Below are 144,179 nucleotides of genomic sequence, written 5' to 3'. Positions count from 1 at the left end.
AAGTTGCATACAAAGGAAAAGACTTTCACTTCAATGGATTCCCCAGCGGAGTCGCCATTTTGTCAGGCGGAAAGAGTCAATAGTGCGGACACAACCAACCTCCCTAGGAGCCTAAGACTCTCTAGTGACAAACAAGACAAACAAGAGAAATCCTTCTCTAAACATGCATTTACTATATAAGAGATCAAGTGTTTAGATCCTACCTGTAGTCCAACGCTGTTGTAGCAGTCCAGCCTCGCTAATCCGGATGAGCTCCTCCTTCACTTCGAATCCTGCATTCACTAACAATCAAACAATTAAATAGCACTTGATAATCTCATAAAATAAAACATATTTAACACATAGACCAAGGAGTACATGAAATAACTCATAAATAACAAGTTATTGAGAAGAATGGACTCATTTGCATTAATAGGAAACAAAAGGAACAATTACAACCTGAGCGTTGGTGTTGTGCAAGTCCCTCCCAGGGTCCATCAAGAGTTCTCCTTTACTTTGACAAAGCTCACCCACTTCCAAATAGAACAAGCAAAGATGGTAATCTCTCCTCACAAGCTTCTAAATGGGAGTCCTAATTCCAGCAGCATCTACCCTTAGAAATGTTTAGCTTCCAACCTCTCCTCCTTCTGACCCAATGCCTGTATTTATAGTGCTCAAGAGGAAGTTAATCAGGTCCACCATCAATGGGATAATCCCCTCTTTGGATGGGATAGCTCCCTTATTGATGGGATAAGTTCCTTTTTGGTAGGGGTACATGAACCATCTGGAGGCGCTTCATACACATCAAACATACTTCTAGAAGCCTCTAGAAATGACCACAAGTAACTTTTTTGGAGTGAAACTTGCGCCTTTTGACCTTTACAGGGGTATGCACCTGCCCCTTTACATACAGAGCGTACAAGTACGCAGTTTTTGTGAGCATTAGGTGTGTATACGTAGGTAAGGCCGAGAGAATCTGCTTACCCAGAGATAAACACATTTACAAAGACTTTCTCTCTTTTTGGAGTTTTGACATGGAGAGAAGAGGCATAAGACTTGCCCAGGAGGATAACATGACTGTTGATAGAGCCATACTAACTGTAAATAGCCATGGTGACATTTTTTAGTGTAACATGTATAAATATGTATTGTAACATTGAAAGGAACATAATGAAAAATCAAGCTAGTAGTCCCGATTTCGGTATCCAGGGGAAAATCTCTGTGTATATGTGTTTTATGTGTTATGCTCTCGCATTGTTTATTTTTTGTGTTTTAGAATTCGTATGCAGGTAATTTCTGACGGGGTTAAAACCTACAACTGTAAAATTCCATTGTTGGAACTAGCAGATGGTCATGGTTGTATTGTATGATTGCAACTTACACTTATTAATATAACAGAGAAGCATGTTTCATTCATATGTCATATTGTATTTCAACTATCTTGTTTAGTCTAAATGATATATGTTTATGTTTGCTTACGCATGCATGTGTAGCTATTTTTTGTATATGTATGTATGAATGTTTCTGAAATGTGTTTTCGGTTTAACCATCACTTTGGATTGGTAGCTTACTTGCCTTCCATGTTGTGATGCATATTTGCTCATTTTTCCCTTCTTAACTTCATGCTTTCACAAGTTTCCAAGGGGCACACTCACCTCACCCTTCTTGTGTTAGAACCACTCATGCACCTTCCTTGACTTGCTGCATATCTCACACCCTTGCTACCAATAGGGACATTTTACTTACCTCTGTGTGAAACCGTGGTCATGGTGATACTGTATGACCCACTACTAAGACTCCTACACCAAACGGTCTAAGGTCTAGTTGGGACTTCTTACCAGGGAGATCCCCCGACATGTTGGCGGGTCCAGCACCATCAACACATACACAACTTCACTCTAAATCACATGAATTTTTGGGATCCCAATGCAATATTGGGGGAAACATAGTTGATGGCCTTAACATCTTGGATGACTCATGAGGAGGCAAGAGTTGATGAAGTGAAGAGAGTCATGGAAAAGGAGGAAATGAAACCATTATATATCAAGGTAGAGCTAGTGATCTAAATGGTTTTCATTAGTAATCATAGCATCATCTCCAATGATGTTTACTTAGAACCTAAATACATTTCCAACTAGGAACAAGCCATATTACATTTTGAATACACATTCAGGTTGTTGGGAATGGAAATCCTACAACCCTATTAGAGGAGATGGCATGTCTTACTCCAAAGCCTCCAGATCAGAGAATATTACTCTCCTAAATGGATAAGGAATAACTTGGAGAGGACAACCCTGTACAAGAGAATTATTTAAAGATTAAAAGTTAAGTGGATAGGACTCAATCTTATTCCACCTTTGTTGTTACGCCTACAGGAAGGAAGAGACGAAGAAGAAGAGTAGAAGGAGTGGGTAGAAATAGAAAAGAATGCAAGTTTCTATCCAAAAGAAGGAAAACCCTTTGAGGAACCCTGGGATGTTAGGGATGCCACTAGGACCATGAAATATATGCACTTATATGATTGAGTTTCTCAGAGGATGAGAAACAATTTCTGTAGGGGGGTGATGATGAGTCTCATAAATAGATACATTATAAGGGTCATGATTCCATCCTCCCACTTTAGAAATATCTCTTTCTCACATTATTTACAATATTTTTTTTTTATGCTTAATGAGAAGGGTAAAAGATGTGTGTTATGTCATGTGGCCTAATATGGTTTAATTACAGGAAATGGAGCATTTTTCAGATGATTTCCATGCAGGGGCTTGGAGTAGATAGCAAGGAGAGATTCTAGGGGGTTGTGGACCCCTTTAACTCCTACAATCAGCCCAAGATCAAAACACTCTCTCTCATAAGATCGAGGTGACCAGAAGCCAAGCAAGAGGAGGTCATTGGTAGCCAAGCAAGTGCAGTTAATGAGGAATAAGATCCACCATTCTCAAGTTGTGGGAGACAAATATTCCTATTTTCTAGGGAGATGCTAGTAGCTACCCTCTTGTATAAATAAACATGTAAAATAGCTCATTAGGATTCAAGTTTTGTTTTCAGCTAGGTAGCTATTGAGCTCAAGTACTTGGCACTGTTATTTTTTAATTTTATGTGATGTATTAGACATTGATGCAATGATAATGAGAAGGTTCTTATTGGTTCATCATTGAGTTAGTTCCAGGGATGAGGCTTTTGGGTTTGGGCCCAACTCGAGTTTCTTAGGTCCCTCTTGTGTATTTGTATCTCTTTTTAGTTCAAAGTGCTTATTAGTTTCTTGCATTTCATTAAAGAATAATCCATCAAAAATTTATGATTGCAACCTCTACCTCATATCTCTCGTGGGAGAATGAATAGAAGGATTTACAACCACAGTCCAAAAATATTATGTTTATGATTTCTTGGAAGAAGATTGATATTGGTTACCTTGTTTTCATGTGCTTGTTGTAGCTTAGGAGTTGATTTGTTGATTAGATCATAGTTTTGGCATAGATCATATAACATTTAAATTAAACTCATATTTTCCACTATTAGTTGTTTCATTTTGTCAATGATCAATGGGTATATGCATGTGATGATTGCTGAGTTGTTTGGATCTGCAGGGAAGGGAACCTTCACAACCTCCATCTTGGACTTCCTCACCTTCTCTTATGAATCCTAGATTCTCTCCTAAAAGTTATGTTCATGAGATCACTTTCCTAGACGACTGTGAGCATCTCTCCTAGTTAAAAGTAGACCTTTAAAAGGCTCTAAGCTTGGCTAGAGGTTGTTATAGTTTTGAGAAAGTAACATAAAAGAAAAAGAGAAAATTTTCTTTCATGCCTCATGAGAGTAGATATACTCAAGGAAAATTCTTACCAAACACACCCACACCCTCAAGCAGTCAACCTTCACTCTTCTTTAGTGACTGTCAGCTTCCCTCTCTAACTACATGGGAGTTAGAAGTCCCTGTAGGTGAGCAACCTAAAATATTTGAAGGACCTAGTGGGGTAAAATAATAACCCACTTCACCTACCCAACCTATGGTTGAAAACGGGAACAATGAGGTTTTCCCTATCAGAGAGACTAATGGAGAGGTTAGAATGAAGAATATAAGACATACCTCCCTTCCACACTTCCATGGCTTAACATCTAAGGATCCTAATACCTTCATGTTTTAATTTTATGTTTTCTATAGGACATATGACTATGCCTTTGATGACCAAAAGCTAAATTTGTTCTCCTGTACCCTTAAGGATGCAACCTTGTGTTGGTTTATGGGTCTGCCTGGGGTTAGCATCACTACTTGGCCTCAAATTTAACAAGCCTTTAATGAAAAGTAGAGGGACTAATATAGGTGAAAAATAGCTAAAGAATAAATATTTAGAATGACTCTTGGACTTGATGAATCCCTAGAAGACTATGAGGAGAGATTTCAACTCAGTTATACGAGGGTCAAATGCACCCTTGATCCTAATCCACTCAAACTAGTTCTTCCCTGAGGGATTGGGGAAGACATGTTGGAGGCCCTCAACATGTTTCTTGGGGGAGATATCTATCAATTATCCTATGATGAAATTAAAACTGTGTTCAAGAATCACTCTAGGGTTGCTAGAAAGAAGGGTAGGGCTAGTCAAGGCTTGGCCAATTCCTCTCCTTCTACAACATCCATCAAGAATGAGATTGGGAACATGTTGGAGCAATTTAAAAGTGAAATGTTGCATACCTTTACTTTGCAAATGGATAACATACATATCAAGAGGAAACAAGAGGAACAAGAGACATCCCTAGCCATTTTTTGCCCTAAATGCACTAGAAGGCACCCCAGAAATGAATGCCCATTAAATGTCATAGAGGTTTGCTCAGTCTGTGAGGAAAACCATGCCACAGATAAATTCCCTTCTTTTCCTGGGTTAAAAGTTGTATACCAAGGAGCAAAAGGTGGGGTTGAGTAGCTATGCTTTATAAATCAAAGGAGGCCTCAAGGACCTCGACCATACCAGCAGGGTGTGCAAGGTGTATTTTATTCTTATTACCATCCCAACCAAAATGCACCCTTTCCACCCTGGTACTCTTTCACTCATCCATGATGGTCCACACCTCCTTCTTGGCGTTATGCTCCTCAATATCCTCCTAAACTTGTCAATCAACCATTTTAGCCATATGCTCCCCAACCTCCTGAATGGAACAACCCATCACAAGGATGGATGTATCAACTTAGCCAACCTCCTGCTCTACTGCCTCCACTTCAACTTCAACCACAACTCACTCATCATTCTCCACCCAAGCAACCTCATATTCCTGATCAACCAAATACAAACCTAAAAAACATGTAAGCACAATAGGTCTATAGTGGAGAGTCATCTTACCCTACCTATACTGTGGAGATCCAAGAGATCAACCTTAGGTAAGGAAGAGTGCTTCTAGATAACCATCCACCATCACCACTCGAAGAAATTGAAGAGGAAAAGGAAGAGAGTACCCCTCAAGTAAATCCACCTCATTTTCCTGAGATATTGATCCACCCTAGCCAGCACATCCTAGAAGATATTGAACTCCGGGGAGAATTGAACAATTTGTGTGTTAAAATACCCCTTCTCTAGGATATTAAGGATGTTCCCATCTGTAATAAAATCATCAAGGAGAAATGTTTCAAACAGCCTGGGAGAAGAAAAATAGACACCCCCACCATCAATGTTATTGGTCAATTATCTGATTTGATGTTGGGGAGAGCGATTTGTCCAAAATATTTAGACCCTCCGAGTCTAGTAGTAGACATGCACATTGATGGCATGATTTTCCCTCATACTCTAATTGATCTTGGGGATTCCATCAACGTGATGACTAAAGACACCATGTTAAATATAAACCTCCAAAGATCATTGATGAAGACTACTACAGTGTTGCAACTTGTAGATACATCTACAGTAGCTCCCGAGGGAGTTGTTGAGGATGTCATGGTCTTCGTCAATTCTTGAGCGTATCTTACTGACTTCTTGGTTCTCCAGCCTAAAAACAAGTTCAATGGCTATCCTCTCATCTTAGGAAGGCCATGGTTATCCTTTGTTGATGCTTAAATTAGTTGGAGGGCTGGGAAAATGACCATCAAGAATGGACATTTGTCTAAACAATTGGTATTGTATCCTCCTACTCCATCATCCATTGAGCATGAATTAGCCTTGTGGCTAGAACATGAGGATGAAGATGAAGTGTATCATACAACATCCTACCCAATATATACCCTAGATGTTGTTATAGGAGGGGGGAACATGATGAAGATGACCTCATTGACCAAATCCTTCATAACCAATCCCCCAATACCATGCCTTTTGATGAGCTAGTGAAATAAACTGAGAGTAGTCTTGGACTAAATTATTCTTAGTTGACCCAAGTCCTACCAATGTCAAAGTTGTAGAACTTGGCCCATCTAGAACCTTGAATATTAACCCCTCTCTCAGCAAACCAGGAAGATAAATTGTTCAAGATGCTGAGAGAACACTTAGATGCCTTTGCTTGTAACTACAAATAAATGAAGGGGGTGCATCCCTCGGTTTGTACTCATCACATGTACATCAAGGAGGGATGAAAACCTATGCCCAAACCTCAGAGGAGAATGAACATTTCCCTTAAGGGCATAGTAAGGAAGAGTTAAAAAAGTTGTTGGATGTAGCGTTCATATACCCCATCTGAGATAGTGAGTGGGTTTCCCCTCTAGTCTTAGTCCCAAAGAAGAATGGGAAGTGCATGATCTGTGTGGATTATAAAGAACTGGACAAGGCCACAAAGAAATACCATTTACCTTTTCCTTTCATTGATCAAGTTTTATATGGTCTTACAGGGAAGAATTTATTCTCTTTCTTAGATGGATTCAGTGGCTACAATTAGATGGAGATCAACCTTGAGGACCAAGACAAGACTACACTGACATGTCCTTCAGGTACTTGGGCTTATAGGGTCCTACCATTCATTCTATGCAATGGCCCTACCACTTTTCAAAGTGTAGTTCTGACCACCTTTGTTGAGCTTGTCCATGACCCTCTGGAGATCTATATGGATGATTTCACTCCCTATGGGTGTGGCTTCCTAGAGGCTCTCTCTAATATGGGTAAAGTCCTAAGAAAGTGCATTGAAATGAACCTCTCACTAATTCCTGATAAATGTGAATTCTTAATGAGTACAAGGACTGTCCTTGGCCATTCAATATCTGAGGAAGGGATACAAGTGGACCCAAACAAGATTTCCATCATAAAAAGGGTTTGTACTCCTCAAAAGAAAAGGGATGTTAGGATTTTATTGGGCTTAGCTAGCTATTATAGGAGGTTTATCAAGGATTTCAGTAAAGTGGCTTCACCATTGTTTGGATTGTTGGCTAAGGACTCATAATTATGCTGGAGAAGTAGCTGCCAAGAGGCCCTTGAGATATTAAAAGAGAAATTGACCATTGCACCCATACTTAGGGGTCCCAATTGGGCTCTACCTTTCCATATCCATATTGATGCATCAGACAAAGATGTGGGGGTAGCCTTAGGGAAAATATATGAAAAGTCACCCTATGACATTCATTTCATTAGTAAAAATATGTCTAAGGCTGAATTGAACTACACTGTCACTAAAAAAGAGCTCTTAGATATTGTATACTCCTTAACAAATTTAGGCACTACATCATTGGATATCAAAATTTTATGCATATTGATCATGCAACTATTAAATATTTGATAAATAAGCCTGACGTGAATGCAAGAATCATTAGATGGTTGTTATTGTTACAACAATTTGATTTGACTATCATGGACAAGCCAAGAAAATAAAATGTAGTTGCATATTGTTTGTCTAGACTTACTTTGTCTACATGTGATGAAGGGATGGTCGATGATCAAATTCAATATGAGCACCTATTTTCTATCTCAATGATCTCTCCCTAGTTTTTTGACCTAGCGAACTACCTAGTTGCTCGGAGATTTCCTCCAAATCTGTCATCTAGGGAGAAGAGCATAATTGTAATGAAAATTTCCCCTTTCACTTGGATTGGGGGAAATCATTTCAATTTGGGACCAGATCAAATTTTAAGGAGATTTATCATGGAAGAGGAAGCCTTTGACAACCTCTCAGCCTTCCATGATGGGCCCTATGGGGGTCATTTTGCTGCTAACATAATAACTTTCAAAACTTTACAAGCTAGCTACTATTGGCCCACTCTCCATCAAGATGCAAGAAGGTATACCAACAGATGTGATCAGCGCTAGAGGATGGCGAAACCCACACCCAGGGATGAAATTAATCTACAACCTCAAGTGGCCTTAGATCCATTTGACAAGTGGGGCAGGGATTTCATTGTGCTAATTGATCCATCATCAGGGCAGAAAAAAGTGCATCATTATGTGTATTGGTTTCTTGAAAAAGTGCGATGAGATAAAGGTTGTCAAAGCAGCAAAAAAGGAGAAAGTGGTTGAGTTCCTAATGGAAAATATTTTCTACAAATTTTGGTACCCAAGGAAGATAGTCACTGATTAGGGGGCTCAATTCACATGACATTTGATTGAGAATATCCTAAGGTGACATCATATAAAACATAGAACATATACTTCCTCTCACCCTCAGTAAAATGGGAAACTAGAGGTTACAAATAGGGCATTGGAGAGCATCCTCACCAAGTTTTTGAGTAGCAGCAGGAGAGGTTGATCAGACAAATTAGTGGAGGCCACTAGGACCTATAACACCACTTGGAATAAAACTACTGGGTTCACTCCATATGATCTAATTTATGGGAAGAAATCTCTACTTTCTATTGAATTTGAGTATAATACTTTGAGTATAGAAGCTGAATTGGACTTGGATGTCACCAAAGCATAGCAAGAGAGGTTTCTCCAATTGAATGGCTTGGATGAGTTTATAATGAAGGCCCTCCTCCACACTGAAGTTATACAATTGTAAAGGAAGGTCTAGCATGATAAGCATATCAAAGAAAAGGTTTTTCAAGAAGGGGATTGGGAATTATTATATGATTCTAGGTTCAAATATTTTAAAGGAAAACTAATGAGAAGATGGTTAAGCCCATACCTGATAGAAAACTTTCATGACAATGGATCTCTTAAAATCAGGACCATGATAAGGAAGGGATCCCCTTGCTTTTCAATGGTTACAGGTTGAAGTTGTAGAAGAAACCTATATCTAAGACATAATTCATCAGTACAATCAACAGATAAGTCAATGTGATTGGGAGTGTCATATCTCCCAGTCCATAACACTCTTAGATATTTTTTTTGAAAATAAAGAAAAAAGGGAAAAAAAGGAGGAGAAAGGCCTAGATGAAAACCTCAATGAGGCATCTGAGGCCAACTCATGTGTTGAAAACCTCTCTGAGGCATCCCAGGAGAAAAAAATGAAAAGAAAAAGGATAATAAAGATCCCTAGGTAAAAAACTCTCTTGAGGAACCTAGGGAATGCCTACAGGTTGAAAACCTCCTCTGAGTAAGCTTATGCATCTAAAAAAAAAAAAAACTCAAGAAAAGGGTTTTTATGATGTCTACTGACCTTTTTGTCATTTTGCAGGATTATATACAATAGAAAATTCCATGGCTACAGGGCCAAACTTCTCAAGATTTATTTTATTATTCCATCCATAAACTTCCTTTCCATCATCTCTATCATGTAATCACCTCTCTCCACCATCCCATTAGCCAAAAATTCAAGTTTCACCCCCTCTCTAGACTGCTAAAGGAAGGACTTGTAATTGCTATAGGAAGATCTTGTAGTGCTACAGTAGGGCTCTAAAAATCTACAGGAGGGAGATCTCAGGACAAGGACTACCCAATAGGGACCCCATGACCTTGAAAATGATGAATAAGGTTCCCCCATCATGGTCCCTCATCCATCCTATTTAACAAAACTTCACTCACAATTCACTCACTATGTCTTACGCCTGTTAAAATTAAAAAAACACACAGAAGCCATTATCTTAATTTCTACAAGTCCACACTACTCCCTCATGATCCTAGCATTGTCCTCGAGACTTTTTACAAATTATCTCATCACCTCCGTGTATATTGAAGACCCGAGAGGAAAAGAAAAGGACTGTTACAGGAAGAAAACCTCCTCCTATAGCACCCTGTGCACACATCACATAAAGCACTAATCTTGGTTTTTTTTCTCATCGGTAGGGGGGTGATGGAGACTTATAAGACTTATGAGACCACTCTGAAGCAGTCATCTCACTCCTAGGAGGAATTTCCATGAACAACAATAGCTTGAACATCAGCAAGGTACTTGCACACACAACAAACACAACAGTCAAATATCATGAAGAGAAATGAATAAATACTCAAGAAATAAGCCAGCAATTCATCTCCCTTGATGCCAATGATATGGTCCAGCTTCAACATGTAAATCCCTACAATAGTTCGATCATGAGGTAAGCATGGGTATGGAAAACTCTTACCTCCTCCCTATGTGTGAATAATGAAAATGTGTAAATGTTGAGAGGGGATGTTTTAATAAGATGGAGGTGGTTGGTTAACCTGGAAACCCTCAACTAGTAAGCTAAAAGTGATGGTAAGAACTCATGCAATGTGGAGATGTCACATGAGACGATTTTGGATCACAAATAGTGGGTGGTGATTACGATAAAAGGAGAAATAATTACTCATAGTGGGGACAATGGTACAAAAGAGGAAACCCTGTGTGACTAGCAAGTCACCGCTGCGCTCCAAGCCAAAACCAAAAATGGCATATTGTTTACTTGGGCTCAGGTTATTTTGTATAATCTCTCATTTCAAAAACAATTAGGCAGAGGATAAGCTCGGGGTGCCATCAAGGAGTTTCAAACCCCGTTCTTCAATTGCTACAAGAAGGATCCATAGGCCAGCCTGCAACTGCTATAGGAGGGTTGAGAGACTGCTACAAGAAGGCTAATAAGGTGGAGGAAAGCCAAAAAAGTTTGAATTGATTTTTGAATTACCACCCTCATCCCAGACTACTTAAAAAAAAAGTAAGTGCCACAAAATATTTCATCCATCCAACATATTGCATGAAAATTTCACTTCAAATTATACAGGAAGTGGTAGTTTAATTGTGAAATTAAAAGGTCTTCTTGAGTAGTAGAGTAGTTGAAATGTAGGAAATTGTCACTAACAAGTAATTTTTAACTTACTATTTCCATTGAATTACACACTGAAGCTATAGAAGAATTAGCTATCCCCCACTTAATTAAAAAAATAGAGAAGAGATGGGGGGAGGATTTAACAAAAGGGAGCCCTTAGATACCAAGATAATCCACCTACACCCTCCTATGGTAGATATTTTTAGAAGATAGAAGTGGCTAGGATTCTTTGAGTTATTGAAAGGGTATGATGATGAGCTTGCCTTTGAATTTTCCATGGCTATGAATTCACAAACAAAGGACAGTTCCACCACTGTGGTGAGGGGGTTGCCTATCTCTCTCAACCCTGAAATAATTAGCAGAGTAACAACCCTACCTCTAGGAATCAAGTGGAGCAGAGAAGACAAAGCCACCATTGTCACTGCTAAAAATAATTTCTTCACTACTAATGAAAATCCTATCAAGGACAAGGATAGATTTAGGAGGGAAATCCTACCTTATTCTTGGGATGAGATGTCCTACCATATTCTAAAATACATATCTTGTAAGGGAAGAATGAGTGTGGTATATGATTACCACTTTAGATTACTTCATGAACTCAGGTTTTAAGAAAAAATTCATCTTTCTCAAAGACTTAGTGTACCATACTTCCTCCTATAGTTCGTCAGGGACATAAGTGAAAAATTGAGAGAGGGAAAACACCAACATTTAGTCCACCATGGCCTCATTAAACTAATAGTGGTGGATGCTTTGAACAATTTGAGAATCCCTGTCCTTTGGTCCACATTCATAGACATGGGTAGAGAAACCTTCATTGAGACACAGACCTTCACACTAGGTGAGAGCCCAGCCTCTAATGTTGGGGGAAGAGAGGGAAAAACGGAGGAAGAAGAAGAAGTGGCAAGGACAGAAGAGGAAGAAGCAGTAGGGTCAGAAAAAAAAGGAAAGAGAAACATAAGCAAAAAGGACATTAGAAGAGGCAAAGATGAAAACAGAGGAGGAAGAACAACCAGAGGTAGAGGTAGGAGGAGAACAAGATTAAAAATAATATGGGGAGAAACAGGAAAAATCAAGTCCTGATAAGACTAATAAGCCCATAGAAACATAGATACGCCCAAAACAAACAAGTTTGTCCCCAAGAACCACTGAAGAGGAGGTATCTGCAAATTTAGCTACCTTAAGAACCCCAATCAAACCTAAAAGGAAGAGACAAAGGAAATCCCCCCTATATTTTAAGACGAGGAAAAGCACCAGGATCGAACAAGGAAGGCTAAAAACTCCCACAAAGGTCTCATCACAATTGAGGAGTCACCAAGCAAGAAAGTGGAGGTAGGGTCAACTGTAGGAAAAATCAAAGAACTCACCTCTCCAAAACCCACAACAAATATTCCTATATCATATGTAAGGAGGCCCGCCACTAGATCAAACTCCTTCAAACAACTTGTTATGGCTAGAATCAACCTCCTAGAGACATCCCATGGGTTGAAAAGAGGACTAGTGCCTAGGAAATTCTAGATGAGTGCTTGTAGATTTGTAGGAGTTTTCACACACACTCAATATTCGAGTTTCATGAAAAAAAACATTGATTCAGAACCCTCCTCTAGAAGAGATATGTAACCATCAAATGAAAAATCAATTTGTGGAAACATTAACACAACTATATGGAAACCTTCATCAAATGGGTTTGCAACTTACTTAATCATTGTAGTATATGGAATAGAGGAATCAATTTTAGGAGGAAATTTAGTACACAGAGCTGTCTGTAAGAATCCTGTATAGTAAAAATCAAGATGAAGTGAAGAAAGCATATATTAAGAATGGAGTGCAAAGATACATAATATGCTCTTTAAGGATTTGATTTTCATGTCTATACAGGAATTATACATCAATATTTGACTTCAATGAAACTATACATTCATGAGAAAAACATCTAGCAATACTTACGATGAAATCTAAGAAAAAAATGAAACACATAGCCAAAACACATATTATAAACCCAGGTGAGACGAAATCACCAAAAGCTTGTATTAATTTTCAACAAAGCAATAATACATCCATAATGCACAAATATTCTCTATTGGAAAGAAAAAATATCACAAAGTTTTGAACCCTTTTAGAGTCTCTTCTCATAGTCTTTATAAGGCTCCAGGAGGAAAGCCCATTACAAAAATATTCCTTCTTGATTTGGTTTCATAGGAACATCATATAAAAATTAAGCGTGCCTCATAGCACAGTTGTCTATTACAGAAAGTGTAACGAATTGAGGAAATAACATAGTTACATGAAAGCGTTAGAGCCTAGATTGACCTTAGGCTGAAGGCAGGCAATCCTAGGATAACCACAAACCAAGCTTAACCTAGTAGCTATCCCTACTAGGTCAGGAGTGGGCTCTCTCCTTCAGGATCTCATTCAAGATGAATAGATCAGATATGGATTGTAGGCTAGGTATAGTGGCTCACAGGATTTTTGATTGAATTTGTTGGTGTTTGCTGGATTAGATGGAGCTTGGCAGTAGGGTCTGGGAAATTAGGTCAGAAATGCAGGGTGTTCTATGGGGCAAGGTAGGTATAGGCTTTAGCAATTGAAATTTAGTGAGGTGGGGTGTCTAATACCGGTGAGGAGATGAGGAGGGCATGTCACAATCATGGGTCCTTCTCAAATAGTAGAACACAGAATACTGAATGATTTCCCAAGGTAGAGCACTGCAAACAATGGATTCTACCTATCTATCTTGATATCATTCAATTATAATCAATGAAATAGATGATGACATTCATAACACATGTAAACAACTGATAAAAAAATAATAAAAAATGCAAAAGCACCATACCATAGGTATCCCATAAAAATAGTTCCAACTCCTATTAATTTCCTTGCCAAACTGCTTACAATGGTGTACAATCAAGCTCAGAGCATCCAAGTGAGTCCAACCCTTGCCAATGAAAAAGAAAATACATAATATAGACATAAAAACCACTCATCCTGACCTTCAAGGGTCGAATCCATGAGAAAATGGGTTGTTACAACCATTTCCAAACATGGATCAGGAATATAGACAGTCAAACTACTTGCTTCTATAAGCATGTAAACTGATTCGTTAGCCTCAAAACCACCTCTAACTAATGAATCTACCTTCAAAGAATATTTTACCATTACATTTACATGCAATGTCATCAATTACATCAGCGAAATCATCCATGAGGAGAGAAAAAGTGAATTTACAGTGAAAACAGGTGAAATTTGGATTTTTTGGGCAAATTGGTCAAAAGCGCAACGCCACTGGTCAAAAGCACAGCATCGCTTTCAAGTCACTTTTGGAGGCCTTCCCCTTAAGAAAATTGAGCCCAAGATAGGTAATTAGGAAGGTCTTCAAGTCTAGTTTCTAGAACGATTTGAATTTTTGAATTTGGAGGTCATTTGCCTCCTCAAAACTTGAATCTCCCAAGATTGCTTCTCTGTGTCCAAAATGAGGCAGAAAGGTCATTTTTTGGTAGTTTTTGGACCTTTTGGTGACCTAGATTTGCTCCAAAACTTCTGAAACTTTCCAGGGTGTATGTTCTCATCATGTTGAATCCAAAAATAAAAACTTTTTCTCCATATGATGCTCCAGGGAAAAGCGCAGCACCAGTGGCGCTACGCTTCTGGGCCCGTTTTCTGTGTTGAAATTTTCAAAACTTGAAAAATGCAAAAAAATCTCCAAAACTTGCAAAAATTTGGCATGGGACACCACCATCAGCTACTTTGATGGGCTAGTGAGGCTTCAACTAATATTTCCAACCTATTTTGCTCTTTCTTGCCCTCTAAGGCTCTCCTCAACTTAGCTTTTAGCTTCCTAATCCTCATATTGCAGATTTTGTTGCGGGTCATGTAATGGTAGGCCATGTGTTGGAGCATCTTCTTATCCCTATTGGCCTTCTCAATCATCCCTTCAAGATGTATGTTGACCCTCCCAAGCCATGCTTGCTTATCATTCTCAATCTCTTGCTCAGTAGGAGTCAACCTGACATGAGCCTCTTTGGCCATTTTGCCTCTTCATCTCCAGAATTTCAAGTTTCATGAGGACCTACTTATCATTCAACTGTTTGTTCTCCTACTCTAAATATGTGATGATATATCTACCCTTTGCTACAGTGTCCATCAACATTCAAATGTGTACATCCTTTTCCATCATAAGCATGTTTTGAGCTGTAGTGTCATCTTGGCTTTCTAAATCAATGATCTCTACTCCATGATGGGTATGGTGTTGTGGATTCCCTCTCTTGGTCATCATCCAAGTCATCCTCCAGTATCTTCTCCATGCCTTTGCTCTGATGCTCAACCTGTACCTATTTTGCTGATGAATAAGGCAAATCCCCTTCCACACCTTGTGGAGTAAACACCTACCTGGCAGCTGCAAACAATTTCCTTGACCCTCTCTGATATGTCAAGAACACCAGTATATCAACATTTTTTGTCTCTTTGTGTTCATCTCCTGTTTCCACATAAGTCGAAGGCCCAACTGTCTCTTCATCATAGTCAGAATCACTTCCTCTGTCCATTGAACTAACTATATAATTACACAAATGTTGACAATGTAGATGGGACAATGTAAATGGTGTGAAGGGTATGCCCTAGGGTTTATGAGTGAATGTATGTGATTAGGACATAAACTGTAAGGGTGAAAGGAGGGTTTATGGGACTGAAATATAAGTGATGAAAAGTAGGTGAGGATGGAGGAAATGATAAGTGAAAGGCTTGCGTTTTGAGGCTAAATAGTGAAATGGACAAAGAGATTAGGGTTTTAGTGAAATGAACAAAAAGATTAGAGTTTTAGTGAAATGAACAAAGAGATTAGGGTTTTATGGAGGAGGATTAGGGTTTAGCAATAAGAATGGAGGAGAGGTTCATAACATGAGATGTGCAATCTAGACACTGTATAGGAGGGAGTACTTACTAGCAAAACAAGAAATTGGAGGAAATTTGAGTGAAATTTTAAGTTTGGAGTGATTTTTGGCTTTGCTGGCCAAAGTGCAACACCAGTTGTTTTTTGCACTGGAAATTTTGCCTCAAAGCGCAGTGCCACCTTCTCAAAGTGCATCTACTATTTCAGGAAACTTTTGAAGGCCTTCCTAGTGTCCAAATTGGGCATGTGATAGCTCGTTGGAAAGATTGTCGAGTCTACTTTCCATAACATCTTGAATTTTTCAGTTTGGAGTTTATTTGTCGTATCAAAAGTCCAATCTCCCAAGACCGGTCAAAATGTGTAGAATGAGGTTGCCTAAATGCAGAGTGTTGTTGCAGTGAACTTTTGAAGGTCTTCATCAACTCCAAAATTACCTCATGATAGCTCATTGGAAAGAACTTTGTGTCTAATTATCATTTGACTCATCAAGTAAGTAATTTGGTCATTCCATCTAGGAGAAAAATTGATTTTACGAAGGTCACTCCAGAGGTGCATTAACCCTCCTGAGGCAAATGATGTTTTCGACATTTCTCCAAAACCATGAAACCTGTGTAAAAAGTAAAATATTTTTTTTTTCTTGGGTCAATTATGGACAAAAACCTCTCTCACTTTTGTCAAATTCATCTTTTCTTTCTTAGAAACACATTTTGAAGAAAAATTGTCCCTTATGTGTAGTGAATGGCTTGTTCCTTGGAATGAATTCTCGACAAATGATGGAGTCCTGATGTTTGATGATATGAAAAGGCCCATACCTTCTGATATCCCTTATGCCCCCTCTACTCAGATATATCTGCTCCCATAGCCAACCCTAGCTCAGTGGGAGAGGAATTTAGGGTTTTAGTGCTTGTTTCTCTTTTTCTTTTGCAGGTGAATTGGTGCTCATGATGACTTGATTTTTGCAATGGCAGGTGCTTGGCATCATCATCAGATGCTTAGGAGCAGCTGGGAACCAATATTACATATGAAAACATAAAATTACATCATTAATGGAGATAAAAACAACATACCCTGTTTTCACCTCAAAACAAGGTTTGAGGTGAGAACTACATTAGGCTTTCAAAATGATAAATTATGCCTTTGCTAATCATTATTGACCTTCTCATGTCCTTGTTGATCATTATTGGCATGTAATAACTAGATTTGACCATGGTGGGACCCTAAAACCTAATGGGACCAAACCCTATTAAGACCTAATGAAATGAATTGTAAAGGGAAAATGAGCCATGACTAAAATATATGAAAGAGGATCAGTGAGTATAGATCATGAGGGAAAAATTTGAAGTAAACCCTACCATCAGGGAATCCATGACCTAATGGAATGCAAACTCATTAGTATGGGACTCCTACTATGAAATGAAAAAGAGCAGATTCTGATCACTGGTGGCAGTGTGAAACACTGACACTAACATAAAGTAAAAGTAAAAGTGTCATGATTGACACAATCTACAATATCTTTAATGTTGTTGGGAAGGAGGTGGTGGCTGCATCGAGGGGTCGATGATCTGGATCATAGGTGTATCGATGAACTGTTGACACCTCTTCCACAGTAATGGATTTGAGAGAGGAGACTCAAAGAACAACTGATGTGAGATATTCATACTGGTGAGGCTTGAGTAGTCGAGCGTTGCCTTAAATAACATTTTTATCAGTCCAAGCAGCTAAAATTATTTCTTAAGATAATTGACCATTGTTCTCCCCTTTAGAGTGACACTCTTATCATGAGGGGAGTCTTCTCTACTTTTGGCCTTCACTAGTCCTTGTTTGTACTGATCCCATAGGCTTATGTTCATGGGTTTTTTGAGCCTTTGGGGTTTTGGAATACCTCAAGGCCATCATTTCTCAGTATTTTAGACTTTTACCCTATGGAAAACACAGATTACGGTTGAGCAGATTACCTGGTTGCCATAGAGGAGGATGAAAATGACACTGGGACGAGCTGACGGAGTGATAGACATGTGAAAACAATGTTCTGAGTAGGTCATAGGCGAGAGGAGCATCGGGAAAGAGTGAAGGAATTTTTAAATTTGAGAAGGAAAATCATTTTTATAGGAAATGGGGGCCAATGGTCGGGTGACAACATGATGATGTCATGGGGTCAGACACGTGCCATGATGAGATTTGACGATGGGGGGTGAGGTGACAGATAAGAGTGGGGGGGAGGATGGGGTTACCGTTACGAAATTTAGACTTTACCTTTTACTACGCAAGCGAATGAAACCCTACTAGCTAGTGTGGTCTTCACTTGATTCCGAAGGTTGAGCAGCAACAAGATAGGGATCTCTTTAGTACCCCAATATGAATCTCCACCATTGGATCAAAAGTTGACTATTCAACTCTGGAGGGGCAGAGAGATTTATTTTCTGTGTAGGCTTCTTGCCCAGACTGCTTCTAGAAAGAGGCAAGGTGGACATGGATAGTGATACACCCAAAAGTTGCACACTTTTTACTACTAAGTTTTCTCCAAGGTCCTAAGGTCTGATAGAGGCTTTATGCACCTATCATTTTCTACCATGCATCACAAGGGGAAAAAACAGAGAAGGATGAACTCTGGGTCCTTGATAGCTCGCCCCTTGCCTTCAATATGCAATCTATTTCCCTCTAATTTGATATTTAAGCTTCATCTTATGTTCTCCTTCCCAAGCATGAACCCTATTGCCTAACATTTGCAAAAATGGGGTCTCCAAGCATGAGTGTAAGGAGATCCAGAGTAGGTGACAACACAACCCAAGACACCAATAACCCTCCAACAAGAAGAAAAAGGGAAGATACAGGAGGGGTAGAGCATGCTATAGGAGGAACAAAGTATGTTGCATGGGGACAAAGGATGCTACAGGAGGGGTGGAATGTGTTGCTAAAGGGGCAAAATGTGACACAATAGCTACAGGAGGTATTAGCCTCCCAAAAACAAATTTAGAAGGACTTCCAAGAGCTCCACGAGCCTATTCCACAACCTAGTCTAAGATCCTATTACAAATTCATTGAAGGAAGGAGGATTGTTCCCCAAAAATTTACAGTTCCACTTTTCTATGAGCTAGAAACAGAAAGAGGAAGAACCCACAGGTGGATGAAAATTTCTAAGTCTAAGAAGGTAGAAGATGTGGGCCTAATGGAAGAAAAAGTCCTTGAAATGAGAAAATAATTAAGTGAGCTAAGAATAAGGGAGTCCACAATGAAGGAGCATCTACAGGCATAAAATATGTGGTTGAGAGAGAAGCTCCAGGAGAAAGAAACCAAACTTACCACCATGGAAAGCCTCTCCAAGGAGGCATTACAGTGAAGAAAACCATCCAAGTCTTATGCACTCTTTCTCAAAGAGCAATGGCTGAAATTCCATATCAAAACCTTAGCACAACAAGGATCTACCACCTTTTGGGATTACAAACAATTCATTTAATTTTGCAACCAAAATAGCATGGAGGAAAAATAAAAATTGGTTGAGTTTTACATACAAAAACTCACTCTGACTGACATGAATTTTTGGGATCCCAATGCAAGATTTGGGGACACACAGCTGATGGCCTTAGCATCCTAGATGACTCACGAGGAGGCAAGAGCTGAGGAAGTGAAGAGAGCCATGGCAAAGGAAGAAAATAAATGATTATATATCAGGGCAGTGCTAGTGAGCCCAATGGATGTCATTAACAAGCATAGCATCATCTCTAATGATGTTGACTTAGCACCTATATACCTTCCCAACTAGGGACAAGCCATCATACATTTTGAAGACACATTCAGGTTGTTGGGAATAGAAATCTTACAAGCCTACCAGAGGAGATGGCATGCCTTACCCCACAACTTCCAAATGAGAGAATATTGCTCTCCTAAAAGGCTAAGGAATTCCCTATAGAGGACACCCTTGTAAAAGAGGATCATGCAAAGGTTAAAAGTTAAGTGGATAGGACTCAAGCTTAGTCCACCCTTTTTGCTAGGCCTATAGGAAGGAAGAGATGAAGCAGAAGAGAAAAAGGAGTGGGCAGAAATAGAAAAGAATGCAAGTTCCTATCCACAAGAAGGTAAACCCTGCGATGTCAGGGAGGCCACCAGAGCCATGAAATAGATGCACATAGATGACTGAGTTGCTCAGAAGATGAGAAAAAAATTCAGTAGGGGGGTGATGATGAGGCTCATCAATAGGTACATTAAAAGTCTCATGATGCCATCCTTAAGCTTTAGAACTATCTCTTTCTCACATTTATTTATAATTTTTGTTATATTATGCTTACTGAGAAGGGTAAAATATGGTTCCTATGTCATGTGGCCTAATATGGTTTAATTGCAGGAATGGAGCATTTTTTAGATGATTTATATGCAGGGGCTTAGACTAGACACTGGGAAGAGATTCAAGGGAGTTGTCCACCTCTTTAACTCCTATAATCAAACCAATATCACAACACTCTCTCTCATCAACTCGAGGTAATTGGCAGTCAGGAAAGTGAAGTTAATGAGGAACAAGATACACCATTTTCAAGTTGTAGGAGACAAATATTCCTATTTACTAGGTAGCTTCTAGTATCTACCCTCTTGTCTAAATAAACATGTAAAATACCTCATTATGATTCAAGTTTTTTTTTTCATCTAGGTAGCTATTGAGCTCAAGTACCTTGAACTATTAATTTTTTACTTTTATGTGATGTCTTAGACATTGATGCAATGATAATGAGAAGTTGATTATTGGTTCATCATTGAGTTAGTTCCATAGGGCTGAGGATCTTGGGTTTGGGTCCAACCCGAGTGGCTTAGGCCCCTCTTGTGTATTTGTATCTATTTTTAGTTCAGAGTGTTAGCGCTTCAAATTTCACCTCAGGCTGAGAAAGGTAAACCTCAAGGCTACATCAAACCATTCAGCCTCGTAGCTAGCCCTACGGGGTAGGAGAAGGCTCTCTCCGGTCAATCTCGGTAGATCTTCAATGGGAGATGACCAATAAAGTAACACTGATATTAGGCTAGTAAACTAATCAAAAAGGTTGATTTGGGGTTTTATGGGTTTTTGGTGGCAAATTGAGGAATTGCAATTTTGGGTGCGGGGATTGGACACAGTTTCTGCAGGGGGTTCCTTGGGGCAAGGTAGGAAACAGTATTGATGCCTTAAAGTGAGATGGATGATCAGGAACGAAAGATGAGGAGCTAAAGAGAGCAAACAATGACTTTGAATTCCCTTTAGATAGTAGAAAACATTGAAATTAAACAAATTTAAAAGCAGAGCATGGCTAGCATGAATTCATACTTTAACACTTCATTTGTTTAATGTGCAGCAGTAAAGAAAGGAAATGAATCACATAACAAAGCTTACAAGAACATTGAGAAACACACCATCAACACATGAGTCCACAAGAATCCCAAAGATGACTGCAAAACCCTGGTCTTCCTTAGCCAAAAATTGCAAAGATACAGTGAAAATATACAATGATAGCTTCTCCCTCAAGAGTCCAACCTTCCAACCCCTGAAAATGATTAAGAAAATACATAATATAGGCAAGCCAACCTCTTCCCTTGCCTCCAGGGGTCGAGCTCATCCTTCTAGGAGCTGTTTCAACTAATTCTAAACTGAGCACTAAAATCTAGGCAGTCAAAACAACTTGCCTCTATAAGCTAGGAAACCAATCCATTCATTAAATATTTACCCTTGACATGAATGAATCTTCTAGAAGTGTTAAACAAGAGTAAAAGTCTCTTAGAGTTACAATAATTACATCAAAGATAATCATATTCAACCCCAAAAAGTCAAACCAAGTCAAACTGTGCTTTTCCGAGCTGTACAGTGAAATCTGGCAAAGTCTGCTCAACGGGTCGCGCACCCCTGCTCAACGGGTCGCGCACATTGGGAGCTCTGTTTGAGGCACTTTCAGGTGTCAGAATTGGGTGTAGGATAGCTCGTTGGAAAGGTCTGTGAGTATAATTTCCAACCCAACTAAAATGTTTCAATTTGGAGTTCATTTTCCCTGTCAAAAATCAATTCTCCCAAGACAGCTTTCTGCAGTTCAAAAAAGTGGCAGAAAGTCAATGTTTTCATGTATTTTGACCTTCTGGAGGCCCAAAACTCCATAAAAACTCAAGTCCATCCATAGGCATATGTAACTTTGCATAAAAAATCTAGAAATTATGAGTTTTTGCAAAAAGGAGCTGTCATGACAAAGGGTCTCACTGGGGGTGAGACCCGTTGAGGAGCCAAAACCTGTAAATTTCCAAAAATTGCCAAAATTACCCAAAATTTTCAAATTTTTTTGGGATTTGAGCTGTGGCTAGGCTATTGAGTGCCTTGATCTGTCAGTGAGGCCTCAGCCAAGATATGGAGGGGATCGGGCCTCTTTCTCCTTTTTTGTGCCTTGGCCAACTGCCTTGGATCTGTCGATTGTAATTTTGACATTTCGCTAAAACCATGACACCTGTGCAAAAAGGGAAGGAGGTTTTTCTTCTTTGACATGTTGTGGACAAAAACCTCTATCAGTTTTCCAAAATTCATCTTTTATTGCTCTGGAACATCATTTGAGTGCGACTTGTCCCGATGTGTGAAACAAGGAATTTTGTCGAAATGGACCGAAATGAAGCGGATAGGGGGCTTCTAAATTCTTGGGGAAATTTTTGGAAGTAGGGAGGGATGTTAGGAAGCAGGGGAAAGTGGAATCTCAGAGATTGAGTGAGGGGAAGGGGTCCAAAAGGGCAAAACACAGGCCAAACCTAGAAAATTGCCAAGTTGTAGCTAGAAACTAGGGTTTCTGCAAAAATGAGGAATTTGGCGGATCTAAGGGATGGGAAGTGTTTGATAAGGTACTTTAAGGATAGGGGAAGGTGTATGAATATCAGGAAACAAGTTTTGCCGATGATTTGACCATCCAAGAGAAATTGGCTTTCAAAACCCTAGGAGAGGGAAATGACCTTGCCAAGGCACAACTGAAGCATGAACAAGATGTAAAATGACTCATTAGACACTGACATGACAATGAAAACCCTATGAATGATGATAGACTCAGCTGAATGGTGACATGGACCAACATTTTGACAACTTTAGAAGGAGTTAAGGCAAACCCTACACCTAATGCCTAGTGACCAAATTTTGCTTGAAAACTCTTTGAAATGACAAAATTTGACTTGGAAACTTTGAGACCACTTTGTAAGAGCATATTTGATCACTGGAGGAAGGCTGGGAAGACTGACACTAACATTGGCTCCAATGGGGATGGTAGCTCCTTGAGGTGCCAAGAACCTTAGACATCTGGGAGAGCAGACCAGTGCTTGCAACCATTGGGCGATGGAGTCATTATTTACACCTTTGACACAAAACTTTGACACATTTATTGAATGAAAACTTGACTGAAAACTGACTGAAACTTAACTGAAGCTTGACTCAAACCGACTCGATGGCAAACTGAAATAACTTGAAAAAAATCACTCAATAGACCAAACACAAATGACTCATGAGTGACTTAACTAAAACAAGAGAAGGGCAGCAGTCCATCAAGATGTGAAATCATGATGACAACCATCGGTGTTTCTTACAAGACTATATACATCAAACTATATCAAAATGCCAATGCAACCAATCAAGCAGATGCCTTCTTGATTGATTCTCCTGATTAGATCTTTTGGTCAACAATACAAACCTATCACTGGGCATCCAAAAACATAGTTGACCATATTCTCCTTCATCACTGAATACTGCAATAAACACTATCACTGCTGGCTGCAACAAATCTGCCATTGGATCCTGGAAAACATGAAGACTTGACATTGCCACCTCCTGCTGAAAGAACAAGGTATCCTTTGCTTCAAATTCTGATATGCCTTCATCATGTGCTTCAGAAAGAGTATGTTCCTGGTCCTCAAAAAATTCTGAACAAGTAGATGAGCAGATCTCCTCTTGAAATAACATTTCAAAACATGAGACATATGAGGAAGAATCTGAAATGGAATCCTGAATGATCTGATCTTTTGTAGTTTGAATACATGGTAAGTCATCCTCATATGATATGATAGCCAGATTCTCATTACATTCATCAATCATAAGAGAAGAAACTTTAGATGGTCCTTGAAGCACAAGATGATCATTTATATCGTCTACCACAAATTCATGCTGAAAAACGTTTTTACTTGCTTGAGCAAAGATCTCACCTTGTTGTTCATGAGCTGACTGAATGACCTCCTCATGCAGGCTCTATTCTGATGGCATAAGGACATTTGGATCAAGAACTTTGTCTATGATCTCAACAACAAAACTCTCCTTTTCAGGATTCGGCACAAGGTATGCTTGGTTATCACAATCTAAATGTAGTTCTGAAGTAGCTGACTGGACATTATCACACTCTACAATCAGCACTGGACTTACTTGCATGCTGATGTCTTCTGTGGGCAGATCTGAAACAACATTTTCTCTTTCCTCATTTTCAGCCATATGGAAATCTTCAGCCAGCTGATCTTGACAAGTATCCTCTAAGATTTCTGTGTGCTGCTGAAACGGATTTTCATACAGAGCCTCCATGATCTCAACATCCATAAAATTATCATCTTCACAATATTTCTCAAGGCTTTCAATCAAACTATATGCATGCTGGCAACAGTCTTGAACTAAATTTAATGATGGATAAGAGTCCTTATATTGTTCAATGAACATAGCATGAAAATCCTTTAAACAGTAAATACAAGCAGGCGGCAAACTTTCATACCATGATTGGGCTTTACCTTCCAGAGTGGCCAAGAATATCTTCATCAAGCAATCTTCAGGAAAATCCACCTTCAACTTGCGAATATGCATGTGAAATCTAACTAGATGTAAAGCAACATCCTTCTTACCATCATCATTAAATGTAGGAAAATTCCTTGACCAATCTACCTTTGGAATTTTATTTGGAAAACCTCGAATGTGATCTCGGCTCAAGGGAGCATATCTTCTTGTTATTTGGTCCATCTTGAAAAGCTCAAAGCTACTGATCTCTCTGCAGTGAAGTCACCATGAAGCATTGATCTTTGGAGTTTTCAGTGAAGGAGTCGCCAGTGTGAATGATTTCAGCCTTTCAAGTGTCTGATTGTTGTTCACCATCAACCATCAGATCTGAACTTGATACATGTACTGGGGTAAAATGCAATCGAAGTGCTGTATTCACAAGCTCACGAAGATTGACTGAAGCAGCGTTTATCTACTAACGCTGATGTAAAACAAGAGCGTTTTCGAAGGCTACCTGGCATAACTTCAGGCTTCGTCTAAGACTTATGAAACAAACACATCAATCAACAAAGGATTAGTTGTTCTCCCCAGTATGGTCGCCAGTATGTTAGCGCTTGAAATTTCACCTCAGGCTGAGAAAGGTAAACCTCAAGGCTACATCAAACCATTCAGCCTCGTAGCTAGCCCTACGGGGCAGGAGAAGGCTCTCTCCGGTCAATCTCGGTAGATCTTCAATGGGAGATGACCAATAAAGTAACACTGATATTAGGCTAGTGTTAGCTACCTATACCAATAGGTTTCATATTTCATGATTGGCTATGAAAGGACCAAATATGCTCTGCTTTGATGACTCAAAGATCACATATTTCCAAGAAGAATCTGATCTGTGCTTATAGCTTGGTATGAACTTCAAATTTTGATGGATGATTCAACAGTTTAATCTGGATCATTCCATGGTTTAAATTTGCAGTTGTAGAATAGAGAAAGGAGTATGTCCAAATTGTTTAAACTTGGCAGACAAGTAGTTCAGGTAGAGAAGAAAAGGCTCCCAACAGCTTAATCTGGGACCTTGGAAGAGATAAGGGTAGAAGTAGATAGAAAAAACAAAGAAAAAGCCAATGAAAAGAAAAGGCAAGTAAGGGTCTGCAAGTCCAAGTGCACCCTCCAAGAAGAAATAAAAAATTCTAGGCAAATAGATGGGTAGGCAGTTGGAGTTGCAGAAAGGTCATTTCCTACAAGTTGTATGTGTGCTGACTTGGTTTACCAAAGCAAAGTCAATCAATTGACAAGGTGTTCATCTTCATCAAGTTGCAGCAGGGAGCATGACTAACCTCCCTCCTTCCCCCTTCCATTTCATTACTAACATCCCCTCATCAGCCGAGATTCATGGAAGAAGATCATGGTTTCATGGTGGTTCTTGTTTATTCAAAAGCCACATTTCTTGTGTAAAAATCTTTTTCATTTTGATCTACTCTTTAAACCAAGTGTTTTACAAACAAGCTCAGTGTTCTCCCTCTTCATTCCCCCCATCCATATTAACTCTAACTTTAGTATATAAATCCCTATATCACCTCTCCCCTACTAGTATTAACACCATGGTGTATAAATCCCAAAATTTGTATAAATATCCCTCCTTTTGGCATTTTAGCCAATAAGTTCTCTGTTAGGGATCAAATGGCATCTGGCCACTTAGATGAACCTACACCTCATTTCCCCCCCTTTGCCTCAAGTCATTCCACTCACTAAACCATTATTTGCCAAGAAAAACCCTATACAAGCCCCTTTTTTCCCATAACCCCTTTCAAATCTCAAAAAGACCCAAAAACCCACTTTTGACCGCTTAACCAAAGTTTGCGCATATATTTGATTTCTCAGAATATATTAAAAAAGCATTAAAAAATATGTATTTATTCCTCCGCCCGCGGCCTTATCCACCTATCACGTCATCGCCCCGACAGCCGTCCGATCTGATCTAGAGCATCCAACGGCTCTTATCACATTGGAGCGGCTCCGACGTCCGCCATTTACCCGCCGTATATACTGGTCACGTCACCCCCCGGATAGCCGTTGGATCGAGCCCTCCAGATCCGACGGTCAGCATTGATATCGGAGCGGGTCTCACGTCCGACAGATATCGTCCGATATCCGTAAAATGGTTACATCACTCCGCAGCCACGCGTCCTCGCCACAGCTCGTCGGAGGTACGTCTGACAGATTCCCCCCCGTACCATAAGCGGTGCGATATGAAACCGCTGGCTGTTTCCGGTTTCGGCTTTTCCGCCTATGCTACGTCACCTCCGCATCATCCCACGTCACTGCCACCGTGCCGTCACGTCAACCCTTGCGCCCGACCATCTGCCGACCTGGCATGCCACTTCACCACCCCCGTGGACCAAGCAGAGCCCGCCACCTCACCTATGACGTCAGCCGGCCCTGACCCCACCTATGACATCATGCTGACGTCAGCAGAAAAACGCGCCAAAAGTCCAAAAAACCAATTATATGGTAAAATTTCGCGTTTTTTCATACTTTTCGCTCATTTGCTATTATTTCCTCTGCATGCCATTTTACGTCCTGAACTGCGCCACCTGCGAGAATCGACCTGAAGGCCTCCAGAGCATCAATTCCACCCACAGTTACGACCTCTGTTCGCGGTTAGCCAGGTATTTCTCATAGTTCATCCTCCATATGCCTAAATTCACTGTAAAATTGCTCAGAACGCTTAAGGAACACTGAAACTCACCAGTTCACCGATAGTTTTCCTCTGCAACACTTCTAAGTTACAACAGCAACCTTGAAACCACCGGCTGAGCCTTCATTTCCTGAGTTTTGGTCAAAAACTGTAAACTGCTCGCGCAAACGTGAGATAGTTGGTCAAGCTATTTAAAACCTGCCATAGAAAACAGAGGGAGACCAGGCATTGGTCTTATTCAGAATTCGAGCAGTATTTCAATTGCTGCGTGTCCACTCCACTCTTTGTTCCTGATAAATTCACCTCCCTGAAAAAGAGGCATTCCTCTGAACTATCCTGCTCAATCAAAACTACTTGGCACTCAATTCAAAATCCTCTTGTGCAATGGAGACACCTGTAGTACTAAATGTTCAACCTCTAAATGCCCCTCAAAAGAACTTGAAATGGCAGACCTTGGCAGATATGGATTACCAAATTACAGAAGAAAAGCTTATGAGCAGCAAATTCCACATTCACCTGTTGAATGAGTTGAAAGCCAAGCATGAAAATGGGACAGATATATTGGGCTTATGGGACTCTTTCCTCCCTATTTTCAAGCTCCCTCAGGTCAACCAGTTCCCTGAACTAATCCACCTCTGTGCTGAACAATATGATGTCTCTCAGAGGGCTGTTGTTGATCCATCTGGTTCAGTACTTTTCTATGTTACCCCTCAAGCTATCAGAGACATGCTTTGCTTCAACCCTCAGAAGAAGTTGGTTCCTTTATCACTGGTAAACCTGATAAAACAATGGGATAAACTCACAGATGCTCAAATTATCAAATTCAATCAATTATACATTAAAACTAACATTGTGATGTACCCTCCAATTCTTCATGTATATCTGAATGAGCTGGGCAGAGACCTTGCAGATATGATTTCTCCCATCTTAGGATATAGTTCAATTGAGCATATTGATGCAACTGTGCTGGTAATGATGCTTATGTTTGCTCCTGGCAAGTCACCAATCTGCTATGACTATGCCACCTACATATCAGACAAGATTCATGAGCAATTGATGAATTTGAGGAGAGATAGGATGTTCAGATACACCTCCTACATTTACCATTTAATCCTGTACCATCAACATGAGAAATTTCATTTTTCAATCAAAAGAATGGATGCCCAAGGCAATCCTAGATCAGTGGTCTATTGGTCTTCTGTCTTCCACATTAGACCTAAGTCTCCATACACTTACTGTGAATTCATGGATCTGTTCATCCATCCAGCTATGGCAATGCTGATGAGCTCACCTCCTCCGAGACTCACTGATGACATGCAGAGAATTCTTCAGCTGTCCAAAGCTTACAGCATTGGGGATTGGTACTTCTACCAAAACCACACTGTCATCAGGATATATGGGTGTGATCTACCTCCTTTCAAACTACCTAAGTATGTGCCTATGAGGCTATTTGCCCTAGAGTACTTTAGGCAATTTGGCAGAGTGGATGTGCTTCACTTTTCAGGAAAAGGCAAAAAAGCACAGTTGAAGGTCAAAAGCCAACTTGGCCATTTCATCTATAACGAGAGGGAGCAAGGATGGAGGGAAGCAGAGAGAATGCTTGAGGCCCTTGGCCTGCAAACCGGTTTCCTATGGGTTCCCTATGACCCTAATCATTTCATATCTATGAGGAGGCTCAAATATAAGTTATCTGCCTATGATCACCATAATATCCCTCACATTGAAAAATATGCAAACCAAGACAAATGGAGGAGAGGTACCTTAGAAGAGCCCTTGTCACAAGAAGAGCTGAACAAGAGGGCACTAAGGAATCTAAAGAAGATGGCTGACCTTGAGCTTTGTTCACAGGTATTCACACTTCCAAGCACACAAACAGGAGCAGCTGAATCCTCCTCAACTGCCAAGTAGCAAACTACCAAGGCCACTGAGAATATATCCAGCAAAGGCAAAGAAAAGGAAATGGAGACAGAGCAACCACATCAAGAGAAGGAGCAGTCAACTCCAGTGACTCAAGAGCAGACAGATAAAGAAAGGAAGCAGCAGGCAGAGCAACAACAGCAACAAGATTTGTAGCAAGAAGAAGGGCAACATGACAGACAGCAGCCCTTACAGCAGGAGAGAGTAATTGATACTCCAACTTCCACTGAGCAACAGGCTCAGAACATAGTGCCTCCTAGGCCAGAAGTCACCATTGATGCCTCGGTCCTCCAAACTCCTCAAAAGGAGGACTTAAGCAGAAAAAGGGACAGAGAAACTCCCCTGACTTCATCTATCAACCAGGGAGAGAAAAGACAAAGATTGAATGATTTTTCAGAGGAGGACATAGCAATAAGACAAGCATTGGGCATGGGCCCACCCAGCAGAGAAGCTTCAGCAAGTTCCTTCCAGCAGGAACAGGACAGGGCTATGGGAGGGGAGGTCAGCTCCTCCAGCCAGCAAAAAGAAGGACAAGTAAGCATCAAACAACAATTTATAGACATCAAAAGGAGGAATGAGCCCATCAAAATACAGTTGTACAATCATCTGCTAAACATGGCTCCTACCAATCAGCAGAGACTTATGTCTACCTTTGATGTAGGTGAAGGCAAAATGATCATGAGTCATTTTATGCCCACAGCACTGCATCCCCAATCTGCCTCAAATTACCTCAGGACCAACCTGGAGGTCATGGCCAAAGACATACACCCAATGGACAAAATTGAACTGCATAAACAGACTGGTGAGATGGTGTATGCCTCCTTGGCAGATGAAACATTAGAAAATTACAAACTAAAGAGCAGCCTTAATGCCACAGCCTCTCAACTGGAATTGGAGAAGGCATCATCCCAGGCGAAGGATAACAGAATAAGGTCGCTGGAAGACATAATCATTGAAATTGGGCATGATCCCAAAGATATTTCAGGGATACAGGAAATCTTGAAGTTGAGGGATGCTGACATGGCTGCCATGAGAAAGAAAATCAAACTCCCAGCTACGATGCACCCTCAGACAGATGAGGTAGCCCAACAAAGGCAGGAGAAGGACACCACAGATTTGTTGATCTCCATTTACAAACAGCTTGTTCAAACACAAGAGAAATTAGGGGAATCAGAGGCTGCAAAGGCAGCATTGCAAGCAGCATTAAAACAAAGAGAAGAGGGTCAGACCTCTCAGCCTCCTCCTCAAATCATAAATCTTGAGGAAACTGCTCCTATCACTGCTCCTACTCCTCAACAGACTGAACAAACAGCAACATCTACTTCAGCAGCGCCAACAACTACAGAGCAGGCCCAAAGCCTGGATATGCAAAAGCTCAAGAATGAAATCCAAATCCTGGAAGCTCAAATGACAGAGTTAAATGAGACCAGGGAAAAGTTATCCAAAATCAATGATAGATATGATAAATCCAAACAAACTGTGGCAGAGAAGGACAGGGAGGTGAAAGCCCTCAAAAACAAAATAAAAGAGCTAGAGAATGAGCTCAAGTTAGATAAAGTGGTGGCTGAACTGAAAATAGTGTTGTGGGCAAACATTGGTCAATCTATCAATGAGCAATGGCCATATATTGAAACTATCCATGAGCAACTAGAGCTCATCCCAAAGGCACAGAGGGAGGTTCACAGATCAAGAGCTCAATTGAGCAATATGCCTGAAGTGGCCACCAGAATGATCAATGTACTTAACCATAGAACAAGTTCTCAGTTAGCTGCCATGGGAATTACAAACAGAACTGAGACTATCCAAATGGTCAAAAGGGTTCTCACACTGAGAAACTTAGTGCAGACATTGGAAAGAAGAACCCAGGATATGCAGACTGAGGTGAACAAGTTTCTGGAAAAATTTCAAGTGTTAGAAAGCAGAGGACTCCCTGGCTTACTGAACAGCGCAGGGAGATTATTCACACATGAGCAATATGCTAAAAGGGTCAATACATTTTCCACTAGCCAGATCAATGATAAGCCCAGCACCTCAGAGGAGACAGGGCCAGCCACAGGACAATCTCTCTACAACAGAGTCGAGAATCTATTTTTTATAATGAATGAGATCAATCACCTGTTCGGGGTGGCTCCCAATTTCTTCAAGTACACAGAGGCAGAGGAGACAATGGATGCTATTCTCAGGCATCAACTCCCTACGCAAGAATGGTGGACAAATGCAATACATAAGATTTTGTAAACAGGGAGCCATCATCAATTTTGTTTCTTAAGAAATATCAGTTGTCATGCAGAGCACAGTTCAACAAAATCAGCATGCATTATGGATTAAAGCTGAGCCAACTCAGCAGATGCATCGGCCAACAAAGCAGAAATAGAAAACTACAGGTGGCAGGGCCGAGAAAATACAGCGCAGCAAGAAATAAAGACGCATTATTTAGCGTTAAAGCAAAACGGCTCAACCGACTCAATGACCTCCAAAGGTCAAATTACCCTCTGACAGACATAAAGAGCATTTATGCTGCATTCAAAGTTGCAATAACTTCTTTTCTACTTTCTGTACGAATTTATGAAGATATTTTCTCTCTCAGATGACTCAATACCTGAGATATTTTGTACAAGCATTCCTATAAAGTCCCCTTCGCATGAGCTTGCAAGGGTTGTTGTTGATTTCTCCTGAAGAAATTCTTATGCTGTAATCCTTTCAGAAGTTTAATAAAGAAAGTGATGGAATTTCTCGGATTTCTGAAGTGTTAAATGCGTTCTGGTGTCTGTTGATAACTGCTGGATTCCTGTGTATTTCATCATACAATAAGTCTCTGTAACTCTCTCTGTTATTTGTTTGTTTTGTTAAAATCCATATATGTTATCTGGTTTTCAATACTAAGCAACAAGGAAAAAGAATAACTTTCAGGATTTATTCACTGAGTACCCTGAGTTCAATCTGTGTTGTTTATAAATGTTTTCTTCAGCTGTAATCTAGATAAGTGTAATTCTTAATTGCTGCACTTTCAGAATACACCTTTCACAGTGGCCTTTGTCACAGGAATTCAAGTTTTGCTCCTGTGCAGTGTGTTCACCTTCACCTCACCAACTTAATAGAAAATTCTTAATTGCTTTCTGTTGGTTGACATACATCACCATTTAAGCTAACTTTGTTTGTCTAAAATACACAATAGGCCCTGTAGTTTGAACACCACCAATCCTGCATATCAAATCATTTCACAACTCCAGACTCCATTGCCCAATGGTATTTCACTATCTAAACACTATATCATAAGACCTGAAAGAAATCCTTCAACCAAAACATAAACCAAAACCTGAGCATAATAGCTAGCCTAAAACACCATCATAACAGAGACAAATCATTAAGAGAGAGCCCTCTCTGATTACAGTTTGGCTAGAAACTGTGATCCAAAGATTGGTTAGTGGTTACCCCAGCCGTATTCCCTTGGGAGTCATAGGGAACAACTTGGGTGTTAACATAATTGGCGACTCCACCGGGGAATGCTTGAGATTTTTAAATTACTATATATCTTCCTTAAGCTACTATCAAGCCTGAAATAAGTCAAGAGGCCTTAATCTGTTTTTGTATCACATTAACAGTTTTAAGGAGGAGCTTGTTTAGGGAATCTTCATCTTAGCTCTGAGAATATATAGTCATTCCAAAATCTTCATCCAGTCCTTCAGATATAAAAAAAAAATTTCCCACAAAATCCTAAAAAGCAGTTAGAAACTGGCTCCTAAGAAAAATCCTCGGCATACTAGGGCACATCCTGACCCTAATCCACCTATCATTGTTAATAATCCAAATACCATCCCAAGAAACATTAGGAGGCAGCAAAAGCAGGAGCAGCCTGCTGATTTGACTTCAGAACCAGATCATCCTAGCCTAATACCTACTCCATGCAAGGTCCTTTTTAGGTCTACCCCTAGTTCCCCTAGTTCACCATCCACATCTCAAAGTCCCCCTCTCATATCTTCATCCACTGTACATATCCCCTTGACAAACCTTCTAGGTTCACCCCTACTTGTTACCCCTATGATACCCACTGTTCCTAATATCCCAGCTGCCCCTGTTAATCCTCTAAACCCTGTAAATATGGCTAACAGATATGCAACCTTGCAGATCCCAGCTAATGCTGCAGCCCTACCCCAAGATTACCAAACCAAAATTTCATATTTTGACTCCAATGGACCGCTGATAGCTGCCCAGCATGCCAAAAGGATGCAAGACCATTTTGAGACCTATGAAATAGATGATGACAGTGTCAGAATGAGGATGTTTGTTCAAAGCCTAACTGGGGATGTAAGAACTTGGTTTAGATCCCTGAATGCAAACTCCATTACAACTCCTGCTGAACTGTATCAAGCCTTTACTAGTAGATGGGAGAAGAAGAAAGATCCTCTGCACATACTTGGGGAATATGATACTATCAAAAGAGGTCCCCAGGAGACTGTTTTGGAGTATTGTGCAAGATTTAACAATGTATATAACTCAATTCCACAGAATCTAAGGCCTCCTCCTGATTTAGCCTTGTACAAATTCCCTGATGGTTTTGACCCTGACATGGCCTACCAGTTGAAAGAAAGAGACTGTCAATCCTTGGAAGAGGCCCAAAGGGTTGCTGTCACAGTGGAAGCCAACCTGATTGCCAAAAGAAATAGGGCGAGGTTGGAAAAGAGGACTGTTTTCAAAGAGGAACCCTCTGCCTTTGATCAAAAGCTTGATGCCATATTAAATGGAATGAAAAGATTAGGTGATAGAGTGGAATCGGTTGAAAGAAAATCATCATGGGAAGCACCACAAAACAACCCTCCTAGGAATCCAAATTTTAGGAGAACTCAAAACCCAGGAATTGGCAAAACCAGTGCTGATCAAGAAATAAGACCCCCTTTCCAAGAAAATTATGTTGAAACCTCCACTACAGCAGAGCCCAATGAAGATCCTGAGATTAATTTAATAGGGCTAGATGGTGAAAGTCAAGTTTTCTTAACACAAGAAGATCATGAGGATGAGGAAATCAAACTGTTCCAAACTAAATCAGGTGAATCCTTTGACTTTAAACAAGGCTATGACACTGCTGTTTATGAAGTCCATAAACAATACAAGCTAAGGAGCAGAACTGTGAATGTTAACCAGCCTGAAAAGAAAAAGGATAACAAGCAGCCTGAAAGAGTTATAGTCACACAACCTAATGACAAACTAAATTCACCAACAGAAGAAGTGATTGTCGAAGAAATCACTGAGCCACTATCCTTCAGACAGCAGTCCCTGCACACTTCATCTTCTCATCCTAATTTAAACACTACTCCTCAAGAGATGAGTAAAAAGGACAAGTCCCAAAGTCAAAACAAAAATCAAGAAGAAGATGTAATGAACAAGGAAAGAACGGTCACCTACAACCCTAAGACCCAATCTGAGAAACCTTTTGATCTTGAAACAGAAATTGGAAAAATAAAGATAGCCATTCCTCTCTTTGAATTAGCCAAGCATGACATCTACAAACTACAAATCAAAAGGTCCCTTCAACTCACTAGCAACAAAGATGATGTCAACGTGCTGGATGATACCCCAGAACTCCTGTTTGGCCCAGAAGTGGATGGAAAAACAGTAGTCACAGGGATATTGCCATTCTATGTCAGTTTGCATATTCATGACAAAATATTACATAATGCAATGTTTGACTCAGGTGCCTCTCACAATCTCATGCCAAAAGCAGTCATGGAGAGGTTGAATTTAGACATAACAAGACCATACAAGGATCTGTTTTCCTTTGACTCCAGCCAAGTTAAGTGTCTAGGTCTCATAAAAGACTTATGTGTGTCTCTAGATCAATACCCAAACAAGACAATCCTAATGGATGTGGTAGTTGCCGATATCCCACCTAAGTATGGGATGTTGTTATCAAGATCATGGGGGGCCAAACTCCAAGGTTCCCTACAATTAGACATGTCATATGCTACCATCTCTGTGTTTGGGCAGCCAAAAAGACTGTACAGAGAAACACTAATGAAGTACATGGTCAGCAGTGAAGAAAAACCTCAAAATTTTCCTATATATGTTGTCCATTCAGACATAGACTCATACATTCTCTTCCATGATACCACCACTCCCTCCAAAGGTGAAGTTGAAACCAAGATATTCATACAAGAGGAAGATGCAAATGAAAGTAGCATCACTCATAAAACAACAGTCAATCAAACATTAGATAGTGCTGCTGCCTTAGTTGTCAAGAACATCCAATTAAATGATGAGACTGTCCTAGAAGACAAGCTAGAGAAAACATCACAATTGCTACTTACATTACCAGCCCATGAACAAATCATAAAATCTCCTTCTCAACAAGATATTCTATGGTTCCTTGAATTTGATGGCTCAGTCAACAAATTAGGGCAGGAGCTGGAGTTTGGGTACACAATAAAGAAAATAGTCATGCAGAAGGTAGAGCCTATAGATTGAATTTCAGATGTACTAATAACATGGTAGAATATGAAGCCCTTTTACTAGGACTCAAGTTGGCAAAATTCTTACAAGCTGCCAGGGTTTCAATCATGGGTGATTCAGATCTTGTGATCCAACAGGTGAAAGGAAACTTTGTCACCAATGACAAAAGACTAAGGACTTATAGGTCTGTTGTTGCCGAGGTACTAAACTTCTTCTCTGAATTCCAAATTACTAAAATTCCCAGAACCCAAAATCTACATGCTCGTAGTTTGGCCACCTTTGCAAGTACCTGCAAGTTGCCCTTTGAGCCCCACCATTGTTTCACAGCTGAGGTAAAACACAGACCCTCCATTCCAAACAACATCAATGATTGGCAAGTATTTGAGGATGACAAGCAAATAAACCATTTTTTAACTCTGCAGCAAGAATTTGCAGGATTGAATATTGACAATGAGACAGCAAGTCAATCACAAATACTTGAGACAGCAAGTCAATCACAAATATTTGAGACAGCAAGTCAATCACAAATACTTGATGGAGCAAGTCCATCACAAATACAGTTTCAATAGACTGCTCAGCCAATATCACCTAGAACTGCAAAACAAATGCTAAATCCAACTATTTTCAATATAGAAAACATCCAGCAAATTCAACAAGTTGATTGGGAAGAGGGAATGTCCAATGCTGAAACTGAAATCATTGAGCTAAAAGACAATTTTTTACCAACAGGTCTAACCCCACTAGAGGACATCTTTGATTCAAATGATATTCCCAGAAAACCAAAAATGCAGCCCCTACATGCAGCCATTGAAGAATGTAACATAGGTACAATTGACAAACCCAAGATAATTAAATTATCTGCTTCCTTACCTCCGGACCAAAAGCCAAAATACATTGACCTCTTCAAAGAATTCCAGGATGTTTTTGCATGGAGCTATGAGGACCTAAAGTCCTATGACACCTCTGTAATCCAACACACTATCCCTCTCAAACCAGATCAAAAGCCCTTTAAACAAAAACTGAGGAGAATCAATCCAATGCTTCTCCTAGCAATGGAACTAGAGGTACAAAAAATGTTCAAAGCAGGCATCATAGCACCAATCAGATTCTCTGAATGGATCTCCAACCTAGTCCCCACAAGAAGGAAGACTGGTGAGATTAGGCTGTGTGTGGACTTAAGGAATCTAAACCAAGTATCCTTAAAAGACAACTACCCCTTACCCAAGATGGATCACATTCTTCAAAGGGTGGTAGGGGCCTCAAGGATCTCATTACTGGATGGATTTTCAGGTTTCAACCAGATCTTAGTTCACCCTGATGATCAGGAAAAAACAGCATTTACAACCCCATGGGGAACGTTCAAATATGTAAAGATGCCTTTTGGATTGAAAAATGCAGGGGAAACATTTCAAAGAGCTATGGATATAGCCTTTGCCAAGGAAATTCATGACTTTTTAGTCATTTATCTAGATGACCTAACACCTTTCTCAAAATTAGACCAAGAACATATAAAACATTTGAGACAGATCTTCCTAAAATGCAGAAAATATGGAATCTCCCTGAATCCTAAGAAGTCCCTCTTTGGTTTAGAAGAAGGCAAGCTCTTAGGACACATTATCTCAAAAGATGGCATTAGAATTGACCCAGATAGGATACAAGCTATCCTGCAAATGCCTCACCCTAGGAATGTCAAAGAATTACAAGGATTCTTGGGAAAAATCAATTTCTTAAGAAGGTTTATCCCAAACCTAGCAGAGCTAATCAGATTATTAAATAACATGTTGAAAAAGGATTCAAAAGTAAAGTGGACTGTTGAAGCCAATCAAGCATTTGACGGTATAAAATTGGCCCTTACCCAAACCCCAGTCTTGACCAATCCTCAGTTTGACAGAGAATTTATCATTTTCTCTTTTGCTTCCCAACATACTATTGCTGTTGTTCTATTACAAAAGGATGACCAAGGAAATGAGAAGCCAATTTCCTTCTTTAGCAAAGCTCTCAGAGATGCACCTTTGAAGTATCAAATCATGGAAAAACAAGCTTATGCTTTAGTCAAAGCAATTAAAGACTTTAGGATTTATATCCTTTATTCCCATGTCAAAGCATATGTACCAAGTCCTATTGTCAAAGACATTCTCACCCAAGAAAATTTAGAAGGCAGAAGAGGAAAATGGATTGCCAACATTTTGGAATTTGACATTGAAATAAAACCTACAAAACTAATAAAAGGGCAAGGCTTGGCCAAATTAATGACAGAAACAAATTTTCAAGCCTTAGACATCAATCAGCTGGACAGTGAAACAGAGCTGGCGACTCCAAAGATCAATGTAGCCTTTGAACAATCCCCTTGGTACTCTGATATCTGTTATGTGTTACAAAACCTGTGTGCTCCCCCAGGACTGTCCAAAACTAAGTGTAGGTTCTTAAAAATGAAAACATCAAGATTTTGTGTGATGGATGGCAATTTGCTTTGGAAAAACCATGAAGGTATATTGCTGCACTGTTTAATTGAAAATGAGATTAACAATATCATACAAGAGTTTCATGCAGGAGACTGTGGTGGACACTTGTACTGGAAGTCCACTGTGGATAAAATACTAAGGGCTGGGTACTACTGGCCCACCATGTTCTCTGATATCAAGAAATTCATCACATCATGTCACAAATGCCAAGTGTTTGAGGGAAAAATACAACTGCTGCCACTTCCTTTAAGACCTATTGCAACAGAGAGACCTTTTCAACAATGGGGATTGGACTTCATTGGGGAAATTCATCCCTCATCTTCAGGCCAACATAGATGGATCTTAACAGCCACAGACTACTTCACTAAGTGGATTGAAGATGCCCCATGTACGCAAGCAAATGATTCAGTAATCATTCAGTTCTTGGAGAACAACATACTGGCCAGATTTAGCTGTCCTGACAAAATAATAACAGACAATGCTGCTGCTTTCAGATCCAAGAAAATGGTGAACTTCTGCCACAAATTTCATATTACTTTAGGCCATTCTACTGCATACTATCCCCAAGGAAATGGCCTTGCTGAATCATCAAACAAAAGCCTTGTAAACATTATAAAGAAGGTACTTGAAGAGAACAAAAAGAATTGGCATAAGAAGCTTGTGAATGCCTTATGGGCAGATAGACTAACAACCAAAAGATCAATAGGGACCAGCCCATATGAATTGGTTTATGGATTAGAGGCCAAATTCCCCTCATCACTAGGAGTGCCTGTTATGAAGCTTCTTCAAGAAAGCCAAGCAGAACCAAATGATATGCAAAGAAGGATAAATCAAATCATATGTCTGCAGCAAACCAGAGATCAAGTTTTCAGCAGAGTTCAGGTATTACAAGAAAAACTAAAGAAGGCCTTTGACAGAAGAACCAAAGCAGAAGATTTTAATGTTGGTGATAAAGTCCTCAAGTGGGATGCAAGGAGAGAGGACAAAGGAAAACATGGAAAATTTTATTCCTTATGGAGAGGACCATTCGCTGTCCAAGCAGTGCAAGGAAACAATACTCACTTCCTCAAAAGTCTTAGTGAAACTGACTTGGATGAAGGTCCTGTGAATGGCAGGATGCTGAAGCACTATTTTGAATACCACCCCTAAGTACAGCATGAGCTTCCATTGTACATACCCAAATGTATATATTACTTTCTGTTTAATTGTAAAATGCAGTTTCTCAAGTGTTATTAGTTGTCAGCAAAAGGTGAAAAGAATCAGAGGTTTACCAAGAAGAGAAGTACACAATTTTGGCATCTCAAGGCAGCAAAACTTCAAGTTCATAAAAGCAGTAAAAGGCCAAGGCATTCTGACCTGCTGTTCTTGGTATTTCAAATGAAAAACCATCCCCATGTGGAGCCACTGTTAGCTACCTATACCAATAGGTTTCATATTTCATGATTGGCTATGAAAGGACCAAATATGCTCTGCTTTGATGACTCAAAGATCACATATTTCCAAGAAGAATCTGACCTGTGCTTATAGCTTGGTATGAACTTCAAATTTTGATGGATGATTCAACAGTTTAATCTGGATCATTCCATGGTTTAAATTTGCAGTTGTAGAATAGAGAAAGGAGTCTGTCCAAATTGTTTAAACTTGGCAGACAAGTAGTTCAGGTAGAGAAGAAAAGGCTCCCAACAGCTTAATCTGGGACCTTGGAAGAGATAAGGGTAGAAGTAGATAGAAAAAACAAAGAAAAAGCCAATGAAAAGAAAAGGCAAGTAAGGGTCTACAAGTCCAAGTGCACCCTCCAAGAAGAAATAAAAAATGCTAGGCAAATAGATGGGTAGGCAGTTGGAGTTGCAGAAAGGTCATTTCCTACAAGTTGTATGTGTGCTGACTTGGTTTACCAAAGCAAAGTCAATCAATTGACAAGGTGTTCATCTTCATCAAGTTGCAGCAAGGAGCATGACTAACCTCCCTCCTTCCCCCTTCCATTTCATTACTAACATCCCCTCATCAGCTGAGATTCATGGAAGAAGATCATGGTTTCATGGTGGTTCTTGTTTATTCAAAAGCCACATTTCTTGTGTAAAAACCTTTTTCATTTTGATCTACTCTTTAAACCAAGTGTTTTACAAACAAGCTCAGTGTTCTCCCTCTTCATTCCCCCCATCCATATTAACTCTAACTTTAGTATATAAATCCCTATATCACCTCTCCCCTACTAGTATTAACACCATGGCGTATAAACCCCAAAATTTGTATAAATATCCCTCCTTTTGGCATTTTAGCCAATAAGTTCTATGTTAGGGATCAAATGGCATCTGGCCACTTAGATGAACCTACACCTCATTTCCCCCCCTTTGCCTCAAGTCATTCCACTCACTAAACCATTATTTGCCAAGAAAAACCCTATACAAGCCCCTTTTTTCCCATAACCCCTTTCAAATCTCAAAAATACCCAAAAACCCACTTTTGACCGCTTAACCAAAGTTTGCGCATATATTCGATTTCTCGGAATATATTAAAAAAGCATTAAAAAATATGTATTTATTCCTCCGCCCACGGCCTTATCCACCTATCACGTCATCGCCCCGACAGTCGTCCGATCTGATCTAGAGCATCCAACGGCTCTTATCACATCGGAGCAGCTCCGACGTCCGCCGTTTACCCGCCGTATATACCGGTCACGTCACCCCCCGGATAGCCGTTGGATCGAGCCCTCCAGATCCGACGGTCAGCATTGATATCGGAGCGGGTCTCACGTCCGACGGATATTGTCCGATATCCATAAAATGGTTACGTCACTCGGCAGCCACGCGTCCTCGCCACAGCTCGTCGGAGGTACGTCTGACAGATTCCCCCCCGTACGATAAGCGGTGCGATATGAAACCGTTGGCTGTTTCCGGTTTCGGCTTTTCCGCCTATGCTACGTCACCTCCGCATCATCCCACGTCACTGCCACCGTGCCGTCACGTCAACCCTTGTGCCCGACCATCTACCGACCTAGCATGCCACTTCACCACCCTCGTGGACCAAGCAGAGCCCGCCACCTCACCTATGACGTCAGCCGGCCCTGACCCCACCTATGACATCATGCTGACGTCAGCAGAAAAACGCGCCAAAAGTCCAAAAAACCAATTATATGGTAAAATTTCGCGTTTTTTCATACTTTTCGCTCATTTGCTATTATTTCCTCTGCATGCCATTTTACGTCCTGAACTGAGCCACCTGTGGGAATCGACCTGAAGGCCTCCAGAGCATCAATTCCACCCACAGTTACGACCTCTGTTCGCGGTTAGCCAGGTATTTCTCATAGTTCATCCTCCATATGCCTAAATTCACTGTAAAATTGCTCAGAACGCTTAAGGAACACTGAAACTCACCAGTTCACCGATAGTTTTCCTCTGCAACACTTCTAAGTTACAACTGCAACCTTGAAACCACCGGCTGAGCCTTCATTTCCTGAGTTTTGGTCAAAAACTGTAAACTGCTCGCGCAAACGTGAGACAGTTGGTCAAGCTATTTAAAACCTGCCATAGAAAACAGAGGGAGACCAGGCATTGGTCTTATTCAGAATTCGAGCAGTATTTCAATTGATGCGTGTCCACTCCACTCTCTGTTCCTGATAAATTCACCTCCCTGAAAAAGAGGCATTCCTCTGAACTATCCTGCTCAATCAAAACTACTTGGCACTCAATTCAAAATCCTCTTGTGCAATGGAGACACCTGTAGTACTAAATGTTCAACCTCTGAATGCCCCTCAAAAGAACTTGAAATGGCAGACCTTGGCAGATATGGATTACCAAATTACAGAAGAAAAGCTTATGAGCAGCAAATTCCACATTCACCTGTTGAATGAGTTGAAAGCCAAGCATGAAAATGGGACAGATATATTGGGCTTATGGGACTCTTTCCTCCCTATTTTCAAGCTCCCTCAGGTCAACCAGTTCCCTGAACTAATCCACCTCTGTGCTGAACAATATGATGTCTATCAGAGGGATGTTGTTGATCCATCTGGTTCAGTACTTTTCTATGTTACCCCTCAAGCTATCAGAGACATGCTTTGCTTCAACCCTCAGAAGAAGTTGGTTCCTTTATCACTGGTAAACCTGATAAAACAAGGGGATAAACTCACAGATGCTCAAATTATCAAATTCAATCAATTATACATTAAAACTAACATTGTGATGTACCCTCCAATTCTTCATGTATATCTCAATGAGCTGGGCAGAGACCTTGCAGATATGATTTCTCCCATCTTAGGATATAGTTCAATTGAGCATATTGATGCAACTGTGCTGGTAATGATGCTTATGTTTGATCCTGGCAAGTCACCAATCTGCTATGACTATGCCACCTACATATCAGACAAGATTCATGAGCAATTGATGAATTTGAGGAGAGATAGGATGTTCAGATACACCTCCTACATTTACCATTTAATCCTGTACCATCAACATGAGAAATTTCATTTTTCAATCAAAAGAATGGATGCCCAAGGAAATCCTAGATCAGTGGTCTATTGGTCTTCTGTCTTCCACATTAGACCTGAGTCTCCATACACTTACTGTGAATTCATGGATCTGTTCATCCATCCAGCTATGGCAATGCTGATGAGCTCACCTCCTCCGAGACTCACTGATGACATGCAGAGAATTCTTCAGCTGTCCAAAGCTTACAGCATTGGGGATTGGTACTTCTACCAGAACCACACTGTCATCAGGATATATGGGTGTGATCTACCTCCTTTCAAACTACCTAAGTATGTGCCTATGAGGCTATTTGCCCTAGAGTACTTTAGGCAATTTGGCAGAGTGGATGTGCTTCACTTTTCAGGAAAAGGCAAAAAAGCACAGTTGAAGGTCAAAAGCCAACTTGGCCATTTCATCTATAACAAGAGGGAGCAAGGATGGAGGGAAGCAGAGAGAATGCTTGAGGACCTTGGCCTGCAAACCAGTTTCCTATGGGTTCCCTATGACCCTAATCATTTCATATCTATGAGGAGGCTCAAATATAAGTTATCTGCCTATGATCACCATAATATCCCTCACATTGAAAAATATGCAAACCAAGACAAATGGAGGAGAGGGACCTTAGAAGAGCCCTTGTCACAAGAAGAGCTGAACAAGAGGGCACTAAGGAATCTAAAGAAGATGGCTGACCTTGAGCTTTGTTCACAGGTATTCACACTTCCAAGCACACAAACGGGAGCAGCTGAATCCTCCTCAACTGCCAAGCAGCAAACTACCAAGGCCACTGAGAATATATCCAGCAAAGGCAAAGAAAAGGAAATGGAGACAGAGCAACCACATCAAGAGAAGGAGCAGTCACCTCCAGTGACTCAAGAGCAGACAGATAAAGAAAGGCAGCAGCAGGCAGAGCAACAACAACAACAAGATTTGCAGCAAGAAGAAGGGCAACATGACAGACAGCAGCCCTTACAGCAGGAGAGAGTAATTGATACTCCAACTTCCACTGAGCAACAAGCTCAGAACATAGTGCCTCCTAGGCTAGAAGTCACCACTGATGCCTCGGTCCTCCAAACTCCTCAAAAGGAGGACTTAAGTAGAAAAAGGGACAGAGAAACTCCCCTGACTTCTTCTATCAACCAGGGAGAGAAAAGACAAAGATTGAATGATTTTTCAGAGGAGGACATAGCAATAAGACAAGCATTGGGCATGGGCCCACCCAGCAGAGAAGCTTCAGCAAGTTCCTTCCAGCAGGAACAGGACAGGACTATGGGAGGGGAGGTCAGCTCCTCCAGCCAGCAAAAAGAAGGACAAGTAAGCATCAAACAGCAATTTATAGACATCAAAAGGAGGAATGAGCCCATCAAAATACAGCTGTACAATCATCTGCTAAACATGGCTCCTACCAATCAGCAGAGACTTATGTCTGCCTTTGATGTAGGTGAAGGCAAAATGATCATGAGTCATTTTATGCCCACAACACTGCATCCCCAATCTGCCTCAGATTACCTCAGGACCAACCTGGAGGTCATGGCCAAAGACATACACCCAATGGACAAAATTGAACTGCATAAACAGACTGGTGAGATGGTGTATGCCTCCTTGGCAGATGAAACATTAGAAAATTACAAACTAAAGAGCAGCCTTAATGCCACAGCCTCTCAACTGGAATTGGAGAAGGCATCATTCCAGGCGAAGGATAACAGAATAAGGTCCCTGGAAGACATAATCATTGAAATTGGGCATGATCCCAAAGATATTTCAGGGATACAGGAAATCTTGAAGTTAAGGGATGCTGACATGGCTGCCATGAGAAAGAAAATCAAACTCCCAGCTACCATGCACCCTCAGACAGATGAGGTAGCCCAACAAAGGCAGGAGAAGGACACCATAGATTTGTTGATCTCCATTTACAAACAGCTTGTTCAAACACAAGAGAAATTAGGGGAATCAGAGGCTGCAAAGGCAGCATTGCAAGCAGCATTAAAACAAAGAGAAGAGGGTCAGACCTCTCAGCCTCCTCCTCAAATCATAAATCTTGAGGAAACTGCTCCTATCACTGCTCCTCCTCCTCAACAGACTGAACAGACAGCAACATCTACTTCAGCAGCACCAACAACTACAGAGCAGGCCCAAAGCCTGGATATGCAAAAGCTCAAGAATGAAATCCAAATCCTGGAAGCTCAAATGACAGAGTTAAATGAGACCAGGGAAAAGTTATCCAAAATCAATGATAGATATGATAAATCCAAACAAACTGTGGCAGAGAAGGACAAGGAGGTGAAAGCCCTCAAAAACAAAATAAAAGAGCTAGAGAATGAGCTCAAGTTAGATAAAGTGGTGGCTGAACTGAAAATAGTGCTATGGGAAAACATTGGTCAATCTATCAATGAGCAATGGCCATATATTGAAACTATCCATGAGCAAATAGAGCTCATCCCAAAGGCACAGAGGGAGGTTCACAGATCAAGAGCTCAATTGAGCAATATGCCTGAAATGGCCACCAGAATGATCAATGTACTTAACCATAGAACAAGTTCTCAGTTAGCTGCCATGGGAATTACAAACAAAACTGAGACTATCCAAATGGTCAAAAGGGTTCTCACACTGAGAAACTTAGTGCAGACATTGGAAAGAAGAACCCAGGATATGCAGACTGAGGTGAACAAGTTTTTGGAAAAATTTCAAGTGTTAGAAAGCAGAGGACTCCCTGGCTTACTGAACAACGCAGGGAGATTATTCACACATGACCAATATGCTAAAAGGGTCAATACATTTTCCACTAGCCAGATCAATGATAAGCCCAGCACCTCAGAGGAGACAGGGCCAGCCACAGGACAATCTCTCTACAACAGAGTCGAGAATCTGTTTTTTATAATGAATGAGATCAATCACCTGTTCGGGGTGGCTCCCAATTTCTTCAAGTACACAGAGGCAGAGGAGACAATGGATGCTATTCTCAGGCATCAACTCCCTACGCAAGAATGGTGGACAAATGCAATACAGAAGATTTTGTAAACAGGGAGCCATCATCAATTTTGTTTCTTAAGAAATATCAGTTGTCATGCAGAGCACAGTTCAACAAAATCAGCATGCATTATGGATTAAAGCTGAGCCAACTCAGCAGATGCATCGGCCAAAAAAGCAGAAATAGAAAACTACAGGTGGCAGGGCCGAGAAAATACAGCGCAGCAAGAAATAAAGACGCATTATTTAGCGTTAAAGCAAAACGGCTCAACCGACTCAATGACCCCCAAAGGTCAAATTACCCTCTGACAGACATAAAGAGCATTTATGCTGCATTCAAAGTGGCAATAACTTCTTTTCTACTTTCTGTACGAATTTATGAAGATATTTTCTCTCTCAGATGACTCAATACCTGAGATATTTTGTACAAGCATTCCTATAAAGTCCCCTTCGCATGAGCTTGCAAGGGTTGTTGTTGATTTCTCCTGAAGAAATTCTTATGCTATAATCCTTTCAGAAGTTTAATAAAGAAAGTGATGGAATTTCTCGGATTTCTGAAGTGTTAAATGCGTTCTGGTGTCTGTTGATAACTGCTGGATTCCTGTGTATTTCATCATACAATAAGTCTCTGTAACTCTCTCTGTTATTTGTTTGTTTTGTTAAAATCCATATATGTTATCTGGTTTTTCAATACTAAGCAACAAGGAAAAAGAATAACTTTCAGGATTTATTCACTGAGTACCCTGAGTTCAATCTGTGTTGTTTATAAATGTTTTCTTCAGCTGTAATCTAGATAAGTGTAATTCTTAATTGCTGCACTTTCAGAATACACCTTTCACAGTGGCCTTTGTCACAGGAATTCAAGTTTTGCTCCTGTGCAGTGTGTTCACCTTCACCTCACCAACTTAATAGAAAATTCTTAATTGCTTTCTGTTGGTTGACATACATCACCATTTAAGCTAACTTTGTTTGTCTAAAATACACAATAGGCCCTGTAGTTTGAACACCACCAATCCTGCATATCAAATCATTTCACAACTCCAGACTCCATTGCCCAATGGTATTTCACTATCTAAACACTATATCATAAGACCTGAAAGAAATCCTTCAACCAAAACATAAACCAAAACCTGAGCATAATAGCTAGCCTAAAACACCATCATAACAGAGACAAATCATTAAGAGAGAGCCCTCTCTGATTACAGTTTGGCTAGAAACTGTGATCCAAAGATTGGTTAGTGGTTACCCCGGCCGTATTCCCTTGGGAGTCATAGGGAACAACCTGGGTGTTAACAGCTAGTAAACTAATCAAAAAGGTTGATTTGGGGTTTTTTGGGTTTTTGGTGGCAAATTGAGGAATTGCAATTTTGGGTGCGGGGATTGGACACAGTTTCTGCAGGGGGTTCCTTGGGGCAAGGTAGGAAACAATATTGATGCCTTAAAGTGAGATGGATTATCAGGAATGAAAGATGAGGAGCTAAAGAGAGCAAACAATGACTTTGAATTCCCTTTAGACAGTAGAAAACATTGAAATTAAACAAATTTAAAAGCAGAGCATGGCTAGCATGAATTCATACTTTAACACTTCATTTGTTTAATGTGCAGCAGTAAAGAAAGGAAATGAATCACATAAAAAATCTTACAAGAACATTGAGAAACACACCATCAACACATGAGTCCACAAGAATCCCAAAGATGACTGCAAAACCCTGGTCTTCCTTAGCCAAAAATTGCAGAGATACAGTGAAAATATACAATGATAGCTTCTCCCTCAAGAGTCCAACCTTCCAACCCATGAAAATGACTAAGAAAATACATAATATAGGCAAGCCAACCTATTCCCTTGCCTCTAGGGGTCGAGCTCATCCTTCTAGGAGCTGCTTCAACTAATTCTAAACTGAGCACTAAAATCTAGGCAGTCAAAACAACTTGCCTCTATAAGCTAGGAAACCAATCCATTCATTAAATATTTACCCTTGACATGAATGAATCTTCTATAAGTGTTAAACAAGAGTAAAAGTGTCTTAGAGTTACAATAATTACATCAAAGATAATCATATTCAACCCCAAAAAGTCAAACCAAGTCAAACTGTGCTTTTCCGAGCTGTACAGTGAAATCTGGCAAAGTCTGCTCAACAGGTCGCGCACATTGGGAGCTCTGTTTGAGGCACTTTCAGGTGTCAGAAGTGGGTGTAGGATAGCTCGTTGGAAAGGTCTGTGAGTCTACATTCCAACCCAATAGGAATTTTTCAATTTGGAGGTCATTTTCCATGTCAAAAATCATTTCTCCCAAGACAGCTTTCTGCAGTTCAAAAAAGTGGCAGAAAGTCAAATGTTTCATGTATTTTGACCTTCTGGAGGCCCAAAACTCCATAAAAAATCAAGTCCATCCATAGGCATATGTAAATTTGCATACAAAATCTAAAAATGCTGAGTTTTTGCAAAAAGGAGCTGTCATGACAAAGGGTCTCACCGGGGGTGAGACCCGTTGAGGAGCCAAAACCTGTAAATTTCCAAAAATTGCCAAAATTACCCAAAATTTTCAAATTTTTTTGGGATTTGAGCTGTGGCGAGGCTATTGAGTGCCTTGATCCTTCAGTGAGGCCTCAGCCAAGATATGGAGGGGATCGGGCCTCTTTCTCCTTTTTTGTGCCTTGGCCAACTGCCTTGGATCCGGCGATTGCAAGTTTGACATTTCTCTAAAAGCATGACACCTGTGCAAAAAGTGAAGGAGGTTTTTCTTCTTTGACATGTTTTGGACAAAAACCTCTCTCAGGTTTCCAAAATGCATCTTTTAATTCTCTGGAACATCATTTGAGTGTGACTTGTCCCGATGTGTGAAACAAAGAATTTTGTCGAAATGGAGCGAAATGAAGGGGATAGGGGGCTTCTAAATTCTTGGGGAAATTTTTGGAAGTAGGGAGGGATGTTAGGAAGTAGGGGAAAGTGGAATCTCAGAGATTTAGTGAGGGGAAGGGGTCCAAAAGGGCAAAACACAGGCCAAACCTAGAAAATTGCCAGGTTGTAGCTAGAAACTAGGGTTTGTGCAAAAATGAGGAATTTGGCGGATCTAAGGGATGGGAAGTGTTTGATAAGGTACTTTAAGGATAGGGGAAGGTGTATGAACATCAGGAAACAAGTTTTTCCGATGATTTGACCGTCCAAGAGAAATTGGCTTTCAAAACCCTAGGAGAGGGAAATGACCTTGCCAAGGCACAACTGAAGCATGAACAAGATGTAAAATGACTCATTAGACGCTGACATGACAATGAAAACCCTATGAATGATGATAGACTCAGCTGAATGGTGACATGGACCAACATTTTGACAACTTTAGAAGGAGTTAAGGCAAACCCTAGACCTAATGCCTAGTGACCAAATTTTGCTTGAAAACTCTTTGAAATGACAAAATTTGACTTGGAAACTTTGAGACCACTTTGTAAGAGCATATTTAATCCCTAGAGGAAGGCTGGGAAGACTGACACTAACACAGAGTGCTTATTAGTTTCTTGCATTTCATTAGAGAATAATCCATCAAAAATTTGTGATTGCAACCTCTACCTGATCTCTCTCATGGGAGCATGAATAAAAGTATTTACAACGATAGTCCAAAAATACTATGTTTATGATTTCTTGGAAGAATATTAATGTTGGTTGCGTTGCTTGCATTTGCTTGTTATAGCTTAGGAGTTGATTTATTGATTAGATCATAGTTTTGGCATAGATCAGATAACAAAAAAATTCAACTCACCTTTTCCACAATTAGTTTTTTCATTTTGTCAATGATAACTGGGTATATGCATGTGATTATTGTAGGGTTGTTTAGATATGCAGGAAACGGAACCTTCACCACCTCCATCTTGGACTTCCTCACCTTCTCTTATGAATCCCAAATTTTTTCCTAAAAGTTATGTTCATGAGATCACTTTCCTAGACCACCGTGAGCATCTCTCCTATTTCAAAATAGGCTTTCAAAAGGCTCTGAGCTTGGATAGGGGATTTGGTCACCCATCATTCATTTACCTCAATATCCATACACTTTTCCATACCCTAAACCCATCATTTCCACCTCCTAAACCTTATCGAAAACCTTCTTATAGCATTACAAGCCTTCCTGTAGCAATACAAGGCACCTGTAGCAACCTCTTGTAGCACACATGTAGCAGCTTGTTTCTTCACCAGTTTTAACCTTTTCTGCAATTTGGAATCATTTTAGAAGGATTTTGACCCACAACTATGAATTCATGATCAAGGGCAGCTCCTAGGCCACTCCAAACCCTCCTTTCCCTTCACTGCAAAACAAAATAGCGTTAGTTCCCCTATCATGGATTTGGCACAAATAGAATATTGATTGATATGCACGTGTGAGCTTGATAGATGATATATAGAATCTTGAGATGTGAGTTGATAGGTTATCTTCTTGTCTACAAGTAGCTTTGATACCTAGATGATTGATTGCAAGATAATGTAGTTTTATTTTTGCAAGTATTGTAGTTCTTATCTCTTCATGAATTGATTCAATAGAATTTACAAGTTGAAGTTAATAGAATTTCCCTTTTCATAGTTAGAGGTAGCTTCTAAATTTCACCTTCATTAGCTAGTTTTCATTCTAATTTAGTAGGAGGAATGGTCTTGGAGAATTATTGATCAAATGTCCTAGTTGAGGGTGGCATGAGTGGAATCCCATCTACTATGCATATAGCATTGTCACTTCGAAGTTTGCATGAACCTCGACTTGATAAATAGAGTTGAGGAGCCCTTAGCAGTTGCAACACTCTTGGTGCAATACCAGGGCTCACCAAGAAATACCACCAAAACCTAAGGCCTACATGTTCTTAGGGGGAGCATATGGTTGCATCATGACTTGCATGTAGATTATTCGATGTGCAGCCTTATTGGAAAGTGTAAATGAAGAAAAATCTGCATTTTTAAATATGCATGTGTTCAAGGGGAATTGATGAGGTTTAAAATACACTTTCATTTTTGTTCTATTTTTTATTCCAAGTTTGATTTTAGTTGGATTAGCCATTTACATCTATTACTAATGGTTTTTGGAGTAGCTATATGTTGAGATGTGATGAGGGGATCATACATTAAGGGGGAGCATTTGTGCTTCCAAATGGACCTGAAAATTATTGGCATCATGATAACTATGGAGGAGTTTCATTGTGCTTACTTGTCATGAGCATGTTGTAGGAAAGGAGTTTTGTTTCCTGTTGCCATATAGCTAAAAAATCACATGTTTTGCATGACATAGTTGGTATATTGATGATGATTATACTGCAAGATGATATTTATGTTATGTGTTGTCTTGCAAGTGTAGTTTCCATGGAAGATCATATGATGTGTTAGAGTCACCTCATCTAGAGTGTACACGTTATTGCTTATGTTTTCATTTCTAGATGAATCATGGATGTTGTTGATATGTGTTATATGGATCAGTCATGATGATAATATCGCTACTCATACATAGAAACAGTGTGGGGTGATGTCATGAGGTCAAGAAGATGATGAATATATACAGTTTATGGTTCTCTAGTTGAATATTATACTATTGTTGGTGATGCATAGTTCCTTGTTAATGCTCCTTCGATACAATTCATATTCATTCATATGTTTCTAGTGATGTTATTGTTCCTTGTTCATTTTTTGATTGGAGCTTATGTTGATGCTACTATATTGATGAGCCTCATGGATGTTTTGTGATGATGAGGATGTGTTTTCTTCTGCTTCTATAACATATTTTTATGATGATGCTATCAGTTGATTTTGTTATTGATGTGCATGTGGAGTGTAATGGTGGTTGCTGGTGGTTTTCATGATATTATCTCAGGATATTCATTATTGGGATGGTGATGGCCAAGGTGTTGAGTGGCCATACACTAGCACATGGTATTTCTATTTCTTCTATTATTGTTGCTACACATTGAGAGAGTATATCATTTCTCATCAGAGCCTAGCACTTGATGCATATTTCATGGATTGTATTATCGATATTGTTGTTATATGGAGCATATTTTGTTTCTCATTGTTTCCATGTACTCATGTTATATCATTATTTTAGGCATGTATATAAGAAGAGAACCATTGTGTATAGTTGTAAAATCCATATATTATTATTGTGTTGTCTTTTAGGTGTATTTCTCATGGAGAGACCCATGGTGTCTAGCATGTCTTGTCATTAGCTATATATGGGAGTCCAAGTCATGTATTATTTTCCATATCTATGATGTAGCCCCACTACATTAGGTACATGATGTAAAATTGGTTCCATAGAAGTCTTGGTTGATGATAGGTAGAGGAGTCATTTTTGAATTCTATGTACTTGTCATAGCATTGTATTTGCTCCATGAAGCATCGTATTTATTGTACTTCATTGTATATTGTTGCTTAAAGTCAGTTAGATTCATGGTTCATGACGAGTAGTCCCTTTCACTTGGAAAGGAGGATTATTTTAGTGAAGAGGTTGTGGCTATATCAGTAGAGAGAGTGTCATTGCAGCTTCATTACATGCTTAGGGGGAGCATGTTTAATTTTTAGAGATTGCATGACATTAGGTTGAGACTTGCTGGCAGTTGGTTTCCTTGTTTCACATGCTCATTTTTTCAGGAGATACTTCTTGGTTTTACTCTGCATGGTGTTGAGTATGACATGGGGAGAACTTCTCTCATCTAGCACATTATTAGCAGTGTCTTCAGTATTGGTATGGACCTTGGCCATTGATGTCAAAGGGGGAGAGAATTCGGAATATAGAGATCAACTTTAGAGTTGCAGCTTTAGTTTTGGAGTGTGTATGGAGATTAGCCTTAGATGTTGGATTAAGGTTTACATCAATGCCAAGGGGGAGCTTGTTGGAATTGTAGTGCTGACATTGATGTCAATAGGGTCATGGTGCTACTTGTTGATGTTAGTAGTCCTCTTGATGTATGATGAGTGTTTGGCTTGATGGTCTTGTTGGTTAGAGTTGATGTCAACTTGGTTGTGGCATGGGTTAGTGGAGGTGATTTGGAGGTTGAGTAGAGATATATTCTAGACATGTTGTGTTGATTGAAGATGATGTTATTGCAAGTGGTTGGATTGATGCTACATGTGTTACATATGCCTCTACATGTAATGGAAGCATTGGATTACTGCTAAATGTGTTGAGATGTTTTTGCTTGTGGTGGAGGTGCCTCTACAGGTGTTGGAGGTAGTTGTATCACTTGATGTTGTCGCAAGTGTTGGAGATGATGCAATAGGTGCTTAAGGTGTTTGGATAGGTTTTTGTTGCTACTTGAGGAACTTGAGGTGTTGGTCTTGATGAGGAGTTCGACAAACTAGGGATTGCATGTCATTGACTTGTTGCAGATGTTTTTGGCCTATATCATTAGTTGCAGACTTGTTATAGAGGCTTGGAGTTGTGTTTAGAAGTTGTTTTAGGTGTACCTGAAGTTTGGTAGAGTCTTGAGATGATTTGATTGAGATTTTCTTCATCCTCTTCCCTAGTTGCATGGATTATGGGTGACCAGAGTGACTGAGAGTTTCTAGTCACTAGGAGACAAACTTGTGAGGCGACTAAAGAGTTCCAATTTAATTTGTCCAGTGTTGTGCATGAAAATGATTAATTTCATGAGATTTTATCTGTGTTCCTCACACAACTCAGTTAATTTTGGTATTTTGGCAATGTTCTTGATTGATTTTTTTTATTATATTTTCGAAAAATGTAGTGGGGCCTCTATAACCTAATCAAAGTTGAAAATATCAAAAGGCAAGTGGAGTTAATGGCTTGATTAAGTTAATGAGTTTAATCTAGATCAAATAAAGCATATGAATAGAGTTTGCAAAGCTATGTAGTTCTTGGTAATTATTGATTGTAGCACCTCAGTTCATATATATATTAGAGGAAGCTCAATGATAGTATGATTGATTTTATTGGTTTGTTGAGAGAGTGTAAGCTTGGTGGATTGTGTGCAAGTTGTGTGATGTAAAATTTTTGAAGCAGTTTGGAGGTGTTGTAGTAGATAATAGAGTATATTTCAGTCAACATTTTTTATAGTGAGCGAGGAGAAGAAATAGTGTTTGATTGCAATGGGTGGAGAGATTGTGTTGCAGTTTGTGTTGTTGATTTTGTATTTGGTTGTGTGCTTTGAATATATGTTGTTGTGGTTTTCATGTTGATAAATTCTTGATTCCAGTATGAAAATGTATGAAACGTGAACCACATAGAGAAGTGGATTTGGGTGATTTTGGTGAATTCAATATAAGTGAGCAATTTTCTCAATCCAATGGTTGTTGGATAGTTCAGAGAAACTATGTGAGGCTCGTTGTTCATGGTGGCTTCTAGCAAATAGGAGTATGTAGAGTCGTTTGTTAGTTCAGGAGTAATTGGGCAGGGCTCGTTGATCATGGTGGCCTTCAATGGATGGTAGTCCTTAGATCCGCATGAGAAAGAGTCTCAATTTGACAGCAGCCATTTGAATCTCTATGTAAAGAATTGTTTGACATAATAGAAGATCTAAGAAAGGAAACAACAATAGGTGGTTTTTTTTCCCTGGAGAGGGTTTTCCACCATAAATATTTGTGTCTCTTATGTTGAATGCTTTCATGGTTTCATGTTTATATTTGATTCTCTAATATATGATTTCATGTTTCAATTTATGCATTATTAAAGAATAATCATTTGTAAAAAAAAATATAAGTTCCTTCACTACTGATTCACCCCCCACCCCCGCCTCTCATTAGTGATCTAGCTTCCAATAGAAGATAATAAGGCAAGTCTTTTCTTGTCTTGTGTAATTGAGCTCTACTCTACTAGAGGTTTCCCCCTCGAAGAGGAAAGTGAAAAATATTGTTGTAGATCTTAATAAAATATTCCCATTTTTATCATCTCGTTGTGTTATATTATGTGGTATTCTGGCATATTTCACAATTCTGATATTTTCTGTAGGTCGAGCATACTACAAGTGATATCATAACACTTTCCTGGACTAGCCACACTGCCAATTTTGAGAAATTTTATTTTATACTAAAGACATGTTCTAATGCATTTAAACTATAAAGATATGTAGCTACACACATTAACCTACAGTTGGGGAAGCATACACGCAAGAACTACAAGAGATGGTCACAGAGACTACAATTCCACATACCTCTAGTATATAAAAATCCCAACAAGGTTACACTGAAACCAACCTTAGATAAGTCATCAACCGTCTTTCTACTACATTATACTGAGAATAAGAATCAAGAAGATTACTCACACATACCTAGGGTAGTCAGGTAGTATGACTAAGGGCATGGTCGATCCTCCTTAGTTAGCACTCTAAAATATTGAGCTGAGTACTATTGTTGTACCCTTGGTGTATATCATGATTTGTAGAACTTGACACTCCTTATTGCCATAGTTCCCTCACTTACTGCAAATTGGCCGTCATATTTTGTAGTATTCAAAAGTTGGGGTTTATGTCGTAGTGGTCTTGATTAGTTGGGACAACAAAATTCCTACACACTTTGTTGTATCCAACAATTTGCATTTCTGTCACCATAATATTGATCAATTGGGGCTGCCACATTCCTACACAATTTACAATATTGAGATTTTGGGATTTTGACTCCCACAATATTGATCAGCTGGGAGTAATACTCCTATCAGAATAAAAAAAAAAATGGTTGTCCAAAAACTATGCTTGCAAGAGACCTAGCCCATAGGATTCATGACAACGAGCTAATCACATTGATACCATCTGTTATTAAGTGCCCATTTTCCTCTAGTCCCAATTTTTTCTGAGGTGCTTTTTAGTGACCTGCACCCACAGACTCCTTATCTCACGCCCATTGCAGCCATACTAATTTTAAGTAAACCAAAATTTTGACATGATAAAATGTATGGTAACTATGAGGGCTCAAGCCATGGAAAATTTCCAATAAAATGTGTAAGACCTTGAAGCAAGCATCACCACCAAAATTGAAACTGCAGTTACAAAGGCTCTGGAACCCATACTACCATACATCAAGGCTAAAGACCCCATGGGGGAGGGGAACCAGTTCAATGGAATCCAGGACATAGAATCTAGACACCATCAATATGAGGGGTATCATTATTTCCATGGGGTTCACCAATATTCTAGAAGTAAGACATCTAAGATTGACATGTGCAAATTTGATGGTTATAACCCAGTAGTGTGGATGGCACAAATGGAACAATATTTTCAAATCAACAATATTTGGGATGCTGAAATAAAATTACATGTGGGATCTCTTTTTTTGGACTGAAAACACTAGCAATGGTGGCAATGGCAATAGAAATTCTACACTAGAAAGCCAACTTGGAATATGTTGTCTAAAGCCATTTGTGTTTGTTTTAATATGGACTCTCACTTTCTATGTTGCCTCACAAATATCAAACAATTTAGTACAGTTTGAGATTACATCATGGCATTTAAAAAACTGTACATCTAGACCAAGGACCTAGGGGCCACCTTTTATATTGAATGTTTCATTAATAGCCTCAAGGAAGCCATCTAGGCACACGCTAGAATGCATCAACCGACTACTTGGTTGGAAGCTTGCCACAAATATTTATATATAGAAACTGAAATTAATTCCCATTCCAGTCATCCTCCATTCACATTAATGGCATGTCCCACCTCTATGAGTGGCCCCACCCAAACTCTCTACGTGCAAAAGGTGTCACCAGTGGAAATGATTAAGATGGGAATACAAGGATTGTGTTACTATTATGATGACAAATATTCACTAGGACACAAATGAAAAGAACCAAATTTCTTTCAAATTGACATGAATAAAAGTGGCCCTGATGATGAGGCCCAATTCGTTGAAGTGTTTGGGGAGGAAGTAGTGGAAGCCCAAGATACTATATCTGATACTACAACAACACCTGATGAACTGATTATACCACTCCATGCATTAGAAGGTATTTCTTATCCACAAACAATTAAAACCAGAGGCTTTATTAAGCATCAACCAGTGGTGGTATTGATTGATAGTGGTGGCACGCACAATTTTATCCATAAGTGGGTAGTTGAGGTCGTGCATTATTTTGTGATGGTAGTATCCAATTTTCAGTTCCTTGTAGCTGAAGGGGGGACCATGAGATATGAAGGGAATTACAAGAACATAAAGCTCCATATGGGGGATTATCACCTAAGAACACACATGTTTTCCATTGAAATGGGAGGTTGTGACATCGTCCTCGGAGATGAATGGATTTGAACATTAGGTCCCCATTACCATGGACTTCCAAGAGCTATATATGAGATTCAAATAAAATGGGCACATTCATATGCTCCATGGTCTCCAAGAAGGTGATCCTACTATCATAAGCTCACATAGAATGGAGAAACGTTTAAAAAAGGGACACCATGGGGTAGTTTCTCAATTTAATTCCATCCAGGCCATTAAATCAATCCCTTCCAACATTCATCTAGATTTGTAAAAGGTGTTGATTCACTATCAATATGTGTTTGAAAACCCCAAGGAACTACCCCCTTCTTGAGGTGAGCATGATCATAGAATCCCTTTGATTTTGGGTAGCCAACCACCCAAATTTTGCCTTTTTAGGTATCCATTCACACAAAAGAATGAGATTGAAAATATTATTAAGGAGCTACTATAAGAGGGCATCATTTTTCTATCACCGGCCCTTATTCATCCCCAATGGTTATGGTCTTAAAGAAACATGGAGAGTGGCGCATGTGTCTTGACTTCAAGGTGGTCAACAGGTTCACCATCAAGGATAATTTTCCTATTCCAATAGTTAATGATCTCCTTGGTGAACCCCATGGCTCCCAATTATTTACAAAATTGGATCTTCATTCAAGCTATCATGAAATTAGAATGAAAGTACCATACATTCCCAATACAACTTTTAAAATCCATGAAGGTCACTATGAATTTTTGGCTATGCCCTTTGGTCTTTGTAATGCCCCATCCACCTTTAAAAGTCTCATGAATCACATTCTCAAGCCATATCTCAGAATTTTTTTCCTGGTCTTTTTCAATGATATACTCATCTACAACAAAACATAAGAAATACATATTCAAAATGTTGACCCGGTATCACATATTTTGAAGTATAATATGTTCTTTGTCAAATTTTCAATGTGTTCTTTTGGAATGGAAGAGGTGGAGTACTTAGGACACATTGTGGGTTGTGAAGGAGGATGGGTTGATACAAAAATGACTCAGGAAATGTAATATTGGCCACAATCTTGAACCTTGAAAAGTCTACAGGGTTTTTTGGGTCTCACATTATACTATCGCAAATTTGTCGGAAATTATGGATGGATTTCCAGAACAATAATGAATCTTATCAAGAAAAATGTATTCCTCTAGACATAAGAAACTCAATATAATTTCTTTGATCTCAAACAAGCCATGTTTTATGTTTTGATGAGGTCTGCTGGGTCAGTTTGGGGTTGAGATAACCCAAGTTTTGGTACAGTTTTTGTAAATAATGTAAAATCTCTGTGATTTGTGGATACGTATCTCGTAGATGAATAGGAGTCAAAGGGGATTAGCCCCTTGTTTTATGTAAAGTTTTGAGTCTGTTTTGAGATTCACCCATGGTTCGCAAACCAGGACATTGTATAAAAAGTCTATAAATAGTGAGTCTTAGCAAAGGAAAAGAGGGGAGACATAGATAGTGAAGAAAAGAAGGATAGAGAATTGGGTCTAGAATAGAAGCTAGGACAAGAAGACTCTGCTTCCTTCTCATAGATAGGGAAAGAAAGGCTCCATAGCTAAGTGCACAGAGGATTAGGTAGAGTCTCTAGCTGAGTGCACGGACCCTTGCAGCTGTGTGCCCAGGGAAATTTGAGTCAGTAACCTTGAATTTAATATCAATAAAGACAGGTTTTCCAAAGAAATCTTGAGTATTATGTTTACCTCTATTAATTCTATATACTGTTGATAAATGGTTTGTTTATGAAATATTGATTAAATGGTACATGATTCTCTTGAATAAGTCTTAATTCTGTACGCAATGTATGTTTAGCTACTTTCGCAAAGACTCCGGTAATATTTCTTATGTTTATTAATAACTTAAGTAAATATCTGCGAACACTAATTTAGGACTGCTCTCAGATGCACATAAGTGGGCGAATTTACTGTTAGAGGTCCGTAAGTACCGATTGAAGACCTTCGTGAAGGTATAAAGGTTGTTTTAACAAAGTTGCAGCAACGTACCCTAAGGGTTTATTGATTTACGCGAAGGCATATCTGAGGTGCTGGAAGACATCACACTAGTCTCTGGATGCATAAACTTGGTTCTTGCGTCCTCCCATACTTCTTCGGGTGATACTGTAGCCTTCATTACGTGAGTTGTTTCTGAAAGGGCTAGTGGTGTAGGGTTTTGTTGGTTGGCACAACTAACTCTGAACCTTGGTTAGGACCCCCTAAGCCAACAAATGATTCCATTATCGGGACCGAGATCTGCTTGAAAGAGATGTGTGATGTTGCATCATTGGAATCTGACCAAGAAAGAAATTGAAAAGTGGTTGGATTAGAAAATTCACGAGTTTGTGGCACAAGAAAATAAGAATCTGTGCCTGTTGAAAGAAGAGTGTTTGAACAAATATCTGTATACAGAGATACAAGAGATCTTCTTCTAGAATTTCCCCATTGAACTGTATGAGTGGTTAGCTAAATTGCATACAGTCAGGGATGGTGGAAGCTTGATAGTCCTATAGTGTGGACTCCAGAATTAGTGCAACGATTAGAAGCTTCTAGAAACAATATTGCATGGGTTGTTGATCATTGGCTGGATCAAATTATGGGAGGATTTGTTACATAATTTGCGGTTGATACCTCAATCAGCTATAGAGAAACAGAGCGACGATTTCTCAAGGGACTGTGAGGTAAGTATTTAAGATCATTGAATACTTGGAATAAAATGTTGTTGTGTGAAAAATGGGTGATGCCATTACCATGATGTTCAGAGCTCCGTGAAGCGAACAGTTCTTTAGAAATCGCAAAGGATGAAGATGAAAGTATAGTCCATTGATTAGACCTCCTTCAAGTGATGACGAAGGGGCGGGAAAAACTATGCCACAAAGCACTGTTCAGATAATCACTCAGGGGATTCCTTAAGAAAATCATCCTTCCACTCCACATCCACCTCCACCCCCACTTCCACCGCATACACCTTTTCCCACACCTCCATATCCACCACCACCATTCAATATGGCAAACACAATGAAGATTTTGATTTTCAAAGGAATATGAAGTGAAGATGCAAAGCAGTTCTAGTTTGTTGTGAACATTTTATGGACAAAGCAACAGATTACTGATGAAAATATAAAGAAGGCACAGTTGGTTACCGCTTTGCAGGATTGCGTGCTAACCTAGTACATCAAGTATTGTTCTGATAATCCTCTTGCATCGCAAGTAGAGACTAAGGCATTTTTAAACAAACAGTTTATTAAGCCTAAGTCTGACTCACAGTCAGTAATTAGATATAAAGAAATTATTATGAGGGTCGATGAGATGCCTTAGGAATTAGAACAAAGGTTGAAGTGTCAAATTTGAGAAGCTAACATGTAGCTCACAGATAGTCAGCATCGCGAATGGTTTATAGCTTCGCTTCTGCCCCACTTGAAAATTGCTCTATCACAACAGAATATAGGAACACAGGTAGAAGCTTTGGAAATCGCGATGAGGTTGCATGCGTCACATATTGAGGATACGACCTTGGGGGTACAACAAATCTAATCACAATTAGAAATCTTACACCTGGAGATAGAAAGTTTGAAGAATGAAAAGGAGACTAAACTAGAAGTGCACGCGGAAGTCTGGTGTTTGAATTGCAAGGGACAAGGGCATGATAAAGACCACTGTCTAGTGTACGAGAATTATATTGCAGGAGGGGGCCCAATTCCCCCAAAGATAGAAGCCCCAGTAGGCTCGACCATGGGGGCTTCACTATGGTGTGATATTTGTCAAGTTACTGGACAACATTTGATAGATAATTGCCATTTACTTCAAAATTTCGTCCATACACCCCAACAGTTATTCTATAACTTCTACAAATCTATTGGCCACGATGAGCGCCACTATCGAACCTATGAGTTGAAGATGGAAAGGACACCTACATACCATATGTAAGCAGAAGGTCAGGCTCAAGATCAGGGCATCAAGGGAGCATGCCAAGGTTATCAGGGGAAAGAATGAGGCCAAGGAGGAGGAGGATATGGTAGAGGTTGCAGTCAAATTATCTGATACAATTGTGGACAACCTGGGCACTATGCACGAGAGTGCCAGAATCTTACACCCCCATCTTGTCAATAATGCAGACAGTTTTACCATAATAGAGAAGAATTCCCAGTGCTAATAGTAAAAATTCAAGAGAAGAAAACATAGCCTTAAAAGCCTACATAGAATCTACAAATGATGAGGTTGAGCCTTCAAAGAAGACCAAAGCATTAACATTGTGCTAAGAAGTGGAGTGATGACTGGTGCTAATAAGTGTAAATAGCTTGAAGAAGAAGGATGGGTCTACAAAGCACTAGAGAAAGAAGCTAGATTTGACCTAGATCGCATTAAGGAAATGTTTATGGAAGCCAATAAGAGCTTCGATGAGGCCTCCACCTCAGGGAGCTAGGACAAGATGTAAGAAATCAGTGTGCCTACAAAGGTTGATCCCTCTATACTCACTACATTTTTGGAAACCTGGATAAAACTGTTGCATGACAACAAAGTTGTGGAAGGCTTGTAGGAATTAATAAATAAATGTGCCAGCAAAGCGAAAGTCCCTGATGGGCATTGGGTGGTCAAAAAAATTGGCAAACATAAGGCACAAACAAGACATGAGATGCAGCTCACCACGCAGATAGGTGATTATGAGATGGATCAGGTCATTTTGGATCTGGGATCCGATGCGAACGTATTACCGAAACAAACATGGGAGAGGATGGGGTTACCTATACTGTAGTGGTCTCTGATTCAGCTTAGGATGGCTAAATGGTAGAAAATCATCCCCGTGGGATGGCTCTATGGAGTAAAAGTTGGTATAGAAGGTCCGAGCACGATGGATAACTTTGAAGTTAAAGAAATCATTGAAGACATTAATCCCTACCCCGTGCTATTGGTAATTTGACTGGGCTATTGATATGAATGGATTCATCAATTTGAAGAAGAGGACAATGTCATTTTAGAGGAAGTCACTTCGGGTTATAGTGCCACTAAATCTTGCAGAAGGGGCATGCTATACTGAACTTGTTTGTGATTATGATGAAAGTGATGATGAATTGGATCAGATTTACAAGATAATAGTATGCAATTAGGATTGGATCAATCCAATGGTAGATGGATGGATTGCATGGGAACGAGAGAGATCTTGCACCTTTGATTGCACGTTTGGCAAAATCGCTTGCATGAAGTGTCTACATTGTGATGCAATATGATGACAAAGTCGTTGTGATATGTTTCATCAGAGGTAAGGAAATTACCCTACTATGATGGTTTAACCAATGTAGATCTATTTTTAGATGAATTTGAGTGTGAAGTCCCTGAGGATCACCACTTCCAAGCATTAGAGTTGGCACTATGTGATACACTCGCTCGATGGCGGGGTACGCATAAGGATAGTTTTGTTGTATGGCGAGATTACCGAAGAATGATGAGGTTATGGTTTGGGTGTGCTAACACTAGAATGACAGAGAAATATAATGGAAGGGATGATCCACACAATCACCTAGTGAAATGGACTAAAGCATGGGGAACAAAACTACAACCAGAGTGGGTACACATATTTTTCCATGCCTTGGATACAATTCCCATGAACTTGTATCTGGAAATGGAGCTCCACCATGGCACCATGGAAGGGGATATATTGAAGGAAGGGTTCCTATTGACCTTCATCTTTGAAGACGACTTCATAAGCATCGATGAAGATCTACAAGAGATTAAGGTGATTATCTTCAGAACATCGATGAAACCTATGGAATGGACCCAACCAAATTGGAGTACCCAGCTGCGCCATGTGTTGGAATGCTATAATGTGACCATTTAAGAGGAGGATGAAGATATAAGATTGCAAAGTCAAAGGCCCACAAGTAGAAAACCTGGACATCTCCGCGCCGTTGAAGACAAAGTAAGTAAACATCGACACTGAAAAATAACCGAAGTTCGCGAAAATTGAAGGTTATTGGAATGACGCTATAGTGGATAAAGTCACTGAGTTACTCCACAAATACCAGGATCTTTTCCCCATTAAGTTTTCAGATTTGAAGGGAATAATTGGTGATTTTGGTGTTATAAAGATCACTCTAAAGCTGGACGCAAAACCTATTAAACAAAGGTTGTATCGCATTAATCCTAAATACAAGGAAAAGATTTGACAAGAGATGGATAAGATGCTGGAGGTAGGCATCATAGAACCTGTTGAATAATATGATTAGGTGAGCCCAATGGTGGTTCAGGAGAAGAAATAAAAAGGTGAAATAAGGATTTGCATAGATCTATCAAAGCTTAATGATGTGTGTGTTCATGGCCCATTTCTAATGCCATTTACAGATGAAGTATTGGATAATGTTGGAGGGTGGGAGGCCTACTCCTATATGGATGGGTTTTTTGGGTATCATCAGATCAAGATCATGCCAGTGGATAGGAGAAAAGCGACCTTCGCGGCAGAGTGGGGTTGTTTTCAATACACTGTGATTCCATTTGGACTCAAGAATGCACCTGCAATATTTTCCTGCATATTCATAGTAGCGTTCAAAGAATTCATTTAGAAGTTTCTGCAGGTATACTTTGGTGACTAAATGGTGTTTGGATTAGTAAAGTGTCATGTAGCAAGTCTACACCTGATGTTGGATACATTTCAAAGATACCAGATCACGCTAAATTTGAAAAAATGCATATTCTATGTCCTTTTTGGAACCTTGCTGGGTCATGTTATGTGCAAGCAAAGATTGATGGTGGAGCCTGCAAAGATTGTAGTAATTGTGAATTTGGAGGCCCCTAGGAGCATTAAGCAGTTGTGCACGACATTGGGACATACGGGATACTATGGAAAATTTATCAAATCTTACACTCAAATTATTGTGCCCATGGAGAAACTGCTAAAGAAGGACGCAACATTCTGTTGGGACGAAGAATGCCCACACAACTTAGATGTGTTGAAAGAAAAGATGGTCACTACACCAATCTTGGTATTCCCTAATTGGAAAAGGGAGTTTCATGTACATGTGGATGCCTCTTGCATTGTGTTGGGTGCAGTTCTAACGCATGCCAGTGAAGGAGAAATGGACCATCCTATAGCCTTTGCAAGTAGGAAGTTATCAAATGTCGAGATCAATTATTCAACAACTAAGTGCAAAGGATTAGCCATGGTGTAGGCACTGAAATAATTCAATTGTTATCTACTAGGAGGGCATTTCAAGATGTAAACAAATCATCCTGCCTTGAAATACTTGGTCAATAAGCCTATGTTGGGGGCGGGAGTGGGGATTTGCAAATGGTTTCTATTATTCCATGAGTATGACTTTGAAGTCATTGTGAAGCTAGGAAGGTTAAATGCATGACCTGACCATCTGTCGTGGATTGGAACAAGAGAGGAGCCTAATAATCTATAGGAAGGGTTTCCATATGTGCAAATCTTTACGGTGTGCATAGCAGATAATCATTTTTCAAACATTATTCACTTCTTTACTATGGGGATGTCACCAGAAGGATATACAAGTTATCAAAAGAAGGAATTAGTAGTGCGCGTGGTTGTTACGGGAATAAGTCCCCTAGGGCTTTGGGTCAGAACCCCAACAAAGAAAGAGTAATCTACAGCAAGAAACACGCATACAACTCAGGAAACATGCTTAAATAAACAAACTATGCAAGGATGAACATACCCAGATGTCCTTCGTTTGGGTAGTTCCAGCTAGGGTTCAAACCCTCTGCAACTCCTGATGATCTTCGAATCTACAAATCAACCAATTCGAATACACATAGTAGCATATAGATAAATCATTTTAATGAAATCAACTTTATATCATATAAGTAAATGGTTAGTTATACATCAAAATAATCATTCATACATGAACCATAACAATAACATCTGATGCATAAACAAAGTCGATCTCAGGAACAAGACAACATTTCTTTTTATTGTAGAAAACTATAATAAACATGGAAAGAGTTCACCTGAGTCTTCCTCTTCTGGCTCCAAGCGGAACCATCCTCCAGGTCCGTCCAGTCCCAGTCTTCAATAGCCTCCTTCCATAACCAATACCATGATATCTCAAGCAAGTGGGAGAATATCAACACTCAAGGAAACAAGGGTTTCCTGAACTTGGGGAAGTGCTTGAAGCACACGGATACTTCAGAATTGATCAGGGGATAATCTCAGTATAGTAATTCTATCTCTTCTCTCCTTAAGGCCTTTCCATAGAAGTCTTTTTATACTTCTCCCAAATTAGTTTTTTAGTTGGGAAATAGTTGGGAACAGTTGGGCCACAGGCACTAGGAGGTAATCAACAGGTAAAACCTGTGAACTCCACCCATAGTTAAGGAAATTTAATTTTTTTAAGTGTTTTAACACATATACGCGGGTTGGGTATTGACTAACCCACGTGTACATGCTTTTATCACAGGGAAAAGTAGCGTACACGGAGTAAAACATTGTTTTTAAAATATTTGGACCAAGGCTGAAAGGAGGGGTTGCCCTAGGCCATAAACCAAGCATCACAAATACCAATGGTGATATTTGGAGCTATAACAGATGCCCCCTAATATATGAGGTCAGAAGGGGTACATGGTGGCCGAAATGTGTTAAGTATATCGAAAGGAAACCCATCGAAAACTGAGAAGGAATTCACCAGATTTCAGCCTGCCAAGCCATCAAAAAGAAGATCAGAAAGAAATAGCTGTCTGAGGCGGGCATACCCATGCTTAGAGAAAGTAAAGCATGTCTGCATATCAAGTACAAGTGGATCCACTATGTATACAAGTATAAAATACTGAAAGTACATAATGAATCATCTGATCATGGTCGAACAAGTACATGTCTAAACATCACATATATAAGAAGAAGATCAATGAAGCTGATCACTGATGTCAAAAACTGATCCCAATAGTACCAAATGAACTTGATGGAATAAGATGATACTACATCACAACTCAGATTCAAACATATAAAATGTCGTTGTGAATGATTGCAACATATAATGTGGATGGTATCAACTAGCAGTAACAAGAGCAACTAACAAGTGAACTAAAGAATGTGAATGCAACCTGAGGTCTTCACCAAACACTGTGGTACATTTCTACACAATGGAAATAAATGATCTGAAGTTGACCATGTGAGAAATCGTTTGATTACTGGTCATTGATATATACCATTAACAAACATGAGACTACTCACCGATAATGATAATTAGAGTCAAGGTACCCAGTACAATCTAGCAAGTGCGAATGAATGACCTGAGGTCGAACACCTAGAAGAATCTATCAATCAGGAGACAATGATGGTTTCCCACTATCGATAGTGAAGGATATGCCACTGATGACTGAAAACCCCAAGGTAGTGCTAAATGGACTCTAGATCTTTGCCCCAAAGCAATGAGTCATAGTCGATAGGAAAAGATCTGCTAGAAGGAAGGCATTAAGGCATCCTTCATCAATCTAGCGCGAGTGTAACCCGTAGACCAATAATGTGGAAGGAATCAGATGAAAAAGGATGTAGTAACCCAATTGAAATACGTTTCCTGCGTACACAAGATGTAGCTAGTGCACGATAGAAACCCTCCAAACCAACCAATAATGAAAACTGACATAGAGGAGAGGAATCCACCAATAGGTTCAAATGGAAACTAAGGCACTGCATGAATCCCAATGTGTGATAATGTAAGCTAATGTCGAGCACAAGGGAAACCACTCAGTCAAAGACCCATGATACTAATCGATGCTGAGGACAAGGTGACCTATCAATAATGAAAATAGGGCCAGGGTGCGGCTCTAGGCCTGCCCTCAGAGTAATATGTCATCGTCAATAAGGACAAGACCCGCCAACAAGAAGTCAATGGAGACCTTCTCAAACCGGCACAAGCAAAGGACCAATATAATTGATGTGATGACAAACAAGACACTGACAACCAGGGATGGCCGACTGAAAAATAGGTCAAGAGACACCGCAGAGAGGCCGACTCAGGCTTACTTCCCTTGAACAAAAGCACAACTCAATGATGACTATGTGGCAGCATATGATAACTTTGTATAAGTTTTTCATGCAGGAGGCACAAGCGAACTATCCAAATGATTGGAAGAGATAATCAATCGAAGGAGAACTAACTCAATAACACGATTAAGGCATACCTAAGTCAAACTAAATCCCACCCAAAATGGAGGAGAGACTTTCTTTTGAGTGCTTTGTTCAAGGGCGACACAACTGACTCTAGCTGCCAACAATATATGGAAATGTTGTCCCGTTCCCGCTCTTTTTTTGGAATATATAATTTTTTTGTCTTTTTCTTTAAGCTGGAAAAAGAATAAAAGAATGCTATAGTATAGTGGAAAGAATGAGTGTCAGTGAAACAGATGATCTAGTTCTTGGGATGGGAACAATCCTATGCTCAATGCAGGGAGGTGAAACTAGTCAAGGACACTCAAAGGGATGTTCCTTCGACAGATCAAAATGGTGTGTCAAGTTTCAGAAGCTAATTGATTGCATGTTTGAGTTTGTAGAAGACATGGTCAAATAAGTGGCTTAAACACGAGTCCAAGTGAAGCTGGCTCAAGGCCAAAAGGTGCAAATAGTCAAAATGCAATGCAGCAATACAACTCAACACAAAAGAACCTCTAGGGTATAAAGCCAAAACGAAGCAAAGAAGCAAAGAGAAATGAGTCTTCAATGCACAGTTCATGGCGGGACTAAAGAGGACTCCCGAGCCTACTCAATATAAGCATGGGCAACAAATGTTAGTGACGTGCTAAGTACGATGCCCATGTAAAGGATAGCTCTACCATCGTGTCATGATTTAAAAAATCAGTGAGTGAACATGGTTTACTAACCATAACATGATGGGATCGACCTTATAGCTAGTGTATTGACAAATGGAGGCTAGTATGCAAAATGCAACGGAAAAAATGGTTTCCCTAACCTATATGCCAATGAGTAAACAATACTTGCCATGACAGGTCAATGGTCATGGAACCGAAATGAAATCTCAAAGAAGTGTCCAAAATTTTCTGAAAAAACAACCTATTCCCGAAAATCCAAGCTCACAAGTTAAAAGATTCATGAGACAAAAAAAATCAAGTTTTGAAAAAAATTGACATTTTCAAAGCTATAAAATGACCTTTTGACTCACCATTTGTGCCATTTATGTTGAGAGCAAAAGCTGCGGAGAAAAAAGATCAAACTTTCCCCCCAAATAATTGGATCAAAATCAACAGAAACCCCCAATTCAAGCTTGAATTACTTTGTGATTGTTTTTAGAAATTTTTATTAAGAGTGTTAGAGTCGGTATTGTCATCCCTCCGTCAGAGATTAAATCCTCTTGTTGCATTTCATGTTAGGTGTCCCACCCAGTCATTTTCATTCCATTAGGCACACATATCATCTGACAGTAGTGGCATTCCTCCAAGTTCCCTCATGTTATTTACCTACTGGCATATATTCGCTCATTAAAAACCTATACAGTCTCCTTTTTATCTTGAAATTGCAAAGATTGTCTTTAGCGGTCAGTTAGGTCTAGGGTTTCATTAGGGTTTCATCAAAAAATGTGTTAAATTGTCCAATAATTGCTAGCAGGCCATGAGGAAGTTTCAACATCAGTAAATTGCATCGCCAAATGTTCGAAAATGTGTTTTTCCTCAAAACTCTGTTTTGAGCAAAAAAACAGAGTATTTAGTTTTAAATGTGAAAAATCATGAAAGTTTTGTTATTCTCATCATAAATTCATTCATCTGCATCCTGGTTTCTTTCCTTAGCTCAAAATCTTCGACACCTACAAAAAACAAGCAAGCTCAAGTCATTAAATTCGTCACAAAGTGAAAAAAACAGTGAAAAGGTTCAAAAACAAAGTTTAAAGATAAAGCCAAATCCAAAATATTACAAAAGTGGGTTTCATGAGCTAAAATTTCAAAAGCTCTTTGTTTATAAGCTATTCCTTCATGTGATAAGCTCATTTGCAAAAGAGAAGCAAGATAGAGCAAAGTTGGTGAGCAAGTGAGAACTTGGGCGAAAATCTCTGTAAAAATACCGGCGCGGCGCACTGGGCAGGAGGCGCGGTGCATACAGCCGGCGCAGTGCACTGGGCCTTAGAACTCAGTGCATTTTAACACGGGCGCGACGCATTGGTGGGGTGCGGTGCACTGGGCATGCTGCGTGGCGCATACAGCCAGGAAGCCTGAAAAACCTCCAAACTTGCTCCAATCACCCGAAATCACGTGGAACGGTCTTGATACAAGTAGGTAGACTCTTCAAATCTATATTCCATCTAAGTTTGATGATGGTTGGATGGTATGTTTTTTATGGTGCTTGTGAAAAGAAATCAAACCCTACTATTTAAAGAAAAAAACTTGCTACCTAGGGTTTGAAAACCTTTTTTACTACCAAGTTCATCATCCCTCCATTATTCCCCTATCCCATTTATCCCTAAATTTCATTGTTCTCTAAATTCCCCTACCCGCCTATGTTCATTAAATCCCTAACCAAAAATTCCTTTCCCAAATGTCCATATGTAAACCCTAAACCCTAATCCTATACAAGAACTCCTATAATATCCCATATTTCCCTAACTAAGTCTATCTCAACAGTCCCAAATTTCCCATTAGTTTTCCCCTCTCCTAACAATTCCTTGTTTCACTGTTTTCCCTCGGTAGTAGAGGTCAAACAATCATCAAAGGCAGTCCACCACAGTTTGACACATCAGCTCTTATTTCTTCAAGGCAATTTGTCTACTAGCAGTTATGGCATCAGATCCTTCATATGATTATGAAGAAGAGACCCAAAGTGACTCACCCACGGAGGGGCATGCACCCAGGAGGCCTCATAGAGGTGGCAGACATATCAGAGAAGAACCTACCACTCTTACCGAGTTGCATGCCTACCCTCTTGCCCTCCTTTATTTCCAGCATCAGTCATGTTATGAATTTTGCGAGAAGGTTGCTCATATTCAGTTTCATCATGATTTGGCCCACTTATTTGTGTTGCATTTGCATGGTGATCAAGCCACTGTTGCTGGTGTTACTTTCACATTAACACTAGAAACCATTTCATTGGCAACCGGCATACCAATCATTGGAGAACCATGGAATAAGAGACAAAATATTGACCAGCAACACTATGAACCATACATCAAACCTGGTTTTCTGATGCAGCTTAAGAGTTTTTCCTTTTTGGTTTCTCAAGGATGAGTATGCTCCTTGAATGAAACTCATCATGAAGTAATTCACCTGTGAGGGCCGGTTCTCCCACTTGTATGCTTATCACATCAGGCTGCTGATGCATTTCACTCGAGTGTGAATGATGAAGATTCCTTATTTCACATGCCAGAACATAGAGAAGATGACCACTCTTGTGCAGCACAAGACGCTTCAGCAACAGTTCAACAGTCTTTATCATTTTTCTCTCATCAAAATTGTGGTCATTCACCAGCTTGGTTTATAGGGCATCATATGGGATGACTTCATCTCTCATGCATTTTTCAGAGCCTCACAGGGACCTTCAGAGGTTGGGCATGACACAGGTGGACCTTCTTATCAGCAGGGCCATGAGACTGCTAGTGTGCCAGTTTTCATCTCTTATCAGAGAGGCACTAGATGGTTGTTTACATCAGCGAAGCGAGTGTTATCTCCACCCGGGGTGGAAGGGGCCTCGCTTCCTCCATCAGCACAACAGGTTTAGGACTGAGGCAAGAGGCCTCTATAGGAGGAAGGACCATCAGGTGAGCGAGATACTGATTTCATCCTCATTGAGGGTGGTTGATACTGACATGGGCCCACAAAGTGCAAACCTTAGACAAATCATCAACGAGCAACAGGCGGACATTGATGCCTTGTCCACCAACTTGGATAGAGCCCAGTGGACTATATAGTATTTGGAGTAGAGGAACAAGCAGCTTGAGGATCAACATGTGGTGATGGAGTTACAGAACATTCGGAAAAACTGCCAAAGTGCCCAAAGGAGGAGGGTGGAGTTCACTTCCTTGGAGCAAGAGACCAATGCTGACAGAGAGTCATGGCTCGAAAGAGTCAATATCCACTTGGAGAGGAAGTTGGAGAAGGCAATAAATGAGAAGAATATGCTTAGAAACTTGTCATATCATTACTTGTCCCGAAACTTGGTGTGCCAAGCGAGAATCAGGAATTTGAAAGCAAAGCTAAAGAAAGCATCAAAGAGGAAAAAAGAGGATGAAGGACTTCAAATCCTGGCCGAGGCTTCCTTGGCCCATCACAACACTTGATAGAGAAGACTCAACCCAAATTTCAAGAAATTTGGAGCAATTTTTGCATTTTTGTAAATTTTTGGCACAAAAATAGAGTTTTCCTCCCTATGCGTTGCGCCACGTGGCGCTCGCTTTTGCTAGAGGGCTCCAAATCACAAAATCTTTGCATTTCTGGATTTTTCATGAAAATTTATGCTTGCCAACTCATGTCCAAGAAGTTTGGGTAGGTTTTGAGCCCTCAAAGGGTCAAAAAACACTCAAAAATGACCTCACTGCCCCTACTTTGACACACGGGAAGCAGTGTTGGGAGAATGGACTTTTAGAGGGGAAAATGGAGGCCAAATTGAAAAATTCCACTTGGGTTGGAAATTAGATAGGTAGAACTTTCCAGCAAGTAGACCTAAAGTCCATTTGGACATCAGTAAGGCCTCCAAAAGTGGGTCCAAACAGACGCTATGCATAGAGAATCAGGCGCGACGCATAAAGGAAAAATTGCCAGTTTGACCAAGTTTTGCTCTGTTTTTTGCCCAGATTCGCCTAGTTTGACTTATTCACTTTCCTAATGGAAAATTTATGATGAAATTTGATGAAAATTGATGGATTATGATGTAAATATGTTTTATTTTCACTTGTAGAGGTAGATTCATCGGTTTAGAGGTTGTTTGAAACTGAATGAATTAGTTCCCTTGTTTTTAGAGGCATGTTGTTATCTTGCCTAGTTTCTAGTTCTCAGTTTAGAATCAGTTGGATCAGATCCTAGAATCATGAGCTCGACCCCTAGAGGCAAGGAGGAGCTATTTTTGTCTATATTATGTTGTTTTCCAGTCATTAGCATGGTTGGACTCTTGAGAAAGCATTGAGCTTCATTGTACACTCATATTTTCATTTTGGCTAAGGAATTGAGACCAGGATTTGAAGCACTCATTGGGATTCATGTGGAAATTTGTATTGGTACAGTGCTTCTCTTTGTAATTGTGAATTTTGTTATGTATGCCATCATATAACTTATTTCTTCTGAACTAAGCAAACAAGAGTGTAATTAGAATTCATTGAAAGTGCAATGTTGTACTTGAGGTTTGCTTTAGTTGCTTGATGTTTTCAGGTGTCTGAGGAGGATTCATGATTTCCTTTGCCCTCTTCAACACCTCACCTATATTTTCCCTCCATATCATTAAAATTTAAGTGCCAAAACGATTGCCTACCTTGCCCCATCGAGATCTCTGCAGAACTGAGCCTCAATCCCTGCATCCCAAAATCTGCCTTTCCCTTGATTCCAACAAAACCCCAAAAAACTGAAATCAAATCCTTGTATTTCATATATAGCCTAAAATTATTTTTGTTTTAGTCATCTCAAGCCCATCGACTATCTTTTTCTGAGATTGACTCGGAGAGAGCCCTCTCCTGTCCTCGTAGGGTTAGCTACGAGGCTGAGCGTGGCTTGATGTTAGCCTTGGATCCTACCTTTTCAGCCTGAGGTAAATCTAGGCACTAACATAGTGGCGACCATATTGGGGAACTGAATTATTTGTTTTTTGGTATTCTTCTTTTTATAAACTACAGACGGAGCCTGAAGATTAGCCATGTAGCATTTGAAACGATTTTGCTTTGCATTAGCGCAAGTAGATAAACGCTACTTCAGTCAATCTCCAGTCTAGTATTATAAACGGAGTATCTAACTTGCAGATCACCCCAGTACATCTGAGAATTCTAAGATTTTGGATGATAAGTTTAGGATTTGATAGGCTGAATAAGTTGTTAATGTCCTTTTGACTTTTTGAAAATAATAACACATTGCCTTCCAGAAGACATACTAGAGAAAATTCAGATCCTGATCCCCCTCCTGTCTACGAAAATCCCAATCTTATTCCAAGGATCGTTCGCCAAGGAAGTTCTATTATTCCCATGTTCAAAGCTCAATCTTGTCCCATTGGTTTTGAGTATATTGAGGATCTTGAATTTGATGAGCAGTTTAAGTTGTCTTTGTTCGAAACCAAATCTGAAAATGTCGTTGCTTCAACTGTCTTAAATCCTGAGTTTATTAGAAATCTTGAAACTGAAAGGGCCAATAAATCCATTGATGATTATATTTTGAACCAGCTCCAGACTACCATTGTCGCTTCTAATATTGCTGACTTCCTAGAGACTGCTTATGTAACCCTTGGGTCATCCGCAATTGCGTCTAGTTCAAGAATTCCCACCGAACGTCCTTTCATTCCTACCATTCCTGTGCAGCCTATTGTTTCTGATCAAAAATATGTAGTAGTATCGCCTCCATCTACTCCTAAAATAGCCAAGATCGCTTCACCTTCGCATACACCTCCTCATACCCCCCATACATTAGCTCCACCTACTCCCCCAACATCACCAAGACCGATTGCAAATCCACCAAGAGCAATGGTTGCTCATTTTGCACCTCTTGTACTGCCTCAAAATCTGGATGATATGCTGGCCGATTATCAAAGCAAAATTCCTTTGTTTGATGGCACCCCTCATGGTGTCATAGCTCAACAACATGTGGACAGAATGACGGATTTCTTTGATCTTCATGAGATTGATGCAGAAAATGTAACCATGAGACTATTTGTACAAACATTTTGTGGTGAAGTACGGAAATGGTTCAGGGCCTTGCTGGCTGCAAGCGTCACTACATTGGTTGATCTACAGAGACAATTCTTAAACCGCTGGGAAGTGAAGAAAAATCCCCTTCAGATTCTTTCCGAGTACGATCACATCAAACGAAATGCTGGTGAGTCTGTTCAAGATTACTGTATTAGATTCAATTCAGTTTATAATGCAATCCCTGATCACCTAAAAACACCCAGGGGGCTAGCCTTGATTAATTTTCCGGACGGTTTTGACACTGATATGGCTTACCATTTAAGAGAAAGAGATCCAACTATGTTGGAAGACATGCAGAAGATTGCTATCAGCATTGAAGCAAATCTGCTAGCCAAAAGAGCTAGAGCAAGAGCTGAAAAGAAAGTTACAATAAAAGAAGAATCTTCCTCATCAAATCAAGTGCTTCGAAAGGTGGAACAGATGTTAGATAGGTTGAAACTTGACAAGCCTAAATCACAGATCCGAAATCCTAATTTCCATGGCCAACAGCAACCCCAATACAGGATCAAACAAAGAGAGCGGCGAGCCCAAGATCAAATAGCGCAGCAGCAAGTGCAGACACCTCTACAGCAGAATGTTGTACTTGGTTCGGAATCAAAAGAGGAGGAGAATGGATTGGAGAAGAAAATCATTTCTTTATGCCCGATGACATGCAAATTTAAATCACTGAATATGAGGAGTACTCCGAGAATCCAGCTGAACGAGGGTATGAAAATTTTATTTTGGCAAATGAGACGGTTCTTGAGGAAGAGTCCGATGATTACCAAAGAGGATATATGAATGCTTTATCAGCTCATCAACAACAATATTCACTTCGAAATAGAGATGTGCCTGTAAGTCCAATTCAGAAAAGGAAGGAGGTAGCAGCATCAAAGAATGATCCTCCCAATGCGCAGAAAAAGGGAAAAGAGAGAGCTGATCCTAGTAGCATCAAAACGACATCAGCGAATGAAATACCAACCCCATCGAATGTGTCAAAGGAGAAAATGGAAAATAAGGATGTTCCAACAAAAGAGGTAGAAAAAGTTTTAGTTTTTAACTTAGAAAATGAAATTGCTAAGTTGAAAATATCCATTCCTTTGACCGAGTTGATGAAGAACAGCAATTATAAAGGTCAGGTGTCTAAAATTTTGAGCTTAGATCCATCATCAGATATGGTAAATGTGGAGGATGACAGTCCTGAATAATCTTTGGGCTAGATTTGGAAGCTCAATCCCAATATAGTGATGTTTCTCCTTTCTACATCAGTCTCAGGGTGCATGACTTTATTTTACATAATGCTATGTTTGATTCTGGAGCTTCTCATAATCTTATGCCGAAAGCCATCATGGAGAAATTGGGATTGGATGTCACTAGGAAGTATCATGACCTTTACTCTTTCGATTCTGGTAGAGTAAGGTGCATCGGGCTTATCAAAGATTTGGTGGTTAGTTTGGATCAGATTCCCGCCAAAAATATTTTGATGGACGTGGTGGTGGAAGATATACCTTCCAGATTTGGCATGCTTCTTTCCAGATCTTGGGGAGCAAAGATTAAAGGGACAATGCAACTTGATTTATCCTATGCTATGATTCCTGTGTTCGGTCAGATGAGGAAACTATACCAGGAGCAGAAAATGAAGTACATGATCACTAGCAAGGAGAAACCGGTAAATCATCCGATCAACTATGTACATATTGATCTAGATTCATTTGTTTTGTATTCAGATAGTTTTAATGATGTAAATAGTCAACTAGTGGAAGTAGAATACATACCTGAGATTACTGAAAATTTTAGAGAAGTCTTGAGACAAGAGCGGCAAAGACTTGATGGCATCGCTGAAAAATCAACAGTCCGGTAGCAGCAACATAATGATGGACAGCAAGGTAAAGAAAAAGAGTTTCAGCATTTAGAAGAGGATGAAACAGGTCTATGGAGTATGGACTTTGATGGCACTGTAGGAAGAGAAGGTGCTGGAATTGGTATTTGGATACGCAGCCTAGTTTTCGCCCCAAACAAAGTGCCAAGCAATGTAAGGGTCTGCTCTTATAAATTAGCTTTTGACTGTTCAAACAATGAGGCTGAATATGAAGCGTTGATTGTTGGTTTGAAAGTTCTTAGAAAATTAAATGCTAAAAGGATTTTAGTGTATGGTGACTCCGAGTTGGTCATCAAGCAAGTGAAAGGCGAATACCAGGCAAAGCATCCTCGGATGCGGGCCTGCCATAACGCAGTGTTGGATATCTTGAAAGTATTTTCTGATTATACTATCACTTGTGTGCCCCGTGCTTAGAATGTCATTGCAGATTCACTTGCAATAGCAGCAAGCAATTTGAAGATTCCTATGAACTAAAACAACAAGTTTGAGATTCACATGAAGTATCGCCCGGCTATCCCCGACAATCAAAGGTATTGGCAAGTGTTCCAAGATGATGAGGAGATCAATGAATTTATGCAAAATAAAGGTAAATTCAAGGACATTTCTATTGATATGGAGTATGATAATGGTGATGAGGATATAGAAGTCAATCAGATGGAAGTTTTGCAGCTTAAAGATAACATCATTCCAAAGGGTCTAATACCTTTAGAGGAGCTTTTCAATTAGGATGATGTGGCTAGAAAACCAACCTTGCTGCCAACTGAAAAAGGAGTTGAAGATCTGAACATTGGATCAGCTGAACATCCCAAGATGGTGAAATTATCGAAGGCACTGCCCCCACAGGTGAAGGTAAAATATATCAGTTTGTTATCCTCTTTTACTGGTGTATTCGCTTGGGATTATTCAGATTTTAAAGCTTATGACACGAGCATAATTCAACATGTGATCCCGATCAAGCAAAATCAAAAGCCTTTTCGCCAAAAGCTAAGAAGAATAAATCCAAAGCTACTACCCTCAATTGAAAAGGAAGTGAACAGGTTGTACAAAGCTGGTATCATAGTTCCCATCAGATTTTCATAGTAGATTTCAAACTTGGTGCCTATCCGCAAGAAAACAAGTGAGATCCGGTTATGCATTGATTTCAGAAATCTGAACAAAGTTTCCTTGAAAGACAATTATCCATTGCCCAAGATGGATTACATACTTTAGCGAGTAGTTGGAGCATCACATATGTCACTACTCGATGGTTATTCGGGTTATAACTAAATTTTAGTCCGTGAGGATGATCATGACAAGACAACATTCACCACTCTGTGGGAAACTTTCCATTATGCAAAGATGCCGTTTGGATTGAAAAATGCTGGTGCAACCTTCCAGCAGGCAATGGATATAGCGTTTGCCAATGAAAATGATGTTTTTCTAGTTATTTATCTTGATGACTTAACAGTTTTCTCTAATACAGATGAAGAGCACCTATATCATTTGAAGATTGTTTTTCAGCGGTGCAGAAAGTATGGCATCTCGCTCAATCCAAAGAAAAGCTTGTTCGCCATGGATGAAGGCAAGATTCTCGGGCATATTATCTCAAAGGAGGGCATCTGAATTGATCCAGCATGGGTGGAGGCCATTCAAAAGATTGATTTCCCACGAAGTAAGAAAGAAATCCAATCCTTCAACGGTAAGATTAATTTCTTACGTCGCTTTGTGCCCAATCTTGCAGAACACTTAAGAGAAATCACAAACATGCTGAAAAAGGATAGTGCAGTAAGGTGGACTGAGGAAGCAGTTAAGTCTTTTAATTTGGTAAAATTAGCTCTTTCTTCAGCTCCAATTTTGATCAGCCCAGACTATACTCAGGATTTTATTTTGTTTTCCTTTGCCTCGGATCATACTATGGCAGCGGTCTTGATGCAGAAAAGAGACCAGCTCGAAAAGCCCATTGCATTCTTCAATAGAACCATAAGGGATGCTGCATTGAAGTATAATATTATTGAAAAACAGGCCCTTGCATTAGTTAAAGCATTCAAAGATTTTCAGGTATATATTTTTCACTCTCACATCCTTGCTTATGTTCCAAATGTTGTTGTCAAAAGATGTCTTAGTGCAAACAGATCCGGAGGGAAGGAGAGGCAAATGGATTTCTGCCTTGCTGGAATATGATGTAGAAATAAAACCGACAAAGCTCATTAAAGGACAGGGGCTGGAAAAACTTATGGCTGATTCAAATCTGCACGCTTTGGACATTAATCTAATTGCTGCTATGTCCAAGGAAGATGAAGAAAATTTTCCCACTCAGGTATCAGAAATTTTCCTCCTTTCTCCTTGGTATTCAGACATTGTTTTTGTGCTTCATAATTTGTCATCACCTCCCGGAATGGCCAAGAACAAAAGTAGGACATTGAAGTTAAAGGCTGCAAAATTTTGTATCATGAATGGTGCACTTTATTGGAAAGAGCCTGGTGGTGTCCTACTAAATTGTTTGGTAGAAGAAGAAGTGAAACAAGTGATGGAAGATTTTCACAAAGGAGATTGTGGAGGCCATCTTTTTTGGAAGACAATAGCCAATAAAATCTTGAGAGAGGGGTATTATTGGCCAAGTCTATTTGCTGATGTATACAAAACAGTGGCCAGCTGTCACGAATATTAAATTTTCCAAGGTAAGTGGAAGTTGTAGCCTTTACCACTCAAGCCCATTGAAGTGAGCGCTCCATTTCAGCAGTGGGGTTTGGATTTTATTGGTGAGATCCATCCTTCTTCTTCAGCTCAACATAAGTGGATCCTCATAGCAATGGATTATTTCACCAAATGGATCGAGGCAATTCCAACAAGGTAGGCAACCGATTCGGTAATTATTTCATTTCTTGAAAACAACATTTTGTCTCGCTTTGGATGTCCAAATAAGTTTATCATTGAAAATGCAGCAACTTTTAAATCGAAATGAATGATTGATTTTTGTCATAAGTATAAAATCACTTTGGGGCATTCGATAGCATATTACCCACAAGGTAATGGTTTGGTAGAATCCTCCAACAAATCTCTTGTCAACATCATCAAAAAGCTGCTGGAAACTAACAAGAAGAGCTGGCACAAAAAGCTGATCAATGAACTTTGGGCAGACAGGGTAAGTCAAAAGAAATCCATTTGCATGCCTCCTTTTGAGCTCGTATACGGTATGGATATAGTCTTCCCGACCTCTTTGGCTGTCCCGGTGGTGAAATTGTTGCAAGAAGCTGGAGGTGAGGAGGATGGTTTGCAGCAGAGGATCAACCAAATGATACATTTGTAGCAAATGAGAGAAGAGGTATTTCAGCACACTTCCAAGCTGCAAGAAAGAATTTAGAGGATATATGACCGGAAAGCAAAGGTGGACAGGTTTGAAATTGGAGACATAGTGTTAAAGTGGGATGCAAGAAATGAAGAGAAGGGTAAGCACGACAAATTTGAAAATCTTTGGAAAGGGCCATACAAGATTGCTGCATGTCGAGGCCAGAATGCTTTCCTTTTGCAAGAGCTGAGTGGTGAAGACTATCCTAGTGGGCCGGTCAATGGTCGGCTTCTCAAACAGTATATTGTGTAAACTGTTTTCTGTTGTTCTATTCATCATTGTACATACCAGTTTGTTTAAATTCCATTGCAAGAGTGCGTTGTCTTCATTCTTCAGATTGGGGCCCGAGGTGAAGGCTATAAAACTAAAATTTGATTTCAGTTTTGGTTTGGTTTATTAGAGTCAAGTTTTTAGGTCAATTTCAGTCTTGAAAATGAGTCAATTTGAGTTACATTCAGTCCTGAAATTGACTTTTTTAGTCAAAAGTTCAGTTTTGTTGTGTTGAAGTTATTGACTCCATAGCCCAATGGACGAAGGCACTGCCTGCTTTCCCAGAGATCTGTAGTTCTTGTCACCTCCAAGGAGCTACCATCCCCATTGGAGCCAATGTTAGAGTCGGTATTGTCATCCCTCCATCAGAGATCAAATCCTCTTGTTGCATTTCATGTTAGGTGTCCCGCCCAGTCATTTGCATTCCATTAGGCACATAGATCATCTGACGGCAGTGGCATTCCTCCAAGTTCCCTCATGTTATTTACCTGCTGTCATATATTCGCTCATTAAAAACCTATATAGTCTCCTTTTTATCCTGAAATTGCAAAGATTATCTTTAGCGGTCAGTTAGGTCTAGGGTTTCATTAGGGTTTCGTCAAAAAATGTGTTAAATTGTCCAATAATTGCCAGCAGGCCATGAGGAAGTTTCAACATCAATAAATTGCATTGCCAAATGTTCGAAAATGTGTTTTTCCTCAAAACTCTATTTTGAGGAAAAAAACTGAGTATTTAGCTTTAATTGTGAAAAATCATGAAAGTTTTGTTATTCTCATTGTAAATTCATTCATCTGCATCCTAGTTTCTTTCCTTAGCTCAAAAGCTCTGACACCTGCAAAAAACAAGCAAGCTCAAGTCATTAAATTCATCACAAAGTGAAAAAAACAATGAAAAGTTTAAAGATAAATTCAAATCCAAAACATTACAAAAGTGGGTTTCATGAGCTAAAATTTCAAAAGCTCTTTGTTTATAAGTTGTTATATCATGTGATAAGCTCACTTGCAAAAGAGAAGCAAGATAGAGCAAAGTTGGTGAGCAAGTGAGAACTTAGGTGAAAATCTCTGTAAAAATACTGGGGTGGCACACTGGGCAAGAGCCGCGGTGCATACAGCCGGCGCGACGCACTGGGCCTTAGAACTCAGTGTATTTTAACACGGGCGCGACGCATTGGTGGGGCATGACGCACTGGGCATGCTGCACAGCGCATACATCCAGGAAGCCCGAAAAACCTTCAAACTTGCTCCAATCACACGAAATCACGTGGAACGATCTTCATACAAGTAGGTAGACTCTTCAAATCTGTATTCGATCTAAGTTTGATGATGGTTGGATGGTATGTTTTTTATGGTGCTTGTGAAAAGCAATCAAACCCCACTATTTTAAAAAAAATTGCTACCTCGAGTTTGAAAACCTATTTTGCTACCAAGTTCTTCATCCCTCCATTATTCCTCTATCCCATTTATCCCTGAATTTCATTGTTCTCTAAATTCCCCTACCCCCCTAAGTTCATTAAATCCTTATCGCAAAATCCCTTTCCCAAATGTCCATATGTAAACCCTAAACCTTAATCCTATACAAGAGCTCCTATAATATCCCATATTTCCCTAACTAAGTCTATCCCAATAGTCCCAAATTTCCCATTAGTTTTCCCCTCTCCTAATAATTCCTTGTTTCACTGTTTTCCCTTGGTAGCAGAGGTCAAACAATCATCAAAGGCAATCCACCTTAGTTTGACATATCAGCTCTTATTTCTTCAAGGCAATTTGTCTACCAGTAGTTATGGAATCATATCCTTCTTATGATTATGAAGAGGAGACCCAAAGTCACTCACCCACAGAGGGGCATGCACCCAGGAGGCCTCATAGAGGTGGCAGACATATCGGAGAAGAACCTACCACTCTTACTGAGTTGCAGGCCTGCCCTCTTGCCCTCTTTTGTTTCCAGCATTAGTCATGTTATGAATTTTGCGAGAAGGTTGCTCATATTCAGTTTCATTATGAGTTTGCCTGCTTATTTTTGTTGCATTTGCATGGTGATCAAGCCACTCTTGCTGGTGTTACTTTCACATTAACACTAGAAACCATTTCATTGGCAACCAACATACCAAATATTAGAGAACCATGGAATAAGAGACAGAAGATTGACCGGCAACACTATGAACCATACATCAAACCTGGTTTTCTGAGGCAACTTAAGAGAGTGTTTCCTTTTTGGTTTCTCAAGGATGAGTATGCTCCTTTAATTAAACTCATCATGAAGTATTTCACCTGTGAGGGCCGGTTCTCCCGCTTGTATGATTATCACATTAGGCTGCTGATGCATTTCACTCAGGTGCGAATGGTGAACATTCCTTATTTCATATGCCAGAACATAGAGAAGATGACCACTCTTGTGCAGGACAAGACCCAGCAGTAGTTCAATAGTCTTTATCATTTTTCTCTCATCAAAATTGTGGTCATTCACCAGCTTGGTTTACAGGGCATCACATGGTATGACTTCATCTCTCGTGTGTTTTTCATAGCTTCACAAGGACCTTTAGAGGTTGGGCATGAGACAGGTGGACCTTCTTATCAGCCGGGCCATGAGACCGCTAGTGTGTCGGTGTTCATCTCTTATCAGAGAGGCACTAGACGGTTGTTTGCAGCAGCGAAGCGAGTGTTATCTCCACCCGGGGTGGAAGGGGCCTCGCTTCCTCCATTAGCACAGTAGGCTCAAGACCGAGGCAAGAGGCCTCTACAAGAGGAAGGACCATCAGGTGAGCGAGAGACTGATTTCATCCTCATTAAGGGTGATGATACTGACATGGGCCCATAAAGTGCAAACCTTAGACAGATCATCGAGGAGCAACATGCGGACATTGATGCCTTGTCCACAACATGGATAGAGCACAGTGGACTATACAGTATTTGGAGCAGAGGAACAAGTAGCTTGAGGATCAGTAGGTGGTGATGGAGTTACAGAACATTCGGCAAAACTGCCAAAGTGCCCAAAGGAGGAGGGTGGAGTTCACTTCCTTGGAGAAAGAGATCAATGCCGACAGAGAGTCATGGCTCGAAAGAGTCAATATCCACTTGGAGAGGAAGCTAGAGAAGGAAATAAATGAGAAGAATATGCTTAGAAACTTGTCATATCATTACTTGTCCTGAAACTTGGTGTGCCAAGTGAGAATCAAGAATTTGAAAGCAAAGCTAAAGAGAGCATCAAAGAGGCAAAAAGAGGATGAAGGACTTCAAATCTTGGCTAAGGCTTCCTTGGCCCATCACAGCACTTGACAGGGAAGACTCAGCCCAAACTTCAAGAAATTTGGAGCAATTTTTTCATTTTTGTAAATTTTTGGCACAAAAACAAAGTTTTCCTCCCTATGCGCTGCGCCACGTGCCGCTCGCTTTTTCTAGAGGGCTCCAAATAAAAAAAATCTTTGAATTTCTAGATTTTTCATGAAAATTTATGATTGCCTACTCATGGCCAAGAATTTTGGGCAGGTTTTGAGCCCTCAAAGGGTCAGAAAGAACTCAAAAAATGATCTCACTGCCCCTATTTTGACACACAGGAAGTAGTGTTGGGCGAATGGACTTTTGGAGGGGAAAATGGAGACCAAATTGAAAAATTCTACTTGGGTTGGAAAGAAGACAGGTAGACCTTTCCAGCAAGCACACCTGGAGCTCATTTGGACATCAGTAAGGCCTCCAACAATGGGTCCAAACAGGCGCTACACATAGAGAATCAGGTGCAGCGCATAGAGGAAAAATTTGCCAGTTTGACCAAGTTTTGCTCTGTTTTTTGCCCAGCTTCGCCTAGTTTGACTTTTTCACTTTCCTAATGGAAAATTTATGATGTAATTTGATGAAAATTGATAGATTATGATGTAAATATGTTTTATTTTCACTTGTAGAGGTAGATTAATCAATTTAGAGGTTGTTTGAAACTGAATGAATCAGTTCCCTTGTTTTTAGAGGCATGTTGTTATCTTGCCTAGTTTCTAGTTCTCAGTTTAGAATCAGTTGGATTAGCTCCTAGATTCATGAGCTCGACCCCTAGAGGCAAGGAGGAGCTATGTTTGTCTATATTATGTTGTTTTCCAGTCATTATCATGGTGGAATCTTGAGAAAGCATTGAGCTTCATTGTACACTCATATTTTCATTTTGGCTAAGGAATTGAGACCAGGATTTGTAGCACTCTTTGGGATTCATGTGGCAATTTGTATTGGTACAGTGCTTCTCTATGTAATTGTGAATTTTTTTATGTATGCCATCATATATCTTATTTCTTCTGAACTAAGCAAACAAGAGTGTAAGTAGAATTCATTGAAAGTGCAATGCTCTACTTGAGGTTTGCTTTAGTTGTTTGATGTTTTCAGCTGTCTGAGGAGGATTCATGATTTCCCTTGCCCTCTTCAACACCTCACCTATAGTTTCCCTCAATCTCATTAAAATTTAAGTTTCAAAATGATTGCCTACCTTGCGCCATCGAGATCTCTGCAGAACTAGGCCTCAATCCCCGCATCCCAAAATCTGCCTTTCCCTTGATTCCAACAAAACCCCCAAAAAACTTAAATCAAATCCTTGTATTTCATATCTAGCCTAAAATTAGTTTTATTTCAATCATCTCAAGCCCATCAATTATCTTTTGCTGAGATTAACCCAGAGAGAGCCCTCTCATGTCCTTGTAGGGCTAGCTACGAGGTTGAGCGTGGTTTGATGTTGGCCCTGGATCCTACCTTTTCAGCTTGAGGTAAATCTAGGCACTAACAAAGAGTTGACTGTAGGAATTTATGTTAAAAATTTCAACGCGACGTATATGTAGGTTGGATATTATTGACCCACATATATGAAGGCCCTACACACAACTGTGTGTGAAAGGGACCTGCGTATATGTGGTTTGAAATTTAAACACAAAAATCTAACAGTTAAAACTCAATTTTTTTTCAGGATGACAATCACATGGAGAGAGAGGGAGCATACTACCATTGATAATGAAGTTATGAATGATCAGCAGGCATTAGATGCATTGAGGGGATGTGGCTTGTTGAAATTTTTCAAAATGCCCAATATGAAGGCCAACACCTGTCTGCTTGAAATGCTAATCCACTATTGGAGTGTCAAAGATGATGAATTTATGATTGATTATATGCCTTTGAGGATATAGGTGGAGGATATTAACATTATCACTAGTCTTTTTCGGAGAGGATAGATTGTACATTTGACTAGCTAGACACGAGGTAGTCTTTCAGTGGAAGACCATGTTCACATTTACTGTCTTGAGCATCCTGAAAAAACTGGAAGTCAGATTCCAATAAAACATGTGGAGAGCTTATCCCCGAGGATTCTACTATTCACAATATCCAAGATAAATGGATCAACCTCATTGCACCAAGCTTCACAAGTATCCATGAGCTTGGTCGTGGAGTGCCTCACCACTGTTTTTGACAGGTGTACACCACTTCTTATCAATATGAAGAGCCAGTTGTCCACCATTCAGAAAGGACAGACCAAAAATTTCGGATATGGGACCATTTTATGCTCCTTCTTCGAGAAGGTGCCTGGGTTGCATCCCAGAGTATCAGTCTCTATTAGTATCCCCCGAGATCCTCAGATGGGTAAGTGGGCAGACCTGATGAAACACCTTGGCGGTGGGGACATGCCGAGGACTACTTTTGACGAAGAGTTCTTCTCTTGGTGGGAACAAAAAATCATCATTGTGGATGACTATCCCTATGCTGGCCTGGATTTCGGAGGAGATCAAGACTTGGTTTTGCCACCAAACGCAGCATGGGGAGAGATAGGTAACCATTTTTTAAGTTTTTATCAAGTTTTAAAGATTTTTTTTTTTATGTTTTTTAAATATGAAAATGAACTTAGAAATATTTTTGATGGGATTAAAATACTTAGCATGTTCCAAATGTGGGTCCGGAAAGACCAGATGGATTTCAGTGGCACATGCATTGTAAAAAAGGTGCCGAAGAGGCAGCTGCTGAGACAGAAAGGGTCTTCTACGTAGTCCAAAGAAACTTAGTGAGATTTACTCACCAGGTACCGATGGTGGCCATAGAAGACCTACTTGAGGAGATGCAGCGCCACATGGTAGGAGTAACACGAGACTGGGTTCGCGTACTTTGGCATGTGGCCAACACAGTAGTCACCTTCTTAGCCGTTCACCCTGAGTCGGGTCAATAGATATACTGGACATGATTATGGGCATTTAGTCCCGATTTTGTATATTATTTTTGAACACTTTATGTACGCACGGGAAGTCATATGATATATATGTATATATATATATATATATATATATATATATATATATATATATATATATGAAGTTCCAAATTTTTTATGTTTGTTTTTAACTTGATGAATGATTGATATGCTAATCTAATGCTTGATTACCGATATAATCTACTAATGAATTCTCAGATCGTGGAATGTGCAAATAAGTAATATAAACAAATGATCTTTACAACACCCTCACTCTAAAAAATTGGCGATATAAATAAGGATCCCGAACCCAATAAATGTTATTTAATTGTGACACTACTAGTTGTGAGTCAAGATACACTACCAACGAATCAATTCCATAAGAAATACCTTTGGATAGTAAATTAATAACGGAAATATATTTGGCAATATTTTTTGAAGCAGAACCAATACATACTCCCCTTGACACCATCAACTGACCAAATGGATAATAAATCACCCAAGCTACGGAAGCGAGATTCCGAGTGTGCCAACTAGCACCATCGGCAAATCTAAAATAAACCAAGTCATCCATCAACACCTGTCAAAGAAGATCAAAAAAATGTCGATATCACAAAAACTCCTGACAAAGTATATACAAAAAATACAAAATATACAAAGAAGCCATTGCTTGGCCGTAACCTAAGCAAAGTACTTCTTGAGGTAGAGCCCATTTCAGGGCTCCACCAACTTGTTCCCTTCAAAATCCACTAATTCATAAGCCCCTTTTCCTAATACTCATTTCACTATAAAGGGACCATACCACATATACTTGAATTTCCATGCCCCCAAGGCGTCTTTATCTTGGTCATAGACCAAGACAAGGTCTCCTTCAAAAAAGATTCGAGGATGGACAACTTTATTGTACTGAGTTGTAACCCATTTCTTATGGGCCTCATTTATTATCGCGGCATCTCGATGTTGCTCATCGAGATGTTCCAAATGAATGAGGTGCTCTTCGAGACTAGAGGTCTCTGGAAGAAGCTCAATAGCTAGCTTAAGGGATGGAATTTCACATTCAATATGAAAAATAGATTCCAGCCTGTAAACTAACTGAAAAGGTGTAAAATCGGTGGCAGTCTTTACCGAGGTTTGATATGCCCAGAGAGCCGGGTACAACATTATGTGCCAATTGGAGTTATTTTTGTCAATTTTCCTTTACATGATTGTCTTGAGGGACTTATTCACGGCTTCGACTTGCCCATTGGCCTGAGGATAATACAGAGACGAATGCTCCTGCCGGAAGCCCAATTTAAGAGCCAATTCAGTCATTAGTTGGTTCTAGAAATGACTGCCATGATCAGTGACAATCTCTTTTAGGATACCTAAACATGAAATAGTCTGATTGGAGAGGAACAATTTTTCTGTTTCACTATCATTTTTATAAGTAGGCATGACCTTAGCCCACTTTGTAAAGTAGTCTACAACCACTATAATGTACTTGTGATTCATTGCTGAAGGTGGATTACAAGTAGTAAAGTCGATGCCCCACTTTGTAAAAGGGCCGACAGTAACAACAGGAAAAAGAGGAGCTGGATGCACACGCATCTTTTGAGTATAGACTTGACAAGGGTGGCAATGCTTGACCGCTTCAATACAATCTTTGAAAATTGAAGGCCAAAAATAGTTGACATGTAAGACTTTTTAGGCTATAGCAAGCCCTAAAAGATGACCACCGCAAGCTCCACTGTGGCAATCATTGAGCACAGACTCTGCTTCCTCCAAAGTTAAACAATGCCTGAGGATTAAATCAACCCCTCAACGATATAATGTATCACCAATGATGACATATTTCTTAGCCAAGTGACGTATTTTTCGACGTTCATCCTTAGAGGAAGCAGGGGGAACATCGAAGTCTGTAGATAGATGATGATATCTCCATACCAAGGATCATGTGAAGAGATGAGGAATAGATGTTCGTTTGGGAAACTTTCCTCATAAACAATATCTTATTCACATTGTATCTCAGAAATTAATTCCGTAAAAACCAATGACTTCTTAGACTTGGCTGACAAGAACTCGAGATTGAATTCTTGTAAAATAACAATCCATCAATTGTATTTGCCCCCAATTACTTGCCTACTGAGGACAAATTGGAAAGGATTGACTGCAGCTAAGATGAACGTTTTGCATAGAATAATATAATGACAGAGCTGCTGGATAGCATGGACAGCTGCCAAGGCCAATTTATCAACTGGAGAATAGCGTAGTTCAGGGCCTACCAAGCCTCGACTCAAGTAGTAAATCACATGCTCCATGAGAGCATCATTTTTCGGAACCAGAACCATACCTATGGTTGATTCTGCGGATGCAAGATATAAAAGGAAATCTCTACCATAATCCGGTGCACTCAAAAGCGGGGTAGAGATTAATGCCTGATTCAAAGCATCAAAAGATCGTTGCGCAAATTCATCCCATAAAACTGGAACTCATTTCTTCAACAAATGCATAAATCCTTTAGTTATCTCACCATAGTTTTCTATAAATCATCTAAATAAATTTTCCTTTCCTTGGAGACTTTGAAGTTGTCAGATAGAAGACGGGGGAGGCAACTGAATTATTGCCTCAACCTTGAAGGGATCAACTTGAATCACTTCAGTTGATACAATGAACCCTAACAACCAACTAGATGTAACTGCAAAAACACACTTGTTCGGATTCAACCAGATCTTGTAAAATTGACATGTTTCAAAAACTAACCGAAGATGACTAGGATGATTGACACTCTTTTGAGAACGAGCAGCTAAATCATTCAAGTATGCCTCGATGACATGCTTGATGTCGTGGAAAGTGTAAGACATGGCCCATTGAAATGTAGCTCCAACATTTTTAAGACCAAAAGGAATCGTTTTGTATGAAAAGGTACCCTAGGGACAAACAAAAGTTGTCTTATGCTGGTCTTCTGGACGAATAGATATTTGATTATAACTGGAGAATCCGTCCATGAACGAGAAAATCTCATTACCCGCACATTCATCAACTATCTAATCAATAAACAGTGTGGGGTAATTGTCTTTCGGACAAGATTTGTTCAAATCCCTAAACTCAATGCACACTCAGATCATTCCTTGTTTTTTATCAACTGGGACTGGATTAGAAACCTAGTCCATGAGAGGAACGGGGTATTTGAAACCCACCTTGAGCAGATTTTCTACTTCAGCTTTAATAGCTATTACCTTCCTAGGATTGATTGGATGAAGCTTTTGATGAATTGACTTGGTGTTTTCATATGTATTGATCTCATGCTAAATGATGGATGGATCAATACCAAGCATTTATTCATAAGACCAAGTGAATACATCCCGAAACTCTTTAAAGAGGTTGGTGTAAATTTTAATCTCTTCAGGGGAACACTCAGCTCTGATGAAGACATTTTCTATCACATTAGGGTTCCTAGAGATGTTTATTGGTACAGTTTTTGAAATGATTGACATATTACCTTCGGCATGTATGTGTGTGGAGCCAAAGGGTTTGAAACCATACAAACATCGCTAGTAAGTAGATTGGAGAATTTGGATTTTAGAAGAGTAGGAATAATTGGTCTTTTTTTTCCCAATCTACCCGATCATGGATCATCAATTCTATCAGATCGAATAGAAATTAGATTTACCATTTTGGAACCATGCTATGCTTAGTGTGCGACTTGTTGGAATCGAGATTTTCATTCTTTTCCGAAGTTATGTTATGGAGAACTCGAAATAAGAACGGATTGGTCTCTATAAATAAACTAGAGACTAACTCATTGCTTCATATTGCCAAGATCTAATAACTATGGGTAGATACTATCACCTAGTAAATACTTTCTTCCAGGAGAGAAAAAATGATATTTTGATCTCTCGTGAAGCGAGAAAGGTGTTTGGTAATGCGGAAAAAGAAGAAAAAGGAGAAATATTCTCCCAATATAGTATGGTTCATTAACTACCCTCCAAAAAGCAGCGTGATAAAGCATAAGAATCATCCTGATTCATTCAAGCAAGATTGAAGTAATTCAGTTTATGAAGGAGAAAGAGCTTCGGGTCGATGGGAACTAAGGAAATTGATTCCATAACAAATGAAAAGAAAGCTCCATTGCTGAGGGAAGACGTGGGCATTTAGATAGAAGCTATGGAATGATGGAACCTATGACTGCATAAGATCATATAGGAATCTTAATCATTCATTGGATAGGATGGTGAAATAAACCAAAAACCAATTAATCTCATTGGAGTCTATAGGTAAGTCGACCCCATGGAGCAAATACTGGAAGAGTAAATATTTGCCTGTGAAATTCTTTATTAAGACATTGGATGGAAATTTAAGAGTTATTCATCCTGTAAATTAGATTCTATATACAATATGTGTAATGCATAGATATAGACTCATTTATCTACACATTGATTATTCACGAGGAGCCGGATGAGAAGAAACTTTCATGTCCGGTTCTGGATTAGAGATGGGATCAAAATACTATTAACCATCGACTATAACCCAAAAAGAACAAAATTTCGTAAACAACATAGGGGAAGAATGAAAGGAGTATCTTACCGCGGCAATCACATTTGTTTTGGTAGATTCGATCTTCAAGCACTTGAACCTGCTTGGATCACATCTGTGCAGATAAAAGCCGGACAAAGAACGATTAATCGTTATGCCCGTCGTGGCGGAAAAATATGGGTACGTATATTTCCCGACAAACCTATTACAATGAGACCTGCAGAAACACGTATGGGTTCCAGGAAAGGATCTCCCAAATATTGGGTATCTGTCATCAGACCAGGTCAAATACTTTATGAAATGGGCGGAGTATCCGAAACCGTCGCTAGAGTACCTGCTAGAATAGCTGCATAAAAAATGCCTATACGTACTCAATTTGTTACTACTTAACCCAACCCATCCATACAAAATCAAAGAGTTATTTCTGGTGGAAGAAGATTACTAGTTCGTAAGAACTCTTCCTTTTTTTCATGTTATCTGCCAAGGTAAAAAAAAATTGTGAGGAAAAATGATTCAGTCTCAAACTTATTTGAATATAGCAGATAACAGTGGAGCCCGAAAAATAATGTGTATTCGAGCTCTAGGAGCAAGTAATCGTAAATGCGCTCATATAGGTGATGTTATCATTGCTATAATTAAAGAAGCAGTACCTAACATGCCCCTGGAAAAATCGGAAGTAGTTAGAGCCGTAGTTATACACACCTGTAAAGAATTTGAACGTGACAATGGAATGATGATACGATCTGATGACAATGCAGCCGTTGTCATTGATCAGGAAGGAAATCCAAAAGGAACTCGAGTTTTTGGTCCGGTTGCTCAGGAATTGAGACAATTGAATTTCACGAAAATAGTTTCATTGGCTCCCAAAGTATTATAAGTACTAATAGATCTTGTAAGAACTTTGACTTAAGGTTCATCAAATGGTACATGGACCAATTAAATTCATTGCACCTCAGGCATATTCCTCAAAGAAGATCGAACATGCCTTTTATATCGAGACCAGGAATTCCTAAGAATTCATTAGTCATGGGTAACGATACTATTACCAATCTAATTACTTCTATAAGAAACGCTGACATGGTAGAAAAAGGAATGGTTCGAGTAACAACTACTAATATTACCAAGAACATTGGAAGGATCCTTTTACGAGAAGGTTTTATAGAAGATGTTAGGGAACATTAGGAAGGCCAAAAATGTTTTTTGATATCGAATTCAAAATATCGGAGAAGGAAGAAAAGGACATATATGACCATGTCAAAGCGTACCAGCAAACCTGGTTTGAGAATTTATTCTAATTATCGAGAATTCCAAAAGTTCTAGGTGGAATGGGGATCGTAATTCTTTCTACTTCCCAAGGAATTTTGACGGATCGAGAAGCTCGACAGAAAAAAATTGGAGGAGAAATTTTATGTTATGTATGTTAATTAATCCAAATGTTGTCCAAAAATATTTATTCTGTAAGATATCCCCATAGTATGAAAAGTCGTAGCAAGTCGAGACACCATTCATCTTCATCCAAGCACGTTAGTCAAGTTTTTGAATCAAAAGAGGAGGAGATTCGATGAAGAAACAGAATCTGATCCATGCGGAAGGTTTGGTTACTGAATCACTCCCCAACAGTATGTTTCGAGTTCTGACAGATAATGGATGTCAGATTCTGACTCATATTTCGGGTAGGATTCAACGTAATTCCGTACGAACACTACCAGGAGATAGGGTCAAGGTCGAATTAAGTGCTTATGATTTAACCAAAGGACGTATAATATATAGACTTAGCAAAAAATCTTCAAACGATTGAATCACCTTTTGAACATCCGATAGGGATCGAGAATCACAGATGAAACAAACTCTCTGTCTCAGGAAACAAAATGTAATATGAGCAAATTGGAGGGTCACAAATATGAAAATTTGTGCTTCTATTGGTAGAATTTGTGGAAAATGTCGACCAATTCGTAGACGGAAACGAGTTATGATAATTTGTTCTAATCCGAGACATAAGCAAAAACAGGGGTAATCCTCTTCTATATCAATTAGCGGATCTAGTGGTAAAATAGATTTCGATATGCATTTTTCGAACTGAACTCATAATGATTAATATGTCAAAAACTATAAAAAGAATTGGTTCACGTAGGAATGAACATCGAGTACTCACAGGAGTTATTTACGTTCAAGCAAGTTTTAACAATACCATAGTGACTGCTGCAGATGTACGGGGACAAGTTCTTTCTTGGTCTTCTGCTGGTGCCTGTGGATTCAAAGGTACAAGGAGAGGTACACCATTTGCTGCCCAGACTGCAGCAGAAAATGTTATTCGTGCATTAATGGATCGGGGTATGGAACGAGTAGAAGTTATGATAAGTGGCCCTGGTCGAGGGAGACATACAGCATTACGAACCATTCGTAGAAGTGGCATACTATTAAGTTTTGTACGTGACGTAACCCCTATGCCACATAATGGATGTAGACCTCACAAAAAGAGACGTGTGTAAGAATTGAATGAATTTCAAGAGAAAGAAATGATTTAATGATCTGATCAAATATTCTTGGTATGATTCAAGATGAAATCTCAGTCTCTATTCAGACACTACGATGGAAATGCATCGAATCCAAAGCATACAGTAAGCGTCTTCATTATGGCCATTTTGCTCTATCCCCGCTCTGCAAAGGTCGAGCCGATACAATAGGCATCGCAATGCGAATAGCTTTACTTGGAGAAGTAGAAGGAACATGTATCACACGTGTAAAATTAGAGAACATAAAACATGAATATTCCGCGATAATAGGTATTGAAGAATCAGTACATGACATTTTGATGAATTTAAAAGAAATTGTATTTAGAAGTGACTCGTACGGAATCCGAGAAGCTTCTATTTATATTGTTGGACCCAGAAATGTAACTGCTCAAGATATCATATTACCAACTTCTGTGAAAATAATTGATACTACAAAACATATAGCTAGACTTACTAAATCAATTACTTCTAATATCAGATTACAAATTGAAAAAAATCGCGGATATATTATACATAGTCCAAATAATTATCAGGACGGAATTTTTCCTATAGATGTTGTTTTTATGCCTGTTCGCGATGCGAATTATAGTATTCATTCCTATGGGAGCGGAAATGAAATACGAGAAGTCCTTTTCCTGGAAATATGGACGAATGGGGGGTTAACTCCTAGGGAACCTGGATTCGATTTCCTGCAATGGGGGAAGAAAATATGAATGATGATGTAAATCTTCCCATGGCCGTTCTACACCCATTATTGCTTCTAAGATTGCTTCCTCAGACGGTAAAACCGTATCTAAGCAATCCATAGCAGAAGTAGAGTCAAGGGTCCAAGCTGGAGCCACATCACCATATAACTCCTCCTCTAAAAAAGCAGTAGGATGGTCATCTGTAGAGTTAATGATAGATTTATATCTAAGCTCTATTGTAGACATAGGGAATGCCATTCCACTGACCTGCCCTTCATCTAATGTGGTTGTAGGCGAAGGTAAGGTCCAAGGGTCTGAAAAATAATGAGTTCGAAAGAACTCTTCCTGTGAAGACTCTTTGGAGGATGATATGGCATTGATTCTAGCTATAGGAGTGGGAAGATAAAATATACTCATCAATGAAGAGTACATCCCAACTCCTAAATTCTTGATAGGTTGGCGAGGGTTATCTACCAATGGAACCATAGAATTCGAAGTTGCCCGAGGGTCCCCTGGAGTATAATCCAATTGATCAACTTTAAAAATTCTCCCCTCATGAGGAAAACAAAGGATGCAAAATAAAGATGACACTATGGCATCCATTTCATAAATCTAATTCCTCCCTAAGAGTAGATTGTAATCTAGGTTGGCATCAATGATTTCTACTTCGATATTAACGACCTTTCCTCCAACACATATAGGAAAGGTCGGGATAATCCCGTGTGGCCTATGAGAATGTCCTTCAAAATCTATCAAGAGAGTGGGTGAAGGAACATCTGAAGGCGATCCAATGGCCTTCCAACATGACATAGACATTACGGATGTGGAAGCTCCCTCATCTATAACTGTTCGAAAAATATTAGTTCTCTGGTAAGTAGACTTTATTTGAAAAACCATATGATGAGGAAGTCTCTTTTTGACATTGAGCATGTCAAAAGTGAGCACTAAATAATTTTTGGGATCAACTACCCCCATTGCTGAAAGAAAAACACTTTGTTGAGCTAGACACGACTGGAGTACCTCTAAAGCAGACATAGCGCAAGGACTCTGAGCCAGATCTTCTATAATCGAGTAGTTCTGGGCTACCCTAGCATTAGGGTTGATAGTCGCGCACTTGGCAGAACCTTTTGGTATCTGAGGTATAGACTCGACAGAGGGTCGCTCAATATGAAGTGGGTCCATAGTTCCGGGAACAGATTTATCCTTGGATGTTTCTGCTTCACCATAATCACATGACCGTGTAGCTACATTGATATGAGAACTCATCATGAAAACATTTGAGGAATTATCCCCCTCCTGGTTTCCCCCTGCAGAGGTACCAGGGTTTGAGTTCGCACCAGCAAGCAACTACTGCCCTTGCGGGAAGGGTTAGTTAAGACAGCTTGGGAGCTAGAAGACCCTTGCTGCACTAACAAGCACTAACTATCTTGAATTTTTGAGTAGAGATGAGTCAAATGATCTCCACTGCACAACATGCATGGAAATTTAACTTTCTTCTTAGACTCTTTTCTACCCTCATCGGCACCATTATCAGGCTTATTTTCATTACCCTTCCCTTCCTGATTCTTCTTTTTACCTCATCCCTTCTTCTTCCCATCGAATTGTTTATTTCCTTTGGGGTTAGAGGCCTGGACGACATTTATGGAAGAAGGTTGGGAAGGTGAAGGAGTGGACGGTTGTTATCGGGAAAACTAGTGTCCATTCAGAGCTGCTAGTCCCACTAAGACGGGTAGCTATCTTAGAAACAAACAAACTAAAGTTACTTATGTTTTCCTTTATGAGAGATAGATGAGAGAGAAGCAGAGAGTACCAACCTCAGTCTTTCACTAGTCTCTTTGCTCGTTTCCTCTCTCCCTTGATAGAGCTTTCGCCACTCCTTTCTCACTTGTCCTACTTCAAAGAACACCTGTAGAGTCAAAGTAGAAAAATACCATCAAAGCATAGAGATCTATAACCATAAACAATGTAGGATCAGATGTACATTAACCATATAAATGCATATACAAATACAAAATTTAGAGATATACAAGCATATAGAGAAAAAATCAAATAGCTTTATTGATAGAAGTAGTAGAAGAGAAGATTACAACCAAGCTGTCTGATCCAGCATCATCCTCCTAGCATGAAAGCCCTCTTCACCTCATACAAACCAAGATCACCCAACAATGTCTTCAAAGAGAAACCAACAACACTTCCTTGCAAGTTACAAAATTCCAGCCCTTTGGATCTCTAGGATGAGGGATCCATATATAGATGTTTAGAGGAGAGTGAGTTAGCTTCTGGGATTTTGATTAGTGTCATTTCACTGATAGTTCTTGGTTCCACTTGGAGATTTCATGATCTCTTACTCATCCCTGGGCAAATTCAAAGAGGAAAGTGTCATATGAGCAGTTTCTAGAAGATTCTTTGAGTTTCCACCTAGCAAACTGCTTCTGCCATTTGTCTGCTCTCACTCATCGCACCCTACAGAAGGGCTTTCCAGTATGCATCGCACCCCCTGTATGTAATAGGTGAGATGCATCACACCCTATGCATGGAGCAATCTGTATGGTCCAGTTTTGACCAGTTCTGAGTAGTTTTTCATGGATAACTTTTGTTAGATGATGTAATCAGCTGACCTTGTTCCTTTAGGGTATGAAACAATAGTTTTAGGGGTTTGGAAGTCCTTGGTTTATGGACATATGTGATTGGGGTTGCAGTGCCCAAATATGTCTATAACAGTTGCCCCCTAAAGCATGAGGTCGTAAATCTTTTGATGTTGGGTGAAATGCTTTATAATGAGGATCCGCGGTTTTTTGAACTGGAAGGTGACCTGTAATAAGATATAATACAATACATTATCTTCACAATATTTTCATGATCTAGCTAAGGCGGGCATTCCCATGCTCAACTTTATAAATTCATATTTATGTACATAAAACAGACAATCATCTGTGTCACAGACTGATGATTCTGGTAGAGCCATCATCCTTTATTTTGGATGATTATCTGTGCAGCTGCGATGTACATTTGATGTCTTTACTTTCCTGAACATATCACAACCCAGATGGATGGAACTAGATCTGAGGTCTTCAAACTCGTTCAATCTTCGCCTGAAGTACAAGTCAATCCATGTGAAAAGATGTTCTGATGTCGAACATGGAAAGACATCGCCTGATTACCAGCCAATGATGTAAACTGTTAATAGGCGTGAGAGGAATCACCAATAATGATGATGACCCTCAAGGTACTGCAGTACAATTCACGTGGTGTGAATACATGAGTTGATTTTGAACACCACATAAAATCTTTTGGTCGAAGGCCATTGATGTAAACCTGTTGCCAGAAGTGAGAAACTTGCCATTAAGGCACACAAGCTTCAAAGTATTGAAAGAGTTGTTCCTAAGTCAACTTCTTGGATAATGAGCTGATGTCGACAAGAAGTGACTCATCGTAGGAGGACCTTAATGAATCCCACATCTACGACACGGAACAGATCAAATGATTTTGTATAGGTGAAAACGATCTGATGATATAAGGTTCAGGGTGGCGGTCATGAAAAATAGAGAGTGAAGGTATTGTAGCAGATGAGGCGTTAGCTAGGTTGGTGAATTCTCTGAGTGACTTCTCTTGAACATACCGGTGACACTGAAATGGATTGGTAGTGTTAACCCCAAGGTGGATGGTACGGCAGACGAATGGTGATATGACCTGTGAATGGAATAACCCAACCCGACTCAATCATGGTGACGGAGTGAAAGTGTCATGTTCAAGAGAAACCTGCTAGCAATGAAGCTATTCAAGTTTTCTTCCCTTTTTCCTCAGTCATTGCTGACTAGTACCTATTTATTTTTGTCAAATTTGAGGAGGATAACATATGCTTGTTCTATAATTTGCCCTTCAGGCAAACCTGTCGCTATCTTTTAGTGAGCCTAGCGACAATGAAACTCACTCTTGTCTGCATGGACAAGTTTGTCGCTATTGTTTTAACGAGTTTAACGACAAAGATAACTCAGTCCTTTTCAATTTTAGAGAGTCTAAAAAGGGACGGAAAGACAACTCCAATGGTCCTTTTTTGTAATGTAATCCCTTAAGTCTAAAAAAGTGTAAAATAATACGAAAGGGATGACTTTTCGATAGTTTTAATGAGTCAAACAAGACAAGCGCTCGATCTTTTTGTGTAATAATCCTTCAGGTCCAAAAAGATTAAAATCTAGAGGAGGGATGGAACTTCCGATCACTTTAACAAGCTAGAGAGGCTAATTTCTCGGCAATCTTTTCATATTTTACGAGTCAGATGAAAAGAGCTTAAATGAGACTCGTTTTTTGAGGAACGAGTGATGTTTTTGGATAGCAACTAGTTCCAGGTAAGGTTTGGAACTTCTCAATCATGGCAGTGTAAAGAAGGTGGCTAATAGAATCACTCATCGCAATTGTTCCTCAAAAGGGTAAACAATCAAGTGGAGGCATATGATCAGCTAAAAAAGAGTGGAGGTGATGGTAAGAACACGACCAAGGTTCAAAAGCTGATAATTATGTGATCAAAAAGATTATTAACTAAAGGTGGGTTCATTTTTTAATGAGCTTAAACTTTGGGGTGAACATTTTCTCATTGCTAGGTTTATTTTTTACGAGCTTGAAATTCACATAAAACCACTCATGGATAGGTTTATTTTTTAATGAGCTTGAAATTTGCCTAAAACTGCTCGTGCCAGTTGTATAATAAGGATGTCTCATCAATAGGTTCATTTTTTAGGGAGCTTTCCCCATGCGCAACTTTGCTCCTGAGCCTTTCGTTATGCAAGCTAGGAACGACCAACTTACGATTTTAAAGGGTTAAGAGCCTACAAACTAAGAAAATAAATGCTTTCTTTTCACTTGCATGCAAAATGTTTGCATGCCCCCAGGTATAAAGTAGGGTTTCTAATTCACCACATGGAAGTTCTTACATTAGCAAGATTGTTCCATCCGCATAGCAGACAAAACACTTCCTTGGCGATGTCCATTGAAATGGACAAAGGTTATTGTTATCAGTCCCAATAACATAACCTTTAACGAGGGAATCATTTTCCAGTCCAAATCCATTTTCCTAGACGGACAGGGGTATCAGACTAGTCATATTCCTATGTGGAAACCTACCTTATATCTAGGGCTTTCCTGCCGAAACATACCAAGGCGCATGCCTCTTGGGTTTCAGTCACAATCACTGAATCATTCGCGATCATTAGGTGGACAGACTGGAGATTGATGAGACATTCCTTGTGCAAAAAGAGTAGTTAGGTAAGGCGTTTGATTAATAGTTGTGTTTGAACCAGGGAACGAAAGCTGGTCAACTAGGTGGACCATTTTGCCTTCATGTGGAAAACACATCACTCGAAAGAGTGAGGAAACAATAGCTCCCATGCTATAAATGTAGTCACGCCCAAGGTGTAGATTGTAATCTAAAGGTCCTTGGACTATGATCACGTTTAGATGAATGGTTTTCCTTCTCAAAGTTATAGTCAAATTTGGAAGGATCCCTAACGGTCGACTGGTTCCTTTGTTGAAGCCTGTCAGATTTCGAATCTCAGGCAGAATCGATAGCGAACCAAGAAATTTCCAAGCAGTTGAGGAAAGGATACTCATAAAAGCCCCTTCATCTATGATAGTACCAACCATGATCATTCTGTAAGCTTGTACTATGATTCGGAATGGTACATTAGATGGTAGGCAGGGTCTGCCTAGTAGATTCCAATTGAAGGAAATGACTAGATTGCTTGGAGGTGGGACCGAATAAACAGCCGGATAAACCTCTGACGAACTTCCTTCCTGCGGTAAAGGAATGGGTAGATTGAACCCATGTTCATCGGAGTCTATGTTTACGAAAAGAATTTGAACTGTGTCATTCTCATTCTCTTTGGTGATAGTATCATCTGAAGGTGGACCCTCTGAAGACAAGATTGGGTCGATTGCCATCTCAACCTATTGACTTTGGTCCAGTGTGGACTTAGAGGGTTTATCTTCAATGATAGGTGCTTCGACCGACAACAAAGGTGTGTCAGTCAGATTTTCAACTAGAGATGGAATCAGTAAGAGTTTCTTGTATTCGGGAGGAAGTCACTGCGGTGAAGCAGGATGATTATCCAAGACTCTCTTAGCTTCATCTAGGAAGGGACAATGGTGGAGGGCATGATTTCCTTCACACAATCTACAAGGAAATTTGGATCTTCCTTTTTTTCCATTGACTTCGTTTTCACTAGTTGACGGTGTGCTCTCAACATGATCATCAGCGGTTGAAGACACTGAATTATGCAAATGGGGAGACCAGTCCCTCAAGATCCATGGGATGCAAGGATAATCTCGATGATAGTGGTCTCCCTTGCAAATGACACACGGAGATTTAGGTTTGGAAGGTGCAGTGTGTGGATTTTCGCTAGATGATGCATGGTTGCCCCCTTTTGTTGTTGGATTCTTCTTCTTCTTCTCCTTCCCTTTCTTCTTCTTCTCAATTACTTTGTTTTTGGTGTTACTAGCTTCACCAAGCGAAGAGGAAGAAGGAGAGGGAGAAACAAACGAAGTAGAAGGTTGGGGAGCAACTTCATCTGGTTGCTGATTGGATTGCTGAGGAATTGTGGTGTTTTGAATGACAGAGGTCGAGAAAATCCATACTGGCAGGCCAATTGTGAGTCCTGGAAGGGACAATGTAGCCATATGTGGAGCACCAACATCTCCCCAAGAGGAGAAAGGACTAGGATTTCCCCTAAGGGGAAATCCTTGATTGGTAGACTCCATTTTCTCAACCTAAGACCAACAAGGGAACAATGACGTTATTCCGATTAAAATAAATTTTATGACACTTTGACACAACTTGCTTTTTAAATTTTTAAGATTCAAGAAAAAGCTAAAGATGACTCTAGTCGCCTTCGATTTTTAATGAGCCTAAAGTGACAAGTGCTCAGATGGACCTTTTCTTTTAAGGAGTCTGAAAAGGAATGAAAGTGACTACTCTAGAAATCTAGACAGAGGGATTACCAAACCAATCGCAAAACTGTAGAATACCTTTTACGGTACGGCTGTCAATCTTCTCGAATGATGTGTTCAGTGCTTTGCGATCGATAGGGTGGCAGACATGGCTTCCTAAGGATAAAGGATGTAGCCTCTTGTGGTCTCCCAATATATACTCGACGGTATGTGGGAGCATAAGTCCGTACTGGCACTTGTCGTCTCAAAGATGAGGAATCACCCAACCTATGATGAAAGTGATAGTTACCAAGCTTTATGACGCCGGAATACGTCTCTAGCCTAGACTTCTAAATGTTGTGCGTTAGGTTCCAAAGAATTTTTATGTTCATTGAAGTTTATTTTACAGATGATCTTTCTTAAGAAGTTTGCCTTTACGGTTCACCACGTGATGTAGATATACAATTCCTAAGTATGCAATCTAAGATGATAAACAGTCATTTACTTTCTTTTTGCAATGAAAATCCTAGCTACTAAGGAAAGAGAAATGAAATTCTTTCAACATAGAGCAGAGAGCACACACTAGATGCACTTTTCCTAAATCAACTTCAGCATGCAGTCTTAATGCAAATGCACATGCATGTATTGTTTTTCAGTTTCCTTAATGTGAGAATGACAAAAAGAAAACCAAGTATAGATCTGGACTATTTTCTTTCAAAGAAACAGTACTGACAATTTTCTTTTTCAAAAAATGAAAGTAAATCCAAGACAACACTTTGTGATTTCGAATTTAAAAATTGCTTTCGAAAATTGAAATACTATTAATTCAAATTAAATACAATGGAAAAAGTGTAATCGACTATCCAAAAGAGGAATTCTTTGTGACACTCTTTTTCTTGACTGAAAACGACACTTGCGACACTTTCAAATCAAAAGACGACAATTCGATTAAGCTACTATTTGCAAAGGAGAATTGTAAATGATGAAAAATACATTAAAAAAAAAAAAAAAAAACATTCACAATTCATTCTGATGGAAGCTAAATAATGCAAAGGAATATGTTTTCAATGGTGATACACTAATCATAGAACTACTGAATAAAGCTGAAGGCAATGAAGAAAAAACCAAAATCTGGAGGCAGAAACAGTGTCATTCAATCATCGCACCTATAACACAGGGAAATAGGGATGCATCTCACCTGCAACACATGGGAGGTGCAATGCATCCAGGTTGCCAAGAAGAGACAATGTGATGGTCCAGGAATGAGACTATGCTTGGTTTTCACTCACATTTTGCAGCTAAGTTCAGGGATTTAGGCTGAGCTAATGATTGTTAGTAAACACAAAGTATAGGGGCTGATCTAATGAGGTTATTTGAGCTACCACCAGGGAACTTAGGATGTTTGCAAGCTAGATGTTCAGTTCATAAACCAACCCGAAGATTCACTGAAGCAACGCTGATCTACGTTGCAGATGCATAGAAAAAGCAGTTCAAAGGCTAGGTAGCTTGACTTCAAGCTCCGTCTGTGGTTTATAAAGCAAACAACAGTAACAAAAAAAACAAACTATTCGCTCCCTAATGGAGTCACCATTTTGTTATCGGGAAAACTAGTGTCCATTCAGAGCTACTAGTCCCACTAAGATGGGTAGCTATCTTAGAAACAAACAAACTAAAGTTACTTGTGTTTTCCTTTATGAGAGATAGATGAGAGAGAAGCAGAGAGTACCAACCTCAGTCTTTCGCTAGTCTCCTTGCTCATTTCCTCTCTCCCTTGATAGAGCTTTCACCACTCCTTTCTCACTTGTCCCACTTCAAAGAACACCTGTAGAGTCAAAGCAGCAAAATACCATCAAAGCATAGAGATCTATAACCATAAACAATGTAGGATCAGATGTACATTAACCATATAAATGCATATACAAATACAAGATTCAGAGATATACAAGCATATGGAGGAAAACTCAAATAGCTTTATTGATAGAAGTAGTAGAAGAGAGGATTACAACCAAGCTGTCTGATCCAGCATCATCCTCCCAGCATGAAATCCCTCTTCACCTCATACAAACCAAGATCACCCAACAATGTCTTCAAAGAGAAACTAACAACACTTCCTTGTAAGTTACAAAATTCCAGCCCTTTGGATCTCTAGGATGAGGGATCCATATATAGATGTTTAGAGGAGAGTGAGTTAGCTTCTGGGATTTTGATTAGTTTCATTTCACGGATAGTTCTTGGTTCCACTTGGAGATTTCATTATCTCTTACTCATCCCTGGGCGAATTCAGCGAGGCAAGTGTCATATGAGCCGTTTCTAGAAGATTCTTTGAGTTTCCACCTAGCAAACTGCTTTTGCCATTTGTCTGCTCTAGCTCATTGCACCCTACAAAAGGGATTTCCAGTATGCATCACACCGCCGATGTGTAATAGGTGAGATGCATTGCACCCTATGCATGGAGCAGTCTGTGTGGTCCAGTTTTGACCAGTTTTGAGTAGTTTTTCATGGAGAACTTTTGGGAGATGATGTAATCAACTGACCTTGTTCCTTTAGGGTATGAAACAACACTTTTAGGGGTTTAGAAGCCCTTGGTTTATGGACATATGTGATTTGGGTTGTAGTGCCCAAATATATCGATAACAACAATGAAGCCTGATTGGAAGAAGCAGTTTGTACAGACAACTGTTGCAATTGGTTCAAGAGGTTCACCGTATTGACATCAACCGATCCAACTATACCATCAGCGTGAGGGCTTGGCTTCAATTTGGCTACATCAACCATGGATCTAGGAGCATCAGGCAAGATTTTCTAAGAGTCCCAAACTGAGAATATATCAGTTCTAACTGCTGGGCGCGAAAGATAGTCTACTCTTCCAAAAAGATGCCGAACATAGAAACATCCTTGGATATTCGGGTTGTAATGATTTTAAAAACCATTCGAGACAAAATTCATGTGTAATTTCAGCTTTTATGAGCCTCTTTTTTCTATCTCCATTCCTGGATATGATCCGAAATGTGGGTAGCCATGTCCTGATGAAAATTGGCTAGAAGTTTAGTTCTGGCTTGGTAACAAACGTGCAACTGAAGATGGTTTAAGAAAATGTTAGCCAAGTCGGCGAAAGAAGTAAAAGTGCACCCTGGCAACTCTATATACCATCTAGCCGCATTTCCTGCTAAGGTGTGATGAAATAACCTTAACCTGATTCAATCATCGATCAGGGAGTTTGATGAGCACCATAAATGGAACGTGGTTACATGGTCGCCCGGGTCTTCACCATTCTTCCCTTTGAATTTCAAAATATCTGATGGAAGTTTGCTTGGGACCAGAGTCCAAGATGGATTGTATCTAATTGGATCGTTTGTCAACTTAGTCAAATCTGGCAGACTAAGCGTGGCCAGAAACGGAAGTCGTGGAGGACCTTGGGGATTCCACCCAGATGGGGTGGGGTTCCCAAAAGTCTGAAAAGAATGACCTAGGTTTTGAAAGGCACCAGGTTGCCCGAAGTAACTATTAGAACCTACTAGACCAAAAGGTGACCCTTATGGTTCAGTAAAACTCAGATTTTGACTAACTCCAGCTAGAAATCCTCCATAACCAGTAGAGTTCCCCCTAACGAAGTATTGTAAGGAGATGATAGCCCCTGGTAAGGGTTCCAAGTGTTAGCTAAGGATGGGAAACTTTGAAATGAAATGACCAAGGAGTACGGCACATTCCCTTGTTGGCCGAAAAATGGATTCCCAGCTCCTACCCCACTAACCGTAGGGTTTGTCCAACTCTGAAAGGGATTGCTGCCTTGAATTGTAAAAGGAAAAGGCATAGATCCTACTGTTGGATTGGAATTGGTATATGACCACTTCCATATGGGAAACCCTGAAAAGAAGCTGATCCACTCATCATGGACGAGGAGGTGGTTGATGGTACATTCAATGGAGCTAAAGGAATACCTTGAGAGGGCATTCCAAAAGAGAAGAATCCAAAATTGGATGCATTAGCTTGGGAACTTCCACTCGTTGACGAAATGGAAGTAGACCTAAATATGGATGTGCTGGCAGTAGACCCAAATAAGGATGTAGAAGGGATGGAAATAGTTCCTCCCCCTTACACCAATATGGGAGTATACATACTCGTAGCACTTGTGGTGGATGTCATGCTTCCAGCAGTGGTCATCAAGGGGATAGATGTGTGTGGACCTAGGCTCGAAGGACTGTGAGTTAGAGTTACAACATATAAAAATACATCTAGATGATCAGGAGGGAGAGGATAATTTAGAGCCGCAACTGACTCTGAAAGCTCTTCCACTTCAATACTATCTTCCGATTGGAAGATTACTCGAGAAAGAACTAGCGTGTTCCTCTCTAACTCTATAGTAGTACCAGGTCTATCTTGTACAGTAATGCCCCTAAGCAGAGGATTAATATTCGATGCGCCAGTTGCCACTGGCTGAAAACCATTGGCAGAATCGCTCCCACGCCTTCTAGGAGAAGGCTCTAGACTCGCAGGTGAAAGCCCACGAAGTCTACAGGACCTTCTAAGTGGTCGGTCAACCACTTTGAATTATTTTTATAAGATTTACTTAAAGACTCAAGAAAATTGAAATCTAGGTCGACTAGGAGCACAGAACATGCACTAAAAATGTCCCTAAATAAATCAGCAATAAAACAACTTCCAAGTATTTCTGCTCTAGGTGATTAGGACCGGACAACAAAATACAAGAAAGTGAATGATAAGGGTCTTCCAAAAATAGACTGGGGTAATTATGCCCTAGGTCTACTAGCGAAGGTATAAGAGGTAGTTACGCTGACCTCCAGACAACAACCTTTGCTGGTGTAAGCCCCCAAGCTTCGCAAGGGTGCCCTTCAGAAGTACTACTGAACGTGATGCAACGTCAAGCTCAGGTGCCACGAGCTTCTCCTCTGTAGCCACCTGTGTAGATCCCTATGATAGGCAACTAAAGACACCAAATCGTATCAGAGGCTGAGTGGAACAGTCGTGAGGTAAGATCAGACAAGTAAAAGAGGAGGTATCTCTCGTCCTTATCTTCACAAACCCTCGTGCTTAACTCCCAGTCACAAAGCTTTCTCGGTCTCCCTAACGCTATTAAATTTCACTCTTTAATCAGACTTCTATGTTTTACAATTTAGAGTGGCCTTAGAGAGTTTACTCTCCTCTCACCTAATCCAAGGCCCTAAATAAACCTAAAACTTATTGGTGTATTCTGATGACAATACAAAAAGTTCTAGTTTATTTTATTAAGTGCTTGATTTTAAGTGGTTGTTCTTTTAAGTCAAATGGACAATATGGAAATGAAACCAATGGTGTTTGTATGACGCAAAAGAAATTAATGAAAAAATAACTTATATGAAATGCACTTGTTTGTTCTTCGATGAAAAGCAACTTCTACTTGGGTTCTAAGAAACTTCTATAAAGCAAAAAAAAAAAATTTCCTTTTCTTTTCTTATAGCAGACTTCACACTCACAAAAACTAAAAAGACCATTGATGCTTTAATGATTCAAAACTACCCTAATGCAAGGTGTACATGATAATGCAAAATCCTAGATTACTCTAAAAAGAAATGAAAGAAATTGTTTATAAGCCAACTTTAAGTGTTTGAAAAGAATATGAATTTTGAATACAAAATCTTCCCCAAACAAGAAGGACTAATCAAAAGATCACAAATCACTCTCAAAAACCAAAAGAAACCAAAAGCAAACTTGGCAAAAGAAAGCAAAAACAATGTTTTTTAAGAACTTTTCTTTTTTGAAGAAACAATGAAAACAACTTTTCAAAAGCACTCAAAATGCCACTAAAGACTCAAAGACTGCAAGCAAAGCACAAGGAAACTTTGTAAGTTACCAATTCAAAATGAATGAAAACTTGAACAAAAAGAGTTTCACTTTCACTAAACGATCCACAAGCAGCAAAAGAGCTTTGAGAAACTGATCAAGAAGTCAAGAAAGAAACACTCTCAAATTCATCAAAAAGACACTTTCAAAAAGAAAGAAAAGGTGCAATGCCACAAAATGACGGAAAGCAAAGTGAGTAGACCAATAATGAAGTTTGAGACAAAGATTGAAAACAATCTTCTATTCTGGAAGACTAGAACAATCAAGAACCTCGATAAGAAGCCTTGCGTGTTCAAACACAAATCATAAAACTCACTCAAAAGAAAACCTAGGCCAAAAACTTTTCAAAGCAGGAGAGAATTCAAAACAGTAAACTCACTGAATAATTAACTTCAAAAGATAGAAATTGACCACTCAGAAACCAAATAGACTAAGAAACAAATCTTTCGAAGTAGAAATATTTGAAAAAAGCATGCAAAAAGGAGTATACGTGACTGTGTCCCAGCATAGGTGCATGTACACGCGCTTTTGACAAAAGAAACTCGCATATATGCGGTTTCAGTTCATAGAAAAAAGTGTGTGTACGCTTTTATAAACACACAAAGGTGCTTATATTAAGTTTTACAAGAAAAATAAAAAACAAGGCCTGATAAAAGATATCAGACTTGAGGTCTAAGTTCCTACAGGAGCAAGCAATACTAACACAACAAGAAAACCAAGAACTAAGCCCTGATTGACACTGAACAACCCAAACTAGGAATAACAAGATTGTTATCCCCAGCAGGGTCGCCAATTTTGTTACGGGAATAAGTCCCCTAGGGCTTAGGGTCAAAACCCCAACAGAGCAAGAGTAATCTATAGCAAGAAACACACATACAACTCAGGAAACATGCTCAAATAAACAAACTGTGCAATGATGAACATACCCGAATGTCCTTTGTTTGGGTAGTTCCAGCTAGGGTTCAAACCCACTGCAACTCCTGATGATCTTTGAATATGCAAATCAATCAATTCGAATACACATAGTAGCATATAGATAAAGCATTTTAATGAAATCAACTTTATATCATATAAGCAAATGGTTAGTTATACATCAAAATAATCATTCATACATGAACCATAATAATAACATCTGATGCATAAACAAAGTCGATCTTAGGAACAAGACATCATTTCTTTTTATTGTAGAAAACTATAATAAACATGGAAAGAGTTCACCTCAATATTCCTCTTCCGGCTCTAAGCGGAACCGTCCTCCAGGTCCATCCAGTCCCAGTCTTCAACATCCTCCTTCCATAACCAATACCATGATATCTCAAGCAAGTCGAAGAATATCAACACTCAAGGAAACAAGGGTTTCCTGAACTTGGGGAAGTGTTTGAAGCACAAGGATACTTTAGACTTGATCAAGGGATAATCTCAGTATAGTAATTCTATCTCTTCTCTCCTTAAGGCCTTCCCATAGAAGTTTTTTTATACTTCTCCCAAATTAGTTTTTTAGTTGGGAAACAGTTGGGAACAGTTGGGCCACAGGCACTAGGAGGTAATCAACAGGTAAAACCCATGAAATCTGCCCATAGTTAAGGAAATTTATTTATTTTTAAGTGTTTTAACACATATATGCGGGTTGGGTATTGACTAGCCTGCATGTACATGATTTTATTACAGGGAAAAGTAGTGTACAGGGAGTGAAACACTGTTTTTAAATTATTTGGACCAAGTCTGGAAGGAGGGGTTGCCTTAGGCCATAAACTATTCATCACAAATACCAAGGGTGATATTTGGAGCTATAACAGTCGCTGATTTTTTAGTCATTATGAGACATTTATATAAGATGGGTGTTGATCAAATATTGCGAAGATATGTGTCGGAGTTTGAGTGGGATAGAATTCTCACTGAAACTAATGAGGGAGACATGGGAGGTCATTATGCAGGCAAGGAAACTGCATAGAAGATTTTACATGCAGGTCTCTGGTTGCCAACTTTGCACAAGGATTCCAAGGCGTATTGTGATGCATGTCAAAGAACTGATAGACCATCATGAAGGGATGAGTTACCACTACATCCTCAGGTGTCCTTGCAGGCCTTTGAGAAGTGGGTGATTGATTTTATTGGGTCCATTCCGCTCCCTGGAAAGAAAATGGGTGCGCACTATATTAACACTGCGATGAAGTATCTAACTAGATGGGTGGAAGCATAGCCGATTAAGGATTGTACTGGGGCTATGACAAAAAAATTCTTGTTTTAGTATGTCTTAACCAAATTTAGCTGCCCAAAAGTTTTGATGAGTGATAGGGGTACGCACTTTCTGAATGAAGTGATCAACGCATTGACTGAAGGGTTCCAAGTTTACCATCAGAAGAATACACCATACCACCGGTAGGCAAATAGAATTATTGAAGCTTTTAACAATATTTTGGAGAATGCACTGACAAAGATTTGTAACATGCAATGAAATGTTTGGCATGTGCCCTTACTTGCAACAATATGGGCTTACAGGACTACTTGTAAGAAGCTGACAGGGAAAACTTCATTCCGATTAGTATATGGGGTCAAAGCCATAATTGTGATGGAATACATTGTACCTAGTCTGTGCATAACAACTCTGACGAGTATGGCGGATCGCGAGGCCTTGGAGGAATGGCTCACGCAACTGTTGGAGCTCAAAGAAGATCGATTTTTGGCAGGATTCCGTCAACAAGTGCAGAAAGAACATGAAAAAGTATGGCATGATCGCCACATCAAGCTTTGCGCGTTCAAGGTAAATGATCTTGTCCTGTTATATGATAGTAAATTCACTAAATTTCCGAGTGAATTTCAGATGCATTGGTTAGGGCCATATATTGTCAAAGAAATTACAGATGGAGATGCAGTTCAGCTTGTGAATATGATGGGGAACCCTTCCCAGGAAGAGTGAATGGAAGCAAGTTGAAGTTGTATACAAGGGATCCTTCACAAAGAATATATGGCAACAGGATAGTATTAGTGCTCCAGGAAGTTGCAAGGGAGCACGAAACTATAAACTACATTTCCTAGTTGGGATGACAATGCAACGAGAAGGCTACATGGAAACTAATGGAGATGCAACCTAGGAAGCTACACTCAGGAAGCTACGCCATGGAGGAAGATACCACGCAGCGTAGCAAGAAAGTAACCGTTTTAGTTACTGTTCATGACTTGATGGCTAGAAGATGTTTAAGTGGAGTGGGATGGCAGCATTTAAGGAAAAAATATTTGAATATTTGTCACCAAAGCAACATTTATTATCAAAAATTGGGGGGAACGACCGGATTTGAATTCAAAACCCCCTACAAATTACACATGGTAGTCCAACACAGAACACTTTACGCTCTCATATTTGTTGCTAAATTTTGTTGTCTATCGCCTATGAGCCGAGCATTTTGGGAAGAATTCTTGTCACGAACAAAAATTTCTCTTAAAACCCGCAAGTTCTTTATGGAGAGAATGTCTACCACCAACCCCGCTAAAGCCCTGAGTTCGGAAGGGCCTGTGTCGAATACACCAGGTCCAGAAGTGTCAAGTGTAGAGGCTACGCCTGTGGTGCCCACAGCGCCGAGGCCACCCAGGCCGAAACAGACCATAACAAAATAAAAACAACCTACAATGAAAGAAAAGCAACCCACAGCCAAGGAAAATCAGAAGAATTTGGTGTGCGTGCATGCATACCCCAGGAAGCATACCGAAACACAGAAGGAGAAGAAAGATAAGCAACTAGAGAAAGTAGTGGACCTGGAGGCGGAAGAATTCTAGGGAACAGAGGATATTGATGTTGAAGGAGAAGAACCCATGACAAGGCTCCCTAAGTATATCCCTCCGCAGAAGGTGAAAGAAAAGGTCACGAAGGACCTGGATTCTAAGAAGTTTACAATATCCACGCCCCTGCTACTTGAGCAGGCCCCTTTTGAAGGTCCTCGGCTCGCATGGATCCCATTGTTAAAAATGGAGGATTGAGACCTTGCAGACCACGCTAAGTCCCACACTTGGTGATGGAAAAATATATGAGGAGGGTCTATTATGAAGAAACAGGTGTTACAGTGCTAGAAATGGAGGAATGGGTCTACGGTGTAGAGCAATCAAGGTTGTTCAATTTGCTATAGGTGCCACATTATCATCGCACCCCCATTAATATGATATGTCTGTGCCGGCTCCTCACATTGGTGCATGATGGATGCTTATGGCTAGGAGGGCCTATCCCCATTATAGACACACTCATTCACAGAATCATGCACCTGCCTTATAAAGGCACAAACCCGGCTACGGATTTTGGTGGAAAGACGGAGGAGAAAGACCTTGCAAAGAGGATGAAGGGGGATTATGGCCTCCTCAAGCAATCACAAGGGTATTCCATTATTTCCATAATAGAACAAGTAGTTCAATTGGCTCCTAGATTTTAGTAGGGAAGGTGATGAAAAAATGCTGCACACATGAAGTTACGGTGCCAGTAGTTTTCCTGGTTCTACAATGCGCGAAAGGCATACAATTTAATTGGACAAGATACCTCTATCAAGGGTTCCTAGAAAACTGCCACGAAGACTAGGAAGAAACCAAGCCATTCCATTATGCTTGGTTTTTGCTATCAATTGTGCTTGTTGCATGGAAATTGCCAAAGGATAGCCAATTTCCTCCGCTCAAGGAAGGATTGCCGAGGCAATGCAATTTGCTTCCTTATGGTCTACAAAGGATGTCGCATGGATTGCAAAGACGAAGATATTTTATGATCTTATGGAAATGGATCTCCACATGGCCATTAATTAGCGTCTGAGGTTGTCCCCAACCTTGTTCACGCAGCTGTCATCCTATGCAACATTCAAGGCTGACTTCGACAGAGTCTATATCCAAGTGTGGAAGGATCAAGAGCAGAAATGGCACCAATTTCCCTATCCGGTGTCAGAAATGGAATTAAAAGAGGTTTTAGCATCATGGCCTACAGAGTGGAGCACCCCTTCAGAAATAGATGTTGGCACAAGTACGGGCGCAGGAATTTCTACTACACAGAAAAGAAAGGAGGCAGCTAAGCAAGCCATGTGTAACCTCGTAAAGCAGTGTAATAAGGAAGTTGTAGACAAGGCTCGCATTGAAAAGGAACACATTGCCATAGAGCAGGAAAAACAAGAACATCGCGAGTCCCCGAAAGGTGATAAGTCACCTTCGCTAGAAATAGAGGAAGAAGAGATTTTAGGACAAGGCGACAAAGGAGATGAGCAGCAGAGCACCGCATTTATTTTGAAAAGACGTGACAAGGAGAAGGGTGGAACATGGAAAAAGCAGAAATCCGATAGAACAAAGGTTGATCCCATGGTGTTGAAAAAAATCAATATTAAAGGGATTGGCGATAAAATTTGGGACACCGCCACAGAAGTGTTGCAGTAGTTCGAGCAGCAATACATGCAAACGCTTGGAGGCGTCTAGAAGGACCTGCATGAATTACAGCTCCAGGCAACTAGAATCCAGGAAGATTTTGGGAAAGTGAGAGGCATGCAAGGCAATTTGGCACGAAGAAAAAGTACAGTTGTAGAGATGGCCTAGCCGCAGGATGTGAGAGTCTTCCCTTTTGCTGAAGGTTCATTCCACACTGACACAAATGAACAATGCACAATACTTCACAAAGTCACAAACATGGGACTAAACCTTGTTGTGTTGTCACTAGAATATTTACATGCATTACTTCAAGGAGTTGTGGAAGAAGTCAGGATCAGAGAACAATGGGCACTCGTTGCTATCAATGAGATTAAAGTCAATAATCAGTAAATGTTCACTGAAAAGAAGTAGGATTTGAAGGAAAAGTAGGCACTACAGGTCCATAGTTCATATCTGGAGTCAGCAGTACTGGAGGCATGCAAAATAGTGCCCAAGCTTCACATCCCGGAGGATGCACAGCCAGAAGCCAAATTAGAAAATTAGCCACTGGTGTGCGTGAGGCTAAAGTAGAAGTTGGACAAGTCACTTTTGAGTTCAACATGAATATTGGAGAGTTGTAGTTAAATTTGAAACCCACAACTCCACCTGAGGTCCTGGAGCAAGGTGAGTTGCAATAAAGGAAGGTATGGCTACCTTGGATGCGAAAGTCACAGACTATGTGACACTGTTCGAGAAGGCTATGGAGATAGTGACCAATCTGTAGGAGGATATGAGCCTGCATATGTTGAACACAAATGTAAGGGAGTTGCAACGCCAATATGATGAGGTCAGGGCGACTGCGTGCTCCTTAGCACCAGTACAATGCCTTGCCAAATTATAGCAAGGAAAATAACTACTGGCACAGGTGAAGGATACGCAGAAGAAGGAGGCCTTATTAAAGGCCGGGTTGCAACCTTGGTTGGAGGAGGCTTATCAAGTCACGACTACCATTCAAGATAAGATTAAAGGACTACAGTAGGCATAGCAAACGATGAGGCTGGTAGTAGAAGGACCCACCACTGACAAATTGATCAAGGACATTAAACAGGTAGCGAAACAGAGCATTGTTGAAGTTGCAGTAATCTGGGTGGAGCTAGGGGGTCTTCGCAGTAAGATTGTAGCACCAACAGGGTGACTCAAGGGTGAGTCAGAATCTTTTTGTTGAGGGCCTATTGGGATGAGGTCCCCCGGGTTAGTTTGGGATTAAGATAACCCAAGTTTTGGTATAGTTTTTATAAATAATGTAAAATCTCTGTGATTTGTGGATGCGGAGCACGTAGATGAATAGGAGTCAAAGGGGCTTAGCCCCTTGTTTTATGTAAAGTTTTGAGTCAGTTTTTAGATTCACCCATGGTCTGCGGACCATGGAATTGTATGAAAAGGCTATAAATAGTGAGTCTTACTGAAGGATGAGAGGAGAGACGTAGAAAGTGAAGAAAAGAAGGATAGAAGCTAGGGTAGGAAGGTTCTACTTCTTGTGCTTAGATAGGGAAAGAAAGGCTCTACAACTGAGTACGCAGAGGCCTTGGTATAGTCCGCAGCTAAGTGCGCGGACCCCTGTAGCTGTGTGCACAGGGAATTTTGAGTCTGTAACCTTGAATTGAAGATCAATAAAGACAGTTTTACAAAGAACTATTGAGTATTTTGTCTACCTCTGTTAATGCTATATACTGTTGATAAATGGTTTTTTTATTAAATATTGATTGAATGGTACATGATTCTCTTAAATAAGTCTTAATTCTATATGCAATGTATGATTAACTACTTCCGCGAAGACTCTGGCAATCTTTCTTATGTTTATTAATAACTTAAGTAAATCTATGTGAACACTAATTTAGGACTGCTCTCTGATGTGCATAAGTAGGTGAATTGATTGTTAGAGGTCCGTAAGGACTAATTTTAGACTGACCTTCGCAAAGGTTTGAAGGTTGTTTTAGCAAAGTTGCAGTAACACGCCCTAAGGGTTTATCGATCTGCATGAAGGTAGATCTGAGGTGCTGGAAGACATCACACTAGTCGCTAGATGCAGAAATTTGGTTCTTTCATCCCCCAATACTGCTTCGGGTGAGGCTGTAGTCTGCACTATGTGGGTTGTTGCTGAAAGGGCTAGTAGTGTAGGGTTTTTTTGGTTGGCACAACTAACTCTGAACCTAGGTCAGGACCCCCTAAGCCAACATTTTCCATCCCTGTTTTGGCCATCCCATATTTTACAAAGCCCTTTTTGATCGAATATGATTCCTAAGGGACCGACATTAGAGCAGTATTAATGCAAGAAGGTTCACCATTAGCCTTCACATGTCAACAATTAAGTGGCATGAATTTGGGTCAATTTACTTATGAGAAAGAAATGATGGCCATATTACATGCAGTAGACACTTAGCAACCATACTTTCTTGGATGACGTTTCTAGATCCCAACTGACCATCATAGTCTTATGTATTTTCTCAAGCAACACTTATCCTCTTTGTAACAAAATAGATTCTTACCAAAATGTTAGGCTATAACTATGAGATAGTCTATAAGAAGTGTTGAGAAAATGTCTTGGTAAATTCCTTGTCATGATAATTTAAGGAGGATGGAACCCTCTTATCCTTATCCTTTCTCATACCATCTTGGATTGAGAAGGCATGCAAAGAATGGTTTTCCCATCTATCTTTTTCCTAGATAATCCAAAGGTTACATGTGGATCCTAAACTCCCAATGGGTTACACTTAACAGGAAGATATTCTTCGATATAAGGATCATGTGATACTCACCCATAACTCCACTCTCAAACCACACATCCTACCAGAGATGCACTCCTCACCCATCATAGGACATTTGACTTTCAGAAGACTTATGCTCGAGCATATCACTCCTTATTTTGAGAAGGGATGGAATAGGAGTTTCTTACATTTTTAGTTGAATGTGATGTCTTCCAACGTAATAAAGGGGAAATAGTGAATACACCAAGAACCTTAAAACCCTTGCCACTACCTTCTTCTATATGAACGGATGTCACCATTGATTTCATTACAAATCTCTGTAAATCAGGAAACAAGTCAGTCATAATTTTGGTAGTGGATTGGCTCTTCAAATACACCCATTTTTGTGCCTTACCACACCTGTTCACTCCATATTTTGTGGCTTAAGTCTTCATGGATCAAATTTTCAAACTACGCGGCATGCCTTCTTCTATTGTGTCTGATCGTGATCCCACATTTACTAGCATTTTTTGGCAGGATTTGTTCAAGCTACATGGCATGCAACTCCACATGATTACATCATATCACCCCCAGACAAATGGTCAAACCGAAGAGATAAAAAAATGTTTGGAGACTTACCTGTGGTTCTTTGCTTTGGAAAAAAAAAAACCATCAATGGTGTAGTGGTTACCTTTAGAAAAATGGTGGTATAATATCATTTATCATGAAGCAACCAAGATGATACCATACAAGGTGGTGTATGGCCAAGTCCCACCTTCACTAACTTCTTATCTTCTAGGATCTTCGAAAGTGTAGGTGGTTGATAAGTTTCTTTAGAACCGAGCCACCACTCTCACTCTTCTAAAGGATAATCTCCATCAAGCATAAAACTAGATGAAGTAACAAGCTAACAAAAATTTCTTATAAATGTCTTTTCAAGTCGGTGACCAACTGTTTCTTTGACTATAGCCTTATAAGCAGATGTCTCTTAAAGAAAAGGCCTTTCAAAAATTAGCTCCCAAATTTTATGGGCCTTATCAAGTGATTCAGCATATTGGCTTCATCACCTACAAACTAGCCTGTCTAGCCACTTCAAAAATCCACCCCGTCTTCCATGTCTCTTGCCTCAAGAAAGTTGTGGGGCACAATTGTAAGGCACATACCATACTACCCGAATTGGATGATGAAGGTTCTATTTGGCTCCAACTAAAACAAGTCCTAGATTCATGAGAATGACATATTTATGGCCACACTATCAAGGAAGTCCTCATCTAGTGGAAAGACACATTACCAGATGTGGCATGGGAACCAAAAAATATTCTCCATAAATTTCTGCAGTTATAGCTTTGAGGACAAGGCTGCTTCTGAAGGGGGAGGGCATATTAGGATCTAACCCTAACCCCTTTACTAATGTAATAATCCAAAGAGTCCCCATAAGATTCATTATTAGTTGGTTTAATAAATAAATCTTGTAAGCATTGTAAGTGGTTGAACCTCATTATAAAAAATGGACCACAATTAGTTATAATGGGTCATAGCTAATAAATAAAGTGGTTAACCCGCATTATGCAAGGGACCATGAGTAGTTAGGGTTTTGGGTCTCAGGAAACTATATATTGTTGAAGATAGTAAGGGAAGTCTTGTCTTGTGTTGTGTAATTGAGCTCTTCTCTACTGGAGGTTTCCCCCTTGAAGAGGCAAGTGAACAATATTGTTGTAGATGTTAATAAAATATTTCCATTGTTATCATCTCATTGTGTTATTTCTTTTGGTATTCTGTCATATTTCACACTTCTTATACTTTTTTCAAGTCAAGCATACTACATTTAGGAAGATTCCATTAAGGGGGGATTGGATCTAATGCCTCCCTTCTCCTATTATATCACCTGTGTAAACACTTCAAACCTATCTGTAGTTGTTGTTAAGGGGGGATGTTAGGATATTTAGATAGTTAGGAGCTAGTTAAGTTCAACTTGATATAATGTGTTTGTTAGGTAAAAGTGTGTTTATTTAGTACACATTAGTTACATTGTAATATGATGGTTAGTATATGTTCTAGACATAGAGTGATAGAATGGTTGATATTATCCTCAATAGTAATATTTATTAATATGTGGCTTAACATCCGATTGGTCCAAGATATCTATTTAATGAGTATGGCGGGTCGTGGATGATGATCGATTGTGAGAAAACTCTTTCATAAAAAAACATAATATTTTGCATTAATAAAATTTCCTTAAGTGGCCATGTTGGTTGGGATCATGGACTATTTCCCTCTTATATGGTTTTAACCACTTAAAAATACTAGTGTTCTGATCTTTGATCTAATTGTGTGAGTGGTTGATGAAGGTGTTTATCCTATGTGGAATACCATGCTTTCCCGAACAAACATTTTCGAGGAGAAGAAGCACCAGATGTTAGCACCTAAGTTTTATGAAATCTATACAATACTCAAAATATGTAGACCTATTAGCTTACAAATTGGCTCTTCCAAGGAATTTTAATACAAACCCGATCTTTCATGTGTCCTAATTGAATAAAGTGATCAGATCAAATTTAGATTTGAAAACATCCTTCTTAGACCAGACAAGGAGGACTTCATTTGGCTCTATCTTGATGTTGTTTAGAAAAAAACAAGTGTTGTCTTCATTAGTGGACTATCTAAGAAGTCATGATCCAATGGAAGGTTACATAGCCCAAAGATGTGCATATGAACTAGTAGATATTCTCCACCAATTTTCTCATCTCCAACCTTGAGGATAATGTTGTTTTGTAAGGGGGAGGACATGTCATGGTCCAACCCTAACTCCCCTAATTATGAGAAAGGGTTGTGAAGTATTGTCTTTTTCCCATATCTATTAAATAGTTTCCACAAGGTAGTCGACCATGAAATCAATAATTAGAAGTTAGCCTTATTAAAGAACTAGGTGGTTAGGTTTTTGGTCAAAGAGAAACTATATATAATAAAAAAAGAGATGTAATTGGGTTCTAAATGAATAATGAAGGTATTTAGAACTTTTCTCATTTCGTGGTTTCCCATCAAAGAGACAACTAAATAAGAACACCACATAATGGACTTAATAAATTATTAAGTTAGATTATTGCATGGGCTTGAAGTATTAAACAATATTAGACAATGTATAAATGAAAATTAGATACACCATATTCAATGAGAAATAGGATGGGAAGATATTTTCGTTGAAGCAGGAGAAAATCATTCACATCCTACCTCACACAACCATTGTTCTATTTAAAGTGGCATCCAAGGAGGTAATTGGAATTCTCAGAAAACTTGGTAAATATTTATCTCGGCTTGTTGATAGTATGGGTAGATTACCATTCATACCAAATGATTCATGCCTTGTGATCTTTTTAGTACCCTAGCAAGCCCAATTGTAATTAACCAACCATAAGCAATTTATATACTTAATTAAATTGTTAGCTGCAAAAAGTACACTGGATGTGGCTCGGCAGGGTGGATCTACTTGATAAACGGAACAGATGCTTTAAAGAGTTCAAGGCAGGTTGAGTAGGATAGACGCAGTGCTTTTGGCTACCAGTGGTTGAATTCCAACTCTTCAAATCCTTTTATTTTTTTTGTGGAAGAGAGGGTTACGTGCGATTATGCATTTTCCCTTCGAATTTGTTGGATTGGTTACGTGGGATGAGTTAAAATATTTAAAATAAAAAATTAAGACTGTTATTATAATTATAATGTGATGTTTAGAAGATGGGATTAAATTATTAAAAAAATATAATAAATGTTAGTTGAAGAATGGTTAGTATGGAAAGCAAAATATTTTAAGAAAATGTTTTAAATAATATTTATATAGATTGGTTGGAAATAATTAACAAACACTTTTATCAATTTTTTGCTCTTTTAAAATTTTGAAATATAATTTTTTATTTAAACAAATATTTTTTGGATAACACTTATACAGTTTATTTAGTCAACAAGATGGTTATATTTTTTATTTATATTTAATTATCACATTTTCTTTCAAATGCAGATCTATATAATTTCGTTCTATAACATAGATTGTTCATACTTGTTTTTTGAGTACACTCCCACTTTTCGATCATTTTTTCGACACTGTTATCATTATTATATTTGCTATTGATTTTTATTTGTCATATAAATATTATATATTTTTTTATATTTATTTTTAGTTATCATTTAAATATTATATATTTTTATATTAAAAATATACTTTACCAACAGATTTTGTCCAATACTATTGCATCAATATTATTTGTTTCTAGTTGTTGTTAAATTTTCCACACTACTCTAGTTGTTAAAGGTGCTATTTCTAATCCACACCACTCTAGTTGTTAGAGGTACTATTCCTAGTCCTAGGTCATTAGCAGTGTTGTAGGACTACTAATGAACAATTTGTTTGCCCATTCATGTATGTCTTTGAGGCTAACATAACTATACTTAAATTAAACTAAGCAAGAGTATCTACAATGTAGCCCTTACTCAAATGTGTTAGTTATTTTACACCTTTTAAAATTCAATAATTAAACTAAACTTTTAAAATCCAATAACTAAACTAGGCGGCAGGGAATGCTGGCTATGCGGCCTTGTTTTAAATGAAAAAGTAAACGTTATTCTACAAACATTTGAAATTGTTATTCCAATTGATTGGTGGGAGAAAAATGAAACATTCTTCCATTTGGAAGACATATCTAATGTAATATCATACTATATGTGGAAGTGTATTTGGGGGACCACTCCAAGGGGGTTTATTGAGATTTTAATGCACATGGAAAATTATGAGTATTTTTAATGATTTGCAAATGTGTTGATGTGATTTTGCTCTAGTTTAGTTTGAGAAAATGAAAAAAACATTTATGTTTTTTCACAATTTGTATACTAAAATTGATATTATTGCAAATTTATAATGTATTAATAATTATTGTAAATTTATAATGTATTTGATTTTTTATTTTTATTTCGCAAATTTAGGGTTTCTTAAATTTATTTTGTTATTTGAGGTAGTGTGACATTGTTTTGTCTCGGTTAGTTAATATTTATTAGGACTCGATTATATATATTTATTTAAACTTTATTTTTATATCTGTTATAGTTTGTCAAATGTAACTAAGTTTTACTCAATCAAGTTTTATTTAAAGCAGGCACCTACTTAACTATGGCTTTTAAAATATCCCAATAACACTTATATTTAGTGAACATTTCCATACTTAGCCAATATAAAGAAAAGAACATAACATTCATCTAAGTAAATCAATCATAATGCATATGTGTAGGAAGTACCTAACACACATGCCTTGACTATTTAGATGAAGAATGTTACAATGTACAATAGAGGAGTGCAATTGACTACCGACTACTCTTTTATGGACTACAATTACAGAAGCCACAACTACTTGCGAGAACTATGAATCCAACCCATGAAGTAACTGTAGGATTGTTGTTTTCAAGTCTCATCTTCTTGTTCTATTCACTCAAAAAGTGTCGAATTAATCCTACTATTCCATCCAAAAACTTAACGCAACTGCATAACTCCTTGCACTCTTGCGTGAATACCTTAGCACTTTTGAGGTGTCCTTCTTGTATATTAGACTTGCATTCCACAGCCCTTCTTCTTAAGCATTGTGAAAACCCTTCAAGTCCATGTGGACCCAAGTTCCCAATCATCCAACTCAAATGTTCCCCCCATGAAGTGTTCACCAATGTTCACATCCCATGGTGTTAGCCCTATTATATATCATGTACTCACAACATCTAATTGTATGCATAATAATGCATTCAAGTCTGACTACCATAAAACAAAGTTACCACCTTAATGAGAACTATAACCTCAAAATGAGAACTCTAGCAAAAAAAAAAAAAACCCAAAAAACATGAGAAAACAACCCAAAAACGAAAAGTGTTGATGCTAGAACAACCTTTTCTTTTTTTGGTAAATTTTCAACTTTTTTTAAAAATGATAGTAAAAACCAATTTTTTTTTGCACAAAAACATGAAAAAACAACTTGAAAACGAAAAGTTTTGATGCTAGAACAACATTTTTTGGTAAATTTTCAACATCTTTTAGCAATGACATTAAATATAAAATGTCATGACTTTGAAAAATCTTAAAATTCCAACATTTTTTAGGCATGGCGTTAAAGATAAAATATCATGTCTTTGAAAAGCCTTAAAATTCCAACTAATTTAAATCATGGCGATAAACATAAAATATCATGACTCTAAATTTCCCTCAAATTATAACTAGTTTCAACCATATCATTATAGATAGAATATCATGACTAAAAAAAAAACCCTTAAAATTCCAATAATTTTTGGCAATAACCTTAAAGATAAAATATCATAACTTCAAAAACCTTAAAAATTCCAACAATTTTCAACCATGGCATTAAAGATAAATATCATGAATCTATAAAACCTTAAAATTTTGATATTTTTCAACCATGACATTAAATATAAATATTATGGCTCTAAAAAGGCTTAAAATTTTGACTTTTTTCAACCTTGGCATTAAAGATAAATACCATGGCTCTAAAAAACCTTCAAATTTTGACATTGTTCACCCATGTGTTAAAGATAATATATCACGATTATGAAAAACCTTAAAATTTTGACATCGATCAACCATGGTATTAAATCTAAATATCATGACTATAAAATACCTTAAATTCCAACATATTTTGAGACCAAATATAATAACCAAAAAAAGCCTTAAAAATGAATAACTAATTCAAAGAGTCACTATACCAAATTCTAAAAATATATCTCTTTTAAAATATTAGCCTAAGGCAACTTAACGCATTGCAACGAAAATGTAAAAATCAACCATCAAGTTGACATAATGGGGGCAATGCTCTACCCATTGCAACGAAAATTTAAAAATCGACCATCAAATTGACACATAATGGATGTAGATTTGATCCATTGTAACAAAAGCTTAAAAGACAACTATCGAATTGACACATAGTGGGGACAGGTTGCTAGTTGAACATTGATACAACCCCTGCAACTAAAAAATAGGTAAAAACATAAATAAATAATTACATAAATAAAAATTAAATAACAAAACAAAACAAATCACATTTGTTGGCTCAAAACATTGACTAAAATTCTTTACTGTGATGGATCTGGAAATGTCAGGCCAAAATTGCTCTACTCATAGAAGCCTTAACTCTTGGAAAAAAATAAGAAGAAGAAGAAAATATAAAATAAAATTAAAACATTAAAAAAATAATAATAATAAATCATTTATTAAAAAGGAAAAAATAAAAATAAAAATAGAAAATCAAGTATAATTTTTCTTAAAAATAGCAAAAATGAAAAACGGATAGAATATAAAAATTGAAACATTATATATATATATATATATATATCTATATATATATATATATATATATATATATATATATATATATAATAACCATTAAAAAATGTTAAAAATATTTAAAAAAAAAAAAACAACAACAACAACATTAAAAAAATTAAAAGAAAAAACATTTAAAAATTTAGAAAAAAAACATTAAAAATGATTAAAGTTAAAAAAAAAATTGAAACATTATGGCAGACTAGTCTTCACTTTCACATTGAAGGGTCGTTGACATGGCAACAAGAGCGACGACCCTTTGGCACTGCAGCTGGGGTGGCGAGTTGATTCTCATAGCCGACCCCCTGCCCACAAGGAATTGTATGCTACTCCTTCCACCCGCCGAGGGCCCTTTGGCCCCACACTTGGGATAGTGAGTCAATTCCCAGAATCGACCTCTACCTAGGGGTCGATTTTGGGAATCGACTTGTCACCCTAACCGTGACACTAAAGGTATGACGGCATAGCGGTAAAAGTGGCGACACTTCTCTTGCTGTGATGATGATGACACTTTGGCGCCACAACCAAAGCTAGTCCACTCGAATTTTTTTTTTCAGTTTTTTTGTATATTTGTTTTTTTAATTTTTTGTTTGTTTGTTAGTTTTTTTTCCAATTTGATGGCTTTTTTTAATTTAATTTTGGTTTAATGCTTTTTTTTCTGAGTAGTTTTTTACATTTTTCTATCTTATTTTCAATAATTTTTATATTTATTTATTTTTTAAATTTAGGTTTAATATTTTCTCTATTATTTTTATTTTTTTTTAAGTAATTACAATATTTGGTTTTTAAAATAATTTTAATTACTTTTATTATTGGTTAAAATTTTGTTTTTTCTAATTATTTTGTTTTCTTCTAATTTGTTTCTTTTTAAATTTTTTCCCTGGGGTAATTTTTCATTTTTTTAATGTTTTTAAAATTTTCCTATTATTTTTTGGGATTGTTTTGTTTTATTTTATTTTATTCGATTTTAAATAAATTATTATTATTATTATTATTTGTCAAGGCTACTTTTACATTTTTTAAAACTTTTTCTTACTATTTTTAGTTAAAATTTTGTGTGAATCATTATTTTAGAAAAATAAAACATATTTTATTAATTTTTAGCATAAATTCGTAAAATTTGCTATTTTTTCAACTTTTTCTATTCATTTTTTTCCATAAAAATCATTTAGTTGACATGCCATTTTTAAGAAAAAAGTATGGAAATTTGTATTTTTTTATTATATTTATATGTAAAATGTGTATTTTTTTGTGAACATTTTAAAATTATTATTATTATAGTCACAATTATTTTATGTGTACTGGAGTATTAATTAACCATATATAAATGTATAAAAAATCATAACTTTAAAATATTTATTTTATTATTAGTTTGTAAGTCTGCAAAAAAATTGAAAATTTCATAACAAAAAAGTATTGTCGAAAAAATTAAAAAATACAAACTTGAAAAACACTTCAAAAACAAACATCATAAGAAGAAAACAAAGAAGAAAAATAAGAAAAAGACAACTTGAAAATGGGTTAAATAACTAACATTTTAAAAAAATGTGCATACATAAGACAGAAGAAAATTTAAAATATCAAAAATATGTTTCCCCAAAAAAAGGTTGATGCTACATCAACACTTTTCAAAATCAGTATGAAAATCACCAACAACTTAAAATTTTTATCCATACTTTAAACATAATAAAATTTAAAGTGTGAAAAATAAGCCCCTCCAAAAAATTGGGTTGATGCCACATCAACAATTTTCAAAATCGGCTTGAAAATCACTAACATTTAAAAAAAATTGTCCATACTTAATACATAAGAAAATTTAAAGTGTCAAAAAGATTCTCCAAAAAAAATGTATATTTTGAATCAACACTTTTCAAAATCGGATGATTTTTTGCAACCCCTAAAAGGGTGAGAACTCGGTACAGTTTTGATTAAGTTGGTAACTTTGTTATATGTCTAAGTGCATCCAAAAGGCGTACCCATCAAGCTACATCCAAGTGACCGAGTTGATGTGTTCCCAAGTGTGCCAAAAAACAGTGCGCAACAAGTGTTCCTAGTCAATATGCATCTAGCCGATGTGCACCCAATTATCATGTGCCTAACCAACATGCACCCAACCAAGTCATTTATAAGCTAGTAATTTTTTTATTTTCCACTTTATTTTTCATTCATAACGCATGCCCATGGAAGAGGTTATTTTCGTGGCCTATTTTCTTTCCCTTGCAATGTTATCTTCCAATATTCTCTTGGTGCATCTAACTAATGAGTGATCTATCAATTTTTTCAATGCACTATGTCCTTATCCAAGGGAACCTAACTAATCCATTGTGCACCTTGGAAACATGCAAGAGTGCTAAAATTTGACTTTTCTAGCCGTTAACCTTTTCATCATTGTTCATCTGTGATCCAAGAGGATCCAAGATGCCTCAAATTTTAAAGGTCTAAAAACTTAATTCAAGTTATTCCATGTCTAAGAGTTGAATGATATCTTTCCATCGCAACTTGAATGGGAAAAAAAGGACTTTGTATCTTAAAGTTATGATGTTTTGAAGTTTTTACAAAACTGAAAAAAAAAAAAAAAGGGGGCGAGATATGTGACACATGGGACCCCCACAAGGTGGAACATGTCAGCCTGTACAAAGGCCATGTGGCAATATGTACAAACACATGGCATGGCTCGTAGAGGATGCATGGCAACAAGTCCATGTGGCATGAAACATGGCACTAACATGGGTGCAAGTTGGGTAGACAAGTGGTAGCAAGTCCATGTGGCGTGAAAATGTGGCATTCACATCCTCTAATTGACCAATAAAGGCTCCAAAAGTAAAAATATCAATGGACCATGTGGCATGATTGGTTGGTGGTTAATATCAAATTTTTCATTTTCAGGTTGAAAAGGGGTTGACAGGAGTCAAACCCCCGACCTCCTCGTTAGTGTTATAACAATTTACAAATGAGCCATGGGTCATTCCATTATTTGTAACACGAAAAAAAAAGCACTTTAATGTAATGCAATATGTTATTCCATAAAAAGGTTGGTTTGCAGTCAACCCTCAACAGTGGATGCTGAAACCAAATCCAATTCAGCAAGATTTGGTTTGTGAAGGATTAATGAACCCTGACAAAAAATGTGCACTGTAAGAAACTTGTGTTATTGATACTGGATAGGATTGATAGCTTGTAGGCTTGCGAGTTTATGAGGTTGGCCATATAAATTTAGAACCACACGAGAACTGTAACAACCCCAAGTTAAAAGTTCATGTAATAAAGTTAAGAAAGTCAAAATATCCTAGTGAGCATCAATTGATGTGTTTATGGCTAAGGGGAAATTGGCAAAGGAAATGGAAAAGTCTTTGAAAAGGAGAAAAGGCGTTGTTGGTATTTATTTATGAAAATAAAAGAAATTAGGAGAAAATGAAGGTAAAAGGTCACAAGTTGCATGTGAGGAGGAAAACGAAGGAAAATAATGGAAAATTAAAGAAATTAGAGGCATGAATAATAAAAATACATAAGAGCATCAATTGGTAGCCTTTTGTTAGTTCATTTTTGGAATTAGTTTTCATATAGGAGAAGAGTACCAAGAGGAGAAGGAAATAAAGCAAGAAAAGGAAGGACAAGGAAAGCCATGGAAGGAAAAGGAAAGAAAAGGAAAGCAAGGATCAAGTAAGGAAAAGTTGGATCAAGTAGCTTGAGAAAGAATACTTGCAGGTAACAGGTTACATGTATGATTTCCTAGTTCGTTTTGGCATGCATGGTATGTGCATGTTGGTATTTAGTTCTCTTGTTGTCCTCGATATGCTCCTTCATGTCTTTATAATGAAGTCTTATCCCATTTCCTCGGTAGCCCAGCCAACATTTGTTCCTCAGAATTTCTCAACTTTGCCATCTCCTCGATCTATGTAAAAAGGTATTCCATAGATAAATAATGGGTGTACCACACTCTTCCTGTTTGCCTTCCATGATGGCTGCCACTGCCACTGGTTCAGAGGTGTTTTTGATCGTTGTTCTAATTTCTTTGATGTTTGTCCCGACCTAATACAGTCATGGTTCTTTTGGAAATTCTTTATGGATCCAGTTTGGATCATGACCTTCCCATTGAAAAAGCTTTTGGACCACCAAAAGTTGGTTTTTAAGCATCGACTAAGTGAGGGTATTGCTTTCTCACTTGCCCAATCTCAATCCACTTGGCACTACTTGGCTTTCAACCTTTGAGTCTAATCTTGAGGTACTCCACATCTCCCCTGCGCGTTTTCCTTACCTTCCTGTCCAGCACTGTGTCTTCCTGCAATTCATTAAGATATTCAGGTAGCAGGTCGTCAATAGAAGGCAATTGACTCTGTTCTTCAGGGTCCTCAATCATTGAAGGCTCAAACAATCTCAAGCAAGCTGCATTTACGACTGAGTAGATGTGCATGTAAGCTGGTAAATGAAGGCGAAAAACATTTTCACCAATCTTCTCAAGTATCCTAAAGGGTCCATACATGATAGGCTTTAGCTTTTTACCTAAACTTTGCATCCTGTACTTGCTGATATACAGCCAGACTTGGTCACCAACTTGAAAACTATGCTCCATCCTATGCTTGTCATACCTAGCCTTGTATTTGGCTTGGCTCTTTTCCAACTGTTCCTATACTGCCTGGTGGATCTCTTGGATCTATTCAATGAACCTAGTTTCCCTGTCCACATCACTGTGTCCATAAACCATGGTATCTTTACCAAAGACAAAATCCAAAGGAGACCTTGGTGTGAAACCAAAACAAGTCTCAAAAGGAGATCTCTATGTAGAAGAATGCTTTGCTCTGTTGTAAGCATGTTGCACATAACACAAATGTTCATCCCAAAGCTTAGGATGTTTGCTACAATATCCTCTTAGTAACTGGATCACTGTTCTGTTAACTACTTCTGTCTAGCCATTAGTTTGTGGATGAAAAGTTGTGCCTTTCTTCAATTTGGTGTCCATCAGTTCCCACAGACTTGACCAAAACTTCCCGACAAATTGGGTGTCTCGATCAGATACAATAGAAGTGGGTAATCCAAAATGAACCCATACATGTTCAAAGAACAATTTTGCAGTCTGTTCAGTTGTAATCTGTTTATTGCAAGGTATCAAAATACACATTTTGCTGAACCTATCCACAACAACATATAGATAATCATGACCTTTCCTAGATTTAGGCAGTCCTCCAAAAACATCCATGGAAACACTTTCCCAAGGGTGAGAAGGTACTCGTAAGGGAGTGTACAAGCCTAGTTTTATGTTGTTGGGCTTGCTTTTAGCACACATAGCACACCCTCTTACATATCTAGAAATTGTCTCATTCATTTTTGGCCAATAACAAAACCTTTGCAACTGTGAAACTGTTTTACTTAGCCCAAAGTGACCTGATATCAGAGAAGTGTGTGCTTCCCTAATTATCTTTACTCTTTTAGTTTGTGGAATGCAGAGTTTCCCACAATGGTATAAGAGTTGGTCCTTCACATGATAATCCAATTCTTCTACTCTTTTGCATTGACTCAAAGTTGCATATACATCTTTAAAGTCCATATCCTGAGCATATTGTTCAATGTAGCTTTCATGTAGTACAAAATTATGCTTAAGTAAGGTGGATGCATTTATAATGGGTCTAGATAACATGTCTGCAACTTTGTTATGTATGCCCTTTTTATATCTGATGACTAAATGAAACTATTGTAGAAAACCCATCCATCTGTAATATCTTGATTGCTGCAACTTAGTTTTGGAGTGTAGATATTGAAGTGGTTGATAATCAGTATGTATTACTGTCTCTTTGCCCATTAAGTAATGTTTCCACTTTTTCACACTCTGAACTAATGCATACAATTCCTTATCATATGTAGGTTAATTAAATACTGCATGATTAAAAGTCTCATAATGATAACATATGGGTTTACCGTGTTGTGTCAACACTGTTCCCATGGCATAGTCACTGGCATCAGTTTGGATCTCAAATGGTCTTTGTAGATCAAGCAGTGCTAGTACAGGTGTTGTACTAATCTTTTCTTTCAAGGTGTCAAAGGCTTTCTGATGTTTGCCTCCCCACTGAAACACCTTTTTCAATCTTGTTAAATCATGTAAGGGAGTTGCAATTGAGGAACAGTTAGAGATGAACTTCCTCCAATATTGTGCTACTCCTAAGAAGCTTCTCACTTCTATAGCAGACTTGGGTTTAGGCCAGTTTACAATGACTGCCACTTTAGAGGGATCTATTTTCAATTCACCTCCCCCTACTATATGACCCAAGTAGTTTAGAGATGTTTTGCCAAATTCGCATTTGAGAGACCACATAAATTCTCCTTTCGTGGTTTCCCCATCAAAGAGACCACTAAATAAGAACACCACATAATGGACCTAATAAATTATTAAGTTAGATTATTGCATGGGCTTGAAGTATTAAACAATATTAGACCATGTATAAATGGAAATTAGATACACTATATTCAATGAGAAATAGGATGGGAAGATATTTTCGTTGAAGTAGGAGAAAATCATTCACATCCTACCTCACACAACCATTGTTCTATTTAAAGTGGCATCCAAGGAGGTAATTGGAATTCTCAGAAAACTTGGTAAATATTTATCTCGGCTTGTTGATACCATGGGTAGATTACCATTCATACCAAATGATTCATGCCTTGTGATCTTTTTAGTACCCTAGCAAGCCCAATTGTAATTAGCCAACCAGAAGCAATTTATATACTTAATTAAATTGTTAGCTGCAAAAAGTACACTGAATGTGTCTCGGCAAGGTGATATACTTGATAAACGGAACGGATTTTAAAGAGTTCAAGGTAGTTTGAGTAGGATAGACGCAGTGCTTTTGGCTGCCAGAACATACATGGATCTAATAACATGGTTGAATTCCAACTCTTCAAATCCTTTTATTTTTTTTGTGGAATAGAGGGTTACGTGCGATTATGCATTTTCCCTTCTTCAAATTTGTTGGATTGGTTACGCGGGATGAGTTAAAATATTTAAAATAAAAAATTAAGATTGCTATTATAATTATAATGTGATGTTTAATGTGATTTCTGGAAGATGGGATTAAATTATTAAAAAAATATAATAAATGATAGTTGAAGAATATGGCGTATTGAAATCAAAATATTTTAAGAAAATGTTTTAAATAATATTTATATGGATTGGTCGGAAATAATTAACAAGCACTTTTATCAACTTTTTGCTCTTTTAAAATTTTGAAATATAATTTTTTATTTAAACAAATATTTTTTGGATAACACTTATACAGTTTATTTAGTCAACAAGATGGTTATATATTTTATTTATATTTAATTATCACATTTTCTTTCAAATGCATACCTATACAATTTCGTTCTATAACATAGATTGTTCATACTTGTTTATTGAGTACACTCCCACTTTTCGATCATTTTTTCGACACTGTTATCATTATTATATTTGCTATTGATTTTTATTTGTCATATAAATATTATATATTTTTTTATATTTATTTTTAGTTATCATTTAAATATTATATATTTTTATATTAAAAATATACTTTACCAACAGATTTTGTTCAATACTACTGCATCAATATTATTTGTTTCTAGTTGTTGTTAAATTTTCCACACTACTCTAGTTGTTAAAGGTGCTATTTCTAATCCACACCACTCTAGTTGTTAGAGGTACTATTCCTAGTCCTAGGTCATTAGCAGTGTTGTAGGACTATTGAAGAACACTTTATTTGCCCATTCATGTATGTCTTTGAGGCTAACTTAACTATACTTAAACTAAGCAAGAGTATCTACAATGTAGCCCTTACTCAAATGTGTTAGTTATTTTACACCTTTTTGTTGGAAATAATACTGAGAGGGGGGGTGAATCAGTATTATCAAGCAATTTACCAAATCTTCCTTATTTGTTCTTTTGAATTATTCTTGCATATCAGTACCATAAAATAATGAGCATGAATAAAGAAAATAGACAGTCACACCAAAGAACACAAGATGTAAGGTGGAAACCCAATGCGGGAGAAAACCACCTGCTGCAATATGTCTCTATCTTCGTTCAAGAAATTCTTTTTACAATGATTTTGTACTGGTGCAGTCCTTTACCAGCACGCAGGCTGCAACCTGCAGAGAGCTACAACTCTCTCTCGTTTTCCAGTCTCTCCTGGAAGGGAGCTACAACCCCCTACTTCTTTTCATGAAGAATCAAAAGATCAGCAAGTATACAACAGATACAGTCCACTACAGATATCAGATCGGTAATTACAGAAATAACCCAGAACACCTTATGAACAGAAATATACAGTCAACAGATCATCTTTAAGACAGGGACGCATATTTTCTTTCTGTGACCTGCGACTGGTCGCAGTCAACCTTCCACTGTTCTGCGTGCCGACGCACTGTTCCTCTATGCTTTGCTGCGACCGGCGCACCCAAAAACACTATCGCGCCGCGTCTTTTGCTTCAGAGACGCACCCAATAACACAGTCGCGCCACGTCCTTTGCCTCAGAGACGCACCTGAGCCTTTACTGTACTGCGTCCCGGCGCACTTTCCCTTCACTGAACCTGCGTCCCTTCAGATATAAAAGATATGAGGACTTCAGAACCAACCCAAATACTCAGATCCACAGATCTGATCATGCGCCATAGAGATCACAGTCCATTAGAAGATTCGCCTTCATAGATCTGGACTAGATCTCACCAAAAGATATTCAACCAAGATGATACGTAATCCAAATGAACTCCTTTGCTTTATATAGGCAAGCTTCTCCCCAAAACATGGAACAAAACCACGAACCGACACCATAGAAACACAAAACCGTCGGCTAGATACCACACAAGAAACCCCCACGTGCTTTTCTCTGCCTTGAAATGTGTGCACTGGGCGGACGCACCTCCTGAACGGCTGGCCTGCGTCCCTGGACGCGGTTTCTGTATGGTATACCTGCGGGGACGCACTTGCTGAACATATTTCCTACGTCCTTCTTGATTTATCACCTGAGTGGGTTTGCCATCAAGGACAACACCTGAATCATAATGCCAACAATCTCCCCCTTTGGACTTGATGGCAACCACATAATCTTCAGCTTCATTCTCCCCCTTTGACATCAAGGGCAAAGGGTATGCTCCCCCTATGCTCATGCATCTCCAGATCTGTAACCAGAAATCCATCATGAAGGAGATAGAGACATATTACAGCTATTTCCAAGATCTCCTTCTCCATAATGCCAACAATGCATTATGTGCTCCCCCTGAGCCTATACCACCAATAGGAAGATGATCAACAGTAAGATGATGCATCAACAACCCCCAGCTTTTGCCTGAGGTATTCAAAAGTGTCCCTGGGCAACAGTTTGGTGAAAATATCAGCAACTTGTTCCTTAGAAGGAACATACTCCAACTTGACCTTCTGTTCAAGTACTTGTTCCCGGAGAAAATGGTACTTGATTGGTATGTGCTTGGTTTTTGAATGCATAACCGGATTCTTTGAGATGCTGATTGCACTTGTGTTGTCACATAAGATAGGGATTGGAGGAGTACAAGTGATTTGATAATCCTGCAAATTCTGCATCATCCAAAGGAGTTGGGTGCAACAAGATGCAGCAGCAACATATTCTGCTTCAGCTGTAGACAAGGCAATTGAACTCTGTTTCTTGCTGAACCAAGAGACCAGTCTGGGACCCATAAAGAACGCACCACCACTTGTGCTTTTCCTGTCATCCACGCTTCCGGCCCAATCTGCATCTGTATAGGCATGAAGAGTAAGATCTGTATTTCTAGGATACCATAAGCCATAATTTTGAGTCCCTTGAAGATATTTGAAAATTCTCTTCACTGCTTGAAGATGAGTCTCCTTCGGATTTGCCTGAAATCTTCCAACTATTCCAACTGCATGCATGATGTCTGGTCGGGTACCTGTCAAATATAGTAAACTTCCAATCATAGATCTGTAGGTTGGTTGATGTACTGCTGCAGATTCATCATTTGCACTGAGACTACATCCTGTGACCATGGGTGTACATACTGGTTTTGCATCTTCCATGCCATATTTCTTCAAAATCTGCTTGAGATACTTGGTTTGAGATAAAAAGATTCCTCCTTCCTTCTGTTGGATTTGCAAACCAAGGAAATATGTCAGTTCTCCTAGCAAGGACATTTCAAATTCTTTCTGCATGACTGAGGCAAAGCTTTGACTCATAGCTTCTTCATTACTGCCAAAAATAATGTCATCTACATACACAACAAGTATTAGCAATTTGTCATTTTCAACTTTTATATACAGATTGCTATCTGCTGAACCTTTTAAGAAACCTTGTTGATGAAGATATTTGTCCAACCGGTAGTACCAAGCCCTTGGAGCTTGTTTGAGACCATAGAGAGCCTTTTTCAATCGGCATACAAGATTTGGATCATTTCCAAGAATGAACCCATCTGGCTGTTCAATGTACACTTCTTCTTCCAAGTCTCCATTCAAAAAGGCTGATTTCACATCCATTTGAAATACTTTGAAGTTCTGAAAACTTGAGAGAGCAAGGAACATTCGGATGGCCTCAAGTCTTGCAACAGGAGCAAAAGTTTCTTCAAAGTCTATTCCTTCTTGCTGCGCATACCCTTTACAAACGAGTCTGGCTTTGTTTCTAATTACTTCTCCATTTTCATTCAATTTATTTTTGAAGACCCATTTTGTTCCAATAACATTCTTATCTTTTGGTCTAGGAACCAGCTCCCAAGTGTTGTTCTTTTCGATTTGCTCAAGTTCTTCATCCATTGCTTTCACCCAACATTCATCTTTGCATGCCTCTTTCACATTTTGTGGTTCGGTGGAGGAAAGTAATGCCAAATAGCTTGAAGCTTCTGCAACTGTTCTTCTAGTTTGTATACCTGCTTCTTTTTGTCCCATGATCTGAGATTCTGGATGGTTCTTCTGAACATATCTGGATGGAGTCTTTTCTTCTATTCTTGTCCGTTCTTCTGCTTCTTCGTGAGGTTCTTCTTGAGATTCTTCTTGAGGTTCTTCTTCTTCATCATTCTATCTTTGAGGGTAGCTCTCATCTTCTTCGATGTCTTCACGATGTATTTGCCTAGGAATATATCCCTTTTCATCAACCACTACATCAATGCTGTCAACAATTCTGCCAAGTCTTTTATTGTAGCATTTGTATGCTTTGCTATGTGGAGAATAGCCAAGAAGAATGCCTTCATCTGCTCTAGGATCAAGTTTGCCAAGCTGCTCCTCAGTATTCTTGATATAGCATTTGCTCCCAAATATTTTGAAGTGCTTTACCGAAGGAGTTTTACCACTCCAGAGCTCATGAGGGGTTTGAGTGCTGTTCACCCGGACATTTGTCTTGTTGAGAATAATAACCGCAGTATGTGCAGCCTCACCCCAGGAGGTTGCGGGGGTTCCTGATTCATCAAGCATAGCACGAGCCATTTGTTGGATTGTTCTGTTCATTCTTTCAACAACTCCATTTTGCTGAGGCGTTCTAGCTGTAGAGAATTCTCTCCTTATCCCATGTTCATCACAGAAATCGAAAAATTCATTTGAAGTAAATTCCCCACCTCTGTCAGATCTGAGGCACTTAATTTTGTGACCTGATTCATTTTCAGCCAAGGCTTTGAAGGTTTTGAATTTTTCGAATGCTTCATCTTTGTGCTTCATAAGTCCTAACCAAACAAACCTGGAGAAATCGTCAATAAATAATATCAAGTATTCCTCTCCTCTAGGTGTTCTTTTTCTGAATGGTCCACATACATCTGTATGTACTAGCTCAAGAGGCATGCTGGCTGATCCTTCTTTCTCTGGAAAGTTAGTTCTGGTTTGTTTTCCAAACTGACATGATCTGCATATGGTGTTGTCAGGAATTTTGATATCTGGAAGATCGCGAACTGCCTGATATTTGCAAGCTTTCCTTATTTGTGAGAAGCTTAGATGTCCCAACCTTCGATGCCATAACCAGTGCTCTTCATTCTTGCTTAGATAGCATTGTTGTTGTCCTTCATCAAATATGTATAGATTATTTGGAGTTCTCTTTCCTTTGAGAACTGTTTTACCTGTATCAAGATCACGAACAAGGCATCCATTTGATCTGAATATAACCTCGGTTCTTTGATCACACATCTGGCTGACACTTAGTAGATTATGCTTCAATCCATCAACAAACAAAACATTTCCAGCCTTAACATCTTCTTTTAAAGGAGCAATACCCTTTCCTTTTATAGTTGCAGGAGTATCATTTCCAAAAGAGACTTTCTTTCCCTTTTCTAAATTAGAATAAGACTCAAGTTTTTCTTTATCACCTGTCATATGCTTCGAACATCCACTGTCAATGTACCATAGATTTTCTTGTCCTTCTGCATAAAATGCTATCCCACATCTTTCTGTTTGAGGTTCCTTTATTCTCCATGTTTTGGCGTCTGAGGCTTGTTCCTTTTTCTGCTCTTGTACCTTTCTTTCCGGAAACCTGCTTCTGCATTCAAAGTCTTTATGTCCAAAATTATTGCAAATAGAACATTCAACTTCATTTTCAAGAGCTGAAAAGTTGTTATAGGTCCTTTTTGTAATCCCTGTCATACTTCTTTGTTTTTGAGCTTCTCTAGTCATGATTGTTTTATACGCAACACATTGAGCTGCTTTGTGACCAAAGTTATGGCAAGAAAAGCATTGTCCATTGAAGAAGCTTCTGCGATTATTGGATTTACCAGCCAACTGATTGTAATTTCTATTTTCATCTATTCTTGAACCAAATTGAGAAGATTTTACCTGTGGCTGGTTGTGGCTTTTGTTCACCCTTAAGCTGGATTGCCCCTGATAGTTTCTGCTTGACATTTGTCCCTGCTTTACCTGATGATCTTCCTTGTGCTCTTGCTCATTTCTTCTTGCTGCATCAAGATAACTTTTTGAAGTGGATGCTTGAGAAGTTTCTCCATTATAGCCCAAACCTGTCTTATTTAGAGGAGACCGCTGCACACTGATAATCTCATCCAAAGTTTCAGATCCTTTGACAAACTTGAGATTAATAGTTTTTGTTTTCTCAATTTCTTTTCTAAGACCAACAATTTCACCTTCTAATTTTTCAAGATGTTTTTCCTTTTCATCAATTTGGAATTGTAGAGTATCAATAATCATGTTCTTTTCTTCTATGCATCTCTTGAGTCTAGTAATTTCATCATAAAGGTTATCCACATCTATAGCATCCTCATAATCATCATCTTCAAATGCCATTAACAACCTATATTTATTACCTTGTTCATCTTCATCACTGTTTGATAAGCCATCACTATCTTCATGGGTGTAGTAGCTTTTCTTATTTGCGCTTTGTTTCTTGTTCCATCTAACTGGTTCCTTTCCTTTATCCTTATAAGAGCATTTTGCAGCATAATGACCTACTCTTCCACAAGCAAAGCATTTGAAAGGTAGCTTACCTCTGAACCTTCCAGAACCTCTTTGAAGATTTCTGACAAAATTTGATTCTTCTTCCTCTTCTTCTGGATCATGGCTTGCTTCATAGTAATCTTCTTTGCCTGATGCTTTAAAAGAAGCCTCCCTTCTGTCTGATGGTCCTCCCTTTCTCATTTCATAAGCAGTTAGAATTCCATGTAGCTGAGACATAGTAAGAACACGGAGATTTTCTTTTTCTTCTATTGCAGATACTTTGGATTCAAACTTGGGGGATAATGATCTTAGAATCTTTTGAACTACTAGAGACTCCTTTACTTCTTCACCCAAATTTTTCATACAATTTACAATCTCATCTACCCGAAGAAAATAATTAGCCACACTTTCATCATTATACATCTTGAGAGTCTCATATTGAATTCTGAGAGTTTGAAGTTTGGCTTGTTTTACCTGTTCATCTCCTTCATAGCTTGTGATCATTTTGTCCCATATTTCTTTTGCTGATTTGAAATGCATTACCTTCATGAATTCTGTTCGGGATATACTTCCTAATAGAGTACTGACTGCTTTTGCATTTGTTTCATACTTCTTTTTCTCAGCTGGATCTGTAGGAGTAGCTGAAGGAAAAGCATAGCCTGTTTCTACAATGTCCCAAACTTCAGTACCAAGAGATTGAAGATATGCAGTAACTCTTACCTTCCAATAATTGAAGTTTGTCCCATCAAAAACTGGTGGCCTGATTGATGCTTCTCTCTCGTAGTTGCTCATGATGAACGATCTTCCTTCAAGCGATCAAGCTTTTCTGAAGGACCTGCTCTGATACCAATTGTTGGAAATAATACTGAGAGGGGGGGTGAATCAGTATTATCAAGCAATTTACCAAATCTTCCTTATTTGTTCTTTTGAATTATTCTTGCATATCAGTACCATAAAATAATGAGCATGAATAAAGAAAATAGACAGTCACACCAAAGAACACAAGATGTAAGGTGGAAACCCAATGCGGGAGAAAACCACCTGCTGCAATATGTCTCTATCTTCGTTCAAGAAATTCTTTTTACAATGATTTTGTACTGGTGCAGTCCTTTACCAGCACGCAGGCTGCAACCTGCAGAGAGCTACAACTCTCTCTCGTTTTCCAGTCTCTCCTGGAAGGGAGCTACAACCCCCTACTTCTTTTCATGAAGAATCAAAAGATTAGCAAGTATACAACAGATACAGTCCACTACAGATATCAGATCGGTAATTACAGAAATAACCCAGAACACCTTATGAACAGAAATATACAGTCAACAGATCATCTTTAAGACAGGGACGCATATTTTCTTTCTGTGACCTGCGACTGGACGCAGTCAACCTTCCACTGTTCTGCGTGCCGACGCACTGTTCCTCTATGCTTTGCTGCGACCGGCGCACCCAAAAACACTATCGCGCCGCGTCTTTTGCTTCAGAGACGCACCCAATAACACAGTCGCGCCGCGTCCTTTGCCTCAGAGACGCACCTGAGCCTTTACTGTACTGCGTCCCGGCGCACTTTCCCTTCACTGAACCTGCGTCCCTTCAGATATAAAAGATATGAGGACTTCAGAACCAACCCAAATACTCAGATCCACAGATCTGATCATGCGCCATAGAGATCACAGTCCATTAGAAGATTCGCCTTCATAGATCTGGACTAGATCTCACCAAAAGATATTCAACCAAGATGATACGTAATCCAAATGAACTCCTTTGCTTTATATAGGCAAGCTTCTCCCCAAAACATGGAACAAAACCACGAACCGACACCATAGAAACACAAAACCGTCGGCTAGATACCACACAAGAAACCCCCACGTGCTTTTCTCTGCCTTGAAATGTGTGCACTGGGCGGACGCACCTCCTGAACGGCTGGCCTGCGTCCCTGGACGCGGGTTCTGTATGGTATACCTGCGGGGACGCACTTGCTGAACATATTTCCTGCGTCCTTCTTGATTTATCACCTGAGTGGGTTTGCCATCAAGGACAACACCTGAATCATAATGCCAACACTTTTAAAATTCACTAATTAAACTAAACTTTTAAAATTTAATAACTAAACTAAGCGGTAGGGAACGCTAGCTATGCGGCCTTGTTTTAAATGAAAAAGTAAACGTTATTCTATAAACATTTGAAATCATTATTCCAATTGATTGGTGGGAGAAAAATGAAACATTCTTCCATTTGGAAGACATATCTAATGTAATATCATACTATATGTGGAAGTGTATTTGGGGGACCACTCCAAGGGGGTTTATTGAGATTTTAATGCACATGGAAAATTATGAGTATTTTTAATGATTTGCAAATGTGTTGATGTGATTTTGCTCTAGTTTAGTTTGAGAAAATGAAAAAAACATTTATGTTTTTTCACAATTTGTATACTAAAATTGATATTATTGCAAATTTATAATGTATTGATAATTATTGTAAATTTATAATGTATTTGATTTTTTATTTTTTTTCACAAATTTAGGGTTTCTTAAATTTATTTTGTTATTTGAAGTAGTGTGACATTGTTTTGTCTCGGTTAGTTAATATTTATTAGGACTCGATTATATATATTTATTTAAACTTTATTTTTATATCTGTTATAGTTTGTCAAATGTAACTAAGTTTTACTCAATCAAGTTTTATTTAAAGCAGACACCTACTTAACTATGGCTTTTAGAATATCCCAATAACACTTATATTTAGTGAACATTTCCATACTTTGCCAATATAAAGAAAAGAACATAACATTCATCTAAGTAAATAAATCATAATGCACATGTGTAGGAAGTACCTAACACACATGCCTTGACTATTTAGATGAAGAATGTTACAATGTACAATAGAGGAGTGCAATTGACTACCAACTACTCTTTTATGGACTACAATTATAGAAGCCACAACTACTTGCGAGAACTATGAATCCAACCCATGAAGTAACTGTAGGATTGTTGTTTTCAAGTCTCATCTTCTTGTTCTATTCACTCAAAAAGTGTTGAATTAATCCTACTATTCCATCCCAAAACTTAACACAACTGCATAACTCCTTGCACTCTTGCGTGAATACCTTAGCACTTTTGAGGTGTCCTTCTTGTATATTAGACTTGCATTCCACAACCCTTCTTCTTAAGCATTGTGAAAACCCTTCAAGTCCATGTGGACCCAAGTTCCCAATAATCCAACTCAAATGTTCCCCCCATGAAGTGCTCACCAATGTTCACATCCCATGGTGTTAGCCCTATTATATATCATGTACTCACAACATCTAATTGTATGCATAATAATGCATTCAAGTCTGACTACCATAAAACAAAGTTACCACCTTAATGAGAACTATAACCTCAAAATTAGAACTCTAGCAAAAAAAAACCCCAAAAAACATGAGAAAACAACCCACAAACGAAAATTGTTGATGCTGGAACAACTTTTTTTTGGGTAAATTTTCAACTTTTTTTTAAAAATGATAGTAAAAAACTTTTTTTTTTGCACAAAAACATGAAAAAACACCTTGAAAACATAAAGTGTTGATGCTAGAACAACATTTTTTTGGTAAATTTTCAACATCTTTTAGCAATGGCATTAAATATAAAATGTCATGACTCTGAAAAACCTTAAAATTCCAACATTTTTTAGGCATGGCGTTAAAGATAAAATATCACGTCTTTGAAAAGCCTTAAAATTCCAACTAGTTTAAATCATGGTGATAAACATAAAATATCATGACTCTTAAATTCCCTCAAATTATAACTATTTTCAACCATATCATTAAGATAGAATATTATGACTAAAAAAAAAAAAAAAACCTTAAAATTCCAATAATTTTTGGCAATAACCTTAAAGATAAAATATCATAACTTCAAAAACCCTAAAAATTCCAACAATTTTCAGCCATGGTATTAAAGATAAATATCATGAATCTAAAAAACCTTAAAATTTTGACATTTTTCAACCATGACATTAAAGATAAATATTATGGCTCTAAAAAGGCTTAAAATTTTGACTTTTTTGAACCTTGGCATTAAAGATAAATACCATGGCTCTAAAAAACCTTAAAATTTTGACATTATTCACCCATGTGTTAAAGATAATATATCACGATTATGAAAAACCTTAAAATTTTGACATCGATCAACCATGGTATTAAATCTAAATATCATGACTATAAAATACCTTAAATTCCAACATATTTTGAGACCAAATCTAATAGCTAAAAAAAAGCCTTAAAAATGAATAACTAATTCAAAGAGTCACTATACCAAATTCTAAAAATATATCTCTTTTAAAATATTAGCCTAAGGCAACTTAACACATTGCAATGGAAATGTAAAAATCAACCATCAAGTTGACATAATGGGGGCAATGCTCTACCCATTGCAACGAAAATTTAAAAATCGACCATCAAATTGACACATAATGGATGTAGATTTGATCCATTGTAACAAAATCTTAAAAGACAACTATCGAATTGACACATAGTGGGGACAGGTTGCTAGTGGAACATTGATACAACCCCTGCAACTAAAAAATAGGTGAAAAGGTAAATAAATAAATACATAAATAAAAATTAAATAACAAAACAAAACAATCACATTTGTTGGCTCAAAACATTGACTAAAATTCTTTACTGTGATGGATCTGGAAATGTCAGAAAAAAATTGCTCTACTCATAGAAGTCTTAATTCTCGAGAAAAAATAAGAAGAAGAAGAAGAAAATATAAAATAAAATTAAAACATTAAAAAACTAATAATAAAAAATTGTTTATTAAAAAAATATTAAAAAGGCAAAAAAAAAATAGAAAAAAAAGGATAATTTTTCTTAAAAATAGCAAAAATGAAAAACAGATAGAATATAAAAATTGAACCTATATATATATATATATATATATATATATATATATATATATATATATATAACCATTAAAAAATGTTAAAAATATTTAAAAAAAAATAACAACAACAACATTAAAAAAATTGAAAGAAAAAACATTTAAAAATTTAGAAAAAAAACATTAAAAATGATTCAATTTAAAAAAAAAAATTGAAACGTTATGGCAAACTAGTCTTCACTTTCACATTGAAGGGTCGTTGACATGGCAACAAGAGTGATGACCCTTTGGCGCTGCAGCCGGTGTGGCGAGTCGATTCTCGTAATCGACCCCTCTGCCCACAAGGAATTGTACGCTACTCCTTCCACCCGCCGAGAGCCCTTTGGCCCCACGCTTGGGGTAGTGAGTCGATTCCCAGAATTGACGTCTACCTAGGGGTCGATTTTGGGAATCGACGTGTCGCCCTAACCGTGACACTAAAGTTATGACAACATAGCGGTAAAAGTGGCGACACATCTCTTGCTACGATGATGATGACACTTTGGTGCCACAACCAAGGCTAGTCCACTGGAATTTTTTTTTCGGTTTTTTTTGTATATTTGTTTATTTATTTAAAAAAGATTGATTTTTAATTTTTTTTTTTGTTTGTTTGTTTGTTTTCCAATTTGATGGCTTTTTTAAATTTATTTTTGGTTTAATGCTTTTTTGTGAGTAGTTTTTTACATTTTTCTATTTTATTTTCAATAATTTTTATTTATTTTTTAAATTTAGGTTTAATATTTTCTCTATTATTTTTTTTATTTTTTTTAAGTAATTACAATATTTGGTTTTTAAAATAATTTTAATTACTTTTATTATTGGTTAAAATTTTGTTTTTTCTAATTATTTTGTTTTTTAATAATTTGTTTCTTTTTAAATTTTTTCCCTGGGGTAATTTTTCATTTTTTTAATGTTTTTAAAATTTTCCTATTATTTTTTTGGATTGTTTTATTTTATTTTATTCAATTTTAAATAAATTATTATTATTATTATTATTAGTCAAGGCTACATTTACATTTTTTTAAACTTTTTTTATTATTTTTACTTTAAATTTTGTGTGAATCATTATTTTAGAAAAAAAAAACATATTTTATTAATTTTTGACATAAATTCGTAAAATTTGCTATTTTTTCAACTTTTTCTAATCATTTTTTTCCATAAAAACCATTTAGTTGACATGCCATTTTTAAGAAAAAAGTATGGAAATTTGTATTTTTTATTATATTTATATGTAAAATGTGTATTTTTTTGTGAACATTTTAAAATTATTATTATTATAGTCACAATTATTTTATGTGTATTGGAGTATTAATTAACAATATATAAATGTATAAAAAAATCATAACTTTAAAATATTTATTTTATTATTATTTTGTAAGTCTGCAAAAAAATTGAAAATTTCATAGCAAAAAAGTATTGCCGAAAAAATTAAAAAACACAAACTTGAAAAACACTTCAAAAACAAACATCATAAGAAGAAAGCAAAGAAGAAGAATAAGAAAAAGACAACTTGAAAATGGGTTAAATAATGAACATTTTAAAAAAATGTGCATACATAAGACACAAGAAAATTTAAAATATCAAAAATATGTTGCCCCCAAAAAAAGGTTGATGCTACATCAACACTTTTCAAAATCAGTATGAAAATCACCAACATTTTAAAAATTTTATCCATACTTTATACATAATAAAATTTAAAGTGTGAAAAATAAGCCCCTCCAAAAAAACGGGTTGATGCCACAACAACAATTTTCAAATTCGGCTTGAAAATCACGAACATTTAAAAAAAATTGTCCAGACTTACTACATAATAAAATTTAAATTTTCAAAAAGATTCTCCAAAAAAAATGTATATTTTGAATCAACACTTTTCAAAATTGGATGATTTTTTGCAACCCCTAAAAGAGTGAAAACTCAGTACAATTCTGATTAAGTTGGTAACTTTGTTATATGTCCAAGTGCATCCAAAAGGCGTACCCATCAAGCTACATCCAAGTGACCGAGTTGATGTGTTCCCAAGTGTGCCAAAAAACAATGCTCAACAAGTGTTCCTAGTCAATATGCATCTAGCCGATGTGCACCCAATTATCATGTGCCTAACCAACATGCACCCAACCAAGTCATTTATAAGCTAGTAAATTTTTTATTTTCCACTTTGTTTTTCATTCATAACGCATGCCCATGGAAGAGTTTATTTTCGTGGCCTATTTTCTTACCTTGCGATGTTATCTCCCAATCTTCTCTTGGTGCATCTAACTAATGAGTGATCTATCAAATTTTTCAATGCACTATGTCCTTATCCAAGGGAACCTAACTAATCCATTCTGCACCTTGGAAACATGCAAGAGTGCTAAAATTTGACTTTTCTAGCCATTAACCTTCCATCATTGTTCATCTGTGATCCAAGAGGATCCAAGATGCCTCAAATTTTAAAGGTCTAAAAACTTAATTCAAGTTATTCCATGTCTAAGAGCTCAATGATATCTTTCCATCGCAACTTGAATGGGAAAAAAAGGACTTTGTATCTTAAAGTTATGATGTTTTGAAGTTTTTACAAAACTGAAAAAAAAGGGGCAGGATAGGTGACACATGGGACCCCCACAAGGTGGAACATGTCAGCCCATACAGAGGCCATGTGGCAATATGTACAAATGCATGGCATGGCTCGTAGAGGATGCATGGAAACAAGTCCATGTGGCATGACAACATGGCGCTAACATGGGCGCATGTTGGGTAGACAAGTGTTAGCAAGTCCACGTCATGTGACAATGTGGCATTCGCGTCCTCTAATTGACCAATAAAGGCTCCAAAAGTAGAAAGATCAATGGACCATGTGGCATGATTGGTTGGTGGTTAATATCACATTTTTCATTGTCAGGTTGAAAAGAGGTTGACAGGAGTCAAACCCCCGACCTCCTCGTTAGTGTTATAACAATTTACAAATGAGCCATGGGTCATTCCATTATTTGTAACACGAAAAAAAAGCACTTTAATGTAATGCAATATGTTATTCCATAAAAAGGTTGGTTTGCAGTCAACCCTCAACAGTGGATGCTGCAACCAAATCCCATTTAGCAAGATTTGGTTTGTGAAGGATTAATGAACCCTGACAAAAAATGTGCACTGTAAGAAACTTGTGTTATTGATACTAGATAGGATTGATAACTTGTAGGCTCGCAAGTTTATCAGGTTGGCCACATAAATTTAGAACCATACGATAACTGTAACAACCCCAAGTTAAAAGTTCATGTAATAAAGTTAATAAAGTCAAAATATCCTAGTGAGCATCAATTGATGTGTTTATGGCTAAGGGGAAATTGGCAAAGACAATGGAAAAGTCTTTGAAAAGGAAAAAAGGCGTTATTGGTATTTATTTATGAAAATAAAAGAAATTAGGAGAAAAGGGAGGTAAAAGGTCACAGGTTGAATGTGATTAGGAAAACGAAGGAAAATAATGGAAAATTAAAGAAAGTAGAGGCATGAATAATAAAAATACATAAGAGCATCAATTGGTAGCCTTTTGTCAGTTCAGTTTTGGAATTAGTTTTCATATAGGAGAAGAGCACCAAGAGGAGAAGGAAAGAAAGCAAGAAAAGGAAGGAAAAGGAAAGCCATGGAAGGAAAAGGAAAGAAGAGGAGAGCAAGGATCAAGTAAGGAAAATTTGGATCAAGTAGCTTGAGAAAGAATACTTGCAGGTAATAGGTTACATGTATGATTTCCTAGTTGGTTTTGGCATGCATGGTATGTGCATGTTGGTATTTAATTCTCTTGTTGTCCTCGATAGGTTCCTTCATGTCTTTATAATGAAGTCTTATCCCATTTCCTCGGTAGCCTGGCCAACATTTGTTCCTCAGAATTTCTTAGCTTTGCCATCTCCTCGATCTATGTAAAAAGGTATTCCATAGATAAATAATTGGTTTACCACACTCTTCCTGTTTGCCTTCCACGCTGGCTGCCACTGCCACTGGTTCAGAGGTGTTTTTTATCATTGTTCTGATTTCTTTGATGTTTGTCCCGACCTAATACAGTCATGGTTCTTTTGACAGTTCTTTATGGATCCAATTCGGATCACGGCCTTCCCATTGAAAAAGCTTTTGGACCACCAAAAGTTGGTTTTTAAGCATCGACTAAGTGAGGGTATTGCTTTCTCACTTGCCCAATCTCAATCCAGTTTGCACTGCTTGGCTTTGAACCTTTGAGTCCAATCTTGAGGTACTCCACATATCCCCTGCATGTTGTCCTTACCTTACTGTACAGCACTATGTCTTCCTGCAATTCATTAAGATATTTAGGTAGCAGGTCGTCAATAGAAGGCAATTGACTCTGTTCTGCAGGGTCCTCAACCATTGAAGGTTCAAATAATCTCAAGTAATTTGCATTTACAACTGAGTAGATGTGCATGTAAGCTGGTAAATCAAGGTGAAAAGCATTTTCACCAATCTTCTCAAGTATCCTAAAGGGTCCATACATGATAGGCTTTAGCTTTTTACCTACACCTTGCATCCTGTACCTGCTAATATACAACCAGACTTGGTCACCAACTTGAAAACTATGCTCCATCCGATGCTTGTCATGCCTAGCCTTGTATTTGGCTTGGCTCTTTTCCAACTGTTCCTGTACTGCCTGGTGGATCTCCTGGATCTGTTCAATGAACCTAGTTGCCCTGTCCACATCACTGTGTCCATAAACCATGGTATCTTTACCAAAGACAAAATCCAAAGGAGACCTTGGTGTGAAACCAAAACAGGTCTCAAAAGGAGATCTCTGTG

This window comes from Pinus tabuliformis, chromosome Q (genome assembly GCF_031772625.1).
Source record: "Pinus tabuliformis cultivar Carrire ecotype Pingquan chromosome Q, CPIR1, whole genome shotgun sequence".
NCBI lineage: Eukaryota > Viridiplantae > Streptophyta > Pinopsida > Pinales > Pinaceae > Pinus > Pinus tabuliformis.
The sequence above is the reverse complement of the archived record's forward strand: the minus strand, read 5'-3'. Positions refer to the sequence as shown.